Below are 121,896 nucleotides of genomic sequence, written 5' to 3' on the forward strand. Positions count from 1 at the left end.
AGCTAGGTCAATGAGACTCAATCCCTAGAATTTTTCTGCTATTATATGGAGAAACTTGCACTCTGCTAGATGGAATTGCTAAGTGAATGGAATGTAGGCCTGGAGCTCCTGAAGGCTATCCTTGTCATCACCTGGGGATATATCACAGGGAAGGAGAACAGAGAGAGAGAGAGAGAGAGAGAGAGAAACATCGACGTGAAAGGGACACATCGAGTGGCTGCCACCTGCATGACCAACCAGGCCAGGGACAAACTGCAACCAGGGTACGCACCCTTAGTGGGAACCAAACCCGGATTTCTCTGGACCGCAGGCTGACGCTCAAACCGCTGAGCCAAAATGGCTAGGGCTTGATGTGCTTTATTACATGCCTTTTATACCTTACAGCAAAAGTTTAATGATAAAAGAAAATAGGATCTTCTTGATATAATGCCCAGGACTACAACAATGCTGTATAGAATTAGTTTGCCTTGCAGATAACAGGAACACCCAGGCAGTTCAAGGTACAGTGGGTCACACTTAGTCCCAAGCTGCACAAACACAATGCAAGCGCAATTCCTTGAGATTGTGAGGGAGGTTGAGTCTCTGACTCAAGACCTCCAGGGTCTGTGGACTCTGTCAGACACATAGCCGGCTCCCAACAATTTCTTGGTTCAGGGGGTCTTTACAAAATAGGTTCAGCTAGAGGGCACACAGTGACTTTCCCAATCATCAATTATGGAGCTATAAACAAGTCAGCACAATAATTTACCAATCATCAATTATGGGATTATAAACATGCCAACACATTAGGAAGCTATAGAGTGAAGAAATTGATTACTGCTTGTGTCCTTTCCATTTTCCATTCCTGCTCCTTTCAGAGCACTTCCTGCATCTTTCTTTGGCTTTTTGAACACTGGTTTCATTTTCAGCTCAGCTCTCATAATGGACAGTGGCCACAGCCAGCTCCAGAGATTCCATGCTGCAAGTCCAAACCCGTGGAGAGATCAGTTATTGTTTGGGGTAGTATTTAAAAATATTTGTTAAAGAAATTTTGTCTCAGCCTTTGTCCCATCAACTATGGCCAGGGGGAAGGCCATGCACAGATTGAGAAGAGAATGGTCATGGTGATCTGGAAGGAAGTATTAAAAAGTGTCCACTATAATGGGACAATTGTCCAACCAGCCTGAGTCATCAATCCACTCAACACTCTCAGGCCTTAGCCCATAAGTAGTGCTCTTGGGGCTGTCTGATATACCCAGTGAGGTCCTGGAAGTGAGTGAATCACCTGGAGAAGCAGAGGAGGAAAATACTACAAATAAATGGAAAGATTTTCAACCAGAAAGGTTGTAACCTCATTTTTCAGTAAGCCATCATTTAGGGAGGGGATGTACTGATTACCTAATTATTGAAGTGTGGCCTTATCTACCTCCTAAACATCTCAGATTTGCACAAGGCTTTCCATCTTTTGCCTACATTGTTTCAACAGTTTGTTTTTTTAATCCTCACCTGAGGACATTTTTCCATTTTTGTTCAGGTCGAGTGGGAGGAAGAGAGAGAGAAACATAGAAGTGAAAGGGACACATTGAGTGGCTGCCTCCCGCACAACCCCAACTGGGGCTGGGGACAAACTGCAATTGAGGTTTGTGCCCTTAGCGGAAGCCGAACCCGGGTCTCTCTGGACCCAGGCCGATGCTCTAACCACTGAGCAAACTGGCCAGGGCTCAACAGTGTTTTGTCTTCAAAAGTCTTCAGAGTTTGTCTCTTCAATTCACTCTGCAATCTGTGATGATTCTCAAATACAAATCTGATCATGCCACTCCTTTGCTTAAAACTCTTGAACCTCCACCCCATTGCTTTTAGTATAAAGTACATATTTCTTTTCTTTTTTTTTTTTTAATGGTACGTGCCCCTAGCAGGAACCAAACCCGGAACTCTCTGGTCCATAGGCCGACACTCAACCACTGAACCAAACTGGCCAGGGCTAAAGTACATATTTTTTATCTTGGCTTATAAGATTCTTCATGCATACTCTGTAGCTTCATCCTTCACTGTCCTCTATCTCCAATATTGGTTTAGCCTGTACAATTTTCAGTGCCTCCTTGAGACACAAGCTTTCCTCTGGGCCTTTTTACATGCCATTCTCCCTGTTGGCCTATATTTCCATCTGGCCCTAATTCCAACTGGCTTAGATACGATGATTTTGACGTCTTTTGTGGGGGCATCCAGTAAGCATTTGGATAGATAGGAGATGGACTAGGACTGGTGCTTTAGGAAGCTGAAGAGGGGGCCATCCTGAAGTCAAAATGGGTGATTAGCTTTCAACTGGAAGAAAGACATGCTTCCTCAGAGGGGAAGGCAAGGAACCAAGGATGGGTACAAGTTTATAGGTTCTTGGGGGGATGTAAAGGGGGGGGCGTTATGCCCACTGGTCTTTGTGAAGTAAAAGGCTATGTCATATTTACTGATCTGAGGGTAGAAGGTAGTCATTTGAGATGAGTGACAAAGTTTGGAATGTCAGAGGAGGCAGATCCAAGCTAAGCAAAAGGAATCCTGATTATGACCAGAGACCAGCCCAGTGTGAAGTTGGTAAATGAGGATTTATTTACCTAAGCCCAGCTGCCTGAGTATAAGAGCAGAAGGAGAACTCTGGTTTTGATCTGGGGCTTGGCTTTGTCAGGGTGACTTTTTTTGGAAGGCCAGGAGGGAGACAGTTGAAGGTATTGGGAAAAACTGATTAAAAAGATTTACCTTGGGGTTAAGGACTGTGGTTCCTAACACTGGAGCTAGTCTATGACAGTTTTATCACTTTGAGCACCATGTTTAGTTTAAAGTGACTTTAACATTTAATAAATCTACTTTTTTTTCCTTTATTAATTTTTCAGAGAGAAAGTAGGGGAGAGGAAGAGAGAGAGAGAAACATTGATGAGAGAGAACATTGATTGGCCATCCCCTGCATGCCCCCCCGAACTGGTGATCTCTTGGTGCATGGGTCGATGCTCAACCACTAAGCCACACTGGCCAGGCTAATAAATCTACTTTAAACACAACTATCTATCATATTTCATATTTTATGTATGACCAATTTTTTTTTTTTTTATCTTCACCTGAGGACAATTTTTGCATTTATCTTCAGATAAAGCGGGAAGGAGAGATGGAGGAAGAGAGAGAGAAACATCCATGTGAAAGAGACACATCAACTGGTTGCCACCCACAGGATCCCAACCATGACCCTTACCAGGGCGGGGACAAACTGCAATCCAGGTACGTGCCCTTAGTGGGAACCGAACCTAGGCCTCTCTGGTCCGCAGGCCAACCGCTCTAACCACTGAGCAAACCAGACAGGGCTAATTTTTATTTTTTATGATATAAAATATATTGGCCTTGAATGTATATTCCCAGAACCTTACATGCCTTTATTAGCCCTAATATTACATAATTTAGAAATTCACACATTGGTACTGAGAGGGGAGAAATACAAATTTGGGGAATAATAGTGATCTTCACTGAGCACTTCCTTTGCAGGAAGCATAAGATGAACAGAACACAAGGTAGTCTCTACTCTTGAATTAAAAGTGTTACTGTGAGTATATATAATTTTTCAATCAAATTCTCAGAATTAAAGATAGAAATGACCAGGACTTATATCTCATGTTTGTACATTTCTTTCTCAAATGGTGATCTTTGAGCCCTAAAGATTTCAACATTTTCCCAGATTTCAAGGATGATGCTTCTGCAGAGAGGTGTCTGGGGAGGCTGCAAGAGGTCTTCTGGTTTAATACATAGATTTATAAACTATTTCTAAAGGATGCTTATAATTTTATTGTTCATGGAAGTAAAGAATAATGCTATTAGTTTCTTTTTCTTTTTTAGACCAAACTTTTCCAGTACAGGAACTGGACTGATTTTGCCCTTTAACAATGAAACATGGTAAGACAATTTTTAGATTTGAGACCTGTGGAATTACAGGGTGATTATGTACATTCCAGAAAGGAGGCATGAACTGTAAATTGTTCCAAACTATTGAAATAATGACCACAGGAAGTGAGCATACTTTAAAGGCCTATATGGTGTTACATTTCAGACATGAGCTGGGCTGGAAAATGAAACCAGTTTCTCTTCTTGCTGTTGAGTTTTCCTGAATTTCCTACAAGCTGCTTGGAATTTTGCAAACAATTCACAGCTGATAAAATAAAAGGGCAGTGGAACTGAGTATCTGTGGTAAAGACCCTAGAGGCAGCCAGTAGGAAAGAAGGGTCACTCACCGTCTGCCCCTCACAGTTCTGTGACCGAAAACTATAATTTTTTAATTTCTTTTTGTCCTTTTAAATAAATGGGACTCAGCTGAAGACCTACAGAAAATATTATCAGGGTAAGTTGAACTTAGATTGCCCCAGAACTTTCTTGGAGAGTTTACTTGCTTCTTACAACTTTTGTTTATTCACTCAAAGAACACTCACATCCCTGCTGTGTGTCAGGCCTGATACTGGGCACTGATGATTCTCATACACAGCTCTCCACCCATGAGGAACTCCAAGGATGGTGGGGGAGAGACAGACCCAGAAGCAGGCACTTTGAACATGGTATGTCAAGGGTTGTGAAGAGGCCAGCACAGGGGGCTGCATGAGCACAGTGGAGGAGATAAGCTGCACACAAATGAGAGTTTGCCACTTTATCATCAAGTGTGTTGTGTGAAGGAGAAATTTCTGAGAACTGTGGCATGTTAAGATTTTTAATTTAGAGCTATGACTGTAACCGTGTAGATTATGGACTAGAGAAAGCAAGGCATGGAGATGATGAGGAAGCTGTTATAGTCTGATTAAGGATAATGAGGAACTCTATAGCTAGTTTTAGGAGTGACAGGAAGAACTGTGTAAGAAGAGACTGGAGAGATAGGCAGGGGCTAGATCATCAAAGCCTTGAATGCCAGGCTAAGAGACTTAAAACTTATCCGAAAGGCAAAAGGAATTACTACGGAGTTTGTGTAAGGGAGTGGCATGTTAAGATTTTTAATTTAGAGCCATGACTGTAACCGTGTAGATTATGGACTAGAGAAAGCAAGGTATGGAGATGATGAGGAAGCTGTTATTGCCTGATTAAGGATAATGAGGAACTCTTTTTTTTTTTTAATCCTCACTTGAGGACATTTTTCCATTTTTTGTTCAGACAGAGTGAGAGGGAGAGAGAGGGAGAGAGAGAGAAAGAAACATCGACCTGAAAGGGACACATCAAGTGGCTGCCTCCCGCACGACCAACCGGGGCCGGGGACAAACTGCAACTGAGGTACGTGCCCTTAGTGGGAACTGAACCCAGGTCTCTTTGGACCGCAGGCCAATGCTCTAACTGCTGAGCCAAACTGGCCAGGGCATGAGGAACTTTTTGGTGACCCAATCTTTCGGTTAGCTTTCAATGAAACTTTTTCAAACTTGGAGTTAATCATATATATTGGGGAAATTGAGAAGAGACCACATGTTTAAAGCAGGTGCATACAAGTTTGGGGCAGCCTGTGGGCAAAGACCATCACTGTTTTGGGGGTTCACACAGCACTTTGTCAGTTTCCTTATTATAGCACTTATCACATGCCTGGGATTGTTTATTCTTTTGTTGGCCTCCTCTGAGGGCTCTGGATTCAGTGTTAGGCACTCTGTCTTATTCATTTTAGCATCCCTAGTGTTTGGAAGTATTAATAAACATTTGCTAAGTGAATGCAGAGGAGAGACAAGCTGTGTGGTGTAGTGGGAAAGGCACTGAACTGGCTTTGTGGAACTGGGGCTCTAATCCTGGCTCTGTTACTAAGTGCCTGCGTGACTTTGAACAAGTCTCCTCACTGCTCTGGGTCTCGATGTCCTCATCTGTGAAATGAGAATAAAAATATAACCCTCCTCCTCAGGGTGATGGAGATTAAATGAGGTAACAGAGCTCACCAGCTGTCTGCCCTGTTTGTGCCCTGCCCTTGTGAAACAGCCTGGACTATTGTTCCTGTTATTTGGATCTCATTTGCTTTCTCTCTCCTGGTGAGAGCCAAGCTGAAAGCTGTTGCCTCAATAGAGGGGAAGTTTGCAGTAGTGGCATACATACCATCCAGGTGGCCCCTGTGTTGTTGGAAGGGCAGACACCAAAAAGAGGGGGGTATATTACGCTAGAGAGAGACCTGCTTTTTTTGTGACCCCTTAAAGCTAAAGGAGAACCCAAAGTAGAGTGAGGCAGAAAAGATCTACATCTTGTACTGATGGATCTGAGGAAACCCTCAGTGTCCCTAAACTCAGGAATTTAGCAGCATCTGGAGGAATGACACTTCTGTGAAGACCACTCATTTATCTAATGTCATTTCTCAGTGCCTTGGCTGATAGATGAGCCCTATTATGGGTTTTGCAAGTTCTAAGAAATATGTAGAGGTGAGGTTAAAAAAAAAAAAAAAAAAAAAGTAAATGCCAAGTAAAAGGTATACCATTCTGGAAAAATGGAAAAATCATGATTTTAGACACTGTTAGCTCAAGAGATGGCAATCAATTCCCACGTGACATGTCTTTCTAGAAGATCCACCAGCATTGCTCTGTTTATATTCTAAAGGCAAACTTTTCCATAAAAACTTGATATACCCCCCTTTAAAAGGCATGTGGCTGGGGAGGTTCTGAAATCTGCAACTGATAATTTGTAGAGTTTTCTTGGAATCTCATTTATTGAGTTTATTTAGCTACATGGACTGGTCTTAACACAAGACAAGTAGGTAAGGAAAGAGGATAACAGAGGCCCTGGCCAGTTTTGTCAGTGGTTAGAGCATTGGCCCAAGGACTGAAGGGTTGCAGGTTCGATTCCCGGTCAAGGGCACATGCCTAGGTTGCAGGTTCCACCCTGGCCCCATAGGGGTTGTGTGGGAGGCAACCAATTGATGTGTCTCTTTCACATAGATGTTTCTCTCTCTCTCTTTCTCTCTCTCCCCCTCCCTCCCATTCTATCTAAAAATCAATGGAGCCCTGGCCGGTTTGGCTCAATGGTTGGAGCGTTGGCCTGCGGACCAGAGAGTCCCAGGTTCGGTTCCTGCTAGGGGGACGTACCAAAAAAAACCCCCAAAACTTAAAAATCAATGGAAAAGTGAGAATTAACAACAACAACAACAAAAAAAGTGGGGGGAGGGTGATTGAGGCAAAAAAAAAAAAAAAAAAGAGGGGGGCTGAGGCCAGTGATCCTTCCCTAAAGGTTAAGTCAGTCCTGGGGTAAATGCTAGTGACCTTAAAAAATAATAAAAGTATGTTTCCATTTTGCAAGGCTTTTAAAAAATATTGTGTGCTCAGATGGTACCTTTAATCACGAAGAACTTTTGGCTGAGTTCCAGGCTGATTCTGCTGGCACAGAGAGCTCTGAGATCATACCCTATATTCAGTGCACAGAAGAAATATTTCATCTGAAATATTTCTCTCTGAAATAAAGAGGGAGAAATGGATCTTATTTGAACAGATTCATAGGAAGACTGTACCAAGGTGAAAAGTGAAGGGCAATCCTATCCATTTGGAGGTATAGAAAGAAACTATTAATTCTAAGTACTTAGGTAGCATTTTTTTCATTCTCAGAGTGTTTCACAATAAACTAAGAAACTTGCATAAATCTGAAGGCAATTTCCTATTTCACAGAATATATAAATGAAGGCTGACAGATTTTGTGATTTACCAAAGACTACTTTAAACTGAAAAAAGAAAGAAGGGAGGCAAAAGGAAAAAAGAAAACAACTCCCAAAGTAGCAGGTTGTGACCCACGAGTTTGAGCTCTTAGAGCTGAATTTAATCCATACTCAGGCCAAATATAATTCTCCAGGATGGAAATTATCCAGGACACCAGAGCTAATATCTTTGCCAAAGAGCCTGAGGCGATTTGGTGACAAACAGAACCTCACTTCTATTTCTCAACTAAAGAAAGTAAGGCCAGTATCATATGACAGGTATTTCCCACCATGGCAGGGTGTGGGTTCAAGCCCATTTGAAGAAGTGTGCTTCCCCTTGATTCATCACTGCATCACTGTTATTCTTCAGAGGTTTCCTATTCAAAGATTTATTTGTTGGACAGTTGGGTCAATACAATTTTAGGTGGCAAAGTTGAATCACAGTTTTATTCCATGTGCCAGTCTTTTTTTTTGGGGGGGGGGTATGTGCCCCTAGTGGAAACCGAAGGCCGATGCTCAACCGCTGAGTCAAACTGGCCAGGGCTCATGTGCCAGTCTTGAGCACCAGATTATTATATACTGTGCTGTTTTTTTTTTTTTTTTTGTGCTGCTTCTTTATTACATCTCCCAAAGCCATAGCTGTGGGAAAGGCCTGGGTGATTGCTCTGTGTTGTATTAGAAATGGAAACCCCACCACTAAATGATGAAAAGTGGTTCAGGCAAAAGCTGCTGTGGAAATCTGAAAGCTATTATTTTTTCCACACTTCCTCTCACCTTCATTTTGTTTGGGAATGCACAAGGACACCCGTGAACAAAAATAAACTAACTTGCCCTTGACTGATTGTTCTGCCTTTTGAGTTATCAAATTTGAGTACTTCTGGCTCCCAGATATAGTGAAGTAAAGAGACTGCTAGGAAGCCAGCCACAGATTAGAGTTGATTTTCCAGCATCTACCTAGAGGAATGGTACAGAACATTTAAATTAACAGCATATCCTGTCCCAAAGTTGATCTGGCTTCTGAATTACATTTGGATTTTAGAAATGTAAGACAGTAAGCATGCAAGAATCCTAATGTGGCCCTGGCCGGTTTGGCTCAGCAGTTGGAGCGTCGGCCCGCGGTCCAGAGAGACCCGGGTTCGGTTCCTGCTAAGGGCACGTACCTTGGTTGCAGTTTGTCCCCGGCCCTGGTTGGTCGTGCGGGTGGCAGCCACTCGATGTGTCCCTTCACATCGATGTTTCTCTCTCTCTCTTCCTCTCTCTCCCTCCCGCTCTATCTGAACGAAAAATGGAAAAATGTCCTCGGGTGAGGATAAAAAAAAAAAAGAATCCTAATGTGTTTTTTTGGCCCAATACTGTCCATTCATTCTAGTGGCTCTTCAATACATGACTCTATACCCAGTCCATACACATTTTAAACATCTGTTCTCACCAACTGTCTCAACTCAGAGCACCTTTAAGGAAGGCAGAACCACTTTAGGAGGTAGAGGTGAAATGTGGCAACTCTTCCACAGGCATGAATCAATATAGCAGAGCTACCAGGGTAGAAGGTTTTGCTAGGGCTTAAGTCAGTCAGGTTGTCAACTCAAACACAATGGGCTTTATTGCTCCTGTGTAAAGAGGAAATGGAGTAGTTTTTGGCCTCCCAAGACTGTATTGTAGAGTCTGCAGAATCGCAATTCCAGGCACAACCTTCACAAAGACACAAATCTGCTTTTGGCTATTCAGTGTTCCCCAGCAAGTTAATCAGCTGTTTCTAAAATGCATGAAAAAAAAAAATCAGCATTTTCATACGGAAGCCTATTATAGTTTTAAGCTTGAGGTGGGGTGTGGGAGGGGCTCGGTATATGTGGAAGAGGGTCTGTCAGAGAAACAGAATAGAGTCCTTTTGGCTAGGGGTTCCAACACCTGTGATTTATCTCAGAAATCACACATGCACTGTAATGGCAAGCCTTCTAAAAAATTTTTTTTCTGGTTTGAGCATTCCAGCGGAGGGGCCTGCTGTGGCGTCCCACTATTTCAGGCGTGGGGAGTTACCTTTGAGTTCAAAAGTCCTTGGATGGGAAGCGCAGATGGACTGAGAAATGCCTCCTTAAGAAATGCCTAACTGCTCGGGGAGAAGCCGGGTCTAGTCTCAGGTAGCTGCCAGGAAGGCTGCAGGGGGCCCTGGGCACATCCTCGTATTGAGCGGTAACGGTCCTGCAAGTGGGTTTGTGGACCTTTGCTTTATTTGACAACTTCGCCTGGTGGTGGGGGGCGGTGAAGAGGTCTGTGGTGAGGGGCTCTGCCCCGGGAGCTCCCGAGGACCAGAAGGGCGCGCGTCCCGCCGAGTGACAGCAAGCGCCCCTCTCCGTCCGCTCCCCACCCCCGCGGCCAGACTCCGGGCAGAGGTGTCTCGCGCTAGCCGCTCCTCCCCCACTCCTCACTCGTCCGTATGGACCGAGCCTCAGCGGGAGCCCCGCCTGTCTCCGGGCAGCCTGAGCCCTCGAGCACTGGCCCAGCCTGTCAGTAACCGCCGTTTGCGCTTTCTTTCTTCGTTTTTTTTTTCCTCCTTTTCTTTTCTTTTCCCCCTTCTGCCTTTGTCCCGCTTAGTAACTGAGCTCTGACCAATCGCTGCCTCACCGGCCGGCGCCGGCTGGCTCCTGATTGGCTCGCTTGGGGCGCGCAGTCGTCTCCCGCTCCTTCGCTGGAGCAAGGCAGACAAAAGACGCAGGCTCCGGGCTCGGGCAACCGGGATCAGCCAATCACTACCCACTTTATCCTCTCTTCCCCGCCCTCCCGCTCCTCCCCCCCTCTCCCCGCCCGGCTCGCGTGCTCCGGGCACCGGCTCCTGGCGTGCGGCCAGCGCCCGGACCGGACCATTTTGATCGAGGCTGGGTGGAGAGAGAATGGATGGTGAAGGAGCTGAGGCCTGGAGAGCGTTGAGGAGAGTTGAAAGCCGAGATTGAGGATAGTTTTCTGAGCACTTACTCAAGCATCTCACAGAATCCCCAGCATATCAAGGCGGGATAAAGTGGAAGGGGCAGTGGAGATGTTGGCCGTCCCCCTGCCCGGCGCGATTGGGTGGCGCCTCCGCGGGGGAGCATGGAGGCGGGGAAGGGTGTTCCTCTCCGCGCCGTTAAAATGAAACTAGTGACTGGAGTCAGAGCAGAGCTTGAGGGAACCCGGCACGGGCAGTCCTGGTTGCAACCCGGCGGGAGCCCCCAGCCGAACAGAGCTAACTGGGCTCTCCAACCGGCCCCGGTCTCGAGGCTGCAGCAGCTTGGGTTTCGAGCCCGACCAAACGGAGCCCGAGTCCCGGCTCCTGAGGGGATCGCTCTCTGCAGACCTGTGGGACCCCGAAACTTGAATGCAGTACCCAGCCCCCTTTTTTATGCCTTCCTTTGTCACGTCCCCACCTTGCTCCCAGCGCATTCCCCTTTTCCTCCCTCATCTCCATTTATCGAAAGACACAAAAGTGGCTTTCGCGGGAAGATTTGGAGGCGGTGGGAGCTCTTCTTTTTGAAGAGCGACTGTGTAGACGGGGTTTTTGGGAAGCAGCTTTTTAACACCTTTGCCCCTCACCCCGAACCTCTTTGTACCTTCCTGAGGAGCAAATCCCGTAGGTTGAAAGTTCGGGGGCATTTTGCTGGGTGCTGTAGAAGAGAGAGGTGGAAGACCTCGCCCTCGCCCTGATAGTTGCCTGGACTTACACCGGCCGTTGGAAACCCTGAAGTACCTTTCCGTGTGGGACTTTTACAATTATATATTTTTAAATATCAGATTAAAAAATATATGCTTTCTATATACTTCTTGACGACCTGCCTCTGACAGCGCGATGTACAATACGGTGTGGAGTATGGACCGCGATGACGCAGACTGGAGGGAGGTGATGATGCCCTATTCGACAGAACTGATATTTTATATTGAAATGGATCCTCCAGGTACTTGGGAGAAAAAAAAGAAATTTGTGATGGGTCTGATTTGTGTTTAACAAGACCTTGGTGATGTTTTCAGGGCAGAATTATTCCGGGGTGCGCTAGCGCTAGCTTTGGGATGTGGGGCAGATTTTGCAGTTAGAGCTGCAGTAAAACTGCTGCTGGTTTATACGCTTAAAGTTTTCAGTTAGGACCCTGATCCCATTGTCCTGAGAGGGTGGGGGTGGGGGTCGGAGTGGGGGTGGGAGGAGAAACCCGAGTTTTTTTTGGTTGTTTTTTTTTTACTTTTTTTTTTTTGCCTTTGCGTGTCGTTCAGGTTTTTGTCACTTCTTCTACACCTTTTCTTTGCCAATTAAAGATTCTTCTACCTGCAAAGGATGCATTATATCCCAGTCTTGAAGTCAGTCTTTCCCTTTGGGGGAATTCTTTAAAGCTTGTCATTTCATACGTTTGTCACATTTGGTTCGTTGTTTTATCTTCGTTAACTTCTGAAACTGGCTTGCCAATGTGATTATTCATTTTAAGACCCCCCCACCCCCTTCTTTTCTCTTCCAGAAACCAAATGCCGGTTAGTCATTTTCAGGGACTGGGCGTTTTTATTCAGTCATGGCCTTAATCTGAGGTTTTCCTTCTCCGAATATAGTCGCTCAGAGATATCTATGTGCAATATTTTATTAGTCTTTAATTTGTAGTGATTTAATTTAATTTATGGGATAGGGTTTAATGTAACTTCAATTCTTACATTTTAAAAAAGGAAGAACATTTCTTGTGTGAATGAATATATGTGATGTGTACATATATGTGATAGGTTTGAATACATATAATATGAAGTATACATATATTGTATTTCTACTTTAGACCTTTGTCTGAGACCCTTACAGACATTTTGTCTATTTGGTAGGAAAGGAAAAGGAAAGGAAAATAGAAAAGTTAGGTAATTTTTTTTCTTTAAAGTATACCCCATTTTATAATTATTATCTGTCAGATTTTCAAACCCTGTATACAATTATGGACAGTGCTTTATGCAATGATTTTGAATAAGTAGAGGGCCTTTGTGACTCCCTATTTTTGTTGAGCATGAATTCGTTGTCTTTTAAAAATGTACTATAGCTATACCTACAGAATAAATTGTGTGTCATTGGGAACCTCAATTATTACAGGCCTTGTATTTTTGGAAACGTTTGAAAGAATTTGAGACTACGGAAGTGTAATGAAGTATAACTGCTTTATAGAATGTATGCAGAAATTATTTCCTGTGTCCCTGTGAACAGTGAATTATCCTCTTTTTTTTTTTTAATCATTTAGTCACAGAGTGTTAAATGATGCTATATTAAAAACATACTAATATTAAACCAGCCCTTTTCACTCTTAATGATCACTTGGAATTTTTTCCTTTTCCCTTCATTTTGGAGCCTTCATTATTTGCTTTTATAATGTGGCTACAATCCAGATGCAGCTTTTCAGTGTTTCATAAAGTTTGTAAGATTTTCCACCCATCTATTGTGTGTATTTCCCCCTTTGTTTCCCCCTAATGGTAAAGCAGCATTTCTAATAGATGCATTTGTCATTCATGTGAATGGAAATTTCGTATATCATTGGTTCCTCTCCTGTAAAATGTAAGATTAATAATTCTAGATTTTTGTTATTATAAGAATTATATATTCAAGCTGCCTTAAGATCATACTGTGTCTTGCCTTACAGACATACAAAGAGAATTTGTTGGGTGGAGAGGTGAGTGGGGAGGAGGGTAGAAAATGAAGAAGGCACTAGTGTTTGGAAAATATGGGCCTAGTAGAAGAATATTGGCCAAGTTGAGTTGAGTTGTTAAAAAATGATTTTAAGAAAAGTTGACTATTATAATTATGTAGTGATGTGGGTCTTATAGGGTTGTATAGAGAATTCTCATTCAGACTTTGTATATTCCATCTCAGTAAACTTTGGAGTTTAAAATGTTCATCCTTGAATGAAATTTTGCATAGTGAGTATCTATTTAGAATATTGAAAATATGCATATGGTGCTCTTTATTACCCAGTTTGTAGTCTTAATGTAGAATACTGTTAGTTATTCCTAACAGTTTTTTAAAAAGGAAACACACTTGAGTATGTTGAAATATTGACTATTGACTATGAAGTAAATGTTGGTTTTTTAAATCTTTTTATTGATTTTTAAAAAAATTTTTATTAGAGAGAGATAGAAACATCGATGTGAGAAAGAAACATCAATCGGCTGCCTCCTGCACACCCTCTACTGGGGATCGAGCCTGCAACCCAGGCATGTGCCCTGACTGAAAATTGAACCAGGACCTCTTAGTCCCTGGGACGATGCTCAATCCATTGAGCCACACTGGTCAGGTGAAGTGTGAATGTTCTTTAATGGAAGAAATGTGAACGCCACCTTGTTTTGTGTAATACGTTTTTGAAATGTTTAAACTAAGTAATTATTAGTGAAGAGGTTGCAGCATGTCCTGTATCTGTTTTTATCCTAGCTCCTAACCCAGATTAAGCTCTTATTATTTCCTGCTTGGATTGGTATGATAGTACACTAAATGTTGCCCCCTGTTTCTACTATGTCCAATCCACAGTATTATTAAAGTATCTGATATTTTACCTTCCAATGGTAAATATTCCAGTGACTTTATTTTTAATTCATATTAAAACATTTTTTTTTTCTTTATTGATTTTGGAGAGAGAGGAAGGGAGAGGGAGAAAGAGATAGAAACATTGATAAGTGAGATTATCGATTGGCTGCCTCCTGCATTCCCCCCACTGGGGATTTGGCCCACAACCTGGGCATGTTCCCTCACTGGGAATTGAACTGGTGACCTCTTGGTGCATGGTTCGACGCTCAACTACTGAGCCACACTGGCCGGTCAATCTTCCAGTGACTTTAAAAACCTACCAGTGGCTTCCCTTTGCCTATTAACTAAAGCCACAGATTGCTTATCCTGTCTTATAAGACCCTCTATTTTTGCTTCCAACCTAATTTTCCAGTCTATCTTCCTGCTGGAGACCATCACAAGTTCTATGGAAGCTATTTTGTACTTGCTGTTTCTTGAATGTATGATTTTCCTTTTTCTGGGATACCTTTCATTCCCAGTGGTTACTTGTTGAAATCTTATATATGTTTAGGGTCCAGGTTAGATGCCTTCTTTACTAGGATGTATGTTCCCTAACCTTTCTGTTAGGAGACATCCTTCTCTCTATCCCTTTTCATGTCCAAAGCTTATAGATAATGAGTGAGTGGTCTTTTAGCTTGCACTTTAGTTTTAACATTGTTATTGTTTTTATTTGGGAAAATGTAATTAATGATTTCTTTTTTAAATTAGTGGATACAATTCTTTTTAAGGTTTTGGACATTTTTTTGTTCTTATTAAGACAAATTTCTAAAATTATCTTTAGGGCAGCAACATCTCTTCAGTAGTAATTAGGAAATTAAATGCTTTAATTGTTTGGCAAAACATAAACATAGGAAGGGCTAGAAAGTAGTTCTCAATTTTTTTGGTCTCAGTACTGGTTTTACACTCTCAAAAGTTATTGAGGAACCCAAAGACCTTCTGTTTAAGTGAGTTATATCTAGTGATGTTTACTGGATTAGAATAAAAATGAGGAACTTAAAAAATATTTAATTCAGGCTGGCTGCTGTGGCTCAGTGGTTGAGCGGCGAACCATGCACCAAGAAATTGCTGGTTCGATTCCTGGTCAGGGAACATGCCCAGGTTGTGGGCCAAATCCCCAGTGGGGGCATGCAGGAGGCAACCAGTTGATGTTCTCACTTATCATTGTTTCTATCTCTCTTTCCCTCTCCCTTCCTCTCTCTCTAAAATCAATAAGGAAAAAAAAATTTAGTTCATTAAAAAGATAAAATATTACATGTTAACATAATGTGTGTGTGTGTGTGTGTGTTATTTCCTCACCTGAGTATATTTTTCCATTGATTTTTAGATAGAGTGGGAGAGAAGGGGGAGAGAGAGAGAGAGATTGATTGGTTGCCTCCAGTATGCCTCTGACTAGGGCTGGGGAATTGAACCTGCAACCCAGGCATGTACCCTTGACTGGGAATTGGACCCATGACCCAGAGCACAGGCTGATGCTCTCTAACTGCTAAACCAAACCGGCCAGGGCAACATAACTTAAAAAAAAAAAGTATGTTTTTATTGATTTTTTTTTTTAGAGAGAGAGGAAGGGAGGGAGAGTTAGAAACATCAATGTGAGAAACATTGATTGGCCACCTCCTGCACAGCCCCCCACTGGGTATCGAGCCTGCAATCGGAGCACGCTCCCCACCTGGGAATCTAACTGGAACCTCTCAGTCCATGGGATGACACCCAATCCACTGAGCCACACTGGCTAGGCAAAAACTTTTTTTAATGGAACAAAGTGATGAGTGGCACTGTTTTATGTTTTTGCAAATAACTTTAATGTCTGGCTTAATAGAAGACATTGAAATTTCCATGTCTGCTCCTGCATTCATTCTGTTAAGACATCACAGTTCATAGCTTCTGGAAAGCTCCACGGTACAGTTGTGAGAGAATGAGCATGCAAAAGGCAAATAATGTCTTAGTAATACTAGGAAAGTATTTTTGATCTCTTGGATCCTTTGAAAGGGTCTTTGGACCTGTAGGGCTCTCTGGACTACATTGAGAACTACTAGTCCAGAAGTTACCTGACCACATAGTTAATTTTTTTATTTTATTTTTTGTTAATCCTCACCTGGGGATATTTTTTCCATTGATTTTTCGAGAGAGTGGAAGGGAGGGAAGGAGGGAAAGATAGAGAGAGAGAGAAAGAGTGAGAGAGAGAGAGAGAAACATTGGTGTGAGAGAGAGACACATCGATTGGCTGCCTCCTGCACACTCCCTGACCAGGCCAGGGATTGAACCTGCAATCCAGGTATGTGCCTCCCAACCAGAAATCGAATCCGAGACCCCATGGTGGGTGGGCCAATGCTCCAACCACTGATTAACACCAGCCAGGGCTCTTTTGACTTCTTTGAAGTCAGATGAAAAGATTGTTTCAGGAAACGAGCTTACTCTAGCATACTTGGTATTTTCATCCTCATAAAATTTAGATTAACATTCTGGTGGAGAACTAGCACGCTGGTTCTGTCATTGGGGAAAATATCTGTGGAGAAACAATACTAAAGAAATCGGTCACCTGCTACTATGTGGTCCTTACTGTTAACATGTTGGGCATTCTACTTATGTGATTGAATTTTTTATAACTCTGAACATTTGGTGGGTTCATCTTATATAAATGTGTGATAAGATATTTGTTTTATAAGTTAGGTGTCAGTTTTTAATGGTACTGTAGTGTGGGACAAATGTTAATATAATCAAATGATGTTAAAAGCCATGCCAGCTCTGGCCGGTTTGACTCAGCAGTTAGAGTGTTGGCCTGCGGTCCAGAGAGACCCAGGTTCTGTTCTCACTAAGGGTGCGTACCTTGACTGCAGTTTGTCCCCAGCCCCAGTTGGGAACATGGGGGAGGCAGCCACTCAATGTGTTCCTTTCACATCGATGTTTCTTTCTCTCCCTCTCTTCCTCTCTCCTTCCCACTCTACCTGAACAAAAATGGAAAAATGTCTTTGAGTGAGGATAAAAAAAAAGCCAATTTCTTTTTGCATTTTATTGAAAAAGATTAGTCATTGCTTTTATTTAATATATTATAGTTTATAGTATAACCAACGATGTTTCATTGGTGATACGGTGATTCTCCATTGCATATGTTTTTAAAATTTATTCTCATCATTGTTTTTGTACTGAATACCTTTATATTTTTCTTATAATGTAGAAAAGATTGGACATGTTTATAGTTGCCATATTTAACAAGGTAGGTAGAAAAATAATTACAGATATGTCTTTGTGATATCATGCAATTTTTATTGGTATTAAAAGGGAATACAAACTGAGTGTAATAGATAGAACACAGGCTTTGGAAACATGTGATATGGATTTTGGACCTGGCTTTGCTTCTTACCCTGCTCAAGGTTATATGGCCAGTACTGAACATCTATTTTCTCTTTTGTAAAACTGAGCTAATACTTACCTTTCAAAGTTGTTCTGGGGATTAGATGTACTATATCTAGCATGGTGTCTGGCACATGGTATGTACCCAATTCATTGTAGCTTATTAAAGCATGTTGATAACATATAATTATTCCCCATCTGTCTCTTTGGATACTTTTATAGTCAGATCTTTTGAGCTATCTTGTCCCATTCTCTCTCTCTTTCTTTTTTTTTTATTGTTCCTAACATTTAAACTGAGGCCATTTTGCTTTTAGAAGAGTTCTCTTAATCTTTTCTAGTTGTAACATCTCAGGAATCTATGGAAATATCATTCCAAGTCATCCTTTCTTTTTAGTTTCTGTTGCCCTTGTCCAGTTCTGCAGCACCTCACTTTTGAAATGATTTGTAATAATGGTAATAGTTGCTAACATTTGTTGAATATTATTATAGATCAAGCATTATGTTAAATGCTTTTATATATACTATTTCTTTTAGTCACACAACAACCTTATGAGGTAGGCATTATTATTATCCCACTTTACAGACAGGAAACAGATGTGTTTAGTAACTTATTCAATGCTTCACAGCTAACAAGTAGCAGAATAGGTCTTTCTGACTACTAATGCCCATGTTCTTAACCAGTACCTCCTATTTGCTCTATTTCTAATTCTTTTTCTCCTCCCCAATACGTTTATCCTGAATTCTTCAGTCAGGTTAATTCTACTGAAATGTTATTTACATTGTCTTAATATTCTATTTAGAAATAATCAGCAACTCTCCATTTAAAAAAAAAAATTTTTATCCTCACCCGAGGACATTTTTGCATTTATCTTCATATGGAGTGGGAGGGAGAGAGGGGTCACAAGGGAAAGGAACATTGATGTGAGAGAGACATATCGCCTGGTTGCCACCCACACAATCCCAACTGGGACCGGGTACAAACTGCAGCCAAGGTTCGCACCCTTAGTGAGAACAGAACCTGGGACTCTCTGGTCCACAGGCCAACACTCTAACCACTGAGCCAAACTGGCCAGGGCAGCAACTCTCCATTTTTTGATGCATCTTTTAAGAGATCATATTCTTAAATTTGGCATACATGACCTTTAGTAATATGGCATCAACTTACATTTCTAACTTAATTATCCTCTCTTCTCCTTTCTCTTGTAGCCCAATTCCTTGCTATCCCCTGAATATACCTTGCTTATTCCCATCTCCAAACTTTTGATTATGCTGCTGCTTATGTTACCTTATGCCTACCCCACTCCCTTCTTCAAATCAGGATCTTTTTTTTTTTTTTTTATCCTCACTCGAGGACATTTTTCCATTTTTTGTTCAGATAGAGCGGGAGGGAGGGAGAGGAAGAGAGAGAGAGAGAAACATCGATGTGAAGGGACACATCAAGTGGCTGCCACCCACACCACCCCAACTGGGGCCCGGGAAAAAATGCAACTGAGGTATGTGCCCTTAGCGGGAACCGAACCCGGGTCTCTCTGTACCGCAGGCCGATGCTCCAACCGCTGAGCCAAACCGGCCAGGCTTTTTCCAATCTTTTTGGCCAGAATTGGGTCATATTCTCATTCCTGAAGCAGTCACTAGTGATTACCCTTGAACCAGCCATGTCCAGTGCCTGAATTTGGAGAGGTGTTGACTTCTTTGAGGCATTGTATGAGAGAGAAATTCTATTAGAAAGGAAGAAGGAGGGGATGAATACTAGGAAGACAATCAGCAGTGGCCACTTTGGAAAGTAATTTGGGGAACCACACTATTTTCAAAGTTGTCTTTGTGTTTATAAATAAAAATAATTGTCAAGTTAATTTTTTCTCTTTTAAAACTAAAATCTGGTTAGAGGAAACACATTTTCATTTTCTGAATTGGAATTCATAGGGTCATACACTATTATTTTTATTTATTTATTTTCTTTTTTGAAACTAAAATCTGGTTAGAGGAAACACATTTTGATTTTCTGAATTGGAATTCATAGGGTCATACACTATTATTTTTATTTATTTATTTATCCTCATCAAAGGACTTTTTTTTTGTTTTTGTTTTTATCTTCAGATAGAGCGGGAGGGAGAGAAGGAGTAAGAGAGAGAGAGACATTGACATGAGAGAGACACATCAACTGGTTGCCATCCACATGACCCCAATTGGGGCCGGGGACAGACTGCAACCAAGGTACGTGCCCTGAGTGGGAACCAAACCTGGGACTCTCTCGTCCACAGTCTGACGCTTTAAGTGCTGAGCCAAACTGGCCAGGGCTATTATTTTTATTTTTATTTTATTGCTAATCCTCACCCAAGGGTATACCTTTTCTTTTTTTTAAAGAGAGAATGGAAGGGAAGGAGGGGGAGAGAGAGAGAAACATCAATGTGACATTGATTGGTTGCCTCTCCCATGTGCCCCATCCTGGCAGGGGATCCAGTTTGTAACCATTGATCCTTCACATGTGAGGGTGGACACTCAAACCAAGGGGCCATGCAGGTCAGGGTGGTCACACACTATTATTGAGAGTTAAACATAAGACAGGCTTTTTCCTGTCTTTCTTGTGAGTTGCTCTGGTCAACTATTTTCTTATTTGAGGCATGTAGGTGTTGGAATAGACTTTATTAGTATATCAAGTAAGTGAGTGTGAGAGAGCATTTTGCAAAACTAAATTTCCAATTCCAAAGTTTAGTAAATTAAGTAATAAGCTGGGGACCTGTGAAATGATTTATGATTTGAATGACTAGCCTTAAAAATTAGGACACTACTTTGTCCTGGCCGGTTTTGCTCAGCGGTTAGAGCATCGGCCTGTGGTCCAGAGAGACCCGGGTTCAGTTCCTGCTAAGCGCATGTACCTTGGTTGCAGTTTGTCCCCGGCCCTGGTTGGGTTGTGCAGGTGGCGACCACTTGATGTGTCCCTTTTACGTCCATGTTTCTCTCTCTCTCTCTCTCTCTTTCCCTCCCTCCCTCCTACTCTACTGAACAAAAAATGGAAAAATGTCCTTGGTGAGGATAAAAAAAAAAAAATTAGGACACTACTTTAAAGTAATCCATAGATCATGTCTTTCAATTAAAATGTACTGTATAACTAAATTAGACTTTTCCAGTAGTATGTTGGAAATCTAGAGGCAGTATAGTGGGTAGTTAAGAGAAGGGGCTCTGGAATCAGACTTCCCGAGTTTACATTGTGCCTCTGCTACTTCCTAGCATGTGTCCCTGGGCGATTTGCTCAACTTTTCTGTGTTTTGCTTTCCTCACCTAAAAAGTGAGGATGATTATGGTCCCTGCTTCAACAGGATTGTTGTAAGGAGTTAGTAAATTAAAAACTGTAAAACACTTAACATGGTGCCTGGAACATATTAAGCACCCGTAAATTTTTATTTTTTTTAGATTATATATATTTTTATCTTTATTATTGAGAATATTACAAGTGTCCTCCCCTGTTTTTTCCCCATTGCTCCACTCCACCTGGTTCCTGCCCCTCCCCAGGCTTTCACCAACCCTCCTATTGTCTGGTGTCTATGGGCAGTGCATATATGCATGTACATTTTTTGGTAATCTCTTTCCCTACCCATTTTTTCATGTATTAATTCATTCATATTTTTCAACAAATATTTGATTGCCAAGTACTGTTCTAGATGGCAGTGAACAGAACAGCAAAACTCTGTATTCATGGAGCATACATCTTTAAGAGAGGGGAGAAAGCAGAGAATAAACAAATTCATAAGTATAATACATAGTGATGGTGATAAATGATATGGAGAAAAAGCAGAGAACAAAATAGAGAGTGCTGGGTGGGGGAACTGCTATTTTAAATAGGAGGACAGGGAGGGCCTGACCTAAAGGAAGTGAGGGAGCCAGATGACTTACTACTCTGAGGAAGGAACATCTCTGTCATGTATTCAGGGATTATCTAGGAGGTCATTGTGGCTGGAATGGAGTGAAGGGAAAATAGTATTAAGAAATGAAGACAAATAATGGTATGGGTGGTGGAGAAAACTATGTAAAAACTTTGGCTTTAAACATTTGACTGAGATGAGAAGCCATGCTAATGTATCGAACAGTGGTGTATTATGATTCCGGGCTTAAAAGGATCATTCAGGGTGCTGGTGCAGAATAGGAAAAGGTGGTTGTGGAGAAAACGGTTAGGAAGCTATTGCAATAAATGAGCTGAGGGATGATGGCTTGGACAAGGGTGGGAGCTGTGGAGGTACTGAAAAGTTGGATTCTGAAAATTATTATTACCAGTTATATAGCATGTCATTTCTAAACTTAGTCACTTTATTTTCTAATTTTTTAACTTTATATTTTTCTACATGCTTTTATAATTAAAAGATTTAACTTTTAAGCCCTGGCCGGTTTGGCTCAGCCGTTAGAGCGTCGGCCTGCGGTCCTGAGAGACCCGGGTTCGGTTCCCGCTAAGGGCATGTACCTTGGTTGCAGTTTGTCCCCGGCCCTGGTTGGTTGTGCGGGTGGCAGCCACTCGATGTGTTCCTTTCACATCGATGTTTCTCTCTCTCTCTCTGTTCCTCTCTCTCCCTCCCACTCTACCTGAACAAAAAGGTGGAAAAATGTCCTCGGGTAAGGATAAAAAAAAAAAAAAAAAAGATTTAACTTTTAAAATAATGCCAAAACTATTTTATATATCTATTATATTACTTTATTATTTATTTTTGTGGTACGTGCCCCTAGTGGGAACTGAACCCGGGACTCTCTGGTCCGCAGGCTGATGCTCAACCGCTGAGCCAAACTGGCCAGGGCTTATTTTATTTTTTTAAGTGTTGTGATTTCTGATCTCTGACATCTGGCTGCAAAGCAGCGTAATCTGTGGCTTTAGTTATGTTATTTGAAGAAGGCTTACTCATTAGTTACTTCTAAAAACATTACTGTAGCCCTGGCCGGTTTGGCTCAGCGGTTAGAGCGTCAGCCTGTGGTCCAGAGAGACCCAGGTTCGGTTCCGCTAAGGGCACGTACCTCGGTTGCAGTTTGTCCCTGGCCCTGGTTGGTCGTGTGGGTGGCAGCCACTCGATGTGTCCCTTTCACGTAGATGTTTCTCTCTCCCTCTCTCTTTCTCTCTCTCCCTCCCACTCTATCTGAACAAAAAATGAAAGAATGTCCTCGGGTGAGGATAAAAATAAATAAATAAAAAAATAGCCCTGGCCGGTTTGGCTCAGCGGTTAGAGCGTCGACCTGCGGTCCTGAGAGACCTGGGTTTGGTTCTCGCTAAGGGCGCGTACCTCGGTTGCAGTTTGTCCCCAACCCTGGTTGGTCGTGCGGGTGGCAGCCACTCGATGTGTTCCTTTAACATCGATGTTTCTCTCTCTCTCTCTCTGTTCCTCTCTCTCCCTCCCACTCTACCGGAACAAAAACATGGGAAAATGTCCTCGGGTGAGGATTAAAAAATAAATAAATAAATAATAAATAAATAAATAAATAAATAAATAAAAACATTACTGTATAAATCTATACTGCACTATAATTTACTTTTAAAAGCAACTTTGAAAAGGAAATTATTTTAAAGTTCTTAGTTTCTATGGTGGGCTATGAAGGGGAGAAGAAGTTAAAGCGAAGAATACCATGGCATATATGTTTCATTTTACTTTATGTGTTAAAGTTGTTGGTATTTTAGAATAATTAAATTATATTTGTGTGTTTTTGCTTATTAGTGTAATACTTAAAGTGCTTGAAGATAGACATTATTATGAAATAGAGAAGTGTTGCTCACTGTTTAAGAGCTTTAGACTCAGGTTACTTGGATTTCCAATTCTAGCCCTGTCTATTTGTAGCTTGTGACCATGTAGCTTGTGACCTGGCCCTGGATGGTTTGGCTCAGCGGTTGGAGCGTTGGCCTGCAGGTCAGAGAGTCCCGGGTTTGGTTCCCGCTAGGGGCATGTACCCCTCCCCCAAAATAAATCCAAACTTCCTGCTCTCACAAACTCTCTCATAACAACCTATACAGTTTCATTCTTTTTGTTTCTTTCCTTCCCTTCTCAAACTAACTAGTTTCTCTTCCAGGAGTACTCGTTTCCTCTTAAACTCTCTCCGTTGCCTGTTTAATTACTCTGATCTGTATGGTAAGGACCAGGAAAAATGGGACTAAAGAAAAGAACCTATGAATACTCATACAGCAACATTTTTTATTTTGTCACACTTAGCTGCCATAGAGGGTATAAACATGTTTTGACTTTTAGAAGTCTGCTTAGTTTTAAAAGGAGCTCTGGCCTGTTTGGTTCAGCGGTAGAGCGTCGGTCCACTGACCAATGAGTCATGGGTTCGATTCCAGCCAAGAGCATGTACTCGGTTGCAGTTTTCGGTCATGAGGGAGGCAACCAATTGATGTTTCCCTCTCATGTGGATGTTTCTCTCTCTCCCTCCCACTCTATCTGAAGGTAAATAGAAAAATATTCTCAGGTGAGGATTAAATAAATAAATACATACATACATACATAAATAAATACATAAATAAAAGTATAATCATCAGGTGGTTCAGACCTGTCTGCAGGATATTAGTTCAGAACTTCGGGTTAAGTCTTTTTCCTAGTAGTCATGAACAGTTATCACTTTTATATGACTGAGGCTGACCTGGGCCTCTCCTTTGATTCCTAGGGATCAACAATGGGCATTTAGAGTATAGTTGGCCAGGTAAAATACATGTAATATGTTGCATGCAATATTTGGGACATACTTTATAAACTAAATATTATTTGTTGTTTATCAGATATTCAGATTTAACTGGGTGTCCTGAATTTTGATCTGCTAAATATGCCAACCCTAATTTAGAGAGAGGCTAGACAGTTGACTAAACAGTATTTTTTAGTATCCCCTATGGTTTTTAGGGTTGAATGTGTAACTTGATGTAGTGGATATCAGGATACTTTAAGTTGCAGTAACAAAAAGTCCAGCTCAAATTGGTTTAAATATAAAGAATTTATAAGTTCATGTAATTAGAAGTCCAAAGGGAATGAGGGTCCCTGACATGGTTTGATTAAGACTCATGTCAGCCTTTGGCCCTATTTTTCTGCATTTCTCTTGGCTCTCCCCTCTATCAGCTTTTTCTCAGGCTGGCTTCCCTAATAGTACAAGATGACTGCTTTTGGCTCCTGGGACTACATGTTTTCTCATTTCTAGGGGAGAAGATGGATGCTTTTCACAAATATAGCATGACAATCCTGAGCTTGACAGTAGGTTGTTCTTGGGTTCCAAAGGATCACTGTCTTAAAAGCTGGATTCTTTGAACTTTTATTTATTTATTTATTTAATCCTCACCTGAGGATATTTTTTCCATTGATTTATAGAAAGAGTGGAAGGGAGGGAGGGACACAGAGTGAGAGAAACATTGATGTGAGAGAGACACATTGATCGGTTGCCTCCCACACACACCCCTGACCAGGGCTGGGGATCGAACCTGCAACCCAAGTATGTGCTGTTGACTGGGGATCGAACCCGTAACCCTTCAGTACTCAGGCTGATGCTCTAACCACCAGCCAGGGCTTAAACTGTTATTAATTGTAGATTTTTCTGTCTAGTCCAGTGGCTTTTAAACTTGAGCATTCATCAGAACCACCTGGAGGATTTGTTAAACCACAGCTTGCCAGGCCCTACCCCCAGAGTTTCTGATTCAGTAGATTTGGGATTGGATTCTAAATATCTGTAACACGTTTCCAGATGTTACTGATTTGTCTGGTCTGCAAACCATGCTTTGAAAACCACTGCTATGTCAAATCAGAACCTATTCCTGGAGTTGGGGAACAGGTCAGTCCCATATAAACCTACCGATGTGGGGAATGAACAAGATATGTTTTGAGGAAGTAATGACAATGTCCACTGAAGAGAAGACTCCTGTTTTTTTGCCTCTCCAGCTTCCCTTCTTTCTGATTTAGGTAACAGCTTCATGATTTTTCTTTTGGAACCACTCCTCCCCCATTTGCAATTAGTGTTTGGGTAGAGTTGATTTAACTCATTTGCCTTAAGGTGGGGCACATCACTCAGGCCTGGCTAATAAGGTCATTACCTTCTGGCCAAGTGATTAGCCAAGGAGGTAATAGGGCAGTGATCTTTGTAATACAGTCAATGCATATTATTATATATTACTATTTACTGTCTTGGCTAGTGATGTAAAGATGGCATGGTTTCTTAAAGAGATCAGACTGTAATTAAGGAATACTCACATGTAAACAAATGCATGCAGTACTCCTCTTTATAACTCTCTCCCTTTCTCCTGGCTATCATCTAACACACATTTCCATCATATAATGTATTACCTCCTTTATAATCTTTAACCACACTTAGTTGTTTTTTGTCTTTAGTCCTCATCCATCAGGAAAATGACTGAGTCCATAATTAACTGTTGAATCCCCAGTATTTGGCACATAGAAATGCTCAGTAAATTTTGATTGAATGAATGTTTTAAGTATAATAATAGAAAAATGTGTAAACACGGAGGGAATGGTTGGGTAGTGGAGAGGTAACAGCTTGGGAAAATGCACAGAGTTGTTAAAGTATGTTGGTATATTTTGGGAAATATAAGTAATTCAATTTTGTTGAAACGTAATGTGTGTGGTGGGAAGTGGTGGTACATGAATCTGGAGAGGTAGGTGAGGGCCAAATCATGAAAGGCCCTGAATTCTACACTTAGACTCTAAGTCTTAGAGGTTGGATTTTATCCTGTGGGCAGTTGGGAAGCCACTGATTGATTGGTTTCAAGTAGGGTAAAGATTTGTTGGTTGCAAAGTAAAATATATATTGGAGGAAAGCAAGATTAAAGAAGGGAAACTGGTTAGGAGGCTACTGCAGTAGAGATGAAAGATGTTATGAAAGCCTAAGGTTAAAATAAAATATGGGTGGGTGGACCCTTTTCACCAAATTCAGATGGATTCATGGAGATTTCCACTATAAATTTAATTTTGTTTTAGCAACAGAGACATTGTATTAGCTAATCTTAACTACTGATCCATAGTTTGGCATTCATATGCACTTAATTTTTGTAACCAGAGCTTGTATTTTTGCTTCATCTTCTAATCATTAAAAAAATAAATGCACCCTGGCCAGTTTGGCTCAGCGGTTAGAGTGTTGGCCTGCGGTTCAGAGAGAACTGAGTTCGGTTCCCGCTAAGGGCACGTACTTCGGTTGCAGTTTGTCCCTGGCCCTGGTTCGGTCATGCAGATGGCAGCTACTCTATGTGTCCCTTTCACGTTGATGTTTCTCTCTCTCTTCCTCTCTCTCCCTCCCGCTCTGTGTGAATAAAGAATGGAAAAATATCCTTGGGTGAGGATAAAAATAAATAAATAAATAAAATCTAAAAGCTCCCCGCCCCCGCCAAGCCCAAGTTAAGGTAGTAGCAGTGAGAATGAATAGGAGAATTGTTAAAAAAGTAGAATTGATGGGACTTAGAGACTATTCTGAGACATGGAAGAATCTAGAATGAGTTTTAGTTTTCTGACTTGGGAGATGGTGGTACTGTAAGCCAAGAGACACAATTTAAGGAGGAAGGACAGATTTGGATCATATCATTTATTAAGTCAAAGTGAGGCAGAAGTGAAATGGCCCAGGTTTTCTCTTTTTAGAGGGGTTCTTTTCTCTTAGGCTTTACTAGGAGGGCAAAGGTGAGTAGCTTCTACTGCTTCCAGGTTTGGAACCTAGAGCAGATAGTAGTAAATTAGATATACTGAGATCCAAAAGTTGTGGGAGGGACCCTGACTGCTCCTAGAGTATTAGTTGCTAAGATAGTATTTCTAGATGTGTTAGCTGCCTCATCCTTTTTGAAAGCAAGTGGACATAAATTATAAGTAAATGAACTCTTAAGATTCATGAATTAGGTTTTGAATGGTGGAACTGTGAATTGCTGTAGCCATTTTGGAAAGTTTCACAATATCTAATAAAAGTCCTCTTCTGGAAATCTATTCTGTAGAAATGAAAGCATCAACATGTAAAAGTATATGTATGCAATACATATTTTAAAATTCTCACCTGAGGATATATTTTTATTGACTTGAGAAAGAGACAAAGACATTAATACGAGAGAGAAACATCAATCGATTGCCTCCTGTATGCGCCTTGACAAGAGATTGAACCTGCAACCTAGGTATGTGCCCCGAATGAGAATCAAACCTGCAACCTTTTGGTGTACAGGACCATGCTCCAACCAACTGAGCTGCACTGGCCAGGGCTGCCTTGTTTTTCTTTGTAGTTGTATTCCTAAATGATATATTTTAGTTTTGTCTGGTTTTGGATTTCACGTATATGGAATTATAACATATTTATTCTCTTGTGTTTTTGTTCAGCATTATGTTGAGTCATCTATACTGTTTTCATGTAGCTATAGTTTCTTCTTTTTTTATTACTATATGGTATTTCATTGTATATCACAGTTAATTTCTACTCTTGATAGATATTTGAGTAGTTTCTGTTTTGGCTGTTATGGACAATGCTGCCATGAACATTTATCACATATGCCTTTTTTTCACATCAGTGAATTTCTGTAGGGTATATCTAGGATTCAGAACTCCATATATCTAGATTCTAGAATACGTGTATTTCAGCCTTTCTAGAGAATATCACAACTATTTGCCACCATAATTGTATATGCATTACTCTACATCTGCTATAACCCTAGGTATTGTCAGACATTTAACTTTTTTCAACTCTCATAAATGTGTAATGGTATCTCATTGTAGTTTAAATTCATTTGCATTTTCTTTATAACTAATGAGGTTGATTATCTTTTCATATGTTAGCCATTATCCTCTTTTATGAAATGTCTTTTGCCCATTTTTCTTTTTTTTTTTTAAGCCTCACCTGAGGACATTTTTGCACCTATCTTCAGATAGAGCGGGAGGGACAAGGGGGAAGAGAGAAACATTGACGTAAGAGAGACACATCGACCCTGGCCAGTTTGGCTCAGCGGTTAGAGCGTCGGCCTGCGGTCCAGAGAGATCCGGGTTCGGTTCCCGCTAAGGGCGCGTACCTCGGTTGCAGTTTGTCCCCGGCCCTGGTTGGTCGTGCGGGTGGCAGCCACTCGATGTGTCCCTTCACGTCGATGTTTCTCTCTCTCTCTCTCTCTCTCTCCCTTCCTCTCTCTCCCTCCCACTCTATCTGTACAAAAAATGGAAAAATTTCCTCGGGTGAGGATTAAAAAAAAAAAAAGAGAGACACATCGAGTGGTTGCCACTCACACAACCCCAACCGGGCGGGGACAAACCAACCAAGGTATGTGCCCCTAGTGGGAACTGAACCCGGGATTCTCTGGTGTGCGGGCCGACTAACCACTGAGCAAAATCGACCAAGGCTTGCCCATTTTTCTATTGGATTGTCTGTTGTTGTTTTTTCTTATTCATTTCCTAGGAGTTACAGGTTCTGATGTCATTCCTTGTCTATAACAAGTATTGCAAATATCTTCTCTTAAGGTGACATGTTGAGCAGAGACCTGAAGGAAGTGAGGGTGTGAGGGGTGTGGGGATAGCTCAATGAAGGGTATTACAGGTAGAGTGAACAGCAATTACAAAGACCTCAAGGCAGGAGTATTTTATTATTATTATTTTTTTAAATCTTCACCCGAGGATATTTTTACATTTATTTTCAGACAGAGTGGGAGGGAAGGGAAGGGGGGAGAGAGAGACACACACATTGATATGAGAGACACATCGACTGGTTGCCAATGAGGCCGGAAACGAACTGTAACCAAGGTACATGCCCTTGGCTGGAATCAAACCTGGGACTCTTTGGTCCATGGGTCAACGCTCTAACCGCTGAGCCAAACTGGCCAGGACCAAGACAGGAGTATTTTTGAAGTGTTGCAGGAGCAGCAAAGGATGCTTACCTGAAGTTGGGAAGGAGTAGGATGAGAGGATCTCAGAAAAAAATGGAGCAAAATGAAAAAAAGATAGACTAAGTGTTACTAGTAAAATGTAGATTATAAAATCCATTCCTTGATATTACAGCAAATACATAAAAATATAATATGGTAAGGGAAAATAATTAGAATATGATCAAATGAAAACATTGATTTGATGATAGGATTATGAGCAATTTTTGCCCTAGATTTTTATTTCTAATTTTTTTCTTTATTGTTTAGAGAAAGAGGAAGGGAGAGGGAGAGAGAGGTGGAAACATCAGTGAGAGAGAACATTGATTGGCTGCCTCCTGCATGCCCCCCATAAGGGATTTTGCCCATAACCTAGGCATGTGCCCTGACCAGGAATCGAACTGGCGACCTCTCGGTGTGTGGGTCAATGCTCACCCACTGAGTCACACCGGCCAAGCCCTAGGTTTGTTCTAAAATAGTAAAAACAATGTTTATAAAGTACATTAAAAAAGATTTATGAGTAGATACTGAAGTTAAGTTTGGAAAAATTAATATTCAGGAAGATAAAGTTGGAACTGCCTCTTTCAGGAACTCTGTATTAGTTTCTTACTGCTACCATAACCAATTACCATAAACTTAGTGGCTTAAAACAACATAAATATATTATTTTGCAGTTCTGGATGTTAAAAATCCTAAAAATCAAGGTTGACAAGCTATATATCTTTTTGGAGGCTCTAAAAAGAGAATCTGTTTTCTTGCCCTTTCCTCCTAGAAGCTGCTTGCATTGGCATCTGACCCTTTATTCCATTTCTTTCTTTTTTTTTTTTTATCCTCACCCAAGGACATTTTTCTATTCAGATAGAGTGGGAGGGAGAGAGAGAAACATTGATGTGAAAGGGACACATCAAGTGGCTGCCACCCACACGACCAACCAGGGCCGGGGACAAACCAACCAAGGTACGTGCCCTTAGCAGGAACCGAACCCGGGTCTCTCAGGACTGCAGGGCAACGCTCTAACCGCTGAGCAAAACCAGCCAGGGCCCTTTACTCCATTTCACAGCAAGTAGTGTTGCATCTTGAAATCAATCTCTCTCTCTCCCCCCACCTCTGTCTATCTGTCTCTTTCTGCCATTTCTTCTCTGCCTCTGTTGTCCTATCTCCTTTTTAGATTCTGATATTTCTGCCTCCTTCTTATAAAGATCGTTGTGATTTCTTTGGCCCACTTTGATAATTCAAGATAATCTTCTCATCTCAATATTCTTAACTTAATTACATCTGGAAAGTACCTTTTGCCATGTTATGTAATGTTCACAGGTTCCAGGGATTGGGATGTGGACATTTTTGGAGGGCCATTACTTTATCACAAACTCTAAATTTGAGAATAAATTTTTCACTAACTCTCTTGGGTTTTGATGGGAGGAATGGGAAGTACAGATAAAAGAGAAGGAGGGTCCTACCCTGGCCAATTTGGCTCAGCTGTTAGAGCATCGCCAGAGTTCAATTCTGGTCAAGGGCATGTACCTTGGTTGCAGTTCAGGGCTGGGTCGTGCGGGAGACAACCAATTGATGTGTCTTTCTCACATCGATGTTTTCTCTCTCTCTCCCTCCCACTCTATCTGAAAATAAATGGAAAAATATCCTCGGCGAGGATTTAAAAAAAATAAAAGAGAGAGAGGGTCCTTAACTAGCAGAGAATGAACTTGGTGAAGGTTGTATTTTAATTTTGAATATTCTATAACATCTGCCATAGAGGGCTACCATAGAGTTAGCCTTACACATGATGTGAGGGGTCCCTGAAAGACCACTGGAAACTTTTAAGTCATACCTTCATATACTTGGTGCTTTGAGAGGAAAGAGGATTGTACTTTTTGTTAGAAGACTGGTTTGGCTAGCTTATCAACTGTGTGACATTGAATAGTCCTCATCTATAAAATGGGAGTAATACTTCTTTATTATTTTATTTATTTTTTGTTAATCCTCACCCAAGAATATTTTTCTATTGATTTTTTTTTTTTTTAGATCAAGTGGAATGGAGGGAGGGAGAGAGAGAAAGAGAGAGAAACATTGGTGTGAGAGAGACACATCATTGGTTGTCTCCTGCATGACTCCAACCAGGACGGGGATCAGGCCTGCAACCCAGGTATGTGCCCTGACTGGGAATTGAACCAACAACTTTTCAGTGCACAGGACGATGCTCAACGAGAGAGGAAGGGTGAGAGGGAGACAGACAGTGAAACATAGATTTGTTGTTCCACTTATTGATGCATTCATTGGTTTGTTCTTGTTTGTGCCCTGACCAGGGAGCGAACTTGCAACTTTCCTGTATTTAGACCATGCTCTTACCAACTGAGCTACCCAGCCAGGGTGAGAGTAGTAATACTTAATTAACAAAGATTTTTGTAAGAATTATAAAATGTAAATGAACACACATATATATGCAAATATACATTTATGTATAATGAAGTAATACTTAGCTTAGTGTCTGGCATATAGCAGGTGCTCACTTTTCTTGAAGGTAGTGTTTCTGTGATACAGTGATAGGGAAATGTTTAGAGAAGTAAGGATGAGGGGCTTACGCTAGAGGTTTAGCTAGAGGCAGCTGCACATCTCACCAGAAGTTACTTGACCTAGTGCGTGTTTGGCTCTAAGATCAGAATGGGTAAGATTTTGGGATAAGACAAGTTTGGGTTAGCATTTGTAGCTAATGTGGTTGACCATTATTCTTTTTCTATGACTCATTTTACCTTTTTCTATGATAAATTTCAAAAATGTGTTTCTGTCTCCAGGCTGACCGTTTTTTTTTTTCTGCCTTCAGTAAAATTCCACTGCTGTTCTTTCAGCATAATTATTCTTGGATCTTCACTTCCTCTCTATGGTAAGCCTAAATGCTGATCCTTTCATGCATTAATTCCACAAATATTTATTGAGTGCCTTCTCTCTGTGAGATATTCAGCACTAGAGCTAAGAAATAAGAAAATGTGCATCCTCAAGGAGCTTACAGTTTTAGTACAAAGACAGTTCAACAGCTAAACTATAATGAATAAGCTTTATATCAGAAGATTGAGAAAAGCTCTGTGGAATCAAAGAGGAGGTGGTGATTAACTAGGCCTAAAGATGTGAGGGAAGAAAAAACTACATGACCCTAGTCTTGAAAAAAGTAGCTGGATAGTCCGGTCAAGATGGCGGTGTAGGTAAATGCGTTATCATGTCCTCCCACAACTACATCAAAGTTACAACTAAACTACAGAACAACCATCATTCAAAACCGCCTGAAATCAAGCTGAATGGAAGTCCTACAACTACGGAATTAAAGATGCAGCCACATAGAGACTGGTAGGAGGGGAGGAGGCGGGCAGGCTGGTCCCACACCCACATGTGGCGGATAAAAATTAGGATACCTCGGCTGGGATGGTCCTCCCTGAGGACTGAGGGGTTCCCGTCTCACACCAGGCGCCCCGCTAAGGGTTTCAGTGCCAGGAAGAGAAGTCCCCATAACTTCTGGCTGGAAAAACCAGCGGGAACTGAGGCTCAGGGAGGCTGAGGCTGCTGGAGCCCTAGGCAGCTCCTCTTCAAGGGCCCGCGCACGAACTTACTTGGACTTGCTCCCTCTAAGCTCAGAGGGGAAGCAGCTTGAGGGGCGCCAGAGACATACAGGGAAGAACTGAGCTGTTTGGCATTAGAGCGAGGGCTGAAGAGGGCGCATTCTACTGGGCAGACGTGCTGTCAGAGGCCTTGGTTCCTCTGGTGAGCCCTTCCCTGGGGCGGCAGAGAGCCGCCATATCTGGAACTCCAGCAACTTGGCTCACACTGTTTGCCCCACCCTGGTGATTCCCTGAGGCCCCACCCCACCCAACTTTCGGGCCTACCCAAGCTGTTGCCAGTTGCTTTACCGTAGGATTGGCCTGTCTTGGATCCTGCTTCAGATTTTCCTAAATTCTTTCAAACAAGCAGCATCTGGTATCAGCTAGCCCCACACCTCTCGTTAAGTAATACATAGAAACAAACACAGGGAGGCAGCCAAAATGAGGAGACAAAGAAACAGGTCCCAAATGAAAGAACAGAACAAAACTTCAGGAAAAGAACTAAGCGAAATGGAGATAAGCTACCTAACAGATGCTGAGTTCAAAACACTGTTTATAAGGATGCTCAAAGAACTTAGTAAGAACCTCAGCGAATTTAGTGAGGGCCTCAAGAGCATAAAAAAAGACTAGTCAGAAATGAAGGATGCACAGTCAGAGAGAAGGAGGCACTAACTGAAATAAAGAATAATTTACACAGATTCAGTAGTAGAGTAGGTAAAGCCAAGAAGCAAACCATCGATTTGGAATATAAGGAAGCAAAAACCACCCAATCAGAATAGCAAAAAGAAAAAAGAATCCAAAAAAATGAGGATAGTGTAAGGAGCCCCTGGGACAACTTCAAGCGTGCCAACATTCGCATCTTGGGGGTGCCAGAAGGAGGAGAGAGAACAAGAAATCGAAAACCCATTTGAAACAATGATGGCAGAAAACTTCCCTAATTTGGTGAAGGAAACAGACATACACGTCCAGGAAGCACAGAGAGTCCCAAACAAGATGAACCCCAAGAGGCCTACACCAAGACACATCATCATCAAAATGCAAAAGGTTCAAAACAAAGAATCTTCAAAGCAGTTAGTTACCTACAAGGGAGTTCCCATAAGACTGTCAGCTGATTTCTCAAAAGAAACTTTGCAGGCCAGAAGGGAGTGGCAAGAAATATTCAGAGTGATGAAAAGAAAGAACCTACAACCAAGATTACTCTATCCTGCAAAGCTGTCATTTAGAATTGATGGCCATATAAAGAGTTTCCCAGACAAGGAAAAGCTAAAGGAGTTCATCACCACCAAACCATTATTATATGAAATGTTGAAGGGTCTTCTTTAAGAAAAAGATAAAAAATGGCAATGAATACATAGCTGTCAACAATTGAATCTATAAACAAAATGAACAAGCAAAACAGAAACATTTTCATAGATACAGAGAACATTTTGTTGGTTGCCAGATGGGAGGGGGGTTGGGGGAATGGGTGAAAAAGGTGAAGGGATTAAGAAGTACAGATTGGTTGCTAGACTGACAAACTTCAAAGAGAAGAGAGGTTGGGAGGTGGGAAGAAATAAACCAAAGAACTTCTATGTATATGTGCATAACCAATGGACACAGACAACAGTGTGGGGAAAGGCAGGAGGGGGGCGGAAGTTGGGAGGAGAAGGGGTCAATGGGGGAAAAATGAGGAACATCCGTAATACATTCAACAATAAAGATAAATTTAAAAAACAAACAAACAAAAAGTAGCTGGATAAAGGGGGAGTGTGATGAGGTGTTGGAGAGGGAAGAATGGGTATTCTACGAGGTACAGGGAACCACATGTACAAAGGCATGAGAAAGTGTTGTGTGTTGGGATGCTGCAGGTGTTTTGGTGTGGCTGGCATGAAAGGTGCTTGTGGGAAAAGAATAGGAAATGAGTATAGAAAAGTAAAACCATGAATGGCTTTATATGCCATACTTAAGAGTTTGGACTTTATGCTATAGGTAGTGGGGGAATCTTGAAACATAATATGATAAACCAATATGATTACATTGAAAACTCAAAAACTGTAGCAAAGGTAGAAAAGAGCAAGGAGATTGGTCTTTGGGAATTCCAGGGAGAGATTTTCAAGAAGGAAAAAATCGCTAATAGTATAAAACTTAAAGTGATTATGTAAGTTAAAGATAGAAAGTTTATGCTGGACTTTGTTATTGATAAGACATTAACAAGACATATATTTAGAGAATGGGATAGAAATCAAATTACAGTAGACTGAAGAGTGGATGGGAGGTGAGGAAATAAAGACTACAGGTATAGACCAGTCTTAGAAAACTTGCTGTGAAGCTTGTGAGAGATGGCTAGAGAGAGACATAGATCTGAAAAACAGATGTATATTTTTTTAAACTTTAAAAAAAAATCCTCACCCAAGGACATTTTTCCATTTATCTCCAGACAGAGTGGGAAGGAGAGAAGGAAGGAGAGAGAGAGAGAGAGAGAAAGAGAGAGAGAGAGAGAGAAAGAGAGAAACAGCTACATGAGAGAGACACATCCATTGGTTGCTCCCTGCATGACCCCAACCAGGGCCGGGACTGAACCGCAACTGAGGTATGTACCCTTGTCTGGAATCAAACTCGAGACTCTTTGGTCCCTGGGCTAGTGCTCTAACCACTGAGCAAAACTGGCCAGGGCTTTAATGATAAAAGAATTGAACATGTGTTATTGTTTCGGTGGAGATGAGAAAGATAAATATATGGGTGTGTGTGATTTGTTATAACAGGAAGGTCATGAGTTTGGAGATCCAGAGGGATTATTACCTCAGGGAAGAAGGAGGGATATCTTTGTCTAACACTTACATGGAAGAAGATGGGTCTGAAGAAAAAAAAATGTAGGTTGGAAAATTGTGTCAGATTTTTTTTTTCTAGTGGGGGGCAATTGTGTGAGAAGAGGTATGTAGAGGGTTTGGCTTAAGATATGAAGTAGCCACTGGTCACTGTGTGGGATGGAAAAAGTCACTGATCAAAGGCATATAGATGAATTACTAATAGGCTAGTTAATCTCAGTTAAGATGAAGTACTTATACATTTGTAATGGTATAAATTCCCAGCTTATTGTGATTTTTTCAGCAGAACTCAGTGATTGTGGTATGGGAACAGAGGAAACAGGTGGAAACATGGTTGAGAGAGTTATGGGCTGGTGTGGCAAAAGAACAAGAATGGTTGATGCCCAATATGGAGGGAATAGTTAAGTAAATTATGACCCATTCATACAAAAAAATATTTTTCAGCTCTTAAAATTTATGTTTATAAATGCTTACTTTATAATGTTAAGGTAATAAAAGTGCTGTGTTGTTCAAAGGCTAGCAATGCTCAACTATAATATTTATTCTAGGCATAATGATGAAAAAATACCCTCAAAACCAAAGAATATTGGTCACCTCTATTTGCACATAGATAATAATTTGACAGGAATTATCTTCACTTGACAGGTAAAGAAAATGAAATTTAACCCTGGCCGATTTGGCTCAGCAGTTAGAATGTTGGCCAGAGGGCCGAAGGGTCTCGGGTTCGATTCCTGGTCAAGGGCACGTACTGGGTTGCAGATTCGATTCCTGGCCCTGATTGGGTTCATGTGGGAGGCAACCAATCAATGTGTGTCTCACATCGATGTTTCTCTCTCTCTCTCTTTACCTCCCTCCCTCCTTTCCACTCTATCTAAAAATCAATGGAAAACATCCTCAGGTGAGGATTAAAAAAGAAGAAGAAAATGAAATTTAGCAAAGGTGACTTGTTGAGAGTCATAACTTTGGCAAATGGCAGAGAGATAACTATTATAGTACTTATTCATTTATATATGCAGTCTTTCTTAATATTTTTCTTAAACATTGCTCTAATTTTCATTTAAGAAAACATTTATATATGCAGTCTTTCTTAATATTTTTCTTAAACATTGCTCTAATTTTCATTTAGAGGAGAATAATAATATGAGCAATAGATAACTAAGTATCAAAAGAGTGATACCAACAAGTGCTTTAGAAGTTCAGGAGTAGGTGTTGTGGGCTAGGGAAGGATAGGTAGGATAATCTTTTTTTCTGTGTCTCTTTGATTTACTTTATTTACATTAAAAAAAAGGTTCTCTATAATTTGATATATCATTTCTGAAGCCTTTTGCTCAGATACGGAAAAAATACTACTTTTTTTTTTTCAAATCCTCACCTGAGGATATTTTCCCATTTATCTTCATATAGAGTGGGAGGGAGGGAAGGAGAGAGAGAGAGAGAGAGAGAGAGAGAGAGAGAGAGAGAGAGAGAGAGAAACATCAGTGTGAGAAAGACACATCGACTGGTTGCCTCCTGCACGACCCTGACCAGGGCTGGGGACCAAACTGCAACTTAGGAATGTACCCTTGACTGGAATTGAACCTGCGGCTCTTTGGTCCATGGGCCAGCGCTCTAACTGTTGAGCCAAACTGGCCAGGGCTACTCTTATTTTTAATAAAAGGACCAAGGCTTTCATAGATGTCATAAAGGGACCCAACATAATTTCCAGATCTCTAGTATATCACTAGAGACTGCTTTAGAAATAAAGGAAGAAATAATGGCTTTCAATGAACTTTGCAAGTTGAATCATGAACTCCTTGGTAGGCCATCTGGAATGGGTTTCAAATACAAGTATACATCTATGTGTGTCTGTCTGTCTATCTATCTATCTATCTATCTATCTATCTATCTATCTATTTATATCTACCTACCTACCTACCTACCTACCTACCTACCTATTTATCTATCCATCCATCCATCTATAGTTCTTTTCTTCCTTACAAAGTCGCTTATATTTGAGTATTATTTTTAACTATGGTTAATTGGAGAAAATACCTTTTTTTTTTTCCATCCTCACCTGAGGACATTTTTCCATTTTTTGTTCAGGTAGAGTGGGAGGGAGAGAGAGGAAGAGAAATGTCGACATGAAAGGGACACATTGAGTGGCCACCACCTGGACGACCAACCAGGGCCGGGGACAAACTGCAACCGAGGTACACGCCCTTAGTGGGAACTGAACCCGGGTCTCTCTGGACCGCAGGCCAATGCTCTAACCGCTGAGCCAAACCGGCCAGGGTGTCTTTTATTATTTTTTAAAAATTTATCTTTATTGTTGAAAGTATTACAGATGTCCGTTCTTTTTTCCCCCATTGACACCCTTCTCCCCACTCCTGCCCACCACCCTCCCACCTTCACTGTGTATTTTAAATTTCTACTTAACATTTTTTTAATCTTTACACTTTCATTTTATGTTTTAAAAAAAAAAATTTGATTTTAGAGTGAGAGGAAGGGGGGAAAAGAGAAAAACATCGATTGGTTGCCTCCTGTATGGTCCAGGACCAGAACCCACAACCTGGGCATATGCCCTGACTGGGAATCAAACTGGCAAACTTTCAGTGCACAGGACAATACTCAACCAACTGAACCACACCAGCCAGGGCTTATTCTATGGTTTTAGTAAAATAAATATTTGAATATAAAACATTTTAAATTAAGGGATTCTTTAAAAATATGTCAGAAAAGATTTGTTAAGAATGATCTCACCCTAGCCGGTTTAGCTCAGTGGTTAGAGTGTTGGCCTGCAGTTCAGTGAGACCTGGGTTCGGTTCCCGCTAAGGGCATGTACCTCAGTTGCAGTTTGTCCCCAGCCCTGGTTGGATTGTGCGGTTGGCAACCACTAGATGTGTCCCCTTCATGCCAATGTTTCTCTCTCTCCCTCCCACTTTATCTGAACAAAAAAAGAAAAAATGTCCTTCGGTGAGGATTAAAAAATGATCTGATAGGGATTGTCATGTGTGGATTTATTATTTATTAATTTTTAAAAAATATATATTTTTATTTTTCTTAGAGAGAAGCAGAAACATCGATGTGAGAGAAACATTTATTGGTTGCCTCCCATATGCACCCTGACTGAGGATTGAACCCGCAACGTGGGTATGTGCCCTGACTGAGAATCGAACCAGCAACCTTTCTTTGCTTCTGTCAACACTCAACTAACTGAGCCACATCGGTCAGGACTATTTATTATTATTATTTTTTCCAAGTTCAGCAAAGAATGAACTCAGAACCAAGGAATATTAGAAAGTCACGGAGGTAGAAAGAAGTGAGTTAGCTGGGCTTTGTGGGCTCAGGAAACAAGTTACTGAGGCAAAAGGAGGGAACTTGGAGCTTAGGAGAAAGAAAGGCAAAGGTAATGTGCCTGGGGAAAGGAGGAGGGTAAAAGGGAGGGAAGGAGAGGCAGAAGGAGAGGGTGAAAGGTGGAGGGGAAAAGGAGGGGAAGGAGAGGAAGAAAGGCACTTTGAGAACCTATTTATTAGTTTTGTATCTGGAGATGCCTATAATTGCCATCTGTAAATTTCTACAAGAAGTACTTACCATTGTAATTGTCTCGTGTAGATAAAATAAATATCTAATGGATTATAGCTTCAAATGACTACTCGATACTTATTAATAGGGCTTATTTGGTAACTACAAAGAAGTAAAGATAAAACAGACAATTTAATGAGGAACAAAAAGAAAGCTTCAATAGGGAAAGCACATTTTAAAAAGGCCGGTGTGGCTCAGTGGATTGAGCATTGTCCCATGGACTGAGGGGTCCTGGTTCTATTCACAGTCAGGGTACATGCCCAGGTTGTGGGCTCAATCTCCAGTAGGGGATGTGCAGGAGGCAGCTGATTAATGTTTCTCTCCCTTCCCCTCTCTCTAAAAAAAAAAACAATAAAAGCAGATACTTAAAAAAATAAATAAAATAAAAACTAAGACTAACTTACCAAAACTGACTTGAAGAAATTGAAAATCTTTATAGTCTTTTAGCCATAAAAGAAATTGAAAACAATCGCAGGCCCATATAGAATTTTAATTGTGATTTACAGCTTAACTATTTTTTTTAATTAATTAATTTTTGTTACAGATGTTTCTCCTTTTTCCCCCATTGATCCTCCCTCATTCTCCCTCCCCACCCTGTCCCCAGCTTTGTTGTCCATGTCAATTGCTCATGCATACATGCATATAAGTTATGTGGTTTATCTCTCCCCCACCATCCCCTCTTCTGGGGATTGTCAGTCTGTACCCTACTTCCACGTCTCTGGGACTACGCCATTCCTCAGACTGTTATGTTCATTATATTCCACAAATAAGTGAGATCATATGATATTTGTCTTTCTCTGTTTGGCTTGTTTCGCTTAGGATGACACTTTCCAGGTCCCTCCATGTTGTCTCAAAGGATAAGAGATCTTTCTTTCTTACAGCTGCATAGTACTCCATTGTGTATATGTGCCACAGGTTTTTTATCCATTCGTCTACTGATGCAGCTTAACTATTTTTAAGTATACAGTTTAGTAATAAGCATATTCACATTGTTGTGGAACATATCTTCAGAACTTCATCTTGCAAATTATACCCATTAAACAACTCCCTTTTCCTTTTCCCCTCAGCCCTTGGTAACCACCGTTCCACTTCCTATTTCTATAAATTTGACTGGAATCATAGTGTTTGTCTTTTTGTGACTGGCTTATTTCAGTTAATATAATGTCCTCAAGTTTCATCTATGTTGTAGCATGTGACAAGATTTCCTTCCATTTCTATTGTATATACATGTAGTATTTTGGTTATTTATTCGTCAGTAGACATTTGGTTGCTTCTACTTATGGCTGTTGTGAATAGTGCTACTATGAATATGAGTGTCCAGGTGTCTCTTTAAGACCCTGCTTTCCATTCTTTTGGCTATATACCCAAATTGGGATTGCTGGATCATATGGTACTTCTATTAATTACTATTATTTTTTAATCCTCACCTGAGGATACCCCTCCATATTTATCTTCAGATAGAGGGGGAAGGAGGGAGGAAGAGAGAGAGAGAGAGACATTAATGTGAGAGAGACACATGGATTGGTTGCCTCCCTCACGACCCTGACCAACTGAGGTACGTGCCCTTGTCTGGAATCAAACACGAGACTCTTCTGTCCACAGGCAGATGCTCTCGCTACTGAGCCAAACCAGCCAGGGCAGTATTTCTATTTTTCATTTTTTGAGGCACTGCCATATCGTTTTCCATAGTGGTTGTACCATTTTACAATCCCACCAATAGTGCCACAGGGTTCCAATTTCTCCAGAACCTCACCAGCACTTGTTATTTATTTTATAGTAGCCACCCAAATCAGAATCATATAGTTTTATAAGTGAGTTCTATCAAACTTTTATGGATAGCAGTAACTTTACATAAACTTTCTGAAGCTAGAAAAATAATTATGAATTTTCTGTTCTAGGTATTTTGTATAAGTAGACCCATAAATTTTTGTCCCTTTGTGTCTGAGTTATTTTACTTAGCGTAATGTTTCCAAGATTCATTCATAATGTAGTGTGCATCAGAACTTTGTTCCTTTTTATGGCAGAATAATACATTATATGTATATACCACATTTTGTACATTCATTGATCTGTTGATGGACACTTGGGAAGTTTTCACAACAAATGTAATTTTATTTTATTTTATTTTATTTTATTTATCCTCACCTGAGGACATTTTTTCATTTTTTGTTCGGATCGTGTGGGAGGGAGAGAGAGAAAGAGAGAGAGAGAGAGAGAGAGAGACATTGACATGAAAGGAACACATTGAGTGGTTGCCTCCCGCATGACCCAACCAGGGCCAGGGACAAACTGCAACTGATGTATGTGCCCTTAGCGGGAACCGAACCGGGGTCTCTCTACTGCAGGCCGACGCTCTAACCGCTGAGCCAAACCGGCCAGGGCTGTACATAACTTTTTATGGAGAAAATAATGAAATTTTATTACAAGGTATTTGAGAAGATCTAAGTAAGCTGGGATACCATATTAATGAAATGGAAGACTCAGTATCATAAGAACATTAGTTTTTTCCAAATTAATTTATAAGTTCAATATAATTCTGTTTAACATAATGATAGGATATTTCATGTGACTTGACAAGCTCTATCCAAAATTTATATAGTAGAGCAAAACTGCCAAGAAAAATTACTAGAATTTACTTTTTCAGATAGCATGAATTATAAAGTCATACTTATTAACAATGTGGTATTGGCACAGGATAGGCCAACCGATGGAGCAGAATAAAGAAGCCAGAAACTGAACTCTTTCATATAAGGAAACTTAATATGGCAGTGAGAGCTTTGCAGATGAGTGAGGAAATGATGGACTTCTACTAAACAATAAATGGTAATGAAATAATTGGTTATCTGTTTGGAAAATAATAAAATACAGTTTCTAGTCACACCATATATAAATAAGTTCCTAGCAATGAAAGATGTAAATATGAAAAGCAAAACTTTTAGAAAATATGGAAGAATATTTTTATGATATCAGGGTAGGGAAGGGAAGGAAGGGTTTCTTTAATAAAATTTGAAATTTGAATTATAAAGGGAAATATTGATAGGTCTAGATCAAAATAAAAATGTACAATTACCACCCGGCCGGTGTGGCTCAGTGGATTGAGCATCATCCCATATACTGAGAGGTCCCAGTACGATTCCCCTTCAGGGCACATGCCTAGGTTGCTGGCTTGATCTCCAGTGGGGGGTGTGCAGGAGGCAGCCAATCAATGTTTCGCTCTCACACTGATGTTTCTATCTCTCTCTCCCTTTCCTTCTCTCTCTAAAATCAATAAAGAAAAATTTATAGATCAATAATAATAAAAAATAGTGGACTGGAAATTCATAGGACAAGAAACACAAATAACCTGTAGACATGAGAAAGTGTTCAGTCTTGTTAGTGATCATGGAAATGCAAATTAAAACACCAAATATTTTATACTCATCATGCTGGTGAAGTGTGGAATAATGAGAACTCTCATACACTGATGTGGAGAGTAGAGTATAATTGGAAACCCACTTTAGAGGATAATTTAACAGTATATGGTAAAATATATACCATAGGAAAACTAGAAAGTGGGAGTTTGTACTTGCCACAAGTACAAGAAAGTTTATAGCAACATTATTTGTTAAAGCAAAAAACTAGAAACAACTCATAAGCCCATCAATAATAGAATAGAAATTGTAAAATATTTATGTAATGGTAGAAAGCCGTGAAACTAACCACAGCTACATGTCAGTATAAATGAACCTTAAAGCATAATGCAGAGTGAAATGCTATGAAATGATTCCTCCTATATAAAAGTCATAAAGAGCCCTGGCCAGTGCGGCTCAGTGGTTTGAGCGTTGGCCTGCACACCGAAGGGTCACGGATTCTATTTCCGGTCAAAGGCACACGCCTAGGTTGCAGGTTCGATTCCCGGCTCTACTCTGGGCATGTGTGGGAGCCAATCAATTGATGAGGCAAGCAACCAGTCCATGTGAGAGAGAGACATCCATGTTTTTTTCCTTTCTCTCTCTCTGCTCCTCTCTCTTCCTTCCCTTCCTCCTCTCTCCCTCCCTCCCTGCTACTTTCTCTAAAAATCATTGGGAAAAATGTCCTCGACATAACAACAACAAAAAAGTCATAGAGACAAAACATGTTTGGGGATGGAGCCTCTGGGGAAAAATAATAAAGGAATTTAGGAGAGGTTAGAAGTGGTGGTAGAGGGAAAAAGTATAGTAATGAGTCTAAAAAGGAGTAGAACCAGGTAGTTTTTCTGTCATATATAAAATTGTGGTACTGGGTTGAAAGTAAGCCCTGAATTGAAATACATCATTCTCTCTGTGTTTGGTCCTTGTGTGTATATGTATTTTAACATTTTCTTTATTATGACTTGAAAAGGTCTGATAAAAGTCTGTTTTAAATAAGGTGGGGTTTTAAAAGTACCTTTGTTTGGCTACTTTTTCTTTTATTGAGCTATAATTTACATGCCATCTTTTTAAAGTACGTATACAGTTCAGTGATTGTCAGTATGTTCACAAAGTTGTGCAACTATATCTCCACCTCTAATGCCAGAACTTTTTTATCACTCAAAAGAAACCCTGTAGCCATTAGAAGTCACTGCCCATTCCCTTTTCCCCCATACTGTGGCAACCACTAATCTTTCTGTCTCTCTGGATTTGCCTGTTCTGGATATTTCATATGGATGGAATGTATATAACCTTTTGTGTTTGGCTTCTTTTATATAGCATAATGTTTTCAAGGTTTATTCATAACATGTATTAGTACAGTAAATCCTCTTTTCTTCAATTTAAATCAAAATGCACAAAATTAAATTTACAATAGGCTAACATATATGCAAGTGTTAAGTTCTTATGGCATATTTCTGGTCACAAAAACATCACCAAACTTCTAATAAAGACCTAAAACACTTCTAATATTAAACATTGAAATAAATGTGAGCTATACATACATTGAACAAAGATTAATAAAAACAAGTAAGATAATTATTTTCCAACCTACTTATTTCAGTTCAGGGTTGTGGGTGGCTGGAACCAATCCTGGCAGTTCAGGACACAAGGCAGGAGCCAACCCTGGACAGGATGTCACTCCATTAAGGGGTGTACTTACATATCTCTCTGTCTCTCAGACTAGGACAGTTTAGACACGCCAATTCACCTCATGTGCACATTTTTGGGATGTGGGAGGAAACTGCAGTGCCTGGAGAAAAACCCATGCAGACATGGGGAGAACGTGCAAACTTCACACAGACAGTGGCCCTGGCCAGGAATCGATTTTTTTTTTCTCACCAGTGTTATAACAAAATGACGTTATTCAGGGACCTGCTGTACTTCATTTCTCTTTATGGCTGAATAATATTCCACTTTATGGATGTACTACATTTGTTTATCCATTCATCAGTTGATGAATATTTGGGTGGCTTTCACTTTTTTTTGTTGTTAATTCTCACCCGAGGATATTTTTCCATTGATTTTTAGATAGAATAGAATGAATGGAAGGAGGGGAGAGAGAGGGAAAGAGGAAGAGAGAGAAACAGAGAAACATCAATGTGAGAGAGACACATTGATTGGTTGCCTCCTGTATGACCTTCAGTGGGGGCTGGGGATCGAACCTTTGACCCTTTTGAGCCTTTGGTCTGCAGACCGATGCTCTAACTGTTGAGCCAAACCGGCCAGGGCTGTTTTCACTTTTTAGCTATTAGGAATAATGCTGCTATGAACATTCATGTACAGGTTTTTGGTGGAAATATATTTTCAATTCTCCTGGATATATATCCAGAGTGGAACTGGTGTATCATATGGTAACCTGGTTTAACTTTTTGAGTAACTGACAAACTGTATTCTACAGTGGCTTCAGGATTTTACATCCTTGCCAGCAATGTATGATCATAGGTTCCATTTTTTTCTACATCATCATCAACTCTTATTATATCTTTTTTATTATAGCCATCCTATTGGGTGTGACATGGTATCTCACTGTGGTTTTGACTTGCATTTCCCTAATGACTAATAATAATATTGAACATGTTTTTCATGTGCTTATTAGATACTTGTATATTTTTGCTGAAATGTCTGTTCAATATTTTATTCTCTATGGGGGCTATTGTAAATAGAATTTGTTTCTTAATTTCATTTTGGATTGTTAATCGCTAGTGTATAGAAACTCAATTGATTTTTGTATATTGATCTTGTTTCTTGCAATCTTGCTGAGCTTATTTATTAGCTCTAACAGTTTTTGCATGTGTGTAGTCCTTATAGTTTTCTATATGCAAATAGAGATGGAAATAGTTTTATTTCTTTTCTTTTTCCTTTATTGATTAATTTAGAGAGTGGAAGGGAGAGGGAGAGAGAGATAGAAACATCAATGAGAGAGAACATCAATTGGCCGCCTCCTGCATGCCCCCCACAACCTGGGCATGTGTCCTGACCAGGAATCAAACTGGTGACCTCATGGTGCTTGGGTCGGCGTTCCACCACTGAGCCACATCGGCCGTACAGTGTATAATCTTTTTTAAGTGTTACTGGAGTTGGCTTCCTGGTATTTTGTTTTTTTTTTAAATATTTATTTATTTATTTATTTATTTATTGTTATTCCTCACCCAAGGATATTTTTTCCATTGATTTTTAGAGAGAGTAGAAGGGAGGGAGGGAGGAGGAGGAGAGAGAGAGAGAGAGAGAGAGAGAGAGAGACTGATATAAGAGATACATTGATTGGTTGCCTCCTGCACCCACCCCAATGGGGGCCGGGGATTGAACCTGAAACCCAGGTATGAGCCCTTGACTGGTAATTGAATCTGTGACCCTTCTGTGCGTGAGCCGATGCTCTAACCATTGAGCCACGCTGGCCAGTGTGGCTTGTTAGTATTTTGTTGAGGATTTGTGTCTGTGTTCCTAAGGGATATTGATCTGTAGTTTTTGTTGTGTTGTCTTTTTTCTGGTATTGATATCAGGATAATACTGGCCTTATACAATGAGTTGAAAAGTGTTCCCTCCTCTGTTTTGCTGTTCCCACCACCCCAAACATCTAATTTCAGTTTTCTTCTGATATTCACTTAAAAAAAAATTAATGTAATTTTTTTGGTTCTGGTTATTATTTTTATGAGTACCCAGAATGCATTGTGGTGTTCATAATTGCATTTAACTTACCAGTTGGGAATATGACTTATGATACCCAGTAAAGTTTTAATGAAATTTCTGTTGTTCCAGTGAAATCTGCTTAGGATACTATCTCTCTTGGCTGGCCATATGCAAGGGCCCATAAAATGTAGAACTAGGCCCTGGCTGGTTTGGCTTAGCGGTTAGAGCATTGGCCTGTGGACCGGAGATTCTGGAGTTCGGTTCCCCCAAGGGCACGTACCTCAGTTGCAGTTTGTCCCCGGCGCAGTTGGGGTCGTGTGGGTGGCAATCATTCTATGTGTCTCTCTCATGTTGATATCTCTCTCTCTGTCTCTTCCTCCCTCTCTCTCCCGCTCTATCTGAAGATAAATGCAAAAAATGTCCTCGAGTGAGGGTTAAAAAAATATATATGTGTGTGTACACACACACACACAACTAGGAGGGACTATTATGTAATAAAACATTTTATTTTAATTAATTAATTTTGTTAATCTTCATTCAAGGATATTTTTTGCATTGGTTTTTATTTTTGTTTTTTGTTTTTTTATCCTTACCCGAGGATATTTTTCGATATTTTGTTCAGATAGAGTGAGAGGGAGAGAGAGAGAGAGAAACATCGACGTGAAAGCGACACATCGAGTGGTTGCCACCCACATGACCCAACCAGGGCCGGGGACAAACTGCAACCAAGGTACGTGCCCTTAGCGGGAACTGAACCCTGGTCTCTCCAGACCGCAGGCCGACGCTCTAACCGCTGAGCCAAACCGGCCAGGGCTTTGCATTGGTTTTTAGAGCCAGTGGAAGGGGGAGGGAGGGGGAAAGAGAGAAACATCAATGTGAGGGAGACACATTGACTGGTTGCTTCTCATACATGCCCCAAATCTGCAACCCAGGTACTTACTTGCTCATGACTGGGAATTGAACCTGTGACTCTATGATGCATGGGCCGACACTCTGACCACTGAACCCTACTGGCCAGGACTATAATCAAATTTTTTTAATCTTCACCCAAGGATATTTTTCTACTTATCTTAAGATTGAGTGGGAAGGAGGGAGAGAGAGGAAGAGAGAGGGACAGAGAGAGAAACATCGATGTGAGAGGGACACACCAAGTGGTTGCCTCCTGCATGACCCTAACCAGGGCTGGGGACTGAACTGCAACTGAGGTTCGTGCCCTTGACCGGAATCGAACCCATGACTCTTTGGTCTGCAGGCTGATGCTCTAACTGCTGAGCCAAACTGGCCAGGGCTGCAATCAAGTAGTTTATAGGTAAGCAGACAAGAGCATTTAAGAGTTTGTCCAGCCCTAGCTGGTTTTGTCCATCCCTGGCTGGTTTTGCTCAGCGGTTAGAGCGTTGGCCTATGGTCTAGAGAGACCCGGGTTCTGTTCCTGCTAAGGGCGTGTACCTCGGTTGCAGTTTGTCTCTGGCCCTGGTTGGTTCGTGCGGGTGGCAGCCACTTGATGTGTCCCTTTCACATTGATGTTTCTCTTTCTCTCTCCCTCCCTCCCACTCTATCTGAACAAAATATCGAAAAATGTTCTCCGGTGAGGATAAAAAAAAAAAAAAAAAGGTTTGTCCAAAGTTACATTGCTAGGTTATGGTCAAGCCAGATTTTATTTTAGACCATTAGTTTTCATTCACCAATGATTAGTAATCTGTGAAAATGATAGGTCTAAAAAATTGTTTCAGTTTTTATATATGTGTTTGTGAGCAATTCTAAGAAGCAGTATTTTTTATTGGGATGGGATAATGTCCAAAACTCATCATGCCTTAATCATCCTATTTTCCAGCTGGAGAAATCCTTGAAAATATAGTAGATTCATTGCTATTAGGAGGAAATGATTATTATTAGCATTTTTGGTATCTCTAAAGCAGTTAACTTTGACTGAAGAAATTGCTGTTTACCTGTATTACATCATGTGAGTGGGCAGAAAAAGACAGTGTCAAAATTAATTGAGATCAGAAGGAACTTTGTCTGTAGCGTGGGGAAAGGCAAAAGGGGAGGGAAAATCACATTACTCTTCCAACCTAAATGTTTTAACTTTTAATTAATTATTTAAATGTCATTTCTCCTAATTGTTGAAATAATTATTTGTTTTGAGACAGTTTTTTAGAAAAACATTTTCAAAGAAAAAATTAGCAATATAATATTAAGAAAATATCATATGTCTCCAAAGATAAAATCATACTTCGATTTTGCTGAGCCAAAAAGCTCAACTAAAACTACCTGCTGGAAATTGCAGTTTTCTGTCATATAGTCAGTAACATATGATACTAAATCTGTGTTGTGATTGACTGTTATACTGTTTTCATTCAGAGATTAGTTTTGCTAACAACATCTGATTTGGAATGTGATTTAGCTCATAAAGCAGGTTGTTTGGTGGGACATAGAAAAGGGTTAGCGTTACTAATGAGCACACTACAGAGAAATCATTTCAGTGGGGAAAAGTAGTATTTGTCCACGCATGAGCAAAATTGCAGTTCAATGCTGCATACCAGATAGTTGGTGAACTCTGCATTTGAAAGTGGCAGCTCACTGATGCTGGAGGGGAATTTTGTTTAATCATTGTCTCTTAAAAAGAAGTTAGTTAAAGCTGTCAGTTGTTTCCCTTTTAGAAAGATGAAATGTTTTTGTTTCTCTCCTCCTGTTTCCGTAATTTTATTTTTAGGGTTTTAAAAAGCTGAAGATGTAATTTAAATGAATTTTTTTCTTTCCCTGAAGACAGTTGTTTTTTCTGAGCATTTTTCTATATCTAAGATTATTACATTATAAATTCCAGTGTAGTTCTAATTCTTTTAATTTTTATTCCTCTAAAATAAAATAGATTTGTGAGTTTAGGAAATGTATTTTAATAAAATTATTGTTTTATTATTTCTGTATTTAAAATCTTGTATAATTTCTGGTTATTCACAAATATGTGTACTGGGAATTTTGTTGTTGTTGTTTGTTTTGTTCCCTGTTTCCTTAGTGGTGGTCAATAGAGGCTGGTTTAATGTTTCCAGAAATTTAGAATACCTTTCTACTAATATGGTCAGAGTACCATGGGTAAAATTTTCTATTCAAGTAGTCAGGATTTATTATCTGATGAAATATTTTAGGTTTTAAAAAAAATGTATAGGTTTGTCATGTGTCTTTGATAAATCATTTACATTTGACAACACTTAACAGGATGATCTCTTTATGTACTTAGTACACAATACCCTCAATACCATATAACAATGGTTTATATGAATGAAACACTTCTGAAACAGAATTTTTTTTCATCCTTACTTGAAGACATTTTTCCATATTTTTGTTCAGATAGGGAGGGAGAAAGAGGAAGAGAGAGAGAGAAACATTGACATGAAAAGGACACATAGAGTGGCTACCACCCGCATGACCCAAACAGGGCTGGGGACAAACTACAACCAAGGTACGTGCCCTTAGCGGGAACTGAACCCAGGTCTCTCTGGACCACAGACTGACGCTCTAACCACTGAGCAAAACCGGCCAGGGCTGAAACAGAATTTTTATGTCAAGGATATTTGTAGAAGATAAGATTTACTATTTGGAGGGTAAATGTTAGAATTTTTAAAAATGTATGAAGTTGAGAAAGACTTGGAGAAGTTAAGAGAGCATTGCCATTTCCCTCCTTTCTTTCTTTTTTTTTTGTTAATCTTCACTGGAGGATATTTTTCCATTGATTTTTAGATATTGTGGAAGGGGGAGGGAGGGAGAGAGAGACAGAGAGAGAGAGAGAGAGAAACATTGATTGGTTGCCTCCTGCACCACCCTGACTGGGGCTGGGGATTGAACCTGCAACCCAGGTATGTGCCCTTGACCGGAAATCAAAACTGTGACCCTTTTGACCCATTGGTCCACAGTCTGATGCTTTAACTGCTGAGCCAAACTGGTCAGGGCCCTTTATTTCTTTCAGTTGATTGAGCAGAACCAGTAACTAAATGTAGTTTAATGAGTTAACTGTGAACAGGAATTAGTGTTTTATTTCTTCTTTTTCTTTGAAATTAAAGACAGTTTCTCATTTACTAGCTTACCATTTCTAGTTTTACTAACCTATCAGTAAATTACCAATAATTAGGCCCAAAGTCAGAGGGATTTTTTTTTTTCCTAATACAGAGATGACTGCTTTTATGCTTGCCATTTTGGTTCTATATATGTTACCTAGCTCTGGTTTAGTGATAACTGAAAGATCCTATGAATGGCTAATAAATATTTTTTGGAGCCTACTCTGTCACCTTTGCTGAGTGTAAGGGAGAAAAAAACGTTTCCTCTATCCTCATAAGTTCAATTACTGGGGACTATAAATTAAACTGACATATAGCAGATTAACAGGAAAAAGGGTGTTTTATTACTCTTATACTTAGGAACTTCACAGAAAAACAGTGAAAATCCAAAGAACCAGTTAGGTGGAATAAGGGGCCTATGACAGACAGGTTTCGACAGAATGGCCAGAGGTAGAAGTATAGAAGAGTATAGGGTTTCAGATACTGAATAAAGAGGGTGTTTCAAAAAGGAGGGAATTATTAGCAGTATCAAATGGTGCAGATAAGCTTAGGCTGAGAAGTGTCTACTAAATTTAGCAACAGGGTTGCTGACCTGGCAAGAATGGTTTCAGTGGAGTTGTGAGGTTGGGAGGCAGGACTGCAATAGATTGAGGAGGGAATTTAAGAGAGAGGCATTGTACAGCTCTTTTTTTTTTTTTTTTTTTTATCCTCACCTGAGGACATTTTTCCATTTTTTGTTCAGATAGAGTGGGAGGGAGAGAGAGGAAGAGACAGAGAGAAACATCGATGTAAAAGGGACACATCGAGTGGCTGCCACCCGCACGGCCAACCAGGTCGGTTGGTCCGGGGACAAACTGCAACTGAGGTACACGCCCTTAGCGGGAACCAAACCCAGGTCTCTCTGGACCACAGGCCAACTCTATAACCGCTGAGCCAAACTGGCCAGAGCTGTACAGCTCTTTGAGAAGCTTGGGTATAGAGGAGAAAAGCGAATGGAAGTTATAGAGTATGGTTTCTTAACCTGGATTTATGGACCCCTCTTCCTCAATATTATGCCAAACTGTGTGTGTATGTACATTTTGTCAGGAGAGAAGTCTTGAAGCTTTTATTAGCTCTTCAAAAGAGTTTATAACCCAAAAGAACCACTTCTGTCATGGGTTATAATTGAGTTATTTGGGCATATTTACAAGCTTGTAGGAAAGGACCCTGCAAAGCAGGAGAGGCTAAAGAGTAGGAATAGGGTACAGGAGGACTGTAGTCCCCAGTGATAAAAGGAGGTGAGATCCAGAATATTTGACAGAGGGACTAATTTAGATAAGAAAGGAGAAATGGCTCTGGCTGTTTTGGCTCTGCTTTAGAGTGTTGGCCTATAGACCAAAGGGTCTTGTGTTCGATTTCCAGTCCTGTGGGAGGCAACTAATCAATGTGTCTCTCTCACATCGACGTTTCTCTCTCTCTCTCTCTCTCTCTCTCTCTCTCTCTCTCTCTCTCTCTCTCTCTCTCCCCCCCTTCCTCCCTCGTTCCCACTCTTATCTAAAAATCTATGGAAACATATCCTTGAGTGAGGATTAACAAAAAAGAAAAAAAAAGGAGAAATGGGTGTAGATGCATATATATTTATAGGTGAATAGCATAAAACTGAAATAGCTCTGCTCACAATCTTTATTTTCTCTGTTGTGTGGGAAGTTAAATGGGGTTTCCTAAAAATGAGTGAAGAGAGGTGGAATATGGTGTTTGAGGAAGATGAGGTTTGACATAGCCATAGTGAGGAGTTAGAGAGAGGGGAATATTAGGAAAATACTTGTTGAGGTACTGTGATTGGAGATCATTACTAGTGAAACCAAACTGAAGATGATATAGCCTTCCCCACCCCCATCTAGTAGCCTAAGAAGAGAGCAGAAAAGGCATGAAAATGGATTGAGCTGTGGTTGTGGCCTTGCTTGGCAGTTGTAAATGGTAGCATAAAAGGGCAAAAGAAATGAGGATATTAGTTGAGATAGAGAGGGAGTGAAGACCAGCATCGCATAGAAAGTAATGAGTTTGAGGAATTGAAGCTGTCATAGAGGTGAAAGAACGGGGAGTACTGGAATAAGCAGGAAAACTGTAGAGATAGAAGTCGGAGAACACTTATGGGATTAGGAACAGGGTTCTCATCCTAGGTTGTTTTTAAATCAAAATGACCAGTTGTGTTTAAAAAAACAACAACCCACAGATGCCCTAGTCTCATTCTGGATCAACCGAACCAGAATCTCTAGGTAGTTGGACCAATACATCTTTATTTTAGCCCTGGCCCATTTGGCTCAGCGGTTAGAGCATTGGCCTGTGGTCCTGAGAAACTTGGGTTCGGTTCCCGCTAAGGGCATGTACCTCGGTTGCAGTTTGTCCCCGGCCCTGGTTGGATCCTGCAGGTGGCAACCAATTGATGTGTCCCTTTCACGTTGATGTTTCTCTCCCTCCCACTCTGTCTGAACAAAAAAATGGAAAAATGTCCTCGGGTGAGGATAAAAAAAAAAAAGAATTATACATAGTAAAATTTATTCTCTTTGGTGTACAGGTCTGTGAGTTTTGACAAATGCATAGTGATGCCCTTTAATAGGATAAAGCAGATAGATAAAAGGAACAGGTTTGGTGAGGAAAATGCATTTGTTTTTGGACACCATTTAATTTCTTCTAACATTTTCTCCATCTCATTCTTAAGTCTAGATCAGGGATGGATACATTTTTTCTGTAAAGAGTCCGGTATTAGTTAGGCTTTGTAGGCCACATGGTCTGTTGCATATTCCTTTTGTGTGCCTGTGTTTCCAACCATTTAAAAATACAAAAACCATTCTTTGTACTGTACAAAAGTAGGCAGAGGGCCATAGTTTGTTGACCCCTGGTAGGTAATCAATACAACAATAAATCAAGCTCTGATTTGTAGGGTTTGATGAATTTTTTTTTTTTTTTTTTTTGGTACGTGCTCCTAGAGGGAACCGAACCTCGGGACACTCTGGTCCGCAGGCTGATGCTCCAACTGCTGAGCTAAACCGGCCAAACTGGCCAGGGCAGGTTTGCTGCTTTTTGAAGTGTAAATAATCCCACTAATCTGACTTTAAGCTACCAATGTGATTTACTGAATGTAAAGTTTGAGAGAGAGGTGCAGTAGCACAAAGTATTTTTACTATATAAATACAATAGATGTAAATAACTTTAAAGGCATAGATTTTTAAATAAAATATAGTAAAATTTAATGAAGTGATGAATTTTTAGTGTTTATTACCTTTAAAAAAATTTTATGTGGTAAACTATTATTAGTGTTTTTCCATTTATGACTTATTGATTTTGTGTAATAGTTGGAAAGGTCTTCCTCCCCTAGACAATATTAAAATGTTATATATACATATATTTAAATTTATCTTTGTTGAATGTATTACAGATGTTCCTCCTTTCCCCCCTATTGACCTCCTCCTCCCTGCTCCTGCCTCCCTCCTGCCTTTCCCCACGCTGTTGTCAGTGTCCATTGGTTATGTGTATATGCATATAAGTTCTTTGGTTTATTTCTCCCCACCCCCACTTCCCTTTGAGGTTTGTCAGTCTAACAACCAATTTGTACTTCTTAATCCCTTCACCTTTTTCACCCATTCCCAAAACCCCCGTCCCATCTGGCAACCAACAAAATGTTCTCTGTATCTATGAGAATGTTTCTGTTTTGCTTGTTCATTTTGTTTATAGATTCAATTGTTGATAGCTGTGTATTCACTGAAAGGTGATAAGATAATGAATATCTTTTTCATTGGTAACCACAAAATATCTGTATTTTTAGGTCTTTTGGGAGGATCTTACCAGTTTTTCCAGAGAAACATCTCCCTCAATTCTGCCTGATGGTATATAAGCTTGGTGGGTCAGTGTTCAGAGAACTGAGGTGGGGGAGGGGGTTGGGACCTTCACCTGTTTAGTAGACTTCTAAATTCTGTTTTCAATTAGGGACTCACCCCTCCTCCCAGCTGTGCTTAATGTTTTCCAGTCCAAAGCCTCTTTAATTGTTTCTCTGGATTGATGAGTTGACAGGCAGCCTTTGTCTAGGGTGGGGGAGGGGTGATTGCCTGGTTGCTTGGGTACTGGGGAGGAGAAATACTCTTTCTATAGACTTGCAGACAATCCTCTTGTTTTCAGCCCCATCCTTCAATCCTCCCTTCAGAGATGCATTGTGCCTCCAGTTCTTGGTCTTTCCAGAGTACTGGAGTGTGAATCAGATTTAAAAAAAATTTTATTGTACTTTTCTCTCTTCAGGCTGAGGTTTCAGTTTTTACACTCCACCAAGTCAGATTCATCTGGTTGCTTTTCCTGTATTAAAGTTCTGTTGCTGTCCTCTGCTGTTGTTTCATCCCTTGATATCTTTGCTATGATATGTTCATAACTTTAAAAATATATTGCCAGTTTGGAGTGATTTAGAGAGGGAGTGAAGAATCACATGTATATATTTTTTAAATTTTCTTTTTCTTTATTGATTGTTATAATGGAAAGGAGAGGGAGCGAGAGATAGAAACATGGATGAGAGAGAACATTGATTGGCTGCCTCCTGCATGTCCCACACTGGGGACTGGGCCCACAACCTGGGCATGTGCCCTGACTGAGACTGGAACTGGTGACCTCTTGGTGCATGGGTTGATGGTCAACCACTGAGCCACACTGGCCAGGCTAAGAATCACATGTATTTAATCTACTGTACTCTAATTGCATTTTTATTTATTTAATCCTCACCCGAGGACATTTTTGCATTTATTTTCAGATAGAGTGGGAGGGAGAGAAGGAGGAAGAGAGAGAGAGAAACATTGATGTGAGAGAGACACATTGATCAGTTGCCACCTGCACGACCCCAACCAGGGCTGGGGACGAACCACAACCCAGGTACGCACCCTTTTTTTTTTTATCCCCACCCGAAGACATTTTTTGATATTTTGTTCAGCTAGAGTGGGAGGGAGAGAGAGAGAGAGAGAGAGAGAGAGAGAGAGAGAAACATCAACGTGAAAGGTCGCCACCCACATGACCCAACCAGGGCTGGGGACAAACTGCAGCCAAGGTGCGTGCCCTTAGTGGGAACTGAACCCCGGTTTCTCTAGACCGCAGGCTGACGCTCTAAGTGCTGAGCCAAACCTGCCAGGGCCAGGTATACACCCTTAATGGGAACCGAACCCGGGACTCTCTGGTCTGCAGGCCAATGTTCTAACTGCTGAGCCAATCTGGCCAGGGCAAGAGAGTCATCTTTAAGCTCCTTGCTACTCAGTTTGGACCAGCAGCATTGGCATCACCTGGAAGCTTGTTTGAAATGCAGAATTCTAGGCTCTAAGCCATACCTAGCAAACCATATTCTACATTTTACAAAATCTCTGGGTGATTTATAACCACATTAAAGTATAACTGTATTAATTCACTGTGCCTGCTCCAGTGCTTGACACATATTCAGTGTCTTCTGTTGGATAATCAGAAATTTAGAAAAGTCTCTGTAGTTAGAAATATTATTTTGGGAGCAGAGTGTACATATTATTTGAAGTTATGGGAGTAGATAAGAGGACATAAAAAAAGACAGCCAGGAAAATATAAGATTTAAGATGCAGATGAAGGAAAAGAGGTCATTTTAGGAAAACTCAGAGCTAAGGAAGAACAGAGATTCAGAGTGCATGAGAAAAATGAGCAGCCTTTCAAGAAAGAAGGCTGCAAGGTTATTAATGACAATGACCTTAATGGAGAGCCAGTTTTCAGAGAAGTCTAGGAAGCAGGGAATAAAACACTTTCTGGGAAGATATAAAAGTTATAAAATAGTTTGTTTAATTAGAATGTGGGGCGAAGGATCAGGGAGGAAGCTCCAGAGGACATAATGGAATGATTAGCAATAAGATGATGGTTTGTTGGGGAGGCAGCTCAGAGCAATATTGGGGTGATTACACAGGAGATGACATGTAACTATAATGAACTACTTTTCTCCACCTCATGCTCCCCATGTGCCAGACATTTCTTTTAATTCTCTCCCGGGCGAGCGCTCTCTCTCTCTCTCTCTCTCTCTCTCCCCCTTCTTTCCCTCCTACCTTCCCCTCCTCTCCCTCCCTTTGTTTTAAATACCCGTTGTTCCTTTAGTCTGGGACGCCATATATCTTGTCTTCCTTGCCTCTCTCTAGATTTAGTGTCCTTATTTTGTCCTCCATGATACCCTGTTGTCTCTCTCTTTAAAAAAATTAAAATAAACATTTAACAAAAATTCACCTTTTGATTTATTTATTTTTTAATGTATTACAGATGTCCCCCCATTTTTTCTCCATTAACCCTGTCCTCCCCAATGCCACCCCTCTCCTGCCTTCCCCACACTGTTGTCGGTGTCCATTGGTTATGCATATATGCATAGAAGTTCTTTGGTTTTTCTCCTCCTGCCTTCCATCCCCCCAGCCCCTGTCCATCTGGCAAGCAACAAAAAGTTCTCTGTATCTAGGAGTCTGTTTCTGTTCTGCTTGCTCATTTTGTTTGTAGGTTCTGTTGTTAATAGATATGTATTAATTGTCATTTTATTGTTCATATTTTTGTTCTCCTTCAAGAAGACCCTTCAACATTTCATATAATACTGGTTTGGTGGTGATGAACTCCTTTAGCTCTTTCTTGTCTGGGAACTCTTTATATGTCCATTGATTCTAAATGATAGGTTTGCAGGATGGAGTAATCTTGGTTGTAGGTCCTTGCTTTTCATCACTTTGAATATCTCTTGCCACTCCTTTCGGCCTGCAAAGTTTCTTTTGCGAAATCAGCTGACAGTCTTATGGGAGCTCCTTTGTAGATTACAAACTGTTTTTCTCTTCTTACTTTTAAGATTCTCTCTTTGTATTTAGCCTTTGGCATTTTTTTTTTTTAATCTTTATTGTTGAATGTATTACAGATGTTCCCCATTTTCCCCCCATTGACCCCCTCCTCCCCACTCCCGCCCCCTCCTGCCTTTTCCCACTGTTGTCTGTGTCCATTGGTTATGCATATAAGTTCTTTGGTTTATTTCCTCCCACCCCCCAACCCCCTTCTCTTTGAGGTTTGCCAGCCTAGCAACCAATTTGTTCTTCTTAATCCCTTCACCTTTTTCACCCATTCCCCCCAACCCCCCTCTTATCTGGCAACCAACAAAATGTTCTCTGTATCTATTAGATTGTTTCTGTTCTGCATGTTCATTTTGTTTGTAGATTCAATTGTCGATAGATATGTATTCATTGCCATTTTGTTTGTTCATATATTTTATCTTTTTCTTCAAAAAAACCCTTCATATTATATAAAAAGACCCATTTTATATAATAATGGTTTGGTGGTGATGAACTCCTTTAGCTTTTTCTTGTCTGGGAAACTCTTTATATGGCCTTCGATTCTAAATGACAGCTTTGCAGGATAACATAATCTTGGTTGTAGGTTCTTGCTTTTCATCACTCTGAACATTTCTTGCTACTCCCTTCTGGCCTGCAAAGTTTCTTTTGAAAAATCAGCTGACAGTCTTATGGGAACCCCCTTGTAGGTAACGAACTGTTTTTCTCTTGCTGCTTTTAAGATTCTCTCTGTCTTGAACGTTTTGCATTTTGATGATGATGTGTCTTGGTGTAGGCCTCTTGGGGTTTATCTTGTTTGGGACTCTGTGCTTCCTGGACGTGTATGTCTGTTTCCTTCACCAAGTTAGGGAAGTTTTCTGCCATTATTGTTTCAAAGAGGTTTTCGATTTCTTGTTCCCTCTCTTCTCCTTCTGGCACCCCCAAGATGCGAATGTTGGCGCACTTGAAGTTGTCCCAGAGGCTCCTTACACTATCCTCTTTTTCTTGGATTCTTTTCTCTTTTTGCTGTTCTGATTGGGTGTTTTTTACTTCCTTATATTCCAAATCGATGGTTTGCTTCTTGGCTTTACCTACTCTACTACTGAATCTGTGTAAATTATTCTTTATTTTAGTTAGTGCCTTCTTCATTTCTGACTGTGCTTCCTTCATTTCTGACTGTTCCTTTTTTATGCTCTTGAGGCCCTCAATAAGTTCATTGAACATCCTTATAAGCAGTATTTTGAACTCAGCGTCTGTTAGGTTGCTTATCTCCATTTCACTTAGTTCTTTTCCTGGAGATTTGTTCTGTTCTTTCATTTGGGACCTGTTTCTTTGTCTCCTCATTTTGGCTGCCTCCCTGTGTTTGTTTCTATGTATTACTTAACGAGAGATATGGGGCTATCTGAGACCAGATGTTGCTTGTTTGAAAGAATTTAGGAAAACCTGAAGCAGGATCCAAGACAGGTCAATCCTATGGTAAACAACTGGGAACAGCTTGGGTAGGCCTGAAAGTTGGGTGGGGCGGGGCCTCAGGGAATCACCAGGGCGGGGCAAACAGTATGAGCCAGGTTGCTAGAGTCCCAGGTAATGGCTGCTGTCTACCGCTGCAGGGCAGAGCTCACCAAAGGAACAAAGGCCTCTGACAGCACGTTTGTCCTGAAGAAAGTCCCCTCTCTGGCCCTCGCTTCAGTGCCAAACAGCTCAGTTCTTCCCTGTATGTCTCTGGCACCCCTCGAGCTGCCTCCCCTCCAAGCTTAGAGGGAGTGAGTCCGTAAGTCCGTGCGCCGGCCCTTTAAGGAGCTGCCTGGGACTCCAGCCGCCTCAGCCTCCCTGAGCTTCAGTTCCCGCTGGTTTTTCCAACCAGAAGTTATGGGGACTTCTCTTCCTGGCACTGGAACCCTGAGCGGGGCACCTGGTGTGGGATGGGGACCCCTCAGTCCTCAGAGAGGACCTTCCCAGCCGAGGTATCCTCCTGATTTTTATCCGCCACATGTGGGTGTGGGACCAGACCGCCCGCCTCCACCCCTCCTACCAGTCTCCATGTGGCTGCTTCTTTAATTTCGTAGTTGTAGGACTTCCATTCAGCTTGATTTCAGGCGGTTTTGAATGATAGTTGTTCTGTAGTTTAGTTGTAACTTTAATGTGGTTGTGGGAGGACGCAATACCGCGTTTACCTACGCCGCCATCTTGACCGGAAGTCTAGCCTTTGGCATTTTGATGATGATGTGTCTTGGTGTGGACAACATTCACCTTTTAAAATAATTTTATCTTTAATGATCAGACAGAGAAAGACAAGTACTATATGATTTCACTTATATGTGGAATTTCAAGAGCAAAATAAGCAAACATACTAAATAGAAACAGAATCAGACATAGTGAGTAGACTGATGGTTTCCAGAGGGGAGGGGGCTTGGGGCAGTGGGTGATAAAGGTGAAGGGATTAAGAAGTACAAATTGGTAGTTACAAAATAGTCACGGGGATATAAAGTACAGTGTAGGGAATATAGTCAGTAATATTATAGTAACTGTATGGTGCCAGGTGGGTACCTGAAATTTTGCAGGGGACCACTTTGTAAAGTATATGATTGTCTAATTAGTATGTTGTACACCTGAAACTAATACAAAATAATATTGAATGTAAATTCTAATTGAAATAGAAAAAATGCTTTCTCTTTTACCATGTTTTTTATTTTTATTTTTTTTGGTACATGCCCTTAGCGGGAACCGAACCCAGAACTCTCTAGTTCACAGGCTGACGCTACAACTGCTGAGCCAAACCAGCCAGGGCTCTTTTACTGTGTTTAACTACTGTTGTAGTATTGTTAATATCTATCTATCTATCTATCTATCTATCTATCTATCTATCTATCTAACTATCCTCACCCGAGGACATTTTTTCATTTTTTGTTCCGGTAGAGCGGGAGGGAGAGAGAGGAAGAGAGAGAGAGAAAGAAACATCGATGTGAAAGGTACACATTGAGCGGCTGCCACCTGCATGACTCAACCAGGGCTGGGGACAAACTCCAACCGAGGTACATGCCCTTAGCGGGAACCGAACCTGGGTCTCTCTGGACTGCGGGCTAATGCTCTAACCACTAAGCCAAACCGGCCAGAGCCAGTTAATATTGATTGCTGTGTGTCATATGCTGTTTTAAGTTCCCATGTATTAACTCTTTAATTCTCATAGGATATATATACTCTTTTAACCCCATTTAAAAAAATTATTTTTATTCTCAATCGAGGACATTTTTGCATTTATCTTCAGATAGAGCATGAGGGAGAGAGTGGGGAATAGAGAGCGAGAAACATCGACAGGAGAGAGACAAATCGAGTGGTTGCCACCCCCATGACCCCAACCCGGGCAGGGATAAGCTGCAACCAAGGTTCCTAGTGGGAACCAAACCCAGGACTCTCTGGTATGTGGGCCGACGCCTAACTGCTGAGCCAAACCAGCCAGGGCTATTTTAGCCCCATTTTATGGATGGAAGATACAAAAACCTTGAATAAGTAGATGCCCAATCAATATTTGTTGAATGAACACATTTATTATATATGTACCGGGCACTGTACTGTATGTTTGGGTTACAGTAGTAAGATAGTCTTTGGTCAGGGTTTCAGACAGAATGTTGGTTAAAACTTGACATAACAATAAGAAGGAACAAATGATTGAACAACTTGGAATGATCTCAAGGGAATTATACTGAGTGAAAAACAAGAGTCAAGTCCATACATATTATATTATTCCATTTATAAAGCATTCATGAAATAAAATTATAGGAATAAAAAAAAAACAAACTTAAAATTTGATCCTGAAATGGGGGAAAGATAGCTGGCTCCTGGTTTTGTGGTATTCAGAATCAAATGGATTGAAGGCCTCACCCTGGCCAGTTTGGCTCCGGGGTTAGAGGACCCATGAGTCTCAGGTTCAATTCCTGTAAGGGCATGTACCTTGGTTTTGGTTCGACTCTGGCCCTGGTCGGGTCATGTGGGAGGCAGCTAGTCTATGTGTCTCTATCACATCAATGTTTCTCTCTGTCTCTTTCTCCCTCCCTCCCACTCTATCTAATGATAAATAGAAAGATGTTCTCGGGTAAGGAATTTAAAAAAAAATGAAAGAAAAAAAAAAAGGATTGAAGGCCTCTGACTTTGCTTATATAACTAGATGTGCCTCATCTCCCCTCAGCACAAACTGGAGACGTGTTCAAATATTCTTTTAGCTTTTCTTTTCTTTCATTTTTGATTTAAAGCCATCCTTCATAAAGTCAAATCTCAGCATGGACTATGAAGGCCGAGATCTGTCATTCTTCGCCGGTTTTAATAAGTACCTAATTTCGAGTCTGTTTTTTTTTTTTTTAATTTTTTTTCCTTTATTGATTTTAAAGAGTGAGGAAGTGAGAGGGAGAGAGAAATAGAAACATCAATGAGAGAGAACATCAATTGGCCACCTCCTGCATGCCCACCACTGGGGATTGGGCCCACAATCTGGGCATCTGTCCTGACTGGGAATTGAACCGGCGACCTCTTTTACATGGGCTGACCTGAGTCACACCGGCTGGACCAATTTTGATTCTTAATTAAAAATAAAAAAAAATTTATTTGGAAATAATTTCTAACTTACAGAAAAGATGCAAAAATAAGAATACAAAGAACGCCCAATATGTCCTTTATTCAGGTTCACCTGTTAACATTTTATTCCATTTACTTTCTCATTCATGCTCTCTTTATATAAAATAATATTCCTTTTTTTTTTCTGAACTGTTTGAGAATAAGTTACATTCATCCTGGCCCTTGACCTCTAAATATCTCAATATATATTTCCTAAGAATAGGACTATTTCTTCACATACCATAGTACACTACAGTTATCAACTTCTGTACATTTAACTTCGATATAGTATTCTTGTGTACTATTTGTAGATTATGACCAAAGAAATAATTTTTTCTTGCAGTGACTCAGTCCCTGAATGCTTTCATTAGTTAAAAAATATCAGAGTGGCCCTGGCTGGCTTGGCTCAATGGTTAGAGCGTCAGCCCCATGGACCGATGAGTTGTGTTCGATTCTGGTCAAGGGCATGTACCTCGGTTGCAGTTTGTCCCCAGCCCTGGTTGGGGTCATGCCGGAGGCAGCCAGTTGATGTGTCCTTCTCTTCCTCTCTCTCTCTCCCTCCCACTCTATCTGAAGATAGATGGAAAAATATTCTTGGGTGAAGATTAAAAAAAAAAAAAATCAACGGAAGAATATCCTCAGGTGAGGATTAACAACAACAAAAAAATCAAAGTGAATTTTTGGAAGTTTTAAAAAAAGTCAGAAAACAGCTTTGGCTGGTGTGGCTCAGTGGTTGGAGTGATGACCCTTGCACCAGAAAATCACAGGTTTAATTCCTGGTCAAGGGCACATACCTGGGTTGCTGGTTCAATCTCCACACAGGTTTGGGAGGCAACTAATCGATGTGTCTCTCTCACATTGATATTTCTCTCTCTCTCTCTCTCCCTCCTCCCTTCCATTCTTTATAAAAAATAAAAAGGAAAAAATATCCTTAGGTGAGGATTAACCAAAGAAAAAAAAGTCAGAAAACACAATAAATTTAAATTAAAAATTACTCATAACCCATTATTTCTGTTTTTGTTGTTAAAACATGCATAAAGGAACCATATATACATAGATAATTTCTTGTGCTGTTTCCCCATCCCTGTTATATATACTATTAACAATTTGTGTAGTCTTCCTGATGTCTTTATGCATATATATTTTATATATATACACACTCACATATACATATACACAAACACATCTACATCTATGTGTATATATTTGTTCATATATGCACATATTAATTATAATAGAATTTAAAATAACTTTCTGTATTGCTAATATTAAAAATCTTACACTAGCCCTGGCCAGTTTTCTCAGTGGTTAGAGCGACAACCCACGGACCAGAGAGTCTTGGGTTTAATTCCGGTCAAGGGCACGTAACTCGGTTGCTGTTGGATCCCCAGCCCTGGTTGGGGTCGTTCAGGAGGCAACTGATTGGTGTGTCTCTCTCACATTGATGTTTCTCTCTCCCTCCCTCCCTCTCACTCTATCTGAAAATCAATGGAAAAATATGCTTGGGTGAGGACTTAAAGAAACAAAAACAAAAAAGCCTTGCACTATAGTTTCTCAAAATGGAAAAAGAAATACTTTTCATTGTCTACTAGAAATAAAAGTGCTAGGTATTTATGGATACTTATCTAGAAAGGTAGGTACTCAGGTCTGTTTAACTCATCACTTAGCATTACAGTCCTCACCCAATTCAAAGACTACTTTGTTAAGGAATTGAAAGGTAATTAACGTACCCTAAGTAGCTTTTCCCTCAATATATTTTACTTGACCTACTTAAAATGTATGTGATTTAGAATTTATTTTTACCTTTATTTATAATATAGTTGGAAGTGACATAGGGATAAGTCTGCTTATCTCCATGTAATTAGAAGGTTATTTAAAGTAAATTTTCATTTACTTTGTCCAGTAAATTCTACAATTTAATTATATGGGGAGGGGGATCAACTACCAGAGAAAGCAAAAACACTTTGTTTGAAGATTCAGGCTAGTTTAGTTGATCTAACTTGGAACATACTCATGATTTTATATAAAAATGTAGAAATAAGTCCAGTATTTCAAATTTTATAGTTCATTATGATTGTGTTCTTTTTTTTTATCCTCACCCAAGGACATTTTTCCATTCTTTTTTTTTTTTATCCTCACCTGAGGACATTTTTCCATTTTTTGTACAGATAGAGTGGGAGGGAGAGAGAGGAAGAGAGAGAGAGGGAAACATCGATGTGAAAGGGACACATCGAGTGGCTGCCACCCGCACGACCAACCAGGCCGGGGACAAACTGCAACCGAGGTACATGCCCTTAGCGGGAACCGAACCCGGGTCTCTCCGGACCGCAGGAGCGTCGAGAGAAACATTGACATGAAAGTGCCACATCAAGTGGTCGCCACCCGCATGACCCAACCAGGGCCGGGGACAAACTGCAACCGAGGTACGTGCCCCTAGCGGGAACCGAACCTGGGTCTCTCTGGACCGCAGGCCGACGCTCTAACCGCTGAGCCAAACCGGCAGGGCTGTGATTGTGTTCTTTTAGCTGCTTTTTTTTTTGGTTAATCCTCACTCGAGGATATTTTTCCATTTATCTTCAGATAGAGTTGGAAGGGGGGAGAGAGAATGAGAGATAAGAGAGAGAGAGAGAAAGAGAGAGAAACATTAATTGGTTGCCTCCCAAATGACCCCAACCAGGGCTGGGGATGAACCACAACCAAGGTATGTGCCCTTGACCAGAATGGAACCCGAGGCTCGCTCTAACCGCTGAGCCAAACTGGCCAGGGCTCTTTTAGCAGCTTTCTGTAGGAACTGCTTTGTAGTCATTTCATTCTTATATTTCTTCAGATGAGAAAAAGCAAGATACAAGGAGGCTATGGGAATCCCTATGTAATAGATGTGAAATGGTCATTATATGTTTGTTGGTGGTAGGGCTATCAGTGAACTATCATCATCCATAAATAGCAGCTTCTCCATGCAGCCTGGTCAACTCAATTCACTATAGAGCTCCTCCGGAGAAGGGTTATAGACAACAGCAAGTCTCTGTGACTCCTTTTGGTGATTAGGTTGTAACCCATCTGCTGATTCAAGGCGGCAGATTGGTTTTTGCTGAGCCCTGCTGGTCATGGCATTCAGTTCAATAAGGACTGGTTTTGAGAAGCTTAGTGTTTCAACTTAAAGTTTCCACAGGAGGGGATCAGTTGCTTCTTTTGCTGGGTTTCCATTACACTTTGCTTTTACCTTTATTGTAGTATTTACCTCGTTCTGCTGAGTATTATGGTTAGCTGTTTCTGTGTATCATTCTTTCTAGATTTTTCTTTTGAATGCTGGGAACACCTTGTCTTTGTACCTTTCATAACTAGCACAGTGCTTTGTATAGCACAAATTTAATCTTTATAAGTGGATAACTAGAAGAATTTTAAATTTTGAAAAATTAGGGTTCCACTCTGGCTACTTTTATAAGCCACATAGAAAAAAAGTATAGATTATGGCAAGCTCTCCCCATCTAGTAATTTCAGAAGTCTGATATTTTTTAATAACAGCTTTATTGAGATATAATTCACATATCTAGAATCCACCCACTTAATGTTTGTATATAATTAAATAGTTTTTAGTATATTCAAAGAATTGTGTAACCAAGCAATTTTGGAACATTTTCATTAATCCCAAAAGAAATCTTGCACACATTAGCTGTCATTCCCTTTTCTCTTTTAACCTACCCTATTCCTAAGTAACCAGTAATCTTTCTGTCTCTAGATTTGCCTCTTCTGGCAGTGGAATCATATAATATGTGGTCTTTCATAACTGGCTTCCTTCACTTAGCCTAATGTTTTCATGGTTTATCCATGTTACAGCATTTCATTATTTTTTACTGCCAAATATTTTATTTTATAGATGATATTATACTGCACTTTTTTTTCCTTATTAAATCTTTACCGAGGATATGTTTTTATTGATTTTAAAGAGAAAGGAAGGGAGAAAGAGAAAGGAAAACATCCACGTGAGAGAGAAACATTGATAGGCTGTCTCCCGCACAACCTATCGAACCCGCAACCTAGGTATGTGCCCTGACTGGGAATTGATCCTGCACCCTTTTTTTTTTTTGTTATCCTCACCTAAGGATATTTTTCCATTGATTTTTTTTTTTTTTTTTATGGAGTGGGAGGAGGGAGGGAGAGAGTGACAGAGAGAAAAATATCAATGCAAGAGAGACACATTCATTGGTTGCCTCCCGCACAACCCTGACCAGGGCCAGGAATCAAACCCACCATTCTTTGGTCCTCGAGCTGATGCTGTAACCACTGAGCCAAACTTGCCAGGGTAAACACACATCCTTTTGATGTACAGGACAATGCTCCAACCAAGTGAGCCACCCAGCCAGGGCTATACTTAATTCTTTTTACCCATTCATCTCTTGATGGACATTTGGGTTGATTCCACTTCTTGGCTATTATAAATGATGCTGCTGTATGAACATTGCTATATACATTTTTGTATGGATGTATGTTTCATTTCTCTTGAGTATATAGCTAGGATTGAAATTGCTGAGTCACATGGTGACTCTGTTTAACCTTTTGAGTAACTGCTACACCTTTTCCAAGCAGTTGTATCATTTTACATTTCTATCAGCAAAGTATGAGTTCCAATTTCTCCACATCCTCACCAACACTGTGATTACCTGTCTTTTTTATTAGAATCATCCTAGTGGGTGTTAAGTGGTATCTCACTGTTTTTTTTTTCTCCTCACCCGAGGACATTTTTTCATTTTTTTGTTAAGATAGAGCAGGAGGGAGAGGAAGAGAGAGAGAGAGAAACATCAATGTGAAAGGTACATATCGAGTGGCTGCCACCCACATGACCCAACCAGGGCTGGGGACAAACTGCAACTGAGGTACATGCCCCCAACGGGAACCGAACCCGGGCCTCTCTGGACTGCAGGCCGACGCTCTAACCGCTGAGCCAAACTGGCCAGGGCTCACTGTGGTTTTGATTTTCATTTCCGTGATAGCTAATGAGATTGAGTCTCTTTATATCCTTGTTGGACATTTGTTTTTTTTTTTTAATCCTCACCCGAGGATATTTTTCCATTTTTTGTACAGATAGAGTGGGAGGGAGAGAGGTGAGAAACATTGACGTGAAGGGACACATCGAGTGGCTGCCACCCGCACGACCAACCAGGGCCGGGGACAAACTGCAACCGAAGTACGTGCCCTTAGCGGGAACCGAACCCGGGTCTCTCTGGACCGCAGGCCGACGCTGTAACCGCTGAGCCAAACTGGCCAGGGCTTCTTGGACATTTGTATATCTTCTTTGGAGAAATGTCTCTTCAGATCCTTTGCCCATTTTAATTGGATTATTTGTCTTTTTATCATTAAGTTACAAGAGTTTTTTTGTTGTTGTTCAGATAGAGTGGGGAGGGGGAGAGAGAGAGAGAAACATCAATCTGAAAGGAACACATCGAGTGGTTGCCACCCGCACGACCAAACCAGGGCTGGGGACAAACTGCAACTGAGGTACATGCCCTTAGCGGGAATCGAACCTAGGTGTCTCTGGACCGCAGGCCGGAGCTCTACCGCTGAGCCAAACCGGCCAGGGCCAAGATTTTTTTAATATATATTCTAAATACAAAATTTTAAAATCACATATATGATTTACAAAGATTTTCTTCCATTCTGTGGTTATCTTTTTCACTTAAAAATACTTACTGATTTTTTTTTAAAAGAGAGATAGAGCCCTGGCCGGTTTGGCTCAGTGGTTAGAGCGTCGGCCTGCGGTCTAGAGAGACCCGGGTTCAGTTCCCGCTAAGGGCATGTACCTCGGTTGCAGTTTGTCCCCGGCCCTGGTTGGTCGTGTGGGTGGCAGCCACTTGATGTGTCCCTTTCACATCGATGTTTCTCTCTCTCTCTCTCTCTCTCTCTCTCTCTCTCTCTCTCTCATCCTCTCTCTCCCTCCCACTCTATCTGAACAAAAAATGGAAAAATGTCCTTGGGTGAGGATTAAAAAAAAATAATAAAGAGAGATAGAAACATCGATGTGAGAAACATTGATTGTTGTCTCCTGCATGCCCCCCCACTAGGGTCTGAGCCCTGAACCCAGCCAGGCATGTGCCCTGACTGGCAATTGAACCAGGACCTCTTAGTCCATGGGATGACACTCATATCTACTGAGCCACACCGGCCAGGCTGTTTTCACTTTTTTGATGGTGTCCTTTAAAGCATAAAAAATTTTTTAATTTGATGAAATCCAAGAAACTGTTGCCTAATCCAAGGTCATTAAAATTTAAGCTTGTTTTCTTCTAAAAGTTTTATAATTGCCTGGTCAGTGTGGCTCAGTGGATTGAGTGTCACCCCACGGACTGAGAAATTCTGGTTTGATTCCCAGTCAGGGCACATGTCTAGGTTGTGGGCTTGCTCCCCAGTACGGGGCATGCAGGAGACAGCCCATAGATGTATCTCTCTCACATTGATGTTTCTATCTCTCCCTCCCCATTTCTCTCTCTCTAAACAATCAACAAAATCCTATTTAAAAAAACAAAACAGCCTGGCCAGTGTGGCTGACTGAGTGTCGACCCATGCACCAAGAGGTCGCGGTTTGATTCCTGGTTAGGGCACATGCCCAGGTTGTGGGCCTGATCCCCATTGGGGGGCATGCAGGAGGCATCCAGTTGATGTTTTTCTTTCACTGGTGTTTCTAACTCTCTCCCTCTCCCTTCCTCTCGCTCTCAAATCAATAAAGAAGAAATATTTTAAAAAACAAAAGAAAAAAATAAAAGTCTTATAATTTTAGCTCTTACAATTAGGTCTTTGATGCATTTTTAGTTAATTTTTGCATACATTGTGAGATAGAGGTCAATTACTTTTTTTTTCTTCTTTTGCATGTGGATATTTAGTTGTGCCAGAATCATTTGTTAAAAAGATTACTTTTGCACAATTGAGTTGTCTTGACACCCTGTTTGAAAATTATTTCACAGTAAAGAGATTCTGTTTTGAAGAATGTTATTCACATTGTTCCCGTTTTCCCTCAATATTATCTCTAACTTTCTGTTAATTAAAAATTTTTTTTGAAACAGTCTCCAACTTATAGAAACATTGCAAGTACAGTAAAAATAACTTGAATTTCTTGAACCAGTGAGAGTAAGTTGCCAACATGATGACCACGTTTGTATTTCTACAAGAACATGCTCCTACATAACCACAATACAACCATCGAAATCAGAACATTGACATTGATGCATTACTATAATTTCATTCTTGGATTCAGGTTTTGTGTATTGTACCAGTAATGTCCTTTAAAACAAGAATTCAGTCTAGAGTTGCACATTGCGTTTAATTGTCATGAATCTCTAGTATTTTTCAATCTGAAACAGTTCCTCAGTCTTTCTTGACTTTTACAACCTTGACATTTTGGAAGATTACAGGCCAGTTATTTTGTAGAATGTCTTTCAGTTGTGATTTGTCTCACGTTTCCTCATGATTAGATTTAGTTTATGCTTATTTGGCAAGAATATCACTGGAGTGAGGTTGTGTCTTTCTCAGTGCATTCTGTTGGGGGCCCACGATTTCATCATTACTGGTGGTTATTAACCTTGATTACTTGATTAAGGTGGTGGTTGTCAGGCATCTCCACTGTCATATTAGTCTTTTTAATATTTTACTAAGTATTTTATGAGAAGGCCCTCTGAGATTATATTATTAATCATTAATCTTTTAATTTTATTCATTCATTTATTTCTGCATGGGCACATAGATTCCTCTTCTTTTTTAATGGCTTATATTCACTTATTATTATTTTTATTGATGCTCCAGTTGTTCTAGATTTGGTAGTGGGTACCCTTCCAACTGGACTCTTTATTCCTTTGTCATAGCCCCTCATTCTTTGAACAGTTGCTTACTTTTTGGCATGATGATCCAGGTTTATTTGGTACTTGGCTCTACTATAGCCCTGGCTCCTTTTAGTAGAGAATGACATTAGAAAACAAGATCTGAGTGCTAGATCTGGCCAGTTTGGCTCAGCAGTTAGAGCATCGGCCTGCGGTCCAGAGAGACCCGGGTTTGGTTCCTGCTAAGGGCACGTACCTCAGTTGCACTTTGTCCCCGGCCACTCGATGTGTACCTTTCACGTCGATGTTTCTCTCTCTCACTCTTCCTCTTTCTCCCTCCCACTCTATCTGAACAAAAAATGGAAAAATGTCCTCGGGTGAGGATAAAACAAAACAAAACAAAAAGATCTGACTGCTAGGTATGCTATTGGGGGTATTGCCAATCTCCAAACTTTTCAACAGAGAGCTATGGAATAGTTATATTCCATATAAATACATCTGTCTGTTTGTACATCTGTCTGTTTGTCTATCAAATTCCATGAGTTCACATCAATAGCTGTAGTTCCGGTCCAAACTAGAGAGTTCATTCTATTTTTTTACCTTTATGTATTTGTAACTTTCTTTTTAGACTATGAGAAACCTGGCTTCTATTATCTTTAATGGTTTTACTTATTTGATCCATTTCTTTGTATGTACCCAATCTCTTATAGGTATTGTTGCATTCCCCCTGCCACCTCCCATCCCCAGCCCAAGTATAAACTCTTTTACCCTTATTTGGCTTTGCCCCACTGCATTGGGATGCCTACCTTCAAAGACTGGGTCTCCAATACTGTGCCACCTGGGCCCCATGCCACTGCCCTTCTTACTTTACTCAACTTTATCATCCCATGCCATGATGCCCCCGCGAGGTTCTCCTCACCCTGCTTAAGCTCTGAGATCTTGTGCTGTGTTTCTGCCCTGCTATATGGACATAGTCCTCCCTCAGCTGCTTCCGACTCTGATACCAACTCTTGGCCATTATGACCAGCCTCACTTAATGACTTTTGGAATGAATTATTTGTGAAGGGGAGCCACATTGTCTTTTGAGAAGCAATTACGTTTTTTTTGGACATATGTTCAAAATTAAAAGTTAGTACCTTATAAGAAGGGAAAAGAAGTTTTGGTTAAGATGGCAACATTAGCCCTGGCCGGTTTGGCTCAGCGGTTAGAGCGTCAGCCTGTGGTCCACAGAGACCCAGGTTCGGTTCCCGCTAAGGGCATGTACCTTGGTTGCAGTTTGTCCCCAGCCCTGGTTGGGTCGTGTGGGTGGCGGCCACTCGATGTGTCCCTTTCACATCAATGTTTCTCTCTCTTCCTCTCTCTCCTTCCCGCTCTGAGTAAAAAATGGAAAAATGTCCTCTGGTGAGGATTAAAAAAAAAAAAAAAAGATGGCAACATTATAAATGTGGTACTTACATTCTACCACAACCACATCAAAATTACAGGACAGTCATCATTCAGAACACCTGAGCTGGACTAGCAGAAATCCTATAACTAGCATATAAAGAAGAAGCCACATTGAGACTGGTGGGAGGTGTGGAGGCATGGAACAGGCTGGTCCCATATTCGTGTGGTGGTTAAAAATAGGTAGGGGTGCCCAGCTGGTATGGCTCAGTGGATTGAGCATCATCCCATGGACTGAGAGGTCCCGTTTTGATTCCTGGTCAGGGCATATGCCCAGGTTACAGGCTCAATCCCCAGTAGAGGGCGTGCAAGAGGCAGCCGATTGATGTTTTTCTCTCACATCAGTGTTTCTAGCTCTTCCTCCCACCCTCCCTCTCTTTAAAATGAATAAAAACATTTTAGAAAAAAGAAATTTAATGTAAAATAACATAATTTGATTCATAATTATTTGAATCTCAGTGTACATTGTAATGAGCAGTTCCTGACTGAGGAAGTTAGAAAACAAATTATAATTTACATCTATTCGTTTTCTTCTAGCGCTTCCACCAAAGCCACCTAAGCCAATGACTTCAGCTGTTACGAATGGAATGAAGGACAGTTCTCTTTCTCTTCAGGATGCAGAATGGTACTGGGGGGATATTTCAAGGTAACTAGAATGTTACTATACTTGAATGCAGTTTTTAAAAATCATCTTTGAGAATTAGTAGTTAAAATAATGTTATCATTCCATTAGTTGTCATTTAAAGATCACCATTTAAGAGACAGTGTGAGGACATTTTAAAAATTTCTAAATGCTTTTCTTCCCACACAAAAAAAAATGACAAGAAAATCTTTAAATTATGGATATGATTTTACTTTTAATACTGTATTGGGGATAGATTTCCGAATAAATGATACATACTCTTAAGATAATTATACATGTTTTAGGATAAAAGATTCTTAGAGGTACTTAATTTTTCTTACCTTTTGTCTCTAAGGCAAAGATTCCACAATCTTTACATATGCAATTGGGTGGAGCCCAAGAATCTGCATTTAACAACCCCTCTAAGTGATTAAAATTTTTAAAAAATGTTTTCATTGATTTTGAGAGAGAGAGGAAGGGAGAGAAACATCAATGAGAGAGAAACATTGATTGGCTGCCTCTTGCACACCCCCTTCGGGGATCGAGCCTGCAACCTGGGCATGTACCCTGACCGGAATCAAACCAGGGACCTCTTGGTACATGGGTTGATGCTCAGCCACTGAGCCATACCATCAGGGTTCCCCAAATAATTTTGATGCACTCTTCACACACTTCATTTCGGGAAATAGGACTCTTGGACAGACTTCTCTTTGGGTAAAATGTGGGTTGGGAAAATTTTGAATCTAGAGAAGAAATACACACACACACACACACACACACTATATATACATATATATATATATCTTAATTTGAATATTGTATTTCCTTGTTTTTAAAAAGTACTACACATTTCTGCCAACTTAGGCTTCAAGATGATAATGTATTCCTCAATATGCTTGTCCTTCTCTTTCTCTTGTCCATTCTTTCCCATTACCATAGTGGCACTTATTTATTTCTTCTTTTTCTTATCATTTTAACTGTCTTTAAATGTACAATTCAATGGCATAAAGTACATTTACATTATTGTTCAACCATCACCACCATCCATCTCTGGAACTATTTCATCTTCCCAAAGTGAAACTTTGTACCCATTAACAATATGCCAACTCCCCTTTCCTCCTATTCTCCTCAGCCTCTCCCTGGCAACCACCAACTTACTTTTGTTTCTATGAATTTGAATACACTAGATAACCTTATATAAGTGGAATTATACAATATGTATCTTTTTGTGACTGGCTTACTTTATTTAGCACAATGTCTCCAAGGTTCATCCATGTTGTAGCATGTGTCAGAATTTTCTTTTTAAAGCTGAACAATATTTCATTTAATATATATTTACTTATTCATCTGGCATTTGGCTTTGGTAAACATTTGGATTGTTTCCAGCTTTTGGCTAGTGGGTAATGCTGCTATGAACATTGGTGTATAAAATGTTCAAGTCCCTGCTTTCATTTCTGGGTCATATGGTAATTCTATATTTAATTTTTTGAGGAAGACAATATAGTTTACATTAAAATTATTAGAAAAATTTTATTTTAGCATTGTACAATAAAAGGATCTACTATATTTAAATACCGTTTATTTATTTATTTTTTATCCTCACCTGAGAACATTTTTCCATTTTTGTTCAGATAGAGTGGGGAGGGAGAGAGAGAGAGAGAGAGAAACATCACCGTGAAAGGGACACATGGAATGGCTGCCACCTGCACGACCCAACCAGGGCTGGGGACAAACTGCAACCGAGGTACATGCCCTTAGCGGGAACCGAACCCGGGTGTCTCTGGATCGCAGACCGATGCTCTACCGCTGACCCAAACCAGCCAGGGCTTAAATACCATTTATATTTTAAGACCCTGTGGTCCTTTAATTCAAAGGTCTTTTCCTTTGAGTGTTCTAGTGTTGTTCCTTAAAGTCCCATACCAGCTCTGCAGAGGTATTTATTATCAGTATAAATTCATATTGGAGGATATTATATTGAAAGATTGTGAATTTAGTGAATTTTCCTCCCTCTGATCAGACACAGCCGCCACTATTGTTTAAATATAACCTTCTTTCTAAACAGCTGCTGGTTTTTCCTGAAACTCTGCAAGTTCAGACCTGCCTAAGGAATCCCTAAAGGCTTAATGGAAACACTGTCCCCTATAGACAATTGTAATCTGGAAAGGTTTAAGAAGCAAACAGCCCTTTCTTAGATTGTGTAACACCAAAAATCAAAACAAAATGAACATACCTAGGGGGAGGAACTAAGTGATCTCTGAAGGCTCCATGATTCTATAACCTTAGACATACCCTCCTCCCAACTAGCCTTAGTAATAATATTTGAAGAGAACAAATGACACTTTTTTCTTTTCATTTTCTTATAATTCTTTAGGGAGGAGGTAAATGACAAATTACGGGACATGCCAGACGGTACCTTCTTGGTCAGAGATGCCTCAACAAAAATGCAGGGAGATTATACTTTGACTTTGAGGTGAGTATTTTTCAGCATTTTAGTTAGTGTTCTAGCATTATTTATTTCTGGTATACAAAGATTTCTGTATTTTGTTTAAATCTTTACATACACATTTTTCATATAGATACATAATTTTTGGTTGGCTAACCTTTTTCTATACATTAAATATTTAAATGTCTTATAAAAATGACAACTGTTTTTATTTTTATGTAGCAATAAAGTGAAAAAGCTTAAATGTAAGGAAATAAGATATATACTGTTGACCTTATGAGTGAAGTAGAAGTCATGTGTACAGCCAAAGGTTGTTCATGATATGTTAACCCTGTTAACCCTCTAATAACCCTATTATTTTCCTTAATGCAGACTTCAGAGTTAAAACTCAACCTTATTTAGGCTGATGATGACATGTAGAAGATAAAGCAACTCCATCTGAATCATGCCATCCATGTGGGCATATTAGAATCTCATAAATGGTGGATGTATCACTTTTTATTATTTACAAAGATGGGACATATATTTTAGAAGATTAGGAAAACTGCTTTAGATATTCCCACATTTAAATTTTTTTTTTTTTTTTTTTTTATCCTCACCTGAGGACATTTTTCCATTTTTTGTACAGACAGAGTGGGAGGGAAACATCGATGTGAAAGGGACACATTGAGTGGCCGCCACCCGCATGACCAACCAGGGCCGGGGGCAAACTGCAACCGAGGTACATGCCCTTAGCGGGAACCGAACCCGGGTCTCTCCGGACCGCAGGCGGACGCTCCAACCGCTGAGCCAAACCGGCCAGGGCTCCCACATTTAATTTTAATTAAAATAGCCTAATTACAATAAAGTCTTGTGATTTTTTAAAAAAAATGTTTTTTATTGATTTGAGAGAGAAAGGAAGGGAGAGGGAAAGAGAGATAGAAACATTGATGAAAAAGACGCCCTGGCCAGTTTTTCTCAGTGGTTAGAGCGTTGGCCCATGGACCAGAGAGTCCTGGGTTCAGTTCTCGGTAAGGGCACATACCTCGGTTGCAATTCGTCCCCAGCCCCAGTTGGGGTTGTGTAGGTGGCAACCACTTGATGTGTGTCTCTCACATCGATGTCCCCCGCCCCCTTTCCTTCCTACTCTGTCTGAAGATAAATGCAAAAATGTCCTTGGGTGAGGATAAAAACAAAACAAAACAAAACAAAAGAAACATCAGTTGGCTGCCTCCTCTATTTTCCCCATACCAGGGATTGAACCTGCAACCTGGGCATGTGCACTAACCAGGAATTGAACTGGTGCATGGGACAATCAGTGTTCAATCCACTGAGCCACACTGGCTGGGCTTGTGATTTTTTTTTTAAATAATGGGACTATCTAAAGGAAAGAACAATAACAACTTCCTGTACTAAGCATTTTACATGTAATATCTTATTTATTTTTCACAATAACCTTATGAGGTGTAGGTATTAATATTTCCATTTTATAGGTGAGGCAACCAAAGCTTAACCTGGTTAAGAAACTTGCCTAAAGACACATAGCTAGTAAGTGGCAGAAGATGGATTCAAATCCAGATTTATCTGGCTCTTTGCTGCCTTCCCATCCTTGTATCTTTTTTTTTCTTTTAAATCCTCACCTGAGTATATTTCTCTATTTATCTTCAGATAGAGTGGGATGGAGGGAAAAAGAGAGAGCGGGAGAGAGAGAAACATCAGGAGGGAGACACAGCGACTGGTTGCCTCCTGCACGACCTGACCAGAGCTGGGGATGAACTGCAACTTAGGTGTGTGCCCTTGACTGGAATTGAACCGAGACTCATTGGTCTTAGGCCGACGCTCTAACTGTTGAGCCAAACTGGCCAGGGCCCATCCTAGTATCTTTCTTTTTTTTTATTCTCACCTGAGGAAACTTTTGTATTTATCTTCAGATAGAGCGGGAGGAAGAGAGAGAGAAACATCGATGTGAGAGAGATACATTGAGTGGTTGCCACCCACATGACCCCAACAGGGGCCAGGGACGAAATGCAGCCGAGGTATGTGCCCTTAGTGGAAACCGAACCCAGGACTCTCTGGTCTGTGGGGTGATGCTCTAACCACTGAGCAAAACCGGCCAGTGTCCATACTAGTATCTTTAAGAAAAATAATCTCCTATTTTATGCTAGAAATTTGGAGTCACTATATTAGTTTCTGATAAAGACATTAAGAAGTAATACCTTAGGACTTCAGTTGTGCTGCGTAATAATCAGTATTTTATATTGATTCAACACAATTATTTCCCACGCTAGTCAGGTTTTGCCTTACCACTCTACAGGAACTACTAAACACTTCTCTCTTCTTACCTTTCCTCTTAGCAGCATTAGTCATAGACATTTCTTCCTAGAAACAGTGTATTGTCTTGGCTGTTGTGATATATGCTCTTCTGATTTTCTCCCTAATTCTAGGCCACTCCTTTGCTCAATATCTAAATGTCAAGTGTTTCCAGATTCAGACTTGGGCCTTCTCTGCCTTGTATTCATTTTCCCTTGGAGAAGCTTGTCCTGTCCCATGGCTTTTATTTATTATTTATTTGTTTGTTTGTTTATTTACTTATTTATTTTGTTAATTCTCACTTGAGGATATTTTTTCTTTTAATCTGGTCAATGCAGAAGTTTTTATTTCAAACCCAGCTCCCCCTACCCAAACTGTTTCTCTTCAAGTTTTACTTTTTTTTTAATCCTCACATGAGGATATTTCTTCCATTTATCTTCAGATAGAGTGGGAGGGAGGGAGAAAGAGAGAGAAACATCGATGTTTAGAGAGAGACACATCAACTAGCTACCTCCCACACAACCCTGACCAGAGCCAGGGACCGAACTGCAGCAAAGGTACGTACCCTTGACTGGAATCGAACTCGCAACTTTCTGGTCTGCAGGCCGACGTTCTAACTACTGAGCTGAACCGGCCAGGGCATAGTTGGTTCCTTTTTGTCATCAGGTCTCTCTCTCTATGCCACCTCTTGAGTTCTTTTCTAATCACTCAATCCAAAGTAGCCAACCAAGGATGTATATTGCCTCAATTTACTTCTCAGTGTGGGGTTGCTCTCTGTTTTCATCTTTTTTCTCATCTTGTGTATATCACCCCACAAAATTTTTCTCCAGGATTAAGGACTTTGTTTAATCATTGCTATGTCCCCAGCATCTAGATTAGTATGTGATAATGGATAGGCATTAGATAATAGATTCCTAATAGATAGTTATTAAATGAATGATGTTCTTATATATCTGGAAAGTGGTTTTAATCCTACACTAAGATGCTATTTTACAATGGCTAGATTCCTATTGCAACTAATTAAAAGCAATAATTTTTATATGTTCAAGAGGAGGGAAAGAACCTGCAGATATTATATAACTTATCTGAAGTTGCAGTGCTCTTCAGGAACAAAGGCCAGTGAGGGGTCCCCCTTACTGACCCATAGTCTAGGGCCACTGTGAGAATTCTTATGTTAGAGACCTACAACTAGAAGGGATCATTTAAAAAAAATTTTTTTTCTTTTTATTGATTTTTAGAGAGAGACGAAGGGAGAGGGAGAGAGAGAGAGAGAGAGAGAGAGAGAGAGAGAGAGAGAAACATCAATGAGAGAGAATGTTGTTTGGCCGCCTCTTGCATGCCCCCCACTGGGGTTCAGGCCCACAACCTGGGCATGTACCCTGACCAGGAATCAAACCAGCGACCTCTTGGTGCATGGGTCAATGCCCAACCACTGAACACATCAGCCAGGCTAGAAGGGATCTTTTTTTTTTTTTAAAGTTTATTTATTTTTTTATCCTCACCTGAGGACATTTTTCCATTTTTTGTTCAGGTAGAGTGGGAGGGAGAGAGAGGAAGAGAGAGAGAGAGAGAGAGGGAGAGAGAGAGAGAGAAACATCGACGTGAAAGGGACACATTAAGTGGTTGCCGCCTGCATGACCAACCAGGGCTGGGGACAAACTGCAACCGAGATATGTGCCCTTAGCGGGAACCAAATCCTGGGTCTCTCCAGACCGCAGGCCGATGCTTTAACTGCTGAGCCAAACCGGCCAGGGCTAGAAGGGATCTTTAATATTCTCTGGTTCATCAGGGTTTCTCCAGATACAGGACTTCTCTGCATCACATTTTCGGAAAGGGTCATTACTGAACTTCCATGTGATCTTTCAGTCATAGGGAGCTAGCATAATCCTTTTGAGGCAGCCCATTGTATTGTTTAGAAGATTATCTTCCTGCTGGATATTGTTCTAGGGCCATGATTATGAACATGAATAAGACATGGTTTTATCCTTAAGAGTTTATAATCTAAGTGTTTAATGGTGGAATAGGAGAAGCACATTTATATTATATTTAATACAATGTGCTAAGTGTTATATTACAATTCTCCCCATTGTCCTTTTCCCAGCCTCTGGTAACCATTGTTCTACTTTCTGTTTCTGAATTTGATTGTTTTAGGTACTGAATATAAATAGAGTCATACAATATTTATTCTCTTGTGTCTGACTTATTTAATGTAGAATAATGTCTTTAACTTTTACATACCTTATAGATATGTCAGACTTTCTTTTAAGGCTGAATAATATTCTATTGTATGTATATATTACTTTTATTTTTTGGTTGATGGACTTTGACAAGAATGTTATAAAATATTCATGTATCTAGCACAAGGACTAACATATAATAGGTACTCAATAACTATTTGAAGGAAGGAATAAATGAGAGAAAGAAAAAGAGAAGGATTCTCAGAGAAAATGAAAATTGAACTGAGCCTTGATAGATTTTGATAGGTAGAAAGTACTGTTCTTGATTCAATTTAGTAAATACTCATAACTCAGTACTAGTTACTCTGCAGAAGATCTAACAGTGAGCTAAAACTTTTGTCTCAAGGAAGACAGTCTAGTGAGGGTAAAAGGAATAAGAAAGCTATTTTGCATTAAATTGAAAGTAATAGGAGAAGTACAAGCATTGTGCTTGGAAGGCTTAAAAGAGGGCAAGACAAGTGTCCATCAGTAGACGAATGGACAAAAAAGCTGTGGTACATATACACAATGGAGTACTATGCAGCGGTAAGAAAGAAAGATCTCCTACCCTTTGAGACGACATGGAGGGACCTGGAAAGTATTATCCTAAGTGAAATACGCCAAGCAGAAAAAGACAAATACTACGTGATCTCACTTATATACAGAATATAATGAACATAACAGTCTGAGGAATACGGTAGACCCAGAAACATGGAAGTAGGGCACAGACTGACATCCCTCAGAAGAGGGGGTGGGGGGGGTGGGAAGAGATAAACCACAGAACTTATATGCATGTATGCATGACCAATGGACATGGATAACTAAGCCGGGGATGGGGCGGGGGTGGGGTGGGGAGGGGGGTTGCCAATGGGGTAAAAAAGGAGAAATATCTGTAACAAAAAAATAATTAAAAAATTAAAAAAAAAAAAAGACATAAAAGAGGGCAAGAAATATCTTGTTGATCTAAAAAGTTGTCCTTCATGGAAGAAATTGCATTTGCAATATATTTTGAAGAAGGGGATAGGTTTGGATATGTAGAAACTGGGAGAGGGGGGTTGCAGGATTCAGTGACAATAGGAAAAAGATGTGGAGGTGAGAAACTATGGAGTCCTGTTCTATGAGATGCAGTCCCAATTTGGTTAGTGGGTAGAGTTTGTAAAGAGGAAAAAGCGGTAGAGGGGATAGAAGGTTGGAAAAGGGTCGTGTTGAAGAGGGCCTTGAATTCTAAAATTTGGAGTTTGTATTTAGTATCATAACTAGGCAGGGGGAACCACTGCATTTTTTTCAGTCCGGGAAGTTATATGATCAGTCTATATTTGAATACAAAGAATAAAAGAGGATAGATACTTACTAGTAGAATTAGAAGACTATTAAGAATTGAGAGGGGCCCTGGCCATTGTAGCTCAGTGGTTAGAACATTGGCCCACAAACCAAAGGATCATGGATTTGAGTCCTGGTCAAGGGCACACACTTGGATTGCAGGTTCAATCCCCAGCCTTGACCAGGGTATATGCAGGAGACAACCAATCGATGTCTCCTCTCCACGCTACTTTCCCCCCTCCCTTCTACTCTCTCTAAAAAAAAAAAAATCAATGGAAAAATATCCTCGGGTGAGGATTAACAAACAAACAAAAAATTGAGAGGTAACGGTGATCCAGAAGAGTATTTATTATTTTTAAAAAATATATTTTTTCTTGCCCTGGCCAGTTTGGCTCAGCGGTTAGAGCATTGGCCTGCGGTCCGGAGAGACCCGGGTTCGGTTCCTGCTAAGGGCATGTACCTTGGTTGCAGTTTGTCCCCTGCCCTGGTTGGTTGTGCGGGTGGCAGCCACTCAATGTGTCCCTTTCACATCGATGTTTCTCTCTCTCTCTCTCTTCCTCTCTCTCCCTCCCACTCTATCTGTACAAAAAATGGAAAAATGTCCTCGGGTGAGGATAAAAAAAAATAAATAAATAAATAAATATTTTTTCTTTATTAATTTTGGAGTGAGAGTAAGGGAGAGGGAGAGAGAGATAGAATCATCAATGAGAGAGAACATCCATTGGCTGCCTCCTGCATGCCTCCCACTGGGGATTGGGCCCACAACCTGGGCATGTGCCCTGACCAGAATCAAACTGATGACCTCTTGGTACATGGGTTGATACTTAACCACTGAGCCACACTGGCTGGGCCTTTCCCCCCTCCCCTTTTGTTTATCTTCACCCGACAATATATTTTTCTATCGATTTTTAGGGAGAGCTTGGAAGGGTAGGGGGGAGAAAGAAGGAGAGAGACAGGCAGACAGACATTGACGTGAGAGCAACACATCGACTGGTTGGCTCCCACATGCGTCCCAACCGGGCCAGGATGGAACCTGCAACCCAGGTATGTGTCCCTTGATCAAGAATCAAACCCAAGCCCTGGCCAGTTTGGCTCAGCGGTTAGAGCATTGGCCTGCGGTCCTGAGAGACCCGGGTTCGCTTCCCGCTAAGGGCATGTACCTCGGTTGCAGTTTGTCCCCGGCCGTGGTTGGTCGTGCGGGTGGCAGCCACTCGATGTGTCCCTTTCACATTGATGTTTCTCTCTCTCTCTCTCTTCCTCTCTCTCCCTCCTGCTCTATATGAACAAAAAAAAAAAAAGGAAAAATGTCCTCGGGTGAGGATAAAAAAAAAAAGAATCAAACCCAAGACCCTTTGGTGCACGGGCCAGTACTGTAACTACTTAGCCACATCAACCAGGGCTATTTAATCATTTAGTATTGAGTGCCCTCAGTGTTATTGGGTACTGCTCTAGGAAAAGGAAATGAAGAACAAACCAGACATAGTCTCTTGTCTGTAGTGTTTATGTTCAGGGGTGAGGGGTAGGAGTGGGGGAGAATGAATAAACACATAAAAAAGAAATGAGATAATTTCAGTTAGGAAGGAATACATTGGGTCTTATGATAGAGAATATGAGGAAAGGAAATTTGAGATAGTTAAAAAAAATTTTTTTTTAAATTAATTTTTAGAGAGAGAGTAAGGAAGAGAGAGAGAGATAGAAACATTGATGAGAGAGAACATTGATTAGCCACCTCACACTGGGGATTGGGCCCACAACCTTGTTATGTGCCCTGACCGGAATTGAACTAGTGATCTCTTGGTTCATGGGTCGATGCTCAGCTACTGAGCCACACTGGCTGGGCAGAACTTAAGATAGTTTTGAGGAGGAGAACCTCTATGAGGATATGACTTATGAAAAATGAAGGATTAGAAAGATCCAGCCAGAAAAGTGTTCCAGGAAGAGGGAACAGAAAATAAAAAGACACTGATTTGGGAAAGATTTGGTGGATTAAATGAATACATAGTCAACTGTGGCTGGTTTACACTGCGACCTACGAGTGGTAGGAGATGAAGTTGAAAGTGGGTAGAAGCCAGATGCAGAGAACCTAATAGCCATGGTAAGAAATTGGAATTTAATTTCTAAGTGCAAAAAAAAAAGATAGAAAAAGGTCAGTACAGGGTTTTAATGAGGGGTATGACATGATCAAAAGATTTAATATACTGAACCTAGGATAGTGGCTCTATGAAAGAAGTTGACTCAAAGTAAGGCTGTGGGGAGCTAAGAGCAGAGGTTGACTCAAAGTAAGGCTGTGGGGAGCTAAGAGGTTGAGAGGGAGTTGAAGGTGATTGTGGTTTGAGCCTGCTGGGCTTAGAATGAATGTACCATTTATAGAAATAGGAGACACTGTCAGGAGAAGTATTTTATTGGGGAATTGGGAAAGATGTTGATTTTTAGCTGCTCCAGAACTTCTAGGTAAAAATGTATCTAGAGCCCTGGCCGGTTTTGCTCAGCGGTTAGAGCGTTGGCCCGTGGACCAGAGAGTCCCAGGTTCGGTTCCTGCTGAGGGTGCGTGCCTTGGTTGCAGTTTGTTCCTGGCCCAGGTTGGGGTCATGTGGGTGGCGGTCACTCGATGTGTCTCTTATGTCAATGTTTCTCTCTGTCTCTTCCTCCCTCTCTCCCTCCCACTGTACCACTGTATCTGAAGATAAAATGCAGAAATGTCCTCAGGTGAGCATTAAAAAAAAAATGTATCTAGAATATATCTAGAAATATAGTTTAAGATGCCTAGGAGAGAGTATAGAGCCAGAAAAAGATTCCATACCATCTACAGAGAATAAATGGGATTTTAAGGGAAGAGTATATAGAAGGAAAAAGGGTATTGGATAACGGCAAATTATTTTAGGGAATGACTGTGCTTAGCAGCAGGAAGGAAGCAAAGAAAGAGCAATCTAAGGGGTTAAGAGAAAAGAATAATGTCATAGAAGTCATGGGAGGATGAAATATTAAGGATGTTGAGGTTGAGGGAGAAGGAAAGGAGAGTAGAAATTTCAGTCACTGTAAAGAATCTGAGCGTGGGGTAGAGGGAGGGGGATAGAGTCTCGATTTGGTAAAAGTCATTGATGACCCTCAAATGAGAGGAATGAAAGTAAAATCAGATTGGAGAGAGTAGGTGTTGAGCAAGTAGAGGTTTTTCAATTAAATAACCACTTTAAAAATCAGTTAATATTCATTTTAGAAAATCTAGATAGTTACCATCTTTAGGAATCTGCTCTATGCTAGGCATTGGGCCAAGTGCTAGGATACAAGAAAGAATATCATGGTTCTTCTGTTCAAGAAGAGTATAGTGAGCTAGGGAGACATATAATTAAAAATTCACCATTTCTCTGTTCCTTCATATCATTACTTCCCTCCTCCTCTGCTTAGAATCCATGGTCCATTGTTAAAGTTATCCTTTTGAATATATCCTCAGCAAACTTGCTCTTTGCTCCCTCCATTGTAGTCACCTAACTGTATTCTAACACTTGTTAAATTCAACTGTCTATTCCTTGCTTATACTTGGACAGCTACATTTGAAGAAAAAGACACCATGCTGACTGGTCTCACATTAAATTTGTGACTACTAATCTTAAGTAGGACTTTAGTACTGCCCAGATGAATTTCTACATTTCCGCATTCCATTTACTCTTCCACTTTTTGTTTTTCCTTTATTGATTTTGAGAGAGAAAGGAAGGGAGAGGGAGAGAAAGATAGAAACATCGATGAGAGAGAACATTGATTGGCCGCCTCCTGCATGTCCCCCACTGGGGATTGGGCCCACAACCTGAGCATGTGCCCTGACCTGCAATCGAACTGGAGACATCTTGTTGCATGGGTTGACAAAGCTCAACCACTGAGCCACACTGGCCGGGCTCTCCCACTTTTTTTTTTTTTTATCCTCACCCGAGGACATTTTTCCATTTTTTGTTCAGATAGAGTGGAAGGGAGAGAGAGGAAGAGAGAGAGAGAGAAACATCGACGTGAAAGGGACATAGCTAGTGGCTGCCACCCGCACGACCAACCAGGGCTGGGGACAAACTGCAACCGAGGTACATGCCCTTAACGGGAACCAAACTTTATGTGATAATTTCACATGTTCTTTTTTTCCTCTTCAAATCAACAACATATCTTCTCCTTTTTAACTAAAGAAGTTGCTTCCTGTTTCACTGAGAACATGGAAGCTGTCAGAAGACATTTAACTCCCTTATGTCTCTGTTGCCACAGATATCAACATATTTGCACTTGACTGTGAAGACTCTGCCTTTCTCCTATTCTAGTGGGAGACTGACTGTTCATGTTCTTGTCCAGGATCTATCTCTCTGCTTGTGGACTGGATCCCATCTCTAATCTGTTCAAGTATATCACCCTGGGAATTATCTTATTTTTTATTTTTTATTTTTTTTGTTCAGATAGAGAGGAAGGGAGAGAGAGGAAGAGAGAGAGAGAAACATCGACGTGAAAGGGACACATCGAGTGGTTGCCACCTGCCCGACCCAACCAGGGCCAGAGACAAACCGCAACCAAGGTACGTGCCCTTAGCGGGAACTGAACCCGGGTCTCTCTGGACTGCAATGCTCTAACCGCTGAGCCAAACCGGCCAGGGCATCTGGGAATTATCTTGTCCTTTTTTTGGATCAACAATTTTCGTGTCTCGAATGAGTCATTTCATTAGCTTATATATAAATATGCTGTACTATCTCCCATTTAAGAATAATAAAATTTCCTTTTATTATTCTGTATCTTTTCCCAGCTATTTCTCTATTTTCCTGCTCTTATTTAGAGCAATATTCTTCAAGACAGTTGTCTATAGGCAATTCTTTTTCATCTTCTTTCATTCTTTTTAATCCATTCCAATTAGGCTTCCATCCTTACCATTCCACTGAAACCATTTTATCAGGATCACTTTGTGATCTCTACTTTGTCAAGCCCCAAGTCATTTACCCAATTGATTATTTCCTTTTTGTTGAAATGCTTGTTTTTTTAGTTTATTTTTGTTACAGATGTTTCTCCCTTTTTTCTTCCCTATCCCTGTTGAAATGCTTTTTAAAAAATTGTCTTTTAGAAATAAATAAATATTTTTTAGGATAACATACTTAGTTCTCCTTTCACTTCAGTAATTGCTCTCTCTTGGTTTCCTTTGGTGCTTCTTTCTCGTCTCCTTAAGCACTAAACATTGATGTACCCCAGGGCCTAGACCTTGGACCTTTTCTGTTATTCAGCTGTGCTCATTTTCGGATAACATCTATAGGGTGATGACTATTTTATACTTCTAGCCCAGACCTTCTACTGAACTTTAGATTCCTAAGAGCTGGATTACCTGCTCTTAGATGTTCACTAGGCATCTCAAACTTAACCTGTCTAAAAGCAAAATGTTTTTTTCCTGTTTAAATATTTTTTTAATTTAGCCTTCTTCATTTAATAGATGACAATTCCATTTTTCTAATTGCTTAAGATAAAAAGTTTGAAATCATCTTAATTTTGTCTCTTTTTTTCATATCCTTATTCAGGCCATTAGCACATCCTGTCAGCTCTTTCTTCAAAATATATTCATAACTCCACCATTTTTCAGTGTCTGCACTGCTATTACCCTTGTCCAAGACACTATCATCTCTGGCCTAGATTATTTTAATAGTCTTCCAACTGATCTTTTTACTTCTTTCTACCCCTGCCTGCTTTGAATTGTCTCTTCTCAACCCAACAACTAGAGTGAGCCTTTTAAAACACAAGACACAAGACAGATGATACTATTCTGCTCAAAACCTTCTTGTGTCTCCCCATCTTACTAAGTAAGAGCCAGAGTCCTTACAGTGGCCTATAGGCTGCTGTTATATCATCTAAGTTCCTTTTACATTTCTTACTTCATCTCCTACTACTCTCACTTCTACTCATTCAGCCCCAACATCACTGGCCTCCTTGCTGTTTTTCGAATATGTCAAGCTTGCTTCTACCTCAGGAGCTCTGCACTGTTGTTCTGTCTGCCTGGAAAACTTTTCCCTCAGATATCTGTTGTGCTAGCTCTCTCATTTAGTTTAGGACTATGAGCAGAATGGTTTTTCTTGTGCAACATATATAAAATAGCATAGTCCTGCTCTGGCCAGTGTTGCTCGTTAGAACATCAGCCCATGCACCGAAGGGTTGTTGAGTTTGATTCTGGATCAAGGGCATGTACCTGGGTTGCATGTTCAATCCCTGGCCCTTGTTGGGGTCTGTTTGGGAGGCAACCAATTGATGAGTCTCTCTCACATCAATGTTTTTTTCTCTCTCTCTTCCTCACTCCCTTTCCCTCTTTTCCTCCCTCTTTCCACCCCTTTTGCTCTCTCCCTTTCTCCCTCCCTTCCACTCTCTCTAAAAATCAATGGAAAAAATATCCTCAGGTGAGGATTAACAAAAGAAAAAATAAATAAAACAGCAATTCCTTCATTCCCAGAACTGTTTGCTCTCTTAATTTTTTTTTTCCATAGGATTTATTACTATTTGATAGTTGTTTATGTTGTATCTTTTTTTTTCTTTTATCCTCACCCGAGGACACTTTTCGATATTTTGTTCAGATTGAGTGGGAGGGAGAGAGAGAGAGAAACATTGATGTGAAAGGGACACATCAAGTGGTTGCCACCCGCATGACCCAACCAGGGCCGGGGACAAACTGCAACCTAGGCACACGCCCTTAGCAGGAACCGAACCCGGGTTTCTCTGGACTGCAGGCCAACGCTCCAACTGCTGAACCAAACCGGCCAGGGCAGTTGTTTATGTTGTATCTTGATGAGAAATTCCTTATCCTCTTTATAAGCTTAAAGATGGACATATGTTTCTCATGCTCCTAAACTGGAAGTTCCATGAAAGCATAGACTGTAGGTGGCTTGTTTATCACTGTATCTACCTAGAGTTACGTAGATCCTGGCACGTAGTAGATGTTCAGTAATTTTTTTTTTCCCAATTCTTACCCAAGGAAACTTTCTTCATTGATTTTTTAAGTAGAGTGGAGGGGAGAGTTGGGGAGAGAGAGAGAGAGAAAGGAACATTGATATAAAAGAGACACACCAGCCCTGGCCAGTTTTCTCAGTGGTTAGAGTGTTGACCCTCAGACCAAAGAGTCGCAAGTTCCATTCCAATCAAAGGCACATACCTTGGTTGTGGTTTGGTCCCCAGCCCTGGTCGGGGTTGTGCAGGAGACAGCCAGTTGATGTGTCTCTTTCACATCGATGTTTCTCTCTCTCTCTCTCTCTTTCTCTTTCTCTCCCTCCCTTCCACTCTGTCTAAAAAAAAAAAGGAAAAATCCTCAGGTGGGGATTTATTAAAAAGAAACAAACAATAAAATTGGTTGCCTCCCACATGACCTGACCAGAAATAGGATCTAACCTGCAACCCAGGTACGTGCCCTTGATCAGGAATTGAACCCAAGACCCGTTGGTCTGAGGGCCAAAGCTCTAATCACTGAGCCAAACCGGCCAGGGCTCAGCAATATTTTTATAAATGAATGAGAGCCTTTTAACTTTTCTCTAGCAGAGAGATCAGCTTGCATTTATTGTGAGTATATGTGTGGGTGTATCCACCGTAGGAACTACATACAATTGTGGGGTCCTTCTAATGTACATTTTTTAGGAATAAGTCTTCATCCATCTAAATACTGACCTTTAGAGCATTATTTAATTTAAATCAATCCATGGATTCCAACCTATGTGTTTGACCTTTCACTGATCCCGATGCCTCATTTATCATGTATAATTGCATGGCATAAAGAGATATAGAGGCATATTTCCCCCCATTAAGTCTGCATGCTGCTATAAGAAGAGTTGAGTGGGAACTGTTCAGTATTTTGCTAAGATATAGTGAATCTACTTGGTTTGGTTTTAGATTATACCTTCTAGGACTTAGAGAACATTGCCATTTTAAGCTTTGGTTATAAATGATCTTTTAAGGGACCATTGGATAGGATTCAATAAACAAAAGTGATCAAAACTATTCAAGAATCAAATTAGCCCTGGCCAGTTTGGCTCAGCGGTTGGAATGTTGGCCTGCGATCCAGAGAGACCCAGGTTCGGTTTCCGCTGGGGGCGTGTGCCTTGGTTGCAGTTTGTCCCCGGCCCTGGTTAGTCATGCGGCCCTGGTTAGTGGCGGCCACTTGATGTGTCCCTTTTACGTCAATGTTTCTCTCTCTTCTCTCTCTCTCTCTCTCTTTCCCTCCCTCCCTCCCTCCCTCCCACTCTATCTGAACAAAAAATGGAAGAAAGTGTCCTCGGGTTAGGATTAAAAAAAAAAAAGAATCAAATTAGACTCATCTAATATAAATGGCTCTTCCAAAACTGTATTTTGTAGAACAGTTGAATAACAGTTGAATCATTTATATATTGTGATGGCCTAAATAGTCATTTCCAAGAGTTATAAGCAAATATGAAAGATAAAATAATGTAAGATGCTAGATAAATTACTCAGTTATAAATCATTCAAGGAGCTTGATTTTGTGTGGCTATAGACAATAAAACCTTGAGTATGTTGGTGATTGTGTGACAAATGTTTATCATCCCCCTTCATACAGAGGGGGCTTCTGCTTCCCTTCACAGACACATAACCACTAAGCTTTAGGTCCTAAAGAGATTGTTTCTAGCCCAGCCGGTGTGGCTCAGTGGTTGAGCGTTGACCCATGCACCAAGAGATCACCAGTTCGATTTCCAGTCAGGGCACATGCCTAGGTTGTGGGTCAAATTCCCAGTGGGGGACATGCAGGAGGTGACCAATCAATGTCCTCTCTCATTGATGTTTCTGTCTCTCCATCTCCCTTCCTCTCTCTCAAAAATCAATTTAAAAAAAGCAAGAGATTGTTTCTATACTTTCTTAAAATATATTGATAAAATTTAAATTAGATAATTCATTCAGAAACAAAACAAAACATATGTATGGTACTTTTCTTAAGTGATTATTTTTGCCAAATTTGTTGATACTGAATGCTTTATAGGTATGTTGACCTTTAGTAAGCAAGATATTTATAGACAAAATAAATAGTTGTAAAAATAACATTACATATATTTTTACACACATAATTATCAATGCCTTTTCACCTGTTCCAGCCTCAACATAACAAAACTTGTTTATTATGTGACATCAAGCTTTTATTTTATTTTATTTTTTAATACTTTTTAAAAAATTGATTTTAGAGAGAGAAAGGAAGGGAGAGGGAGAGAGAGAAAGAAACATCGATGAGAGAGAACATCGATTGGCTGCCTCCTGCATGCCCCCCACTGGGGATCAGGCCCACAACCTGGGCATGTACCCTGACTGGGAATCGAACTGATGACCTCTTGGTTCATGGGTTGATGCTCAGCCACTGAACCACACTGGCCAGGCATGACATCAAGCTTTTATATCTTCATAATGAAAGTCGTACTTCACTAGAATTTTGGGGGGAAAAAATCTATAGTTGTTGCTTTGTTGTTCACAGGAAAGGAGGCAATAATAAGTTAATAAAGATCTATCATCGAGATGGTAAATATGGCTTTTCTGATCCTCTGACATTTAATTCTGTGGTGGAACTCATTAATCACTATCATCATGAATCACTTGCTCAGTACAATCCCAAACTTGATGTGAAGCTGATGTACCCAGTGTCCAAATACCAACAGGTATGATTACACAAGTTCCTTATAGCTATTTGGCAAGTGATTACTTTTTTATTAGAATTTACCAGGCTTATGAGTTAAAAAACAAACAAAAACCTAGTCATTTAAAATTTTATACTGAAGATTTAAGAATTTTAGAACTTATTTTGTGGCAAATATTAATAGCTTGGTTCATGTATTTATTAACTTTATATAAAAATACTTTAATATTTTCTATTTGTACTTTATTTCTTGATCTTTAAAGTATTAACTATTTTGTTGTGATAAGAAGACTGATCTTAGTGTTAACAAAAGGATTTAGTGCTTTTGCATACTTAATATTAATCCAGTGGCTTAAATTTACAGTAGAAATGCAATTTAAAAATAAACAGATGTGAAAATTCATGTCAGAATTGTTGACATTCTTTACATTCTTTGTTTACCTGCACAGGATCAATTCGTAAAAGAAGATAACATTGATGCAGTAGGTAAAAAACTTCAGGAGTACCACTCTCAATATCAGGAAAAGAGTAAAGAGTATGACAGGCTATATGAAGAATATACCAGAACATCCCAGGTTAGTATATTTTTTAAATTTAGGGCCAGTATGCAACATTAAGTTATATCAGATTTTCTTTACTTCACTTGACAATCTTTAGCGATCTTCATGTCTTAAATAGCCTTTTTAAGACTTTGATATAAATTCCTCTCTCATTCATAAATCACTTTTTTATTGGTTAAGGATATATTTTATATCAGTTAGTATTAATTAGAATAAGATTTGCTTGCAAGTGACAAAAAATATAAAACAACAAAGGCTTCAGATAGAAATTTATTCTTCTTTCATGGATAGGCAGTTCAGGGGTTTTATGGTGACTCCACAGTAATAAGGGACTAGGGTCCTTCTGTCTTGATGCTTTACTATCTGAAGAAGTTGGCTTATTCCAATATATAGCCATAATAACCATATTCTAGCAAATGGGAAGGAAGAATAGGAAAGGGAAAGGAAGTTTCCTATTTTTATGTGTTTTTTTAGTTGAATTTTTAGAGAGGAAGTGAGAGAGAAATAGAAACATCAATGTGAGAGAGATAACATTGATCGGCTGCCTCTTACACGCTCCCTACCGGGGATTGAGCCTGAAACCTGGGCATATGCCTTGACCGGGAATCAAACCAGGACCTCGCAGTCCATTGGACGATGCTCAAGCACTGAGCCACACTGGTGGGGCAGGGATGTTCCCTATTTTAAGGCTACTTGCTAGAAACACACACTACTTCCACTTTCCTCCCACTGTATAGACAAAGTTGCAGAGCACAACTAAAGCTGCAGGGGCTGTGGAGAAAGTCTTCTGTAACTATGGGGGGGGGTCTATATTTACTGATTTGGAGTGATTTCTAAGATATAGTAAGTAAAAAAGAAGTAAACTATAGAAAATTATATGTGGTGTACTGTCATTTATGGTTAAAAAAAAAGAGTATAGAGGGTAATATATGTGTACACGTTAATATGTACTCAGAATGTCTCTGTTCAGAAACTGATATATCCTCTGGGTAAGATAATTAAGGCAGTGAGAGTCCAAAAGAAGACTTACTCTTTACTATATATTCTTTAATATTGTTTGATTTATTTTTTCTGTTTGCATGTATTACCTTCTTAAAATATATAAAATGAACTGAATTAGAATTCAGGAGGTTTATTTTCTAATCCTGGTTATGTTGAAAATTACTTGTATCGCTTGAAAGATTCTGTCTATGTTTTAAGTTCCCCAACTGTAAGGTGGAGATAGATAATGGTAACCCCAACTATATTTGAGTAGTGTGTGGGGGAGAGAGAGAGACAGACAGACAGAGGCAGAGAATCTGGTTACAAAGGTCAGTATAACCATCCAAAACTACTTATTGAATACCTAGTCTAGGCCTGATACTATGCTTGACTCCAGAAACACAGAGGGAGAGATGAGGTCCTGTTCTTCAAAAGTTTGAAGTACTCTGACAATATTTGTTAAACACGATGTGAATTAGTCAAAATGTCATACTTTAATTTTTTTCCTCTGCATCAAACAAAGCATTGATGGATTACTGTTCTTGTGTGTGTATGCTTACACACGCAAATATAGTAAGGGCAACATACAACACTATGTTTAATCTCACAAAGAATATTGAATAAAAAATGCAAAAGAATACATATAATACAAGTCTGTTCATATAATGTACAAAACCAGGCAGATGTTAACTTTTTTATTTTGGATGGGAACATAAAGTGGTAAAGAATCATAAGGAAATGATCATCATAAAGGATAGTGTTATCACCAAGTCAGGGGCGGTGGATTGGGAAGAAGCAGAAAGTTATGATCCAGAAAGGATGCACAGGGAATTTCCTGGGTGCTGGTAGTGGATGTTCATTTTATAATAATTTGTTAAGCTGTGCATTTGTTTTATGCACTTATGTTATATCTACCACTAAAAATGATAAGCATTAAAAGCACATGGCTGTATGCAAAGCCAATATGAATATTTCTATAGATTAGAGGTAGAACAGGAATCCATAATAAAAACCATAAATGGAGCTTTCAGATCTGAAAATAAGCAGATGCAATTGAGATTTGGACCTCCCTGATTGTTCCTTCTCAATCTTCTTTATTTTTATTTATTTATTTTTATTTCTCCTCTTTGACCTCGGTTATCTTCTTTCTCTCTCGTTTTTCCCCCAAAATTTATTCCAGTTTTTTTTTTTTTTTTTTTGAGCAAGAGAAACATTAAATTGTTGTTCCATTTATTTATGCATTCAGTGGGACAACGCTATAACCAACTGAGCTATTGGACCAGCATTCTCTTTTCTACTTACTCATTTACTCTCTGGTAATTTCAAACAATCTCATAAGGCTTTACATACCATCTATATGCCAGTAACTCCCAAACATATCTCTGGTCCTTGCAATTTCTCTTAATTCTATATTCATACATCCAACTATGTATTCAACAACTTCACTTGGAGGTTTAGAAGATTTTAATATATACAAAATTGACTCTGATGTTTCACCTCAGACTGTTCTACCCTTAGCCTTTCCCGTTTATTGAGAGCAATCCTCTCCTTCTTACTTGGGTCGAAATCCTTGAAGTCATTCAATAGATTCTTTGTATTATAACTTGCATCCAATCCATCAGCAATTCCTGTTGACTTTATATTTATTCATTCATTCATTTATTTATTTTTACTTTATTGATTTTAGAGAGAGAGGAGGAAGAGAGAGAGAGATGGATGAGATTGGCCGCCTCCTTGTTGCCCCCCACTGGGGATTTGGCCCACAACCTGGGCATATGCCCTGACTGGGAATAAAACCGATGACCTCTTGGTGCATGGGTCGATGCTCAACCTCTGAGCCACACCGGCTGGGCGATTTTACCTTTCGAATATACCCAGAATTCAACCCCTTCTCACTATATTCGTGGCTAATACCTTGATCTAAGCCACTATCATTTCTTGCATTGATTTGCCACAGAAACCTCCTAGGCGGGCTTCCTTTCCTTATTTATCAGCTTCCACTGATCAGTTCTCAACATAGCAGCTAGGTGATACTTATAAAACATAGGTCACAGCACTCCTTTGTTTAAGACCCAGCTCTGGTTCTACATTTTACCCAGACTGAAAGCCAGAGTTGTTTCTGTAATGTCCACTATGATCTGTGTGCCCCTCTTCCTCTTGGACCTCATTTCTTAAACTCTCTTCTTCTTTATGGCACAGCCCACTAGCCTCCTTGTTGTTCCTTGAATATACTACACCTGCTTCCTACCTTTGTGTGTTTGCACTGGCTGTTTCCTTGCCTGAAACACATCCCCCTGACCCCAGATAGTCAAATGGCTAACCTCCTCACCTTCTTGAAGTTTTTGCTCAAATGTTGTCATCAAATTAAGACCTACCTGACAATTTTATTTAAAATTACAACTCACATTCCAACCTTCCTTCCCCACTCTACTTTTCTTTTTTTCCATAACATTTCCTACCTTCTAATAAACTATGTCGTTTATTTATTTGCCATGTCTGTTATTTATTGTCTGTATAATTCACTAAACTATAAGTTCCAGGAGGGCAAAAAAAAAATTTTCTTTTAATCCTTACTCGAGGACATTTTTCCATTTCTTTCTTTTTTTTTTTTTTTAATCCTCACCCAAGGATATTTTTCGATATTTTGTTCAGATAGAGTGGAAGAGAAAGAGAGAGAAACATCAATGTGAAAGGGACACATCGAGTGGTCGCCACCCACATGACCCAACCAGGGCCGGGGACAAACTGCAACCGAGGTATGTGCCTTTAGTAGGAACCGAACCCAGGTCTCTCTGGACCACAGGCAAACGCTCTAACTGCTGAGCCAAATTGGCCAGGGCCATTTTTCCATTTCTTGTTCAGATAGAGCGGGAGGGAGAGAGAGGAAGAGAGAGAGAGAGAGAAACATCAACATGAAAGGGACACATTGAGTGGCTGCCACCTGCACGACCCAACCAGGGCCGGGGACAAACTGCAACTGAGGTACGTGCCTTTAGCGGGAACCGAACCCAGGTCTCTCTGGACCGCAGGCCGACGCTCTAACCACTGAGCCAAATCGACCAGGGTGAGGGCAAAAATCTTTAAGCTTGTTCACTTATGTATCCCAAACACTTCAAATAATGCTTAGCATATAGTTAGTGGTCATATTTGTTGAATTAATTTATACAAGATAATGAACCAAAAGCACTCCCTTTGGCAAGGGCATGGAGTCAGACTTATGGTGTGAAGTGGAATCTAGGGGAGGGCTAACTCTCCTGTGAATAGAGGCTAGAAAAAAAATGGCTATTCTTGCATGTGGCTTTGGCTTGTATAGAGCTACATTTCTCTTTTCTGACACAGCTAGAGAAAGCTCCACATGCTGGAAACATGCTTAGTCATATTAAGGATTTCACAGCAGATTATGAGTTTTGAGCAGCTGATGTAAGACTGGGTTCTGGACTTGGAAGCCCTGGTTGGAGAGCTGGGTGTGGGGGAGGAGGAGCGGGAAGACGGAGGCAACCAAAAAGCCACTAGTAGATCAAAGTTAGAAGAGGGCTAAATTTCTTTATGTGAGAATTCAGAGCAGGACTGAAATGGGGCTGTGTACAGAAAGCCATGGAGACTTCAAGCTTTGGGAGGTGGGGGAGGAGAGGGAGGGATCCAGTAATTAGTAGTACTGGGACAATAAGTGTCAGAGATTAAAGAATTGACCTCCTCTTTGTATAAATGTTGTAGTGTTTATAAATGTTATAGACCTCCATGTGTTATAGTGTTTATAAATGTTATAGACTTCCTCTGTATTTCTATGAAATCTTAGATAAAACCTAATTTGTTTTGATGTAAGTGAATTCTTTCCAGAGAATGGGAAAGAGATTGTGTGTCCTGAGTCAGAGTTGGCACAGGGTGAGAATAGATTGTATGTGGGGCTATTTAACATCTGGATTACAAAAAATTAGGATGAAAAGTGATATGACTTACTGATGGATTGGGATAGGAGACAGGAATTTGGCAATGAGATCATTGGTGACCTTGGAACAGCAGTCTCTGTGGAATGGTGAGTACAGAAGCCAAAACAGAGTCAGTTTGAGTGTGAATGAGAGATGAGGAAAGAGAGAAGCTTAACTGGGACTGGGAAAGAATTTAGGGTTAGGGATTTTTTTTTTTCTCAGAGTAGTGTAACTAGAACTTGTCTGTATGTTGATGAGAAGGAACCATCATTAGACTAGGAGAGTAGTTAATGGTGTAAGAGAGGCTGGCTGATGTGATGGATGAAGTACCTGAGAAAGGAAGAGGAGTTGAGACCCAGAGCACAAGTAGATAAAGAGAAGAGGAAGAGCCATGGCCGGTTTTGCTCAGCGGTTAGAGCGTCGGCCTGCGGTCCAGAGAGACCTGGGTTCGGTTCCCGCTAAGGGCATGTACTTCGGTTGCAGTTTGTCCCTGGCCCTGGTTGGGTTGTGCGGGTGGCAGCCACTCGATGTGTCCCTTTCACATCGATGTTTCTCCCTCTCTTACTTCCTCTCTCTCCCTCCTGCTCTACCTGCATAAAAAATGGAAAAATGTCCTTGGGTAAGGATTAATAAAAAAAAAAGAGAGAGAAGAAGAAGGAAACAGTGTACATACAGGTAGGTTTATAGGTTTGGTGGTTGGTATAGTTGCATTGTTTTTTTCTTTATTGATATTTAGAGAGAGAGGATGGGAGAGGAAGAGAAAGATAGAAACATCAATGAGAGAGAACATTGATTGGATGCCTCCTGCATGCCCTCAATTGGGGATCAGGCCCACAACCTGGACATGTGCCCTGACAAGGAATTGACCAACAACGTCTTGGTGCATGGATCGATGCTTAACCACTGAGCCACACTGGCCAGGTGGTATAGTGGCATTATTTATGGGGGAGCTGCTGCTTGGGCTGTAATATCAAATACTTTCCCATTTGCTGCTCTATCTATCAACACATATATCAGTGTTAGTCGAAGTCTAGATTTTTGGTATTTTCTTTGTAGATACCGGGCCAGAACTTTGTAAGTAATTTCTAAACTTGCAAGGGAGCCAGGATCCTGTACTATAATTTCAGAGTTGTGGAATTTGTAGCTAAATATTTAGATATGGTCATTTTAAGTTTTTAGTACTATTTGAGATATATATGATATAACCTCAATTATATGGAATATCTTAAAGGTTTGAGCTTCTCTCATCAGCCAATCCCCTTATGTTCCAACCCTACTGAGTATTTGCTTATCCCTGAACATCCCATATTTCATATACATGCCATGACAAATATGTGCAATGCTTCATTTTCTCCTACCACAGTTCTTTAATTCTTCAAATGCCGCCTTCTCCATGAGACCTCTGTAAAGCAATTACTTAACTAATTCACCCCACTTGAAATCACCCCACCCCTCCACCATGACGTGAAACAAAACCTATTAGAGTTCAGAAATCTATTTCACCTGTAGTCTAAATCCTGAAAGGTAGGCTCCCTGTTTTACGAATCTCTTTATCACCATATGTTATTTCCTGTATAGTGGATTTTCAGTAATCATTTGTTGAAATCAATCAATGCTGCATAGTTGAGGAATTATCTCATAAGCAACAAAACTTTGAAAATTGTAAACATTTAGGATAGTAATCTTTCTAGACCTTTATATACATTTCTTGAGTTTCTAAAGTAAATTGAACAAAATCTAATCCTCTTTGAAGATTTTAGGCGAATCATGATTTAGATGATAAAGTCTACGAATACCCTCAGAGCTCCATCTAAATGTATAGGACTTCTTACCCTAGTGCTGAATGGCTTAGCCTGCTAGGCTTTTGTTTTGTGGAGTTTTTAGTTTGACATCTTATTCTGCATCTGATTTTAGCAACTGTTCTTCCCCTTTTTATTTTCTGCTTCTAATCAGATTAATCTACTGATGACTCTATTTTGAAAACTGCATGCTTTAGAAATGAAAGTAAGACTAAGTAGACTCTATAGCGTTCTTCTGTGAATAAGGCTTTGCACATTGGTGCATGAACTCCTCAGCTCTATCCATTCACTCCTTCAGGACCTTTTGGGGTCAGCACTACAATAGGTGCAAAGACAGAACTTCATCTTTGTCTTCAAGGTGTTCAGGGTTAATCCTGCTTAGCAACTCAGAGGCTTTTCTGTGTTCTCAGCTATAACTTCATGTAATAGTTCTTTTTCTTTTATTTTAGGGTTTTAATGAATGCTTTGCATATAAGTAATAAGGGTTTTAGCCTATCAATTTTTAACTGGTGTGCTGCAAGAATTTTTTAAACATGCAATACCTGACTATTTAGTTGGGGGCACTGACTTCTTTTTCCTTAGATTGTCAAATTAAAAAAATGACAACAGCCAATGCAACAATAGCCATCTGGTGTTACTTAATCAGAATTACATCTATTTTTTGTCAGATAGGCAGAAAATATATTTTTTGGTGTGCCACATAATTTTAGTAATTAGTTTATGTGTGCCATGAGATGAAAAACATTGAAAATTACTGGGTTAGCCTTCTGAATTCAGTCTTACATGGGATTGTAACAAAGCTACAAAGATAATAAAGTGTGTCTTTCTTTTTCTCTCCTATAGGAAATACAGATGAAGAGGACTGCAATTGAAGCTTTTAATGAAACAATTAAAATATTTGAAGAGCAGTGTCACACACAAGAACAATATCGCAAAGAATATATTGAGCGATTTCGCAGAGAGGGGAATGAAAAGGAAATTGAACGGTAAATCTCCCTAGTACCTCCAAGTGCGTCAGTGAGACAAGATGTCCTTTCTTCCCCAATAATCTCTGTTGTGTTTGCTTTTACCCCTCAAACTGCACAGTTCTTCCATATGGAAATACTTGCTGTTCCCACCAATGGCACCAAACTGAACCTCCTCTCTTCTGCATTCTTTCTCCATCCTCCTAAATGTTAACTCTTGCTCACCCTTTAGGACTCAGCTTTATTTTCTTTTTCTAGAAAATATTCCCTGATTCTCTGGACTGGTTTGGGGACTTTTTGTCCCTACTCCTACAGTATTGGTCCTGATCTCTACTGTAATATTTACTGACTGTCCCACTCACTAGACTGTGAGCTTATTGAAAATAAGGATGTTGGCTTATTTTCCTGATAGTTACAGCACCTGTTATGGTACTGGAGAGTACAAAGTGATACTTGTTGAATATTTGTGGAACTGAAAATCAATAGCAGCAGTCTGAGAATAAATTGGAGGTGGAACAAGACTGTGGGGCAAAAAGAGCAGCCTGACTGTTGTAGGTGGCTGCAGTCTTGTCATCATCAGGTTAAAAGATGGTGAGGCCCTAAACCAGATCAATGGCAGGGAAGGAGGTGGAGTTAATGGAAATGCTGAGGACTTGAGGCCTGACCAGGAATGATAGGTATGGCATAAGTCAAAGATTATTCCTAGTGACTAAGGAATATGAGTAACTAAGGGATGGTGTTATCCACCAAAATAGAGAGTATGAGGAGAGTTTGGGGTTGGAACCAATGAGTATGAGGCTCCTGTGAGAACCCAGTGGAGTAGTCTGAAAGGCTGTTGGATTTGGAGTTCAGATGCTAAGAATGAGATTACACAGGGAGAATGAGCAGCATGAGAAGTATTGGATCCGACAACCGAAGGGTATTGTAAGCCTTTATCAAAGCAAATTTAGTGGGCCCTGGCCGGTTTGGCTCAGCGGTTAGAGCGTCAGCCTGCGGTCCGGAGAGACCCGGGTTCGGTTCCCGCTAAGGGCACGTACCTTGGTTGCAGTTTGTCCCCAGCCCTGGTTGGGTCGTGTGGGTGGCAACCACTCGATGTGTCACTTTCACGTCGATGTTTCTCTCTCTCTCTCTCCCTCTCACTCTATCTGAACAAAATATCAAAAAATGTCCTCGGGTGAGGATAAAACAAAACAAAACAAAGCAAATTTAGTGGAATATTGGAAGACTGAGCCAGATGACAATGGGTTGAGGAGTGAAGAAGTGGATAACAAATAAAAATGAATCCTCTGCAAGGGGAAAGCAAAATTATTTTTCATATTAGCACCAAAGTGTTAGTGAACTTCTGTGTGCAAAAGAATAGGGCTAATGCCCAGCCATTGTGGCTCAGTGATTGAGCATTGACCCATGCACCAAGAGGTCGCCGGTTCGATTCCTGTCAGGGCACATGCCCAGGTTGTAGGCCAAATACCCAGTGGGGGGCATGCAGGAGGCAGCCAATCGATGTTCTTTCTCATTGATGTTTCTATGTCTCTTTCCGTCTCCAAAATCAATAAAGAAAAAAAAGTTAAAAAAAGAAGAATAGGGCTAAGTGCTGTGAGGCAGTATAGCTTAATAGTTAAAACCATGGGTTTGAATTCTTTGTTGACTATTTACTACCTGTGTGACCTTGGGTGAGTTACTTAATTTTTCAAGCCTGTTTTCCTCTTCCATAAACTGTGGATAATGTCTTGTTGAAATGCTATGAGAATTAAGTGATGCACCCACACACATATATACACATATTCTTGATATAGAAAGGCATGTTTATGTGTGTGTGAGTGTATCTTGGTATATGCTGTCAATAAATGGCAATTATTAATAACAAAGAAATAGAGAAGAACTTGTAGTTTAGTTGCAATGGGAGGTAAAGTAACATGATGACATTTTTTTTTTTAATCCTCACCCAAGGATATTCTTCCATTTATTTTCAGATAGAATGGGTGGGAGAAAGAGGGAGAGAAAGGGAGAGAGAGAGAAACATCAATGTGAGAAGGACACATGGACTGGTTGCCTCCCGCAAGGCCCCAACCAGGGCCTGGGGCAAACAACAACTGAGGTACCTGTCCTTGGCTGGAATCGAACCCACAACTCATTGGTCCATGGGCTGAAGCTCTACTGCTGAGCCAAACCGGCCAGGGCAAAAGCTCAGAGATTTTAAATAACTTGCCCATAGCCACACAGTAAGTGTTAGGCCAGAGATTCACACTTAGTCCAGCTGACTGCAAAGTTGCTCTTAATTGCTTTATTGTGTTCTCTTGATATCATCCATATAGTTTTACTTGTTCAATCATGGCTTGATCCAAAGTCCAAACAAGGTCATCAGGATCCTCTCTCATACCCTTTTGGTTCCAATTTTCTCTGTGTTGGCTTCATCCTCAGGCAGGCTTTCCCAGTGAGGTGGAATTACAGCAGCGGGGAGTCCCTAGAATCAAATACAGATTCATAATTCAGCAGTCCCAGTGGAAAGAGAAGCTCTGTTTACAATAGTTCTAGCAAAAGTCCTAGAATTGATTCTTATTGAGTCAATTTGGGTATTACTCCTATTTGTAAACCAGTCACTGTTGCCTGAGAGTATGGATAGAATGGAATGGGATAGTTTTATGGGCCAAGCTGGGTTGTGTGGATGTTCACCTGTGAATCTGAAATGGGGGAAGGGAACCCATACTACAGGGACCATTAGAGTGCTATTACCAGAAGAGTGCTAATGGCTACGGGCCAGGAAAATACAGCAGATGTCGACCACTCTTAAGATATTAGGACTCTGCCCGGCTGGTGTGGCTCAGTGGTTGAGCATTGACCCATACACCAAAAGGTCGCCAGTTCGATTCCCAGTCAGGGCACATGCTCAGGTTGTGGGCCCAATCCCCAATGGCGGGCATGTAGGAGGTGGCCAATTGATGTGATGTGTATCTCTCTCACATCCGTGTTTCTCTCTGGCTCTCTCTCTTTCTCTTCCCATCACACTCTTTCTAAAGATAAATGGAAAAATACCCTCAGGTGAGGATTAAAAAAGAAAAAGATAATAGGAGTCTGTTCACACTATAGAATGCTTCTGCTTGGTTCCTATTTTAGCCTTAATATGTCGAATGTTTTCACAGAATTATGATGAATTATGACAAATTGAAATCACGTCTGGGTGAGATTCATGATAGCAAAATGCGTCTAGAGCAGGATCTGAAGAAACAAGCTTTGGACAACCGGGAAATAGATAAAAAAATGAACAGTATCAAACCTGACCTGATTCAGCTGCGCAAGATCCGTGATCAGCACCTTGTGTAAGTAGTGCGGGCCTTTGTGGGAGGGAACCACTGGCACCAGGTTACTGCTGGCACTAGAAACAGAGGTAGAAGAACAGATTTGTAATTAAGAAATGGCCAGTAAGAATGTAGGAAAGTGTTTTTGTTAGTAGTAGGGGTACTAGAGTTTACCTAAAGTCATTGTGTTGGGAGTATTGTAGGATTCTAATTTGTAAAAATGCTTTGGAAATCTCAGAGGGTGGCTGTGGCATGAACAAAGTGATGTAGCTTAAAAAGTACAGAATAATGTTTGCCTAAAACACAAAAACCAGAATCTTTGGTTATATATTAGAACCACAGAAATGGAAAGGCAAGGACATTTGCCTGTAGAAAAGTATACAGAACAATCTATTGAAGGGTTTTATATTTAATAAATGAAACTCTGTATTTAAGTAATAGAAATGTGTTGATAACAAGCATGAAAGATAATTTGATCTGAAGAGTAAAACTCAATTTTTTAATATTATGGAAAACTATATGATTTAGTTAGATACAGTTGGCCCTCGTTTATAGTGATTAATCAGTTCCAGACTCTACCACGATAAATGAATTTCTGCGAAGTAGGATGCTTTATTTATTCAGTTGTCCCTCGCCACTTTGCGCTTTGCGGTAGAGTGAAGCTGCGAAGGTCGAAGTGCAACGTGGCGAGGGACAACTGTTTTAGGGATATTATCCAAATATGGCTGAAAAGATATCACAACAAATTGTGGGTAGAGAAATGATAGCTTCAAAGAGAAAATACATGAGAAAGGAAAATAAATTTAGTTCTAGGTAATGAATAGACTGTTACGGAATATGTTTATGGGTTTCATGCTTGTAAAACAACTCAATTCAAACTCCTGGCAGGAGAAGACAGAGTAAAGACCTGACTGTTCCATAGACTCAGGCTTTTTTTTTTTTAATTAAATTTTTTTTTCCAATCCTCACCTAAGGATATTTTTTACGTTTATCTTTAGACAGAGTGGAGGGAGGAAGGAGAGGGGGTGGTGGAGAAGACTGGTTATCACCTGCATGACCCCAATTTGTTTTTTATCCTCACTCGAGGACATTTTTGCATTTATTTTCAGATAGGGTGGGAGGGAGAGAGGCAGGAAGAGGGAGAGAGAGAAACATTGCTGTGAGAGAGACACATCAACTGGTTGCCACCCACACTACCCCAACTGAGACCGGGGACAAACTGCAACCGAGGTATGTGCCCTTAGCTGGAACTGAACCCAGGACTCTTCAGTCCGTGGGCTGACGCTTTAACTGCTGAGCCAAACCGTGTACAAGTTTTGTATGGACATAAGTTTTTAGTTCTGAGTAGAAGCTGAGGAGTGGAATTTCTGAGTTAAACAGTGAGGAACTGCCAGACTTTTCTGAAGTGGCTGCACTGTTTTACATTTCCACCAGTGATGGTCTTTTTTATCTTAAGTAGTGGATCACTCCTTAATTTATCTCATAACTTAACTTTTTTTTTTAAACTGATTTTTTATTTCAAAATGTCTTATATGTTATTTTTATGTAGGGAATGTGAAGTTCTGATTATAAAATCTGGTGTAAGACAAGTTGTATTCCTCTTTTTCTTTACATTGAATTAATTTATTCTACATTTCTACCTGACTGGTTATATGAAAAGTATTTTATCTCAGTAATGATTTAGGACTCTTTCTACTTCCTACACATATACACACACTTAGATCATATAAGAATTTCATCATGAAGTACTGCCAGGAAACTGGTGGATCAGAAGTCCCTTGTCCCCCATTACTGCCATCATTGGGTGCTTCCTTTGCTCCTAACCATTGGGTCCTGCCATCTGGTTAAATACTGCTGATCCAGAAAATTCAGAGGTGTACTTCACAGTGATCTCCTTATTGGTCACCAGCAGACTCTGCATCTTTTTTTTTTTTTTAATTTTTTTTTTTTATCATCCTCACCCGAGGACATTTTTCCATTTTTTGTTCAGGTAGAGTGGGAGGGAGAGAGAGGAACAGAGAGAGAGAGAGAAACATCGATGTGAAAGGGACACATCGAGTGGCTGTCGCCCGCACAACCAACCAGGGCCAGAGACAAACCGCAACCAAGGTACGTGCCCTTAGCGGGAACCGAACCCAGGTCTCTCAGGACCGCAGGCCAACGCTCCAACCGCTGAGCCAAACCGGCCAGGGCCAGACTCTGCATCTTAAAACCTTCTTGTCCTTCATCCAAGGTGCTTTGTGCATGGGGCACCCTTTACTGTTACCCCAGCTCGTAATGTAGCCAGGCTTTAGGGAAGCATAACTTCTCCTCTAGGACTTATGCTTCAGCTTCAGAGTTTTTTTGTATTTTTTTTTTTTTTGTATTCCTCTCTCTCAGGGACTGCCTAATTTAATCCTCTTCCTTGGACTGAAATACAAGTTCTTCTTTTAGTGGGTGGTAGTTGGGTAGTAAGGCTAATTAGATCTTTAGAAAGGATACCATATATACATATTTTTTCCCCCTACTTGCTGGGTTGGGGACTAGGTAAATACTCACACCAGCTATTTTTTCTCTTGTTTTCCTTAATATAACTTCATCATAAATTAGCTATGGGAGTAGTATTTTTCTTGTTTTTTTTTTTTTTTTTTTTTGTAAGAAAATACTGAGGCATAAGCAGAGGCTGGTCAAAACCACACAGTTAGTAGGATGAGAACTGGATGTTGCTGTTGTTGCTGGTGGAAGCATTTTGGGGACCATGCATGGGAGGATGGGGTGTAGTGGTAAGGTTTATTGAAGATGGAGCAACACAAAAGACTGTTTCCAGGTGCCTGGAGTCTGTGTCTCATCCATGGTCAGGTGGTTCAGCTGTGGAGGAAGTCTAGCCTTGTCTTCATCAAGCCCAGAAAAAGGACCAGGGTCCAGAAATTCTTAGTTTGGTCCATGCTAAAGCTTAGTCCAGTTCAGTCTCTGTCCCCATTTGCTAGATTAATCTCTGTTCCCAGCTACATTAGGGGGGCACTGGGCTGCTGTATCTAGGCCCATGCTTTGAGCTGCGCATGAGAGGTGCGAGTGGTCAAGTGCAGGAACGAACAGTGAACAGATGTGTGTTACCTAGGGAGGCCTTTGTTAAGCTTTGACTGTATTACCTGGGCTTTCAAACTGACCACTTTCTTTTCTAATCCTTCAGCGGGCTTATGCTGGGTCCTCCCCCTAACCAATCTGGTCTTTTCCCCAGATTAGACACTGCCTCTTCACGGTTGCCATCTTAGCTTCTATTGGGCATTCATCCAGCAGAAGAATTTCCCCTTTATTTTTTATTTCTCACCCAAGGTATTTTTTCCATTGATTTTTAGGGAGAGTGGAATGGAGGGAGAGAGGGGAGGGGTGAGAGAGTGGGTGAAAGAGAAAGAGAGAGAGATAGAAAGGAACATTGATGTGAGAGATACATTGATTGGTTGCCTTCTGTAGACACCACGACTGGGGCCGGAGATCAAACCTGTAACCCAGGTATATGCCCTTGATCGGGAATTGAACCCACAACCCCTTGAAGCTTGGGCCGACACTCTAACCACTAAACCACACCAGCCAGGGCAGGAAAGATCAACTTTTTAAGGATAGAAAAGTTTGGATGATAAGAGTATTTATAAGAAGTTATCTGGTTATTTTGCTAACAGAAGTGATGGTGTAGGAGGGGTTTTGTTACTAAATAAATTTAGCAAGATCATGTTTTCTGGCTTCACTAAGCATATGAAATGAAATCCAGGTTAACTGAAGGATATGTCTTATTTAGAAAGGTTATGAAATCTGTCTAAAAGAACTTAAAAATTAGGTGTGATTTCAAGTTATCTAATGTAGTTGAGGTCAGTGACACAAAATGACCTTAGAGCCGGTCAAGATGGCAGTATAAGTAAACGCTGTATCGTGACTTCCCACAACCACATCAAAGTTACAACTAAACTACAGAACAACCATTATTCAAAACCTCCTGAAATCAAGCTGAATGGAAGTTCTACAACTACAAAATTAAAGAAGAAGCCACATCAAGACTGGTAGGGGGGGTGGAGGCCGACGGGCTGGTCCCACACCCATGTGTGGTGGATAAAAATCAGGATTCCTTGGCTGGGAAGGTCCTCCCTGAGGACTGAGGGGTCCCACCCTACATCAGGCGGCCCTGCTCAGGGTTCCAGTGCCAGGAAGAGAAGTCCCCATAACTTCTGGCTGGAAAAACCAGCGGGAACTGAGGCTCAGGGAGGCTGAGGCAGCTGGAGCCCCAGGAAGCTCCTTTTAAAGGGCCCACGCACAGACTTACCTGGACTTGCTCCCTCTAAGCTCAGAGGGGAAGCAACTTGAGGGGCACCAGAGACATACAGGAAAGAACTGAGCTGTTTGACATTGGAGCGAGGGCTGAAGAGGGGGCTTTCTACTGGGCAGACGTGCTGTCAGAGGCCTTTGTTCCTTTGGTGAGCCCTTCCTTGGGGTGGCAGACAGCCGCCATATCTGGGACTCCAGTAACTTGGCTCACACTGGGTGCCCCGCCCTGGTGATTCCCTGAGGCCCCGCCCCACCCAACTTTCGGGCCTACCCAAGCTGTTGCCAGTTGCTTTACCATAGGATTGGCCTGTCTTGGATCCTGCTTCAGGTTTCCCTAAATTCTTTCAAACAAGCAGCATCTGGTCTCAGCTAGCCCCATACCTCTTGTTAAGTAATACGCAGAAACAAACACAGGGAGGCAGCCAAAATGAGGAGACAAAGAAACAGGTCCCAAATGAAAGAACAGAACAAAACTCCAGGAAAAGAACTAAGTGAAATGGAGATAAGCAACCTAACAGATGCTGAGTTCAAAATACTGCTTATAAGGATGCTCAGTGTACTTAGTGAGAACCTCAGCGAACTTAGTGAGGGCCTCAAGAGCATAAAAAAGGACCGGTCAGAAATGAAGGATGCATAGTCAGAAATGAAGGAGGCAATAACTGAAATAAAGAATAATTTACACAGATTCAATAGCAAAGTAGGTAAAGCCAAGAAGCAAACCATTGATTTGGAATGTAAAAAAGCAAAAAACACCCAATCAGAACAGCAAAAAGAAAAAAGAATCCAAAAAAAGGAGGATGGTGTAAGGAGCCTTTGGGACAACTTCAAGCATGCTAACATTCGCATCCTGGGGGTGCCAGAAGGAGAAGAGAGAGAACAAGAAATTGAAAACCTATTTGAAACAATAATGGCAGAAAACTTTTCTAACTTGATGAAGGAAACAAATATACAAGTCCAGGAAGCACAGAGAGTCCCAAACAAGATGAACCCCAAGAGGCCCACCAAGACACATCATCATTAAAATGCAAAAGGTCCAAGACAAAGAGAGAGTTTTAAAAGCGGCAAGAGAAAAGCAGTTCGTTACCTACAAGGGAGTTCCCATAAGACTGTCAGCTGATTTCTCAAAAGAAACTTTGCAGGCCAGAAGGGAGTGGCAAGAAATATTCAGAGTGATGAAAAGAAAGAACCTACAACCAAGATTACTGTATCCTGCAAAGCTGTCATTTAGAATTGATGGCCATATAAAGAGTTTCCCAGACAAGGAAAAGCTAAAGGAGTTCATCACTACCAAACCATTATTATATGAAATGTTGAAGGGTCTTCTTGAAGAAAACGATAAAAAATATGAACAAACAAAATGGCAATGAATACATATCTATCGACAATTGAATCTACAAACAAAATGAACAGGTAGAACAGAAACATTCTCATAGATACAGAGAATATTTTGTTCGTTGCCAGATGGGAGAGGGGTTGGGGGAATGGGTCAAAAAGGTGGAGGGATTAAGAAGTACAAATTGGTTGCTAGACTGAGAAACCTCAAAGGGAAGGGGGGTTGGAGGGTGGGAAGAAATACACCAAGGAACTTACATGCATATGTGCATAATCAATGGACACAGACAACAGTGTGGGGAAAAGTAGGAGTGCGGGCCACGAGTGGGGAGGGAGTCAATGGGGGAAAAATGAGGAACATCTGTAATACATTCAACAATAAAGATAAGTTTAAAAAATAATAAAATAAATAAAAAGAAAAATAAAACCCAAAAAACAAAATGACCTTAGAGTTGACCATGAAGATTTATTAAAACCACCCCATCAGCCCTGGCCAGTTTGCTAAGTGGTTAGAGTGTCAGCCCGCGGACCAAAGAATCACGGGTTTGATTCTGGTCAAGGGCATGTACCACAGTTGCAGTTTAGTCCCTGGCCCTGGTCGGGGTCATGTGGGAGGCAACCAGTTGATGTGTTCCTCTCATGTGGATGTTTCTCTTTCTCTCCCTTTCTCTTCCTCTCTCTGCCTCCCACTCTATCTGAAAATAAATGGAAGAATATCCTTGGGTGAGGATTAACAAACAAACACACAGAAAACCACCCATCAGCAAATATTTACCGACTATTTATTGAATATCTACTATGTGCTGGCATTCTTTTCAGCATTGGGATTAACCATGAGTAGAGTAGACTCCTTTCTTTAAAGTAGCTTACATTTTAGTGGAGGAGACTGTCAGCTTAAGAAATGTCCAAACCTGTAAGAATTTGTGCAAGTTTATTTGAGCCAAATTGATGACAGTTGCCAGCAAACAAAATTTTAAGGGATTGAGAAAATGCTCCAGAGAATGGTTGTTTTGCACCTTATTTTATACATTACAAAGGAGGAGAGGTATAAGGGGATTACATGAAATTCATTGGAGACAGCGAGGCAGGAGAAAGCAAAGAGGGGGATCTCTGGGATTGGATAAAAAGTAAAACAAGCCGTGGCCGGTTTTGCTCAGTGGTTAGAGCGTCGGCCCATGGACCAGAGAGTCCGAGGTTCGGTTCCTGCTCAGGGCACGGACCTCGGTTGCAGTTTGTCCCCGGCTCTGGTTGGGGTTGTGTGGGTGGCAACCACTCAATGTGTCTCTCTGACATTGATGTTTCTCTCTCTCTCTGTTCCCCCCTCTCTCCCTCCCTCTCTATCTGAAGATAAATGCAAAAATGTCCTCTGGTGAGGATTAAAAAAAAAAGGTAAAACAAGCCCAGCTGGTGTGGCTCAGTAGTTCAGCATCGACCCATGGACTAAGAGGTCGCCTTTCGATTCCCGGTCGGGGCACATGCCCAGGTTGTGGGCCCAATCCCCAGTTGGGGGCATGCAGGAGGTAGCCAGTTGATATTCTCTCTCATCGATATTTCTATCTCTCTCTCTAAAAATCATTAAAGAAAAAAAAATTTTTTTTGAAGTGGAACAAATAGACACATACTTTTTTTACATCGGTGGGTATAGGATAGTTAACAGTTAACAATGAACATGATAACCATGAGGGGATTTGTGGTTTCTGCTCTGGTGTGGTGGTTGTGCTTTGAGGGTTTTAGGGGGAAAGGAAATTAGATATGCTATCATAGACACACACACACACACACACACACACACAAAGACAACAGACAGGATCAGTTAAGGTGAAGATTGACCTTCGTTAGGGAAAAATATAACCCTAGGACATTACTACCAGCAATGAACTGCTTTTAGTAAGTTTTAATTTCAGACCATTCTATGTGCTTACTTTCGATCTCTTGAGTTTGTAAGACCGCCATGTTGGCCTCCCCTGAGCTTGTCAGGTTTAGTATGTGGCCCCTTTTTTGTCCACAAGACAAACATTAACAAGTGAAAGTACAAAACAGTTCCAGGCAAATGCTGTGAAGATGGTAAAGTGCAGAGAGTGACTGGGGGATTGCCTTAGTTGGGACAGTGAGGATAGTTTATGATGAGACTTAAATGATCAGAAGCCTGGTTGGGGGTCGGCAATGAAAGAGTTTTTGTATAGTCAAGTTTTAGACCATCAGCCATCTCAGTGATTTATATCATTTTACATCTAAAATGTTGCCGTATTTTCCTGGCCAGGTAGCTCAATTGGTTAGAGTGTTGTCCTGATACACCAAAGTTGTGGGTTCAAGCACTCGTCAGAGGACATACAAAATCAACCAGTGAATGCATAAATAAGTGGAACAACAAATCAATATTTCTTTCTCTAAAATAATTTTTTAAAATGTCGCTGTATTTTAAAATACTATGATTTGCCTGGTAATGAAGTAAATGTATATTAAGTACTCAGATTGCCACTCTTAATTTCTAAACTCAATGTAGTAGACCACACAGGAATAGAGCAATATGTGTCCCACTGTGTTTGAATGTAAGTATGTGTGTGCTGGTGGTGGTAAAACCTTCTGGAAAAGGAAAATTCAAAGTGAGAGAAGTGTCTCATTTCAAGTAGCTCTTTGTATTTCTACCATTTTGCAGACAGTTGAAGGAAAAGTAATGGAGAAACTAGTTTAGGGAAATCTCTGGCCACTCTCAGTAGGACTGGAAAATAAGTTCATGGACTCTGCAAGTTTGATTGGCTTGGTCGTGTCTACTTTGTCCAAGCAGAATTTGCACAGATACTGACACTGGTGTCTTCCCTCTGGCAGATGGCTCAATCACAAAGGAGTGAGGCAGAAACGCCTAAATGCCTGGCTGGGAATCAAGAATGAGGATGCTGATGAGTAAGTTCCCTCTGTACCTTTCTGTCAGAGGGCTTTGTTTCCAATATAAGACATAGACCTTCTTTATACATGCCAAATGTTGGTTTTCATTGTCATTTGAGGACATTGAATCAAGAACTTTGCTTTTCTTTCAAATTGAATTTTCTAGAGTACCCTATAGGCTTGAGTTCAGAGACCTGCAAATCACATAAAACAAATGCTTTGATCATGGAGACATACACATGTGTTGGATGAGACATGAAATTTGTGCTTTCTGTACCATAGCAAGTAATGAAGTTGTTAAAAAGCATCCAGCTAAATACAATTTCATTTTGTCATTTTATGGTTAAAGATTTAGAAGAGAGTTTTATTTGTGAATTTGCCTTTAGATATAAGTAACCTGATTGTTAGAATAATATTTTAACATTTAATTTTTAGGACCTATTTTATCAATGAGGAAGATGAAAACCTGCCCCATTATGATGAGAAAACCTGGTTTGTTGAGGATATCAATCGAGTACAAGCAGAGGACTTGCTTTATGGGAAACCCGATGGTGCATTCTTAATTCGTGAGAGTAGCAAGAAAGGATGTTATGCTTGCTCTGTGGTGTAAGTCTTCTCTGGGAGTACGACCTTTTGGAAACTACTGCATTGATTAAGAGAGAATCAGTCTCTCATAAAATTCAGATCAAATTAGTTCAGGTACAATAAGGAGAGCCTATGGCTTAGACCATTAATATTTTATAAAAAAAAAACAAAACCACTTGCTTTAAGAGAAATGATATCTGAAATTATTTTTGGGGTTTTAATTTAAATGGTAAGTAGATTAGGCCTTGCAGTGTTGCTATTAGATTTCAGGTATTTGTGAAAAGTAATGTGCAGTCTTTCATTGAAAAGATCAATTAATTCTTTAGCAGTCTCCTGCATGCTTAACTTGTTCTTCATTTTCAGATTTAGAAAGGCTTGATTAAATAGAACTGTTTTTACTTCAGAAGAAAAACTATATAAATTTTGTACTTAAATAGTATTCTGTTGGGGTAGTGATAGAAAATGTTGGATATTTTCCATAAGATCATTTTATGACTTTGTTTGGAAAAGCCTATTTTCCTTTTAATGGAAAGTGAAATTCTGGGGGAAGCTAACTACGCATTGGTCAGATTTTGCCAAAGCATTATGTATATTCCTTAGAAAGGCAAATTTCTTCATTAACAAAGACCATACTTAGAGTGGAGGTTTAGTATGATGATTATGAGAGCAAGCTTTGCTGCCAGATGTATTGGATTCAAATCTTTACTCTGCTTCTCACCAGATATGTGACCTAGGGTAAGATTTTTGTAAGTATAAAATGAGTTAATACATATAATGCAATGTGCTTTGATTAGTGCTGGCACATAAGTAAACGTTACCCACTATATTATTGTGATAATGATGGTACTGATGGACATGACAGAAGGCAAGCAAAAATGACAAAGTGATTTTCCCCTCAAAGAGGGCAAGTTGGTGAGAATAAAAAGAAGACACTCATATTAACAGAGTGCTCATTGCTTTACATGATCATTTTGTCTTTTGTTGGTCTACCTCTGTCATTGAGTCAGAGTTTGAATCCAAGTTTACCTGGTTTCAAAGCCCACATTTTCCTTTTGCATCACACTTCATTTCACAATTAAATATAAGTGGAATCACTGTGAGATAGGAATCATTAGTTGTCTGTACACACGAAGAACTATTCTTGTGGAAAAAGAAAAGATTGGAGGTTTTGTGGAAGAGGTGGCATTTGAGCTGAACTTTGAAAGGATGAAGAATGGGATACTTATGGGCAGGAAATGGGGAAGGAGTTGAAACATTGGATGACTGTTTACCAAAGACAGAGCTACTTGAAAAACATTTCATTTCTCCGAAACATGGACTGCTCAAGTTATATGAGTGGAAATAGCAGGAGAGGATGGTTCTTGCAGTATTTGAGATCTTTTAAGAACAATAAAAGAAGGAAGGTAATAATCCCAGTGCATTGGTCCCTCACCTTCACCTGAGGTCATTGGGTAGGCAGGCTCATAAAAATTCAGGGAGACTAAGGAGATACTTGAATATTTTAGGGAGCTGTATTCTTTTTCTCCTTTCTTTAGCCACAGACTTGACTAGAACTAAAGTCCACAGCAGTGTGGCTTTCCCTTGCTTATTAAATCCAACTGCAGTCATATATCAAATTGGAGTTCACATTGAAGATTTTCAGAAGCAAAAGAGTTTGGCATCACAAAGACTTTAACTTGTTTGCTAGCCACTCTGGCTATAGGAAGCCTGCTTACAGTGATCTCCCAATGTATATAAAATATTTGCTGAAGTAGGGACATGAATAAATTCAGTTTTTTAGGAGACTCTCATAGAAAAATTAAAATGACCATGTAGTAGGAAGTAAAGGCACGGAACTCCTTTGTTTTTCCATTTTAATTTCTGTTAATGACATCATAAAATAGCCTTGGAATAAATTGTTTAACTTCACAGCCTTCTGGGGCTAAAGACCTGTAGCCAGCAATGCACATATTCCATTAAGTTAAGGAGTCAAATTGTGAGCACTAGTGATCCTTATTGTTATTGTCATTTAGGATACAAAATTTGATTAGGGATAGAATAACTAAATAGATAAAGAAGAAAACAGAATACTTGAACAACACTATAAAACAGCTAGAACTAACAGACATCTTTAGAACATTCCACCTAACAACAAAATACACATTCTTCTTTAGTGCACATGAAACATTATTCAGGATAGACCACAGGTTAGACCACAAGTTTCAATAAATTTAAAAGGATAGAAATCATACAAAATGTTTTCTAACCACAATGGACAAGAAATCAGAAATAAAAAACAGAAGGAAATTTTGGAAATTCACAAATGTGGACAATAAACACATTCCTAAATAACCAGTGGAGCCCTGGCCGGTTTGGCTCAGTGGTTAGAGCGTCGGCCCACGGACCAGAGAGTCCTGGGTTTGGTTACCGCTAAGGGCATGTACCTTGGTTTCAGTTCATCCCTGGCCCCAGCTGATGTCGTGTGGGTGGGCAGCCAATTGATGTGTCTCTCTCACATCGATGTTTCTCTCTCTTTCTTCCCCCGTCTCTATTTGAAGATAAACGCAAAAAAAAAAAAAAGTATTTGGGTGAGGATAAAAACAAACAAACCCATAAATAATGAGTGGACAAAAGAAAAAAAAGGGAAATTAGAAAATACTTTGAGATAAGTAAAAACAAACAACATATCAAAACTTATGGAATGCAGCCAAAGCAGTGCTAAGAGGGAAGTTTATAAGTAAACATTTATATTAAAGAGGATCTCATCTCTGGCCAGTTTGCTCAGTGGTTAGAGTGTTGACCCATGGACCAAAGAATCCCAGGTTTGATTCCAGTCAAGGGCACATACCTTAATTGCAGTTTGGTCATTGGCCCTAGTCAGGGTCGTGTGAGAGGCAACCAGTTGATGTGTCTCTCTCACATCGATGTTTCTCTCTCTCTCTCTCCCTCCCTCCCTCCCTCCCACTCTATCTGAAGATAAATAGAAAAATATCCTCAGGTGAGGATTTAAAAAAAAAAAAAGGATCTTAAATTAATAACCTAACCCTCTTCTCCCTTAAGAAACTAAAACAAACAAACAAACAAAAACCCAAAACACAAAAGAAGAGCAAACTAAACCCACACAAGCAGAAGGAAAGGAATAATAAAGATCAGAATGGAAGTAAATGAAATAGAGAATAGAAAAAAGTTGAGAAAATCAATGAAACCAAAACTTGGGATGAACAAAATTGACAACCTCTAGCTAAATTAACACATCCACACTCAAACAGAGAGATGATACAAATTACTAAACTCAGGATGAAAGAGGGGACATTACTTGTAGTCCTTACAGAAATTTTTTTAATTAATTATTTTTGTTACAGATGTTTCTCCTCCCCCCCCCCAGACACCCTCCTTCCTATCGCACCCCTCACCCCCACCGTGCAAGCATTGTTGTCTATGTCCATTGGTTACACATACATGCATATAAATTCTTTGGTTTATCTCATTCCTCCCCACCATCCCCTTCTCTGAAGTTTGTCAGTCTGACCTGTACTCCTTTCTATGTCTCTGGGTCTGTTTTGTTCATCAGCTTTTTTTGTTCATTATGTTCCACAAATAAGTGAGATCATGTGGTATCTGTCTTTCTCTGATTGGCTTATTTTGCTTAGGATAATACAGACATTTTAAAAGATGATGAGGGAATACTATAAAACAGTAATATGCCAACAAATTAAATAACCTAGATGAAACAGACAAATTCCTAGAAGCACACAAACTACCAAAACTGACTTCAGAGGAAATAGAAAATCTGAAAAACACTATAACCAGAAAAGAAGTTGAAGTATTAATTAAAACTAAAACAGAAACTATGCACAAAGAAAAGCCCAGGCCCAGATGGCTTCACTGGTGAAGTCTACTAAATATTTTTTAAAGAATTAACACAAGTCCTTCACGAAGTCTTACAAAAAATAGAAGAGAACACTTCCCAGCTCATTTATAAGGGTAATATTACCCTGACACCAAAACCCAGACAGAGTTATAAGAAAAGAAAACTATAGATAAATGTAGTTGGATTCATCCCAGGAATGCAAAGGCAAGTCGACATAACTCAATTCATGCAATAAACCATGTTAATAGAATAAAGGCAAAAAATTACATGATTATTTCAGTAGACTCAAAAAACCTTTGACAAAATCCAACAACTCTTTTATTTTAAAAAACACTGAACAAACTAGGAATATGAGGGCACTTCCTCAACCCGATAAAGGGTTGTCTGTGGAAAACCCACAGCTAGTGTTATACTTAATGGTTAAAGACTGAATGCTTTTCCCTAAGATCAGGAAGAAGACAAGAATGTCTGCTCTCACCACTTCTAATAATCATTGTACAGAAGGTTCTAGCTAGGACAATTGGGCAAGAAAAATAAAAGGCATCCAGATTGGAAAGGAATAAAATAAAGAGTTCATCGGGGTTGCAGGTTAAAAGATTAGGATACAAAATTTTTTTCTATTTCTATGTACTAGAAATGAACAGTCTGAAAATGAAATGAAGAAGACACACTATTTATAATAGCATCAAAACTAATATACAGGACTAAAACAAAAGAAGTACAAGAGCTATACAAAGAATATAAAACATCATTGAAAGCACTTAAAGAAGATCTAAATAAGTGGAAAGACATTCAGTGTTCATGGAACAAAAAAGACTTAATATTGTTAAAATGGCAGTACTCCCCAAATTGGTCTACATGTTCAATATAATCCCTTTCAAGAAGCCCAGTTGCACCCTGGCCAGTTTGGCTCAGCGGTTGGAGCATCGGCTTGCGGACCAGAGAGTCCTGGGTTCAGTTCCCGCTAGGGGCACGTACCAAAAAAAAGAAAAAAAAAGAATCCTAGTTGGATTTTTGCAGAAATTGACAAGATGATCCTAAAATTCATGTAAAAATGAAGGGATCCACAATAGCCAAAATAATCTTGAAAGAACAGAAAAAAGTGGAAGTACATCTCCTGATTTCAAAACTTACAACAAAGCTATAGTAGTCAAAATTGTGAGGTACTGACATAAGGATAAACATGTAAATCAGTAAACAGAATTGAGAGTCAAGAAATTCTTAACTTATGGTCGATTGGTTTTCAACAAGGTTCTAGACATTTAGTGGCGGAAAAATAGTCATTTCAACACATGATGCTGTGACAGCTGGTGAGCCACATGTAAAAGAATGAAGTTGGATCCTTAACCTCACACCATATAAAAAACATTGACTCAAAATGGATTATAGACCTAAATGTAAAAGCTATAGGCATAATTCTTTGTGACTTTGGATTAGGCAGTAGTTTCTTACAAACCCAAAGCACAAACACCAAAACAAAAAATAAATTGGACTTTACCATAATTAAAAACTTTTTGCATCAAAGGACACTGTCAAGAAAGTTAAAAGACAACCCAAAGAATAGGAGAAAATATTTGGAAATCTTTTGTCTGTTAAGTGTCTAATAAATAAAGTGTCTAATAAAGAAAGAACTCAATAAAAGACAAATGCCCTAATTTAAAAATGGGCAAAGATTTGAATAGACATTTTTCTAAAGAAGATATCATAAGTGGTCAAAAAACATATGAAAAGATGCTCAATATCATTAACCATTTGGAAACTGCAAATCGAAACCACAATGAGCCTGGCCATTGTGGCTCACTGGTTGAGCATCGACCCATGCACCAAGAGGTCACCAGTTCAATTCCCGGTCAGGGCACATGCCCAGGTTGTGGTCCAAATCCCCCAGTGCGGGGCAGGCAGGAGGTGGCCAATCAATGTTCTCTCTCATTGATGTTTTTCTCTTCTTCTTCTCTCTCTCTAAAATCAATAGAGAGAAAATATTAAAAAAAAAAACTACAATGAGATACCACTAGGATGACTATAAAACAAAGAAGATGGACAATAACAAGTGTTGGTAAGGATGTGGAGAAATTAGATCCTCTTATACTGCTCGTAGGAATATAAAAAGATGAAACCATTTTGGAAAACAGTTTGGCAGTTCCTTAAAAAGTTAAACCGTATGACTCAGCAGTTCCACTCTAGGTATACATCCAAGAGAACTGAAAAAAACTCATACACAAATGTTCAGAATAGCATTATTCATAATAGCCAAAAAGTGGAAACAACCCAAATGTCCATCAATTGATGAATGGATAAACAAAATGTGGGATATCCACACAATGGAATATTATTCAAATAGCTATAAGAAAAAATGAAGTACCAATACATGCTACAACATGGGAGACTTTGAAAATAGTGTGCTAAGTGAAAGCCAGGTACAAAAAGTTGTGTGATATTGTATGATTCTATTTATATGAAATGTCCAGAATAGGCAAATCCATGAAGATAGAAAGTATATTAGTTGCTAGGGCCTGGGGGGAGGGAGGAATACAGAGTGATTGCTACATGGTTTCTTTTTAGGGTGAGGAAAATATTCTAGAATTAGATAGTGATGATTGTTGCACAACCTTGTGAATATTCTAAAAACCACTGATTTATACACTAAAAAATATTTTTTTTTGGTTCTGCCCCTCTGCAGTGTTCTTGCCTAATGAAGAGCCAGAGCTGAGTGATTAAATGGAGTCATCTGTTTTAGCTTTACCAGGTCTTGGTGGGAGACGAAGGATATCTTTGTGACAGGTCTATAAGGGAGTGAGGGGGACATACATGGATGTGACATTTTATAAGCTTGATTGACAAAACATTTCTGCTCCTCCTTTACAGAACAATCGCTTTCAGACTTCTGGTCATTTGGGGTCCCTTTATTATATTTTGCCTTAATTCCGTGGTATTTGTGTATTGTATCTTGCAGTGCCGATGGGGAAGTGAAACACTGTGTGATCTACAGCACTGCCCGGGGCTATGGCTTTGCAGAGCCCTACAACCTGTACAGCTCACTGAAGGAGCTGGTGCTCCATTACCAGCAGACTTCCCTCGTTCAGCACAACGACTCCCTCAACGTCAGGCTTGCCTACCCTGTCCATGCACAGATGCCCTCGCTCTGCAGATAAAGAGGGAGTGGGAAGAGAAGTGGCTCTCTAGCATTTTTTTCTACAGTTTTTATTAGACTATGAGGGCATTCTTTCTACGTAGACTGCTTGTTTTGCACAAGAAGTGATTCTGTGAATGTGAAGTGGAGAGTTTGAGCAGCAGCTGGCCAGGACACAGGCGCAAGGGGCCTGAGATTCTCTGGGACCCAGTGGTGCTGCTGCACTAGCATAGGAAGCTGGAAGCAGATGTTTTTTTGGGAAGTCTGTTTCATTGTTTTTTTGTTTGTTTGTTTGTTTGTTTGTTTAGCCAGGCACCCTCAACAGAACACATTAAGCTTGAGGGGGGTGGGAGGGTTGTATCTGGAAGCTTCTTAAGAGTCCATGTCCTCTTTGGGTCTTCAACTCTGAGAACGAGGTAGGGGCATGGCTCTGTGGGGAGCTCTGTTTTGATCTGGCAGTCTGTTTTAACTTTCTCCCAAAGAGAAGGCCGATTTGGTTCTGTGGTAGAATGGCATTCGGTGAAAAAGACAACCAAAGGAAAATGGGGAGGCCTGGGATTTCGTCTATGAACTCTCAGTCAAGGAGGTAAAAACCCTTCAGTGGAAGGCCTTGTATTTCTTAACCAACATAACTTGGGCATCAATGTCTCATAGCTCCTCCCTCTAAAGAAGCATTGTTTAGAAACCAAATTGGTCCCAGCAAAAGTGTTTGTTGCCGGATTGAGGTCTGATGGAAGAAGGCAACACTCGTGTCTGAATGCACACTTATGTACCAAAACTTGAAAATAAAAAGAAAGCTAGAATGTGTTAGTTTTAGCAAACACTAAAATTGGTCAATGTAACCTCTCTGCCCTGTTTCTCAGAGATGAAGAATAGTGTTCTTTTTGTGGGCATGGTGAGCTTTGAATCATAAAATGAAGTTGGTGCTTGTGTGTTGTTTCCTTAGCCTAAAGAATGATCTGTTGTCTAAAACCTTTGTAACTTGTTTGTATGAGTAAAGAAAAGGTGCAATCCAGTGCTTTTAGATGGCTTGATATACCAAATAATGATATAGAACAACAGTCTTATATGTGCTTCCCCAAGTTTAAAGGCCCTGCAGAAACAGTGAACATGGTTAATTGCTCATTGCCTATCCTTTGCTGGGTAGGGCTAGGGTCATACATAGGTTGCTAAGGCTGTAGCAGGAAGGGAGCCAGATTGTGGTCAGGGACCTCAGTAAATCATAGACCCAGGGGCTCTGGTGTCCAGGGCAAGGGTCATACCATATTACCCATGTGCTTCCATATAGTGGTTTCTAAAACTTTTGTAAGGAGAGGAAAGAATGGTTTGGAGTTTGGACTGTTAGTAGAAATCATCTGGAAGCTTTACTCTTTGCCTTTTTTGTGATCCTGATATTAAGAGATGTGCACAAACTGTCCTGATTTTAGGCCAGGATCATCTGCTCCATGTGGTTTAAGCCTTCCAGCTGAGTGGAGCTAGGCAAATGGAGTTGGAGGCAGGCATGTCCTACCTCCATTATGCCCTTCCCCATCAGTCAGCACTCATTTGACAAATAGAATTCAGCTGTCTGAGCCAATCCTGGAACCATAATAGGCTCAGAGTGAGTCAGCTGTTTGAGCCCGAAGCTGTGCAGTCAGGTGTCCTGGCTGAGCTACACAAGAAGCCAATATCTGGGTCTCGGTGCATGAGGCTTATAGCTAGGAAAGCTCTAGTTTTGGGGATGAAAGAAATGAATATTGCTTTTCCTGAGCACTTATCTTGGTGACAGGGTCTAGAATGGACCACGACATAGAAATTAGACATAGAAGAAAGTTTTGGAAAAACTTTCAGTTACTAACAATGAGTATAGGAAGAAAAGGGCATATCTTTGGCTGTTCTGACTTTAAGTCCTTAACTGATAGTGAAGGAGCTGCACATCCCTTCCCCAAATTGCCAGATTGAAATCTTGCTGAAAGTTTTACTGAGTAATGGCAGGCCAGTTGTTGGTACACCTGGTGTTGAACCTGCTTACTCCGTTAGATGCTCAAGATTGGCTGGAAGGAAGTCCTCCTTTCTAGTACTAAAGTTTAGTGTTCTCAATGTCTTAAATGAAATTGGGGATAAGGATACATTGAACTGTGTGTTGCTCCTTGTCAGACAGTCATTAGGGTGTGCAGGGAGAGAGCTAGCATCATCTATTACCTACACTTGGGCTGGCATGTGGAGAAGGGCAGCCCTTTTTCAGTCCTACATTCCTTCACTTTTTGTTTCTTTCCTGTTTTTCATTCTTGAATTTGTTGTTTTGTGGGGACTAAGACCTAGGGAATCATTTGAGAAGTCGAAAAGTTTTTTTTTCTGACTAGTTGCCAGATTTGCTTGATCCTGAGTCAGTGGAAATGGCATAGGAACCAGTCTGTTAACCACTTGGATGGTGGGATGCTACTTCTGTCCTCTGTGGTCTTGGTAGCAAGCCTCGGCCTCCATCTGAATCTAGTTCTGTGTCCTGTCCCATGATCTGGGCCTGAGATTCTCTCTCATGGTATCATAACTGCAGCCTCACTGAAGCAGAGGGTAAAGGGACAAAACAAGACCAGAGTGGTCCATTGTTTTCCTGGCTAGAGAAGCCAGCTACCAACATGGAAGCAGCCTGGGGTTGGCTAGACACAGGTCCTAAGGCCCCTCTATTCCAGGTGGAACGTTCATCACAGAACAATGCTGTCTCCATCTGGCCATAGATGTTAAACCTTAGCCATGGCTCAGGCCTGTACAGGGTAGCTGTGTCCTTACTGCTGATTTGGCCAAGATTGAGGACTTCCTAATAACTCTCCTACCCTATCTCATCTACAAGACCTGATGGGATCTCCCACTTATATTGGGCCTCGTGCTCTAAAGAAGCTTTTTTGAGAGCCAGTGTGGTGTCTTCCATGGGTCTCTTGCTGCAAGGAACCAGCCTGCTAGGCCCTCTTGGGCCAAGAATTGCATTTGGGCAATTTCTGGTTTTCAAGGTGGTCTCTGTTGCCAGGTAAGACTCCAGACTAGTCCTCTGTGAGGCTTTAGTGGCCTCAAAGCAGAGGGTCCAGATGAGGGTCTGGATGGGCCCTCTGTTGCCAGCTGCTCAGCCCTGCTCCAGCCCCACCCACTTGTGACAACCTTGTTTCCTTACAAATTCCAGCATGTGACTTTGGTGCCCTGTTGTTACTTGTGAAGAACTTATTCTGTTGTCTTTGATGTAGTCCAAAAAATTCATGTAGTTCACGTAAAAATATCTGATTCACAGGGAAGCCAACTATGTGTCTTGTGTTGGGACAGTTCATATGTAGTTCCTAGACCACTTTTGCAAATTGTTCTTGTCACCAGATGTGTTCAGACATTGCTGTGCAGTTGTAGGGGAGGGTGGGGGGAAGGTGGGTGAGATACTTTTTGGTCTTTTTGTTTTTTACCTTCCCCAAGAGGGGACAGTTTGGCCAACTTGCTCCAGTAATGCAATAAATACATTGCAGTAAAGTACCATTTTTGTCCTCGTGGTATTGGGGGTGAGGTGGGTTGGGGGCTGGAAGCAAGGGGAAAAGGACTGGGGTGTTGAAAAACCCTGAAACTTCCAAACCTTTTCTCCCATGATCACCAAAAGATTGGTCCTGGGGCTGAACTGGGGCCACCAGAGGCTCTCTTATGCCCCTGAAGAAGAGGAAGTCATCCCTAACAGGTATGATGCCAGAATCCTGTCTGCCCAACACAGGACACAGGGAGACTCAGCACTTTGTTGAGGTTCATTTGTGTTGGAAACCATTGCACAGAACATTGCAGTTCTCACCCATGTCTCCCAGGCCCCACAGATGTGCACTGAATTACAAATCAGATGGGTAGGGGAATAGTGTTCTAAATGACTTTGCCTATGACCTTCTTCCCTTACTACGCTTTAGCACCCCCAAGGCTACTGCTAGGAACTATGGATGATTTCCCCGAATCCCAAGAGTTGTTCCCAGTCTACATAGGACGCTCAAATTCCTAACTTCTGTCCAGTCCTCTCTTCTGGACTCCACCTGCTGGCTGATATGTCCACTTGAGACTTAGGGAGTCTCACAGACACTGCAAACTTTTTGTTTTACAGAGAAAACACATACTTGGTTATGAATTCCCTTATCTTCTTACCACTAAACCTACATACCTATCTATAGTCACAAAACTCCTCTCCCACTCACCTATGAAATTACAAAAGGTAGCCCTCCTTCAGCTAAAGCCAATCTTTCCACATGTATTTTGGATTTTATTGTCTTCCTTCTCAGGAATCTCCCATGATCAGCTATCAGTTCTTTCACTAATGTTTCCTCTCAGTTGGATCATCTATTGGCATTTGAACATGGTTGGGTATTTAGCCTTTATTGGCTAATATAACTAGAAAATCTGAGTATGGGCCTCATATCTTAAGCACCATGTGTCTCTATCTCTGCTGTACCAGCTGATGCTTGGTTTTATTTTGTGTGTGGGCACTCTCCTCCAGGTGGACAAATGGCCTCCAGCAGTGCCAGACTCATAGCCTCTGACAGCTCCCCTGAGGAGAGATGATTTTTTCAGGTACTAGCTGCTTGCTTGTTTTATATATCCATAGTGAATACAGCACAATGTCCATGAGAAGTGCACTTTGAAAGGCTCAGCCTTAACTATGTCCCTATGGTGAGACAAGATGTGTGATTGTTCCACAAGGATGACCTAAAGTGGGAGAGTGGTACTTTTTAAAGTTTTTTTTTTCTTTATTGGTTTTAGAGAGAGAGAAACATCAATGAGAGAGAACATCAAT

The 121,896-nt window shown here is 40.4% G+C and overlaps 1 protein-coding gene across 2 annotated transcripts; it reads left to right on the forward strand.

Moving 5' to 3' along the window:
* The first annotated feature begins 10,858 nt into the window (after positions 1-10,858).
* LOC118626685 (phosphatidylinositol 3-kinase regulatory subunit gamma) lies at positions 10,859-120,479 on the forward strand. 2 transcript variants are annotated; one of them, XM_036256698.1, is made up of 11 exons: positions 10,859-11,550; positions 32,147-32,206; positions 71,566-71,674; positions 74,022-74,120; positions 89,367-89,547; positions 89,975-90,100; positions 97,635-97,777; positions 100,894-101,070; positions 109,501-109,575; positions 109,993-110,163; positions 116,946-120,479. In XM_036256698.1, the coding sequence occupies exons 1-11, from the start codon at positions 11,445-11,447 to the stop codon at positions 117,142-117,144; spliced, it is 1,446 nt and encodes a 481-aa protein (XP_036112591.1). In that variant the 5' UTR covers positions 10,859-11,444; the 3' UTR covers positions 117,145-120,479. The 2 variants fall into 2 exon arrangements, with proteins under 2 accessions (XP_036112591.1, XP_036112592.1); XM_036256699.1 differs by lacking the exon at positions 32,147-32,206 and having other exon boundaries at positions 10,860-11,550; positions 116,946-117,160.
* The last annotated feature ends 1,417 nt before the right edge of the window (positions 120,480-121,896 follow it).

This window comes from Molossus molossus, unplaced genomic scaffold (genome assembly GCF_014108415.1).
Source record: "Molossus molossus isolate mMolMol1 unplaced genomic scaffold, mMolMol1.p scaffold_m16_p_12, whole genome shotgun sequence".
Classification (NCBI taxonomy): Eukaryota; Metazoa; Chordata; class Mammalia; order Chiroptera; family Molossidae; genus Molossus; species Molossus molossus.

Bases quoted from the DNA above. Each gene is read 5' to 3' on its own strand.
- LOC118626685 (XM_036256698.1), top strand. From the start codon at position 11,445: ATGTACAATACGGTGTGGAGTATGGACCGCGATGACGCAGACTGGAGG. The intron at 11,551-32,146 runs GTACTTGGGAGA...TTCTGCCTTCAG, and splicing joins TATTGAAATGGATCCTCCAG to TAAAATTCCACTGCTGTTCT. The intron at 71,675-74,021 runs GTAACTAGAATG...ATAATTCTTTAG, and splicing joins TACTGGGGGGATATTTCAAG to GGAGGAGGTAAATGACAAAT.